This window comes from Artemia sp. Qi Xiang Cuo, chromosome 7 (genome assembly GCF_049724085.1).
Source record: "Artemia sp. Qi Xiang Cuo chromosome 7, ASM4972408v1, whole genome shotgun sequence".
Classification (NCBI taxonomy): domain Eukaryota; kingdom Metazoa; phylum Arthropoda; class Branchiopoda; order Anostraca; family Artemiidae; genus Artemia; species Artemia sp. Qi Xiang Cuo.
In genome coordinates this window covers 50869122-51013300 of record NC_142800.1, presented here as the reverse complement: position 1 = coordinate 51013300, position 144179 = coordinate 50869122, and the positions used below count along the sequence as shown (strand labels likewise).

Here is a 144179-nt window from a genome sequence, read left to right as displayed (position 1 = left end):
TGGGGTAGGAGGACCCTTTGGGGTTGGGGTAAGGGACCTCGCGACACTGTTCAAATACAACTTGTGTATTATAACGACCACAGAGTTTCAACCTCAAATCCTCTTCTAAAACATCTTGTAAAATCATCTTTTAAAATGTCTCTGTCTGTTTTGCAAAAATAATTCCCTAAAATGTCTAAAAACGGTTTTGCCCAAATAACCCCCAAACGTAATTTCTGCGTGTTCCCTTTGTTTTGGCATCCCTGTGCTGTTACATTTGAATTCCTAGGAATCCCTTTCCCGCGTTAATCTGTTCATCTCTAAGCTCAAAATTCTCTTCCCCACCGTTAATGCGCATTTGCAAACTTCACCCGGAAACAATTCTCTTTGGAAACAACAAATTAATTCCCCCTTTCGTGAATCAATAATTCCCCTTAGAAACAACAAATTAATTCCCCTTTCTTGAATCAATAATTCTCCTTAGAAAAAACAAATTAATTCCCCTTTCGTGACAAATCAATCAACCTTGACATCACCTGTTAATCTCATCTTGGTTTTATCTCTATTATTCAAATCCTCATTAAGAACATTCAGAGCAGAGTTGTGCAAATGGAATACCTTTTCGCAAATTGAGTTAGCTTAATGCAAATGAGATATCATTTTGATATCTCTAATAGTGTATGCGATACTGGACGAAATCTCAGATACCTTTAAGCTACAGGTTATTAACCGGATTCCATAGCTACAATATTCATCCCACCATACGTTATGTCTTGTAGAATAGCACGGGGATTCCTATAGCTTCAAGCAAAGTATTTCCGTCTTGTAGAATAACATGGTCCTATACAGGCAGGCAAATAACATGGGAATTCCTATACAGGCAAGCAAATAGCATGGTCCTATAGCTGCAAGCAAATAACATGAGAATTCCTATACAGGCAAGCAAATAAAAATACACCTACTAGCCCATAAACCTGTCTGGTTGGCCCAGAAACCTGTCTGGTTGGCGCAGAAACCTGTCTGGTTGGCCAAGAAAGCTGTCTGGTAGGTTTTGTATAGTTCCATGTGCAATTGATATCTTTTTTGCAATGTTTAGGAACAGGTGGGGAATCCCCGCTCGTTTGGAATGGTTAGGACCGGTAGAAATGTCTTCCGGTTTTTATTCAAATCCCAATCACCAATTCAGGCTTGGATAAAAGGATTAAATGTCCGGGTCAATGATCGTGAAGGAAGTGTAATTTGGTCGTAGAATAGCATGGTCTTATAGAGGCAAGCAAATAACATGGGAATTCCTATACAGGCAAGCAACAACACTGTCCAAACGTCACTTGTGTGTTATACAGTACACAATTAACCCATCTCCCTCAAAACACTTTTCAGCCATTCCTTGTTAATTTTTTTTATTTCTAAACTATTTTAAATTGACAACACTGTCCAAAACATCACTTTTGTATTATACAGTACATAATCACCCCATCTCCTCCAAAACACTTTTCAGCCATTTCTTGTTAAAAATTGTTATTTCAAGTCAATCCTTAATAGGATCAAATTCGAAAATCCTACACTCCAATTCGCAAATCTCATTACCCCTTTTTAACTGCCAATCAAACAATTCTGATTGTAGTGTCCCGACGTACATGATAGAATAGTATGGGAATTCCTATAGGACCGGTAGAAGTATAATGCCATGTGAGAGGATACTCATTCTCTTTGAAAAGATGTATACGTCTCGTAGAAATGTTTACCTATAGGACCGGTAGAAATGTCTTCCTATAGGACCGGTAGAAATGTCTTCCTATAGGACCGGTAGAAATGTCTTCCTATAGGACCGGTAGAAATGTCTTCCTATAGGACCGGTAGAAATGTCTTCCTATAGGACCGGTAGAAATGTCTTCCTATAGGACCGGTAGAAATGTCTTCCTATAGGACCGGTAGAAATATCTTCCTATAAGACCGGTAGAATTCCATTTATACAATCTACTGGGGTGCTATGCTTTCCCCTAAAAAATTCAATAGCCCTCCCTTATAAATCTCAAAAGTGAGTTTAAAGATAAGTTTTACGGAGGTAGTAAATTTGCGAACCTCATCCATCCGCAGCTAGCTAGCTGCTTCTCTCTCACTCCCCTCTATGGAAGACCCCTTGCTTTGACCATTCTCTCGTAAATCAGTATGAAAGGTTATAAAAGCACAAGTTAATGCTTTCTTTCTTCTAAATGAGCTTTCGACTCTTCCAGGACCGGTAGAAATGTCTTCCTATAGGACCGGTAGAAATGTCTTCCTATAGGACCGGTAGAAATGTCTTCCTATAGGACCGGTAGAAATGTCTTCCTATAGGACCGGTAGAAATATCTTCCTATAAGACCGGTAGAATTCCATTTATACAATCTACTGGGGTGCTATGCTTTCCCTAAAAAATTCAATAGCCCTCCCTTATAAATCTCAAAAGTGAGTTTAAAGATAAGTTTTACGGAGGTAGTAAATTTGCGAACCTCATCCATCCGCAGCTAGCTAGCTGCTTCTCTCTCACTCCCCTCTATGGAAGACCCCTTGCTTTGACCATTCTCTCGTAAATCAGTATTGAAGGTTATAAAAGCACAAGTTAATGTTTTCTTACTTCTAAATGAGCTTTCGACTCTTCCAAATTAGCAATTTCTTCGTAGAAACGTTCAGAACAAGATTGGTGATCCTCCTCTTTGGCTTTAAATTCTATGAGCCTTTCTTGCAAAATTTTGCTTCGGTCTTTCAACTTCGCAAGGACTTCTTTTTTTTGTGCAATTGTCTTGTTTTCCTGGCGACCAAGTTTTTCTAGTTCACTCTCTGCAAGGAAAACTTTTCGACGAAGTTTCTGATCCTAAAAAAAAAAAAAAAAAAATGTAAGGAAGGTCGTAGACCATTCAGCTGAACTTGTTTTCGTGTAAGTTAAGTAGCTAGAGAAGTTATGAAAATTCAAAACTTTGAGCCATTACCGTAGCTTTAAACAAAAAGTAACCGAGGAGCATTTTTTCCAATCTTATTGAAAAGTACATTATTTTCTTACATGTTTTAGGTTTCGAATGTGCTTCTGATACCCAAATTGGATAAGAGAAACTTCGCAGGGGGCTAATTGAATTGTAAATTGAGTGTTGTAGACTTCTAGTGCCAATTTTAAGAGTTAAAGTAATTGGAGGGCAGCCACCCCTTCTCTTCACCCTTTTCAGATGCTCCCCACCTCAATACTGATCAGCATTTTTGAGGATAAAATTTTTTTCTTATAATAGATAGATCCAACAGTAAGTAGGCCTCCGAGATCCTGAGATCCTGAGGCAAGTGTTGTAGATAATGTAATTTGCCCATTGCTTACATAAAGTTTTTATTATCCGGCAAAGGCAAAATGTTTGATCCTGGGCGTATTCGAAAAGGCTAACGATAGGAAGGTGAAACTGCAAGGAATTTTTAGGGGCTTGGTGGGGAAAATTAAAAGGTACTACGTGTATCCAGGTTGTCAAAAGGGCGTATCTTCTCCATTTTGAGAACTGCTAAGGGTATTAAGTTGAAACTTTCAAGACTGCTACTACTTCTACTACCACTACTACTACTTCCACTGCTACTCCTACTTCCACTGCTACTACTGCTACTACTATTACTACTACTTTTGCTACTACTACTACTAGTACTACAACTACTACTACAACTACTACTACTACTACTACTACTGCTACTACTACTACTACTACCGCTACTGATGCCACTGTTGCCGCTACTACTACTACTACTACCACTACTGCTTCTACTATTACCGCTGTTACTACTATTACTACTAGTAGTACTGCTACTGCTACTGCTACTACTACTACTGCTGATGTGACTGCAGCTACAATTGCAAGTGCAATTGGAGTCATCACTATGACTGCGATTAAGAATGAAATTGGGATAGCAATTACGACTACTTGAGACTGCAACTGTGTCTGCTTGCTACTTCTACTGCTTGCGACTGTGACCACTTGTGACTGTGTCTATTTGTGACTCTCGAGCTATGACTGTAACTACTGTAACTACTTACAACTGCGGCTACTTACGAATACCACTACTTGTGACGACGACAGCGACTATTCAGGACTACGATTACTTGTGATTAGTAGGGGAAGGGGTGCAATTTCAGGACGAGATTTAATGTCCTTGATAAAAGCCTTTTTCTAGACCAACCAGAGAGTTACAATACTACCGGGACGAAGTGACATCTGACCAGACTTCTGGGAATTTAGCTTGAATTTACACAATATGCTTTTCGAAATCAAACTACGCATTGTCTGTGTTGATGCAATTTCACCTTGGAACATTGTATAAGTTGATTGCTCCTCAATCCTAAGATAGCAGTTCTTTTGAAGCACAGTTGCCAAAACAATGAAACTGTCAGAGATTAATTGACATTTTAGGAGGTTATTTGGACAGCAAAAAGTTAGAATTTCAACGTTATGATTGCTATAATACGCAAATTCCAATTTTCAATATAAAGGCTTTATTAAGAGTTATAAATGTGTAAGAAAAAAGTTATCAGAACTTCTTTCAGACCTCATCTTTGAGAGTTAGACAAGCGAATGAATTGAACACTCAATTCTGACACTTTCTTGCTTAACATTATCAAATATGATAATTTAGAATGATATCTTTTTAAAAGTTCCCCATGGTCTAAATGTTTCCTGATTATGATATCTTTATTTACTAACCTTAGGCACTTCCAGGTCAACTGTTCATGCAAACATCCAGCAATAAAATCAATATTAAAGAGAAAATTATGACCATTTAAAATAAAATTATGCACGTCGAAACCTCTATTTCTAAACACATTTGTTTGACCAACTAAGATAAACGGGTAGAAAATGCGATACAGATTGAAAACGTTCGTGAAACGTTGAATTGTTCCTTATTCTTAATGCGCGAACTAGACACAGAAATTAAATTTTAGATGGATCTATGCTCTTCTTTCTCAAAATTAGCTGGTGGAAATATTAAACAATGTAGACGACTTGTCAAAACTTTGATGTTTTTTTAGGGAGGTGGGGGATGATCCAAGACCTCACTGGATACATTTTTGTACCCTTCTTTCTCAAAATTAGCTGGTGGAAAAACTAAACAATGTAGGCGACTTATGAGAATTTTACTATTTTCTTAGGGAGGTGAGCGATGATCCAAGGGCTCATTGGGTACATTCCTACGCCCTTATTTTTCAAAATTAGCAGGTGGAAATGTTAAACAATGTATGCGACTTATGAAAACTGTAACTTTTTTTAGGGAGGCGGGGGATGATCCGAAAGCTCATTGGGATACATTCTTATGCCTTATCTTTTCAAAATTAGCTGGTGAAAATATTAAACTATGTAGGTGACCTATGAAAACTTAAATTTTTTTAGGGAGGTGGGGGATGATCCAAGAGCTCATTGAGTACGTTTTTGTGTCCTTCTTTTTCAAAATTTGCTGGAGGAATTATTAAACAATGTATGCGACTTATGAAAACTTTGATATTTTTTAGGGAGGTTCGGGATGATCCAAAAGTTCATTGGGATACATTCTTATTCCCTTCGTTTTCAAAATTGGATTGTGAAATATTAAACAATGTAGGTGACTTATGAAAATTTTAATATTTTTTAGGGAGGTGGGGGTTGATCCAAGGCTCATTGGATGCACTCCTATGCCCGTCTTTTTCAAAATTAGCTGGTTGAAATATTAAACAATCTAGGCGACTTATGAAAACTTCAATATTTTTTAGGGAGGTGGGAGGGGATCCAAAGACTAACTGGGTACATTCTTATGCCCTTCATTTTCAAAATTAGCTGATGGAAATACTAAACAATGTATGCGACTTATGAAAACTTTAATTTTTTTTAGGGAGGAGGGGATAATCCAAGGGCTCATTGGGTTTATTCTTATGCCATTATTTTTCAAATTAGCTGATGGAAATATTAAACAATGTAGGCAACTTATAAAAACTTTAATATTTTTTTAGGGAGGTGGGGGACGATCCAAGGGCTCATTGGGTACATTCTTATACCCTTCATTTTCAAAATTAGCTAGTGGAAATATGAAGCAATGTAGGCGACTTATGAAAATTTAATATTTCTTTAGGGAGGTTGGGGATGATCCATGGGCTCATTGGGTACATTCTTATGCCCTTTTTTTCAAAATTAGCTGGTGGAAATATTAAACAATGTAGGTAACATGAAAATTTAAAAATTTTTTTGGAGAGGTGGGGGATGATCCAAGGCTCACTGGGTACATTCCAATGCCCTTCTTTTTCAAAATTAACTGGTGGAAATATTAAACAAAGTAGGCGACTTATGAAAACTTTAATATTTTTTAGGAAGGTTGGGGATGATTCGCGGACTTATTGGGTACATTCCTTTACCCTTCTTTTTCAAAATTAGCTGGTGGAAATATTAAACAATGTAGGCGACTAATGAAAACTTTAATATTTTTTTAGTTAGGTGGGAGATGATCCAAGAGCTCATTGGAATACATTCTTATGCCCTTCTTTTTCAAAATTAGCTGGTGGAAATATTAAACAATGTAGGCGACTTATGAAAACTTCCATATTTTTTAGGGAGATGGGGGATGATCCAAGGATCATTGGGTACATCCTTATACCCTTCTTTCTCAAAATTGGCTGGTAAAAATATTAAACAACACTGGCGACTTATGAAAACTTGTAGGGGGGTGGGGGATGATCTAAGGGCTCACTGGGTACAATCCTATGCCCTTCTTCTTCAAAATTAGCTGGGGGAAATATTAAACAATGCAGGCAACTTATGAAAACTTTCATATTTTTTAAGGAGGTGGGGGATGATTCAGGGCTCATTGGGTACATTCCTATGCCCGTCTTTTTCAAAATTAGCTGCTTGAAATATTAAACAATCTAGGCAACTTATTGAAACTTTGATATTTTTTAGGGAGGTGGGAGGGGATCCAAAGACTAACTGGGTACATTCTAATGCCCTTCTTTTTCAAAATTAGCTGATGGAAATACTAAACAATGTATGCAACTTATGAAAACTTTAATTTTTTTTAGGGAGGAGGGGATGATCCAAGGGCTCATTGGGTTTATTCTTATGCCATTATTTTTCAAATTAGCTGATGGAAATATTAAACAATGTAGGCGACTTAGAAAAACTTTAATATTTTTTTAGGGAAATGGGGGATGATCCAAGAGCTCATTGGGTACATTCTTATGCCCTTCTTTTTTAAAATTAGCTGGTGGAAATATTAAACAATGTAGGCGACTTATGAAAACTTTAATATTTTCTTAAGGGGGTGGGGGATGATCCGAGGGCTCAATGGGTACATTCTTATCCCCTTCTTTTTCAAAATTAGCTGATGGAAATAATAAACAATGTAGGTGACATGAAAATTTCAATATATTTTAGAGAGGTGGGGGATGACCCAAGGCTCACTGGGTACATTCCTATGCCCTTCTTTTTCAAAATTAACTGGTGGAAATATTAAACAAAGTAGGCGTCTTATGAAAAACTTTAATAATTTCTTAGGCAGGTGGGGGATGATTCGCGGACTTATTGGGTACATTCCTTTACCCTTCTTTTTCAAAATTAGCTGGTGGAAATATTAAACAATTTAGGCGACTAATGAAAACTTTAATATTTTTTTAGTTAGGTGGGAGATGATCCAAGAGCTCATTGGGATACATTCTTATACCCTTCTTTTGCAAAATTAGCTGGTGGAAATATTAAACAATGTAGGCAACTTATGAAAAGTTCCATATTTTTTAGGGAGTTGGGGGATGATCCAAGGATCATTGGGTACATTCCTATGCCCTTCTTTTTCAAAATTAGCTGGTGGAAATATTAAACAATGCAGGCGACTTATGAAAACTTTGATATTTTTTAGGGAGGTGGGGGAGGATCCAAGGGCTCACTGGGTACATTCTTATGCCCTTCTTTTTCAAAATTAGCTGATGGAAATATTAAACAATGTATACGAGTATGAAAACTTTAATATTTTCTTAGGGAGGAGGGGGATGATCCAAGGGCTCATTGGGTACATTCTTATGCCGTTCTTTTTTCAAATTAGCTGGTGGAAATATTAAACAATAAAGGCGACTTAGGTAAACTTTGCTTTTTTACAGATGTGGGGGATTATTCCAGAAATTATTGGGATACATTCCTATGCCCTTCTTTTTCAAAATACTGAATTTTATTTGGACTTGGAAAACTTTTTATGAATCTTAAAATGACATGAAATATGCTTGTGGCTGTGCCAATCGTACTCTATGCTTGCTCTTAGACACGACACGGCTTTCCTAGTAGTACTCTATGGCATGTTATCGAAACTACCTAGTTTATTGCATGTTTTTGGTAATTAATTATTATACAGTGGAAGGATAAATTCATAAGTCATATCTTTAAAAAAGTGAAGTTGAAGCATTTTAAGATAGTGTGTTCACATGATAGTCTTATTGTAGCATTGAATGCTGACAAGGATAAGTATTTGAACTATGAAACAAGTGCAAGTGGTAGCACTATTGGAAATGTATGAGTGCATTGTCATGACAGTTGGAAATTAAATTTCTTTGGAGTACCAAAAAATTCAACTCTTATGATGGTGGATATACAAGATTTAGATTTCCGGAGATGATTGCACTCAAAGAGATTTTCAACATAAAAATAATAGTTGATAAAGAGGGGCATCTTCTTGCTAGTGCTTCTGGTAACATTTTATTCAGTTTTACACACCATTGTCAGCTTTCGGGTATTAGCATTCAACGGAAGGTCAAAAGAAGACAGGCATATTCTTCTACTGATATCATAAACGATGTCTTGTCTACGTGTTATGGAACAGATTCAAAATGTCCAAAGTTGTTCAATGACATTAATAATGTATAATAATGTATGCAACATATTTCTTATGTTAATATTCTACATGTCATTATTTTGATAAAATTATTTTATGCATTACTTTGACATATTTCCATTATATTTAGGGTATGCTAGAACGTCGAACCTTTAGAATATCTATTAATAACCTGGATATGTAAGAAAAGGAATTTTCAGCAATACAGATACGACTACTAACAGGCTCATAGCGGATATATTACAAAATTAGATAGGTTAAAAGAACTTTTACCAAAGTCTGAGAGAGAGATAAGCTGAATTTTGTAACTAAAAAATCTCCACAGACAAGCAAACGAGTTTTCCGTTTTCAGAAACAGGAACATCCACGTGTAAAATACATCTGACTTTATTAATAATATTTGGTTTTTAATAAAGTCATAACAAGCTCTTTCTTGAATTCAACTCATCGATACACAATACAGAAATTTCATTCAAGAAATTATGAAAAAAGTGTAAGTATCTAACAAACTCTTTCTTGAATTCACCTCTTGTATAAACAATACGGAAATTGCATTCGAGAAATTAAGATAAAATTGTAAGTAGGTAACAAACTCTTTCTTGATTTCACATCTTGGATACACAATACAGAAATTTGTTCTACACAATACCGAAATTAACACTAATTTACGTGCGCGCGCTCACGTAACCTAGTGTAGATTCACCCTAAGAGCTCAAAGAATCTCCGTGAAGATTACACTTTCAGATTCAGCATTTTAGAGAAGAAACTTCTGTATTGTGTATCCAAGAGGTGAATTCAAGAAAGAATTTGTTACTTACTTACAATTTTTTATAATTTCTTTAACGAAATTTCTGTGTTTTGTATCCAAGAGGCGAATTCAAGAAAGAGTTTGTTACTTACTTACAATTTTTCATAATTTCTTAAATGAAATTTCCGTATTGTGTATACAAGAGGTGAATTCGAGAATAAGTTTGTTACTTACTTACAATTTTTCATAATTTCTTGAATGAAATTTCTGTATTGTTTATCCAAGAGGTGAATTCACGAAAGAGTTTGTTACTTACTTACAATTTTCTCATAATTATTTGCATGAAATTTCCAGATTGTGTATCCAAGAGGTGAATTCAAAAAAGAGTTTGTTACTTACTTACAATTTTTTCATAATTTCTTGAATAAAATTTTCGCATTGTGTATACAAGAGGTGAATTCAAGAATGAGTTTGTTACTTACTTACAATTTTTCATAATTTCTCGAATGAAATTCCTGTATTGTGTATCCAAGAGGTGAATTACGAAAGAGTTTGTTACTTACTTACAATTTTCTCATAATTATTTGCATGAAATTTCCAGATTATGTATCCAGGATGTGAATTAAAGAAAGAGTTTGTTTCTTACCTACAATATTTTCATAATTCCTTGAATGAAATTTCTGTATTGTTTATCCAAAAGGTGGATTCAAGAAAGAGTTTGTTACTTACTTACAATTTTTTCGTAGTTTCTTGAATGAAATTTCCCTATTGTGTATCCAAGAGGTGAATTCAAGAAAGAGTGTGTTTCTTACTTACAATTTTTTCATAATTATTTGCAGGAAATTTCCAGATTGTGTATCCAGGATGTGAATTAAAGAAAGAGTTTGTTTCTTACCTACAATATTTTCATAATTCCTTGAAAGAAATTTCTGTATTGTGTATCCAAGAGGTGGATTCAAGAAAGAGTTTGTTACTTAATTACAATATTTTCGTAGTTTCTTGAATGAAATGTCCCTATTGTGTATCCAAGAGGTGAATTCAAGAAAGAGTGTGTTTCTTACTTACAATTTTTTCATAGTCTCGTGAATGAAGTGTCTGTATTGTGCATCCAAGAGGTGAATTCAACAAGGAGTTTGTTATGAATTTATTAAAAATCAAATATTATTAATAAAATCACATCTATTTTAAACGTGGATGTTCTTGTTTCTGAAAACTGAAAACTCTCTCTGCCTGTGCGTCTGGACGGGCTGTTTGCTTGTCTGTGGAGATTTTTGAGTTAAAAAATTCAGCTCATCTCTCTCTAAGACTTTGGTAAAAGTTCTTTTAACCTATCTCATTTTATAATACATTCACTATGAGAGCCTGTTAGTAGTAGTATCTATATTTCTGAAAATTCCTTTTCTTACATCTCCGACATTTTAATAGATATTCTAAACGTTTTACGTTCTAGCATACCCTAAATATAATGAAATATGTCAAAGTAATGCATAAGATATTTTTTTATTGAAATAATAACATCTAGAATATTAACACAAAAATATGTTGCATACATTATTATACATTATTAATGTCATTGAACAACTTTGGACTTTTGAATCTGTTCCATAAAATACTTCATCATGTTCTCTCTTGATGCTGTAGCTATTGTCTTCTCTTAGTTTGAAATCAGTAGAATAATCATTATTCCATTTAGTGTCATACACTATTTTTATGGTGTCACCTAAATGTTCAATATACATTTCGTCTTTGGTATTATTAGGTTCATTGACTATATGATCAATAGTAGTAATAACGTTTGCTGGCACTTTGTTTTTCATGGATTCATCTTTATATTCCTTAGTGATATTTTCTGCCAATGTCCTTTTTATTTTTCCAGCAATTTCACTGTCTATTATCACATTATTTTTACACAGGTTAAGGTTCCGGCACGTAGACAAGATATGGCTCATGACATTAGTAGAAGAGTATGCCTGTCTTTTTTTGACCTTCCGTTGAATGCTAATACCCGAAAGCTGACGATGGGGTGTAACACTGGGCAACATGTTACCAGTAGCACTAGCAAGAAGATGCCCCTCTTCATCAACTATTATTTTTGTGTTGACATTCTCTTTGAGTGCAATCATCTCCGGAGATCTCAATCTCGCATATCCACCATCATAAGAGTTGATTTTTTTTTTTGTACTCAAAAAAAATTTAATTCCTTACTGTCATAACAATGCAAGCATACATTTCCAACAGTGCTACCCCTTGTACTTGTTTCATAGTTCAAATACTTCTCCTTGTCAGCATTTAATGCTACAACAACACTATCATGTGAACAGACTCTTAAAATGCCTCATCTTCACTTTTTTAAAGATTTGACTGATGTATTTATCCTTCCACTGTATAATGATTAATGGCCAAAAATATGCAATAAACTAGGTAGTGTCGATAGCCTGCCCTAGAGTACCACTGGGGAAGCCGTGCCGTGTATAAGAGAAATCATATAGTGTGATTGGCACAGCCGCAAGCATACGTCATGTCATTTTAAGATTCATAAAAAAATTCCAAGTCCAAAAAAATTCAGTATTTTGAAAAAAAAGGGCATAGGAATGTATCTGAATGAGCCCTTGGATCATCCCCCACTTCCCTAAAAAAAATTGAAGTTTTCACAAGTCGCCTACATTGTTTAATATTTCCACCAGCTAATTCTGAGAAAGAAGGGCACAAAAATGTACCCAATGAACTTTTGGATTATCCCCCACCTCCTTAAAAAAAATATTAAAGTTTTCATAAGTCGCACAAATTGTTTAATATTTCCACCAGCTAATTTTGAAAAAGAATGGCATAAGAATGTACCCAAGGAACCCTTGGATTATCCCCCTCCTCCCTAAAAAAATATTTACGTTATCATAAGTCGCCTACATTATTTAATATTTCCACCAGCTAATTTTGAGAAAGAAGGGCAAAAGAATGTACTCAATGAGCTCTTGGATCATCCCCTACCTCCCTAAAAATATTAAAGTTTTCATAAGTCGCCTACATTGTTTAATACTTCCACCATCTAATTTTGAAAAAGAATGGCATAAGAATGTACCACATGAGCCCTTGGATCTTCCCCCTCCTCACTAAAAAAATATTGAAGTTTTCATAAGTTGCCTACATTGTTTAATATTTCCACCTGCTAATTTTGAAAAAGAAGGGCATAAGAATTTGCCCAATCTGTCCTTAGATTATTCCCCACCTCCTTAAAAAAAATTTAAGTTTTCATAAGTTGCCTACGCTGTTTAATATTTCCACCAGCTAATTTTGAAAAAGAAGGGTATAGGAATGTACCCAGTGAGCCTTGGATCATCCCCCGCCTCCCTAAAAAATATTAAGGTTTTCATAAGTCGCCTACATTGTTTAATATTTACACCAGCTAATTTTGATGAAGAAGGGAACAAGAACGTACCAAGGTAGCTCTTGAATTATCCCCCACCTCCCTAAAAAAATATTAACGTTTTCATAAGTCACCTAAATTGTTTAATATTTCCAGCAGATAATTTGAAAAATAATGGCATTAGAACGTACCCAATGAACCCTTGGAGCTCTTGGAGCTCCAATGAGCTCTTGGATCATCCCCTACCTCCCTAAAAAATTTTAAAGTTTTCATAAGTCGCTTACATTGTTTAATATTTCCACCAGCTAATTTTAAAAAAGAAGGACACAAGAATGTACCCAGTGAGTCCTTGCATCATCCCCCACCTCTCTAAAAAAATTAAAGTTTTCATAAGTTGTCTACATTGTTTAATATTTCACCAGCTAATTTTGAAAAAGAAGGGTAAAAGAATGTACCCAATGAGCCTGTGGATCATCCCCCATCTTCCTAAAAAAGTTTTCATAAGTCGCCTACATTGTTTAATATTTTCACCAGCTAATTTTATGAAAGAAGGGCAGAAGAACGTACTCAATGAGCTCTTGGATCATCCCCCACCTAACTAAAAAATATTAAAATTTTGATAAGTCGCCTACATTGTTTAATATTTCCACCAGCTAATTTTGAAAAAGAAGGGCACAAGAATGAACTCAATGAGCCCTTGGATCATCCCCCTCCTCCCTAAAAAAATATTAAAGTTATAATTATATCTCCATATAAAATATATTATATTATATTAATATATTAATATATAATATATTATTAATATATTATATATTATTAATATATTAATATATAAAATATATTAATATTTCCACCATCTAATTTTGAAAAAGATGGGCATAAGAATATATCCAATGAGCCCTTGGATCATCCCCCACCTCCCTAAAAAATATTTAAGTTTTCATAAGTCGCCTACAATGTTTAATATTTCCCCCAGCTAATTTTGAAAAAGAAGGGCATAGGAATGTACCCAATGAGCCCTTGGATCATCCCTCATCTCCATAAAATAAATATTAAAGTTGTCATAAGTCACCTACATTATTTATTATTTCCACCAGCTAATTTTGAGAAAGAAGGCCACAAGAATGTACCCAGTGAGCTCTTGGATCATCCTCCACCTCCCTAAAAAAATACTAAAGTTTTCATAAGTTGCTTACATTGTTTAATATTTCCACCAGCTAATTTTGAGGAAGAAGGGCATAGATCCATCTAAAATCTAATTTCTGTGTCTAGTTCGCGCATTAAGAATAAGGAACAATTAAACGTTTCACGAACGTTTTCAATCTATATCACATTTTCCACCCGTTGAACTTAGTTGGTCTAAAAAATTTGCTTGGAAATAGAGGTTTCGACGTGCATAATTTTTTTAAAATGGTGATAATTTTTCTTTTAATATTGATTTTATTGCTAGATGTTTGCATGAACAATTGAAGCGGAAGTGCCTAAAGTTAGTAAATAAAGAAGTCAGAATCAGGAAACATTTAGACCATGGGGAACTTTTAAAAAATATCATTCTAAATTATCATATTTGATAATAATAAGCAAGAAAGTTTCAGAATTGAACGTTCAATTCGTTCGCTTGTCTAACTCCCGAAAGATGAGTTCTGAAAGACGTTCTGATAACTTTTTTCTTACACATTTATAACTCTTAATGGAGCCTCTATATTGAAAATTGGAACTTGTGTATTATAGCGACCACAACCTAGAAATTCTAACTTTTTCCTGTCCAAAGAACCCCTTAAAATGTCAATTAATCTCTGACGGTTCCTTTGTTTTGGTAACTCTGCTTCAAAAGAACTGCTATCTTAGGCTTGAAGCGCAAACAACTTATACAATGTTCCAAGGTGAAATTGTAACAAAACAGATACTGCGTAGTTCGATTTTGACAAAGCATATTGTGTGAATTCAAGCTAGATTCTCAGATGTTTGGTCTGATGTCACTTCGTCCCGGTAGTATTCTAACTCTCTGATTGGTCTAGAAAAAGGCTTTTACCAAGGACATTAAATCTCGTCCTGAAATAGCACCCCTTCCCCTACTGTAATTGTGATGGCTAATTGTGTTTGCAACTACTTGCAACTGTGACTGCGACTACTTACAACTTTAAATACGACTACTTTCGACCTTGAATACTTTTGACAATGACTGTGACTACTTGCGACTGCGACTACTTGTTGCTCCAACTGTGACTGCTTTTGACTGTGCTTACTTAGGGCTGTGACAGCGATTACTTGCGACTGCGACTACTTGCAATTACAATTCTTTACGACTCCGACTACTTGTAATTGCGACCACAACTACTTGCAACTGCAACTACTTGTGACTTTTAGTGCGACTACTTATGACTGCAACTATTTGCAACTTCAACTATAGCTATTTCAGATTGAGACTACTGGTGACTTCGAACGCAGCTTTTTTTAGACTGTGCCTACTTGTGACTTGAACTACATATAACTGCGTCTAAGACTGCGGCTACTTGCGGCTGTTACTGTAACTACAACTGCTTGTAACTGCATCTGCTTCTGACTAGGATTGTGACTATTTTCAACCGAAACTATTTGCGACAACGAAATGTAAATTGACTACTATATACTCTGACTGGTACTGCAACTACTTATGCTATTGCTGCTAGGAATAATTATAATACAACTATTAAACTAAATCAAAGAGTTTAAGTGCATCCAGGTTATTAAAATGACAAAGATTTAATATCTCAGAAATGGAACAGTTTAATAAGTCCAGAAGTTCAAGGAAATTGCAGAGGGTGTAAAACTAACTCGGGAGACAATTTGTATATCCACATTGTTAAACGGAAGTCTGTGACATATTTCGGTAAGATATAATTTTAGGGCATGTTGTTGGGAATATTAAAATATGAACTATGTTGAAACTTTCAACTTTATGTATTCAGCCTGTCGAAAGAGCGTATCTATTATGGTACTATTATGGGGGTTTCCTTTCTTCTTTGTTAATTTTGCGACCAATAAAAAAACAAAGCTCGAAATAAAATTATTACTAGTAAAGTGCAAATGACGTTTTTGCAAATGAGCTTGTTTTTAGTTTGGTTTGATTAATTGTTACAATTTCGTTCGTTTTGGGTTTTATTGATTTATTGATAGCCATTAATGCTTATTTTACGCGCAAATTGTTATTTGGCTTTATTTCTGTCGTCTTTGGTTTAATGTAGCTCTTTATTTTACTTTGAAAAACTTCTTTTGTGGAAAAAGTCTTTAAACTATTTAAAGTAAGATGCAATATGAAATCAGCACTAAGCTGAAGAATTGAATTAGCAGAACAGAGCTAACATTGTTAAGTTGAGACTGCGCAAAAGATAAAAATTCCAAAACGAAACTATTTCTGAGATACCACGGATTATTTTGAGCTGACCTGTCATAAACTATTTTATATCATTAATTAATTAGCTTGAGACCACTAAAAGTATTTTTCTACAAGCATAGTCAAGTATTGGAAACAATTTTGTCGAGGTAGGTTATAATGCATTTGCCAAAAATGTTTAGTGCTCAAAAGAGAATAATTATTTTAAATTCATAACCCTAGCGTAAATGAAAGAAATGAGTGAAAAAGGAAAAGTCCTTAATCTCAATAATTTAATTTCGATCTATTTGAACTTAATGGTAAGGATATAAAGAGTAGTTACACCTATGAGCACTAGCATTATTTTTTCATAAACAATAGATGGGAAAAAACTTTCACATCCATGGGCATAATGAAAAATGTGTGTAAAGTAAAACAAAGATTTGCTTCACAACTAAATTATAACCTCAGCCAAAGCAATAAGTGATATCTCATTTTCTTCTTGGTTCATTTTGTAGGACTAAGCCTTATTAACAAAACTTACTTATTGCCATAGCAACTAGAAACCACAAGCCGTTGAGTTCCTAAACTGACGGCAATTGAAGAAACTCGAATTGAAAAAAACCTCTTGAAGTTTTATTATTAAATTAGAGTAAAAAAATTATATATACTACATATATTTCAAGTATTTTAAAGCAGGTCGGTTATCAAGAAATGATCAAGGATTTTTACTGTGGATTTGTCGTTCAAAAGGTCGTTCTTTTTGTAAGTCTTAAAATTCAAATTAAGAAGACATGACCGCTATTCCTCAGGATGCAATTGTTACCATTGATATTGAAAAAGCTCCATTACACCAAGATTTTGTTCTTTTAGTGAAAAATATTATAAAATTTGTTGTTGTCCAAAAATCTCAAATACCACCCTCACAGAATTATGATTCACTTAAGATGATAAAGGAAGCCAAGAACAGCCTAACAGTTGTGCCTAAAGATTTGTCTGATACAGGAGATAAATTTAATCTGAGGAAAAGGAGGAAAAATGCAAGGATCAAAGAAAGAAATACCAACAAAATAGCTTCATACATAGAAAACATGGAGAGTTTATTTGATGTATGTTACTTTTGGTAAACTAGGTCTAGCATGAATAGAAACATGGTCTTGTAGGCCTAGTGGCCTTGTGCATGACCTCTTCTGAACAAATTACTATGAGATAACAGTCTACAATTAGGCCTGTTGAGAAGATAACATGTTTAGAAAACAACTCTTGCTCCATAACATGCAGAAAAAATGGGTAGGCCTAAATATTGAGCAGTTTGTATTATTGACCTACAACTAAAGTGAACATACCACTAGATGCCATTTCAGTAAAGTTCTACCAAATCATATTATTGAGTTAGGAATAAAGTGAATACACCATTCAATGCCTTTTTTATGCTGATTGCAAATATAATAATCATTTCTATCAGAAATGAATTTCAGCCCACCCCCCTATATATATATACCTAACCTAACCCTGAATTGGCATATATAGGGGGGGATGAAATTCATTTCCAATAGAAATGATTATTATATTAATAATCAGCATAAAAAAGGCATCAAATGTTATATTCACTTTAGTCCTAAATCAATAATATGATTTGGTAAAACTTTACCACCATTTCTTATGCTCTTTCTGAATATAATAATTGCTTTTTGGTCAATATTTACCAAATCATATTATTGAGTTTTAAATAAAGTGAAATATACCATTTGATGCCTTTTTTTTATGCTGATTACAAATATAACAATAACTTCTATTGGAAATGAATTTTATCCCCCCCCCCTATATATGCCAATTCAGGGTATATATTTCTATATTTGGGGGGGGGGCAAATTTTATTTTTGATGTAAATGGAAGGTAAGTTTAAACTTTACCCCCACCCCCCCTAATGTAGAAATATATACCCTGAATTTGCATATATAGGGGGGGGGGCTAAAATTCATTTCCCATAGAAATGATTGTTATATTTGTAATCAGCATAAAAAAGGCATCAAATGGTGTATTCACTTTATTCCTAACTCAATAATATGATTTGGTAAATATTGACCTGCTTTTCTTGCAAATTCAGTTTTAAGACTTTTTTGGACCCTTGAATATGATAATTTCCTTTTATGCTGTTTGATATAAGAAGGGTTAAAACATTGGTTTCAAACTTGTTATTTCATTTTAAAATCCATGTTTTTAAATTTATATAGGTAAAATTCTACTTTAGCTACTTTTGAATATCTTGGAAAGGGGTTATGTTAGGAAAAAACTTTCAGGGATGGGTCTACATGCTAAAGCATGTCCTGGGAAGGCATTTTGAAGTACCTGCCTCCACTCCTTCTCTCTCTAGAGGGTCCTGACCTTTAAAAATATGTGGGTTATAAAAGTGAAATCTTGCAAAATAGATCTTCTGCTTAAATGAAGTACAACAAAATTGTTTTCAGCTTCACAACTTTGCTCAATCCCAATTTATAAGGTTTTAAAGATATGCAAAATATTCCTAAGTTTTGGAAATAAAACCTTGATATGGCTTAAAATTAGGCTCAAATAACTGAAATTGTATTTTCAGAGCTAAAGCCAGAGAAAAAGAAACCTGTCATGTAGGCAAATTTCAGGACCCTCTAGAGGGAGAAGGAGTGGAGGTAGGTACTTAAAAATACCTTCCCAGGACATACTTTAGCCTGTAGATCCATCCCTGAAAGTTTCATTTTCTGAACCTAACCCCATTCCAAGATAGTCAAAAGTAGCTAAGTAGTATTTTACCTTTATATAATCCACAGGCATTGATTTGTCATAATTTATCTGGATAAAAAATTCAAAACTATTTCTCCATTTTTTCATTCACCATGTTTCTTCTGTTGGCTTTGATATTTGTTGCCATATAGGTGATATGGCAGTTTTTAAGCAGCCTAACAGAATAAGAAGAAAACATGGCAGACTTGTTTGGATTTTTTTTTATTTAACTTAGTCTTGACAAATCAATGTTTGTGAATTATACAGCTTTTACAAAATGAATTTATAATGAAATAGTAAGTTCAAAAACAAATATTATAACCCATTTTTATATTCAAAAAATATAGAATGAAATTATTAATTTCAAGGGTCCTAAAAAGACTCAAATTGAACTTGCAAGAAAATTGATTATAATATTCAGCAAGAGCATAAAAAATAGCATCTAGTGGCAGATTCGTTTTGAATTTTTTTTTATTTAACTTAATCTTGACAGATCAATGTTTGTGAATTATACAACTTTTACAAAATGGGTTTATAATGAAATAGTAAGTTCAAAAACAAATGTTATAACCCATTTTTATATCCAAAAAATATAGAATGAAATTATTAATTTCATTAAGAAGCTGATTCTCCAGAAATCTTTTGAGAAAAAAGGGCAGTTCAGTTCAGAAATGATGTATTGAAAACAGACCATGACAAAAGGCAGAAGTTATATGAAGAACTATACAGAAGGCGGGCAGGTGGTGAATCAAATATTGTGATTAAAGGCAACAAGATTGTCCCAAAAACTTCCAGCAGCCTCCAGCTGTGCTGGGGTCACAGGTGATGGAGATCTAGGAGTTGATGCCTGTCAAAACAATGTAAATAGTACTGTACATAGAAACTTTAGTGTGAGTGATTCAAATGCAAGCCCCACATTTGAGATCAATAATGATGAATCGTTTGCAAGTGCATTATCAAGTAATCTTAGCAGAGAACCTTTGGATAGTTCCACTTTCGAATCTTGTGAGTCGGAATTTAGTGATATTGGTGATGCCCATACTGAAAATGAAGACGGACTATTAATGCTTTACAGTAATGTGGATTGCATCACCACAAAAAAGGACGAAATAAAAACTGTAGTTTTGGCAAGACCTGAAGTGAGTGTGATTGCCTTCACTGAAGTTAAACCAAAGTATACTTTAGTGCCACTGAATGATTTACAAATCCTGATTACTGGATTCAGAATAATTTAAAACCTGTTGAAACCAGAAGGAAGAGGAATTGTCCTGTATGTCAAATCATCACTGAAGGTGGGACACCTTAATCTTGGTTGTCAGTATGAGTCGTGGGTGGAGCAGGTCTGGATAAAATTGAGCTAAAGGGTCACCCCTTAATTATAGGTTGTATTTATAGAAGCCCAAGCTCTCCCTGTCAGAAAAGTTCTCACCTCGCGATTGCAAATTCTATAAGTTCGGTGATGAGTTGTCCTTGCCATAATATTGTAATTGTTGGAGACTTCAACCTGCCTCAGATCCAATGGATTAGTGGTTATGCTGCTACAGGAGATAACAATGACCAGACTGGCACACTCCTGGAATGCCTAAAAGATTATTCATTGTACCAGACAATCGATTTTCTAAATAGGTACAGAGAAGGTCAGAACCCATCTCTCTTAGATCTCCTATTTGTCAAAGATGAGGAGGCAATCCAAAGTATAGACTCAGAGCCACATTTTGGCGCAAGCGACCATACAGCCATAACTTGTCGACTAAAGTTGTACCCACAGACAAATAATCTTAGAAAACATGTATTTACAAATTACAACAAGGTCAGGCAAGATTTGGCTAACCAAGATTGGTCTTTTGTCGAAAAGAATAATGTAGAGGGAGCTTGGCTTGAGATGAAAAGGGTCCTCAGTGAGACAATCACAAAACACCCAACAACCACTTGGAAACGAAGACCAAGAACGCTCCCTTTCATCACACGAGAAATCAAGCTAGCAGTCTGGAAGAAAAAGAAGTTCTAGAGAAGGTACAAGGACGTCCCAACGCAGGCTAATCATGACAAATTCAAACAAATACAAAACAAAGTCTGCTACCTTACAAGAGAAGTTACTAGCAAGTATAAGGAGTCTTTAGCTTCAGCATTGAAAACAAATCTAAAGAAATTTTGGAAGTATGCCTCCACTCAAAAGCCCGGAAGACATTCAGTAACCGAACTCTCAGTTAATGGGAATACCATAAGCAACCCTGGAAATATAGCTGAAGCTCTGAACCAGCAGTTCAAGTCAGTTTTTACACCTCCAGATAATGACCCCTTGCCACAAATGCCAGAATATGATATTCAGGAACCAATGCAAATTATTACTGTCGGCACTTTGAATGTTGAATCATGGCTCAAAAGATTGAACCCAAATAAGTCAGTTGGCCTTTATGGGGTACACCCTCGAACTTTGAAAGAGGCTCATGCGGAGCTTGCCCTCCCCCTAGCAAAACTGTTCCAGAAGTCTCTTGACACGAAAAAAGTACCTCAAGATTGGAGAAATGCGAAAATTACACCTGTTCACAAGGGTGGAAGCAGGAACTGTGCTGCCAATTACCGACCTATTAGCATCACCTCGACAGTCAGTAAAATCCTTGAAGGAATTGCAAACACTGCTGTTATGAAACACCTGATTGACAATAAACTACTTACCGATAGCCAACATGGATTCAGATCTGGACGCTCGGTCGAGACAAATCTTATTGACGCATATGAATGTGTCACCGAACTGCTAGACCAGGGTATCCCTGTTGATATGATTTTACTAGACTTTCCAAAGACTTTTGACAATGTTTGCCATTATCCTTTGAAGGTTAAACTTTTAGCTATCAGGATCCATGTGGAGGTTGTTGAATGGGTGATGCAGTTCCTCTCAGGAAAAAAGCAGAGAGTTCGAGTGTTTGGGGATAACGGGCAATAGTTTTTCTCAGAAGTTGCTGGTGTTGATAGTGGCGTGCCCCAGGGAACATTCTTGGGCCCAACACTTTTCAATATTTACACTAATGATGCTCCACGGGCTGTAAGAAATAAGATGAGCCTCTATGCTGATGATTCAAAGCTTATTGGGCCCGCGGAGTCGACAGCAACTAGAGCCACCATACAGGAAGACCTGGATGCACTTTCCCTTTGGGCCTGCCAATGGAAGTTTGAGTTTAACATCCAGAAGTGCAAGGCGGTATATTTCGGGAAAAAGAATGAGAAGTGGCAGTACCATATGAGTGGGGGGATGGCTCTAGACAATCGATTGGTTTCTCGGTAGCTGAGAGAGACTTGGGAATAGTTGTCGATGAAGAATTAAAATTCAACAAACACACAAACAGCGGTTGCCAAATCATCTCAGACCCTCGGAATAATTAACCATACAGTACACAGCAAATCATCTAAAGTCATGCCGAAGCTGCACAAGGGTTTCATATAACCATTGCTGGAGTTTGGGATGTGTGTTGTCATGCCTCTGAATAAGAGTGATCAACAGAAAATAGAGTCTGTTCAAAGGAGTGCAACCAAAGCTATTGATGGATGCATGAACCTCGACTATCTATCTTGCCTGAACAAACTACAGCTCCCGACACTCGTCTACAGACGGCAGAGGGGCGATGTCATTATGGCTTACAAGCTACTGCATGTCGATCCCTCTTCTCAGAGTCCTTTCCAAGTCGACGAATCATTCAGGACAAGAGGGCATAGTAAGAAGCTGCTCAGGAAGAGAGCTCACAGCAGACTCCGCAACCACTACTTCTCCAATAGAGTGGTGGGCCTCTGGAACAGTCTTCCCAATGCAGCTGTCACCACTCCCTCTGTCAATGCATTCAAGATTACCATTGATAAGAATTGGTCCACCAAACCATGGGAAACAGAGTGGGACGCCGCCGAACCAGTGACTCTCCATCGTCACTGACCAGCGACTCTACAGGATCTTTCCTTATTTCTCTGGACAATGCGATTTAAGGTAAGGGTCCTAAAAGCACTCAAAATTGAATTTGCAAGAAAATTGATTATTATATTCAGAAAGAGCATAAAAAATGTCATCTAGTAGTATGTTCACACTTATTTTTAGGTCAGTAATATGAACTGCTCAATAGTTACCAAAAAATGTAGTTAATCATTTGTCCCATACATTTCTTTCTTTCTTGATACTGTCAATGTTGTTTCAATTTATGGGTTGGAACATAAGTTGGAACAAAAGAGGGTAAAAAGAGTTATGCATTTTAAAATGAATAGAAATATATAGTTTGGCTCTAGGTATTAGCCTAGAATTAAGGCTGTTAAGAAGGAAACTAAAATAATTTTTTTTTTGGGGGGGGGGGGCTATGAATAATACTTTATGTTCTTGAATATCTGTATATACTTTATTATTTTCATTAGAAAGCACCTTATTGTAAAAACACATGATTTTCCCTTTAAAAAAGTAATTTTGGTATTGGGCTTGTGTTCAAAACCAACAAAAACAAAAAACACAGTGGTGGCAGAAAATTTTTGCCAAAATTGGTGGGCTCCACTAAAATTCACATTTGCCCTATTAGTGACATTTTCTGTTGTGAACCACATAAGTAAAATTGGAGTTTGCAACATAATCACAAAGGTGTAAATGTAAGACCAGTCCAATACATAAGGAGAAATGTTAAGAAAACAAGTGTTACTTCATAATATGCAAAATAATCCTAGTTAACATATTTTCTAGTGGGAGAACCTTCATCTTCACTTTGATAACTATATTCAGGTTTTTCAATATTTATGTCTATTTTCCAAGTCTGAAAAATTGTCAATAAAACAATCACCCAAGAACAATCTAGCTAATCTAACCTAACCTAATTTACCAATGTTTGTCTATTAATATATTTTTGGTAGATGGCAGTGATGGTGTTTAATTTTCTCATGTAGACTATTTAAAAACAGATAAATGCAGTCAAATCTATGTTTATTTTTCACAATTTTGTTAAAAAAAATTGTACAACAGTGAAAAAAGTGCAGATAAAGGTTCCCCTGCAGGAAAAATATGTTAACTAGGATTATTCTGAATATTATGAAGTAAGAATTGTTTTCTTAACAAGCATCCTCATGTAGTAGACTACATTTACACCAATCACAAACGCTAATAAAAAAAAAATGAATTTTAAGATCTGGATTTTTTCAAATCTTAAAAAAAAGTTATTAACTTATGAAAAGAAACTTACATATGATTTATAAATCACAAAATTAAAACTTAAGAAAAGCAAATTGTAGATTTTACTTCTGTTCTTGAAAATTTGCCTATAGCCAGCTCTTTCAAATGGAGCTCTTGTATCCTATACCTGTGAATACTTAATAAGCACAAACTTGATATGTGTTTTTTACTCATAGTGCTCCTCAGCCATGTTTTTACTTGCCTCTTGGTGTTAAAGGATCTCTTGACAGTACATATTGTTGGCAGGATGGTCAGATGGTTAACAAAGGCTCTCATAATTGAAGGGAGAAATGTAGTTTTGGAGAATGAATGAGCTTCACTTACTCCCCACAGTCTTTGCTTTTCCACATATTGTACCAGGTTCTTTCTTCTACTTCTAAATTTTCATTATCAAAGAATTTTGATAGATCTTTCATAGCATAAACAAATGTATCCTTCTCCATGTTTTTTAAAATTTTGGGATGAATAAGAAGTTTTTTGAACAGGGTTTTATTGTGGCCATTGAATCTTGGTTCAAGTGATACAATAAACAAGTCCAAATAAGGAATAAAACCAGCTAACCTATAGTAATCTATTGGATTAGTTATAGAATTGTTTGAACAACAAGTTTTTCTTGTGGTTGTCCTAGGTGTTCTGATTTCAATTACCAGTAAATTACAGGTTTCTTGTAATTCCATGAAAATTCAATCCCAACTATTGATGCTAAAGTTTTTTAGTACTTTTAAATCTTATTGCTCTAATTGAATGACAATTATGTTCCAGAAGTTGTTCTTACAGAATCAGGACTAAATTCAAACTTCAGTGAAAAGAACAAGGTGTTGAAGAGAGGACAACCTGCCTCATATATGTAATAATTTTGTTTGTTTTTATGTTGCTCCTTATGTTTACTTTCAGATGAAAAAAAAAACTTGGGAAAATTACTCTTGACATCTCCATGCATAAGATTGGGTTGACCAAGAGAAAGTTAAGACAAATAAAAGAATTTTGTTTAGGAATTCTGGCAAATCCTCCCAGTGTAAAATTTTCCCTTAAAATCTCATCCCCCAGAAACCTCCTTCCTCATGGAAAGTTTACTATGCTTTCCTTTCTATTGGTTACCTCATAATTACTATATAGTCACCAATTAACCCCCACTCTTCCCACCACCCCTGCTGTTGTGCATGTTCCAAATACAGTACTTATTGTAGTCTCATTTTTATATCAGGCCATCTAATGCCTGGACACAGCTATGGGCAACAAATCATACAAAAGTTACTTATTCTTTTTCTTCACACTAGCCTACCATTATTTGGGATTATTAACCAACAAAAATTTGGGGATAGTGGAAGGCCTGAATGCCATGCAACCTTATTTCTGTAGATTTAAACAAGAACATGTATAGATAAAATGAAGATTAAAAACTGAAACTGAAAAACTAAAGAAAAATACAAACATTGCATGCCTTTTTGACCCTCAAAACTTAAGCAGAAGTCAGAATTTGCCACAAAATTACAGGACTCTTTATTTGGGACCCCCAAAACGTGATTAAGCACTTTCCACTTTTGACAATTTTTTAGGAAGCATATTTTTAATTTACCTGGTCTAATTGGCACTTTCAATGCTGTATAGAGAAATCTTAAAAAAAATGTGAGGCACTGTCATTCAGCCAGGGGGAGGGGGCTGGCCCACCCCCCTGTCATGCCCCCTACCCCTTATGGGTGCCCATGATAAAGGAAAACTGTTTATGCTTCATAAGATGCAGAAAAATTTTAGTTAACACATTTTTTTTTTCAATTCCACTGTAATTTACCCCCTCCCCCTCCCCCAAATGTGAAAATATATAGAAAAATTATAAATTTTCCACGTGTTTTCTGTTTTTTGAATTAATCACAGTTGATCCAGTTTACAGGTACATAGGTTGAAACAGGAGTGATGCATGGAAAATGCATAATTTAGGCTATATAATGTTTTAGGGGTAATTACTTGGCTTAAAAAAAAAGGAGAGAGAGAGAGAGAGAAGAAGAAGAAAAGGACTGTCATCCTAATCCATCAATTGAGATAAATGTGCACTTGAACGAGGTTTTAGCCTTACTCGTCTATCCAATTACCTAGGACAAAACAGTATAACCAAACCATCATCAATCAAAATGTCCAAATCCATGCAAATATATTTGCACATTAGGGGGAGGGGAATTACAGTGGAATTGCAGTCAACTGTGTCAACTGCAATTTTTTGCATAAGCCTATTATGAAGTAAGAAATTTTTTTCTTATCATGTTTCTTCTTAACATCCCCAATTCTATGTTTATACAAAGCACTATATGCACATTAGGGGGAGTGGGGGTAAAGTAAATAAAAGTGCTTTTAGGAATGATCAACTACAATTTTACTGTATATTATGAAGAAAGAATTGTTCTCTTAACATGTTCCATTCTTAACAGGCTTTATTGTACACTGATACCCGCTATAACAATAAAAGAGTAGGGTAAAATTTTAGAAAAGCAATTTTTTGCAATCTTGGAAAGTAGGTACAGTTAAGTTTGGCTGGCAACCAAGCCTGAATCAAGAATTTGGCTGTATATAAGCCTGCTCGTCAACATCAAGACAAACCAAAAATGTTTTGGTTTATTATCATACAAGCCTGTTTCAAATATAGGTGACCTTCTAGAAAAGCATCTCTTCTGATAGAAACACAATAATAAAAAAGTAGTAACCCACTATTTTTTCTCTAATGATGCTCTTTCAAAATAATATTCGCTGTGAAGTTCTAGATGAGGGGCTTTTGTCTATCTTAGGAAGTAGTTGAGTTATGTGAATAAAATTCCCAGCAGCAGTTTTAGAGCCTCAGTAATCCCCAAGAAGGGAATTTGGAGTACCTACCTCCACCATCTCTCCAAATAGCACTGGTCTTTGGTGACCTTTTTAGTCTTTATGTCATAAAAAGTAAAGTGTTCAGAAATAATTCTGCTGCTGAAATGAGGCACATTGAAAGTGCTTTAAGTATCTCTCCTTTACTCAGTCCTGTTTTATAAGGTTTTTGAAATCCTTCTAAAATAATGGGAATTATACTTTCAAAAACTAGAGCCAATGAAAAAGAAATAAAAAACCAAAAAGGTTAAATTTGTTTCTACTGACTTTCTTGGTTAAAATCCATGTTGGCTGGGCAATAGTATCACATTAAGTTTGAGATGCTTCATGGCAGAGTCATTTACCACTCTTTCCAAGATTTTAGACATAACAGGAGTAACACTTATGGGATTGTAATTTTCTGATCCGGCTTTATTTCCCTTCTTGAACAAAGGGGTGACAAATGCTGTTTTCCAGTCTGTTGAGACTTCCTTGGTATAGAGCAAAAATTTGAATAATTGGGTGAGTGGTTTGGTGGTAGTTTCAGTGACTTCTTTCAGAAGAATAGATGTAACGTATCTGGCCCAACTGATTTGTTGTCTGAAACTGTGTCTGAAACTGGGACACACAACAAATAAATGCAATGAAATTCTCCTAGCCTGTAGTAATTGTAAAGGCTCCCATCCTAAAGATTTGACAACTAGCAACAACACTCAGCCTACATGTATCAATTGTAAAGGCTCACATGAATCCACCAATAAATCTTAATGCCCTGCATATAAGAAAAGAGCACTAACACTCTAAATAGCAACAGAGAAGGCCATTCCATACCCTTTTGCAGCTATGGACGCAAATGCTGCCCAATCGCACCAAATAAAACCTATATTGAAATCAGATAAAACTTCAAGTCAAACACTCCCAATGCATCAAGTACTCCTTACAAAACACCATCCTTTAAGCCCCCCAGCTCACATCTCTATCAGAAAGAATCACCAAGCCAACAAGCCTCCTTGCCTAGTGAGATGAGGTCGGCCTGGCACCCCCTCCCAACAAGAAACAAACCAGAAACGCTACCAGGAATTAATCCCTTAACTGACAAACTGGATGCACAGCCAAACATGCAAACCCCAAATATATGCTTATTCATTCTAAACTGCAATGCACTTCACGCCATGAATATACAAAAACAACAGAAAACAAAAGTCATTGCAGAATTGGCAAAAATCTACATCCCTAATCATATGCTCATTCAAGCAAAAAAAAGATCTTGCTTTACTATTAACAAAGCTGCAAATTGATACACAGTCATATGAAAAATAAAACAACAACACAACACATCAATATCCAGTGGAACGTAAGATCACTTTTAGAAAATAAGTTGAATGAACTAATATCTTTTATGGATAATAAATCCATTGATATTGCTTGCCTCCAGGAAACTCATTTAACCCAAAATCAACAAATTAAGTCTCTGGGATATACTATCCTGAGAAAGGATAGATCATCAGAGAGAAAACGAGGGGGAGTAGCTTTAATGGTTAATAATAAAATAAAATTATGTGCGATCAACTTTCCTGATTTTGTAAATGATGTTGATACAATTGGTATCTGTGTTTGGCTCAATAATACAAAACTTACATAATAAGCTTTTATAACCCTAAGGCCAAACCACAGATGCAATGGATTTTTTCATTTATAAAAGTAATTCTAATATGTTGAAAAATATTATTATTTCAGGAGACTTTCATGCCCAGAGCCTTTTGTGGAGGAATAATCAAGCAAAAAAAGCCGATAAGTTCATTGAGCATATGAATTCAAATAATAATGAATTAGCTGTTGCTACCCCTCCAAACCTGAATACATATTTCAACCGCAAAGGTGGCAGTTGTTCTACAATTGACCTACAAATTGTTTCTTTAAATATTCTGAATAAAATTTATATAAATAAAATTGATAGTCTATGTACTGAACACTTTTCCATAGTTTGCTCCCTAAGCGAACCTGCTGAAATCCTATCCTATACCTCCAAATATATCAACACTAAAGCAAATTGGCCTATGTTCCAAAATAAGCTAAATGATGAAATTACAAGTTTCACCCAAAATTCATGCATTTCAAACGCAACAGCTGACATGCATGCTGAAGTTTTGGCATCTTTACTAATAAATACAGCTAATCATGCTATCCCCAGGACAACACCCTGGAAAACCTTCCCTAGACATATTCCCAAAGCATGGTGGACAAATGAGTGCCAAAATAAATGGAGAACAAAAAAGACAGCTAGGAGAACATTCTTAAAAAAAAACATCACCTACTACATATTTAAAAAATTACAAGCAGAATCTAATCTAAAAAGGACCATAATAAATACTAAATATAACTACTGGAATAATTTTGCAAATAATCTCTTCCGTGAATCACATGATCCAATTGTAAAGAAAGTCATAAGTCACATATGTGGGAAAAAAACTTCCCCCAACCCACTCCTGTATGAGCTTATACATAATAATACCCATTATGACAATGATAATGAAAAAGATAAGCTATTTGCCACTCTTTTTGTTAATAAGCTAACATCAAGCAATTGTAGCAAAATACCCCCAATTCCTATGAACCCAAGTTACCAACCTCGCCCAGGATCCGAGAATATAACGAACCCATTTTCAATCCAGGACATGAACAACGCAATACGTCATATTATGACTAAGACTAGCGGCAACTATGACAATATACACCCTACATGGATAAAGAATCTCACCCCTTCATACAAACAGGAACTTCTAAATTGTTATAATCACGCTTGGGCTTCATCTATGTTCCCCAATATCTGGAAATGTTTGTCCCTCATACCAATCCTAAAGAAAAATAAACCCAAAAATAACCCTGAGTCCTATAGGCCTATATTGATTACTCCTGTGATGGGGAAAATAATGGAGAAAATGATCTATTACTGACTCCTCTGATTTGTGGAAAAAAATAATATGATCCCTTACACTCAAACTGGCTTCAGGAAACACCATTCCTCAACAAATGCTTTCATATTGTTAACAAATGCAATAAATGAATCATTCTCAAAAAATAATGTCCTAGTTGCAGCTTTCCTAGATTTTGAAGGGGCATATGACAATGTGAACCACCAAATCCGTTTAATTAAACTTTGAAACCTTGGACTACCCCCCAAGCTAGTATCTTTTATAAAATCTTTCATAGAATTGTGAAGTTTATTTGTTTGGGTAGGCTCAGCCTTTTCACTACAGAAGACAATAGCCAAAGACCTTCCTCGGGGAGCAGTCCTCAGCTGCCTCCTTTTTGCGCTGTATCTCTGGGACATGAATCTCGCCCATATGAATCTAAAATACGCTGATGATTTGATACCATGGTTATCAGGCAACATATTTGAGACTGCACTGTCAGATCTGCAAAAGTCACTTTTCCAATCTGAAAAATTCTCTCAACATTCAGATTTACCCATTGCACCTACCAAGTCAAAAATAATCCAATTTCACCAAAAGCGAAATCATGTTAATGTAAGACTAACTCTAAATGGAACAACTATTCCAGAAGATAATCATATTAATTATCTAGGTCTCATGATTGACCAAAAACTTAATTTCCACCTCCACATTTCAAACTCAGTAAAAAAATGCAATAGAAAAACAATTATACTAAAAAGACTTCTTTCTACACCCTGGGGATGTAAGGAGAAAACCTTACTCCAGTTTTATAAATCACATATAAGACCCCATATTGACTATGGGCTCATCGTCTATGGTGCATGTGCAAAGACCCAGATGCAAACAATTGAAACAATACAAGACGATATAATAGGTCTCATATTTGGTCTTAGGAAACCCACAAGCACCAAGTTTCTGCTTATGGAGAGTGGATTAACAATAATAAGGGAGAGGCGCAGCTTTGTATTGATAAAACATCTCACAAAATTTGAATGAAATAAATCGAACACCCTACATAATTGTTTAAGAAATCAAGCCATGTATAGAGGCATTGCAGATGAGTATGCCAATATTCAGAAGAGGTTCCCTGTACCCTCAAAGTCTATTGCACCTAGTTTTCCCCAATCCCCTCCATGGAATTGGTCAATCCCCATAATAGATACTGATTTTTCAAAGTGGACTAAAGATTTAACCCCCATTGCTTTTGTCCAGAAAAAATTTGCTGTACTTAATACAATTACTTATAAAAACCGTTTCCAAATATTTGTTGATGGGTCCAAAATAAATGAGAAGGTAGCAAGTGGTGCCTTCCTTCCTCACCTGAAAATTGCAATGGGTGAGAGATTGTATAATCCAGTTTGCCATTTCTAGCTCCCTCCTGATAGATATGTAATCTTTGAAGATAATATGTTATTCCCTCCTGATAATATGTAATCTTAATAACTGATAGAGTTTCACAAATCTATCAGTTACAGTCTTTAGACGGAGCTGCATTTCAATAACTATGTGGTTGCTCTTACCAATGGGGGAGGGAGGAGGTAGGTAATCAATAATTAGCTATTAAAAAGTTTATGCAAAACTCTTCCACTCTAAATGTAAAAAAAAAATGCATTACAAACTAGAAAAATCAATAAAAGAATATGAAATTCTAGAAAAAATAGCCAAAAACCAACATAGATATGATTAGATTAAAGGCACCTATAAGATAAATTTTGATGAAGTTGTACTAACAGCATAAGGTAAGAATTATGTTTTTATTTTAGCTAATTTAGAAGGAGAGAACTCCTTCAAGATTATCCTTTTCATTACAACTTCCCTTTTTTCAATGAAGTTTTAATGTAAAAATTTATGCTAAGCTCCATAGAAAACGTAAATATTTATTGTTTATTCAGGGCTAGCCTAGAAAAAAGGTGCAAGTATTCTAATCTTATGAAGCCTATGATAGAATCTATCTGAAGGCAAGGCCGCATCTAGGGGGGGGGTTAGGGGAAGGGGTTTGAACCAAATCCCCCCCCCCCCCAATGTTTGTCCTACCCGTAAAAACATAACAAAAAAGAATATAAACAAACGTCTGATACGTTTTTAAAAGTTTTTTTTGCAAACCCCCTCCGCCCAAAAAAATTCTTTCGCACCCCCCCCCCCCTCCTCCTGAAAAAAAAAATCCTTGATACTGCCCTGTCTGCAGATTTATGATAAATTTATAAATCTTGTACAGAATTGTCATTTTCATCAATATGGTCCAGCATTATGGTGAGGGCTGTACAATTGCATCTCAGATGCAACCACATTCCAGATACAGGTACCACCACTTTGGACTGAGTTTCTATAGCACTGGTGAAAATGACATGATTGTATCTTGGATCAACTGCATAACATTAGTGTACCAATTGCTGGTTCCTATAAATAGGGTTTCAACCTTAATAGATGTTTTGACTTAGATGATAATAATATTGAATAAATAAAGAGCATTGTAAAGTCCTTGTATGAAACTTTTTAACATTAGTCACTTTTGTGTAAGCAATATCAATATCTAATTTTTATTGACCAAAATTAAGTCTCATCACTATGCCCCTTACAAGCACCCTTACAAAATGCTTTAAACTCAGAGGTACACTGAGAAATGGTGCAAAAAATAAACAATCTGATGGTAGGTAGCACATCAGTAAGATAGTGAAGTTGAATAACAGATGCTCCCATCTGCGGTATTCTATTCCAAAGAGAATGCTAATTTATTTGCCAAGTATTGTTAAATTAACAGTAGTTTAATTTGTTAAGATTATTAGCGGTTAAAATTGGCGTGGATATTAAAGGCCATAGTACTAAGTCATATAAAAATCTTTTCTTCAATGCTTTTCTTTGGCCTGCTAATGGACTTTAATCAAATATAAAAGAAAGTATTGTTCAAGAAGTAATTACTGTAGGTGCTCAACTATTTGTCAAGTAGTCTATTGCTACAGTATGCAAGCATGATTTAATTTATTAAAAATGTTGGAGGTTGAATTTTTGTCATTCTAGTGGATATTAGAGGCTAAACTCATAGAAACCAACAGTATTTAAGTAGTTTGTCTAATTCCTGTTCATTAGCTTGCTGAATCACTTATTAAATACTTAAGTAACTACCATTTGGAAAGCAACTATTTTTGGTGAGATACAGAAAGTTTTTACGGAAAAGGTCATATTTTTTGGGTCATCAGTACCATTTCTAAGAAATTCTTACTGAAGGAAATTGTTTTATATTCTAGGCTGTAAACTCTGGACTTGAGATTGCCAAAAACGATGAAAAACTGTACATATTTCTTGGTGGAACAATTGCATCATCTAAAGCTGGTATCTGTATAAAAATACCAAGACTTGAAAACAACCCAAAGGAAAGCATTGCACCAGTGAAATTGCAGTCAAAAGTCTTAAGGTGAACTTTCAATCTTCTTCATTAATGAGTAAAAAATCAAATTTTTCCAATCTCAGGCAGCACAATCACACTGCCTAAGTAAAGAGCACAGTGGGATCTAACCAATATATTTTTGTTTCTTTTATCAATTTACTTTTTATTGAAGGAGTTTTTGTAGGAACTTTGGACAAGGCTCGTTTGATTGAAAATTGAAAATTCTATTGCCTTTTAAGAGTTGAAAGTGATTGGAGGGTAAGCAGCCCCCCTCATATGCCCTATTTTCTCCAAAGACATTTGGTTAATATTTTGAGATAGCTATTTTGTTCAGCATAATGGAAAGGTCCAATAACTATGCCTCTAGGGTGACAATACCCCTACAACTCTTAGGGCAAGGCTGCAGGTCACGCAATTTGCCCTTTGTTTACATTTGCTATTGAGAAAGGGGGGGGGGTTATAATGGATCCTTGGCCTCCAAAAGGGCTAAGGGTATTAAGGTGAAGCTTTAATGAAAGGTTGAGGGTAGTGTTGAATTAAATTAAAACATGCTATATGCATGCAGATTGTTACAAGGGCGTATCTCAGGAATGGCTTAGGCCTTAAGCCATTAAGTTATTAAGTTAAAACTTTCAGGGCATGAAGAGGAGGATATTCAATTGGCCAGAGGGGAATATGTGCATGTACTACTACTTTTACTACTGCTGCTATTACTACTAATAATACTTCTTCTAATGTGACTACTGCTAAGACTAAGGGTGTTAATGTGAAAATTTCAGGGGAATACTAAGGGAAAAGTTGAAAGAAATCAAAATACCCTATGTGCATGCAGGCTGTCAAAAAGGCATATCAGCAATATCTTGGAACAGCTTTGAGTATAACATCAAAACAGCAAAATCATATATATTTTCTATCTATATGTATAGAAAACCCTTGCCCATCCATCTGAAATTTTATAGCAAGATTATTCAAAAGTTATTCCAAAAATCTACTAGGAGGATATTCAATTGGCCAGAAGGGAATATGTGCATGTACTACTACTATTACTACTGCTGCTACTACACTAATGATACTTCTAATGTGACTACTACTAAGACTAAGGGTATTAATGTGAATATTTAAGGGGAATGCTAAGGGAAAAGTTGAAAGAAATCAAAATACCCTATGTGCATGCAGGCTGTCAAAAAGGCATATCAGCAATATCTTGGAACAGCTTTGAGTATAACATCAAAACAGCAAAATCATATATATTTTCTATCTATATGTATAGAAAACCCTTGCCCATCCATCTGAAATTTTATAGCAAGATTATTCAAAAGTTATTCCAAAAATCTACTAGGAGGATATTCAATTGGCCAGAAAGGAATATGTGCATGTACTACTACTATTACTACTGCTGCTACTATACTAATGATACTTCTAATGTGACTACTACTAAGACTAAGGGTATTAATGTGAATATTTAAGGGGAATGCTAAGGGAGAAGTTGAAAGAAATCAAAATACCCTATGTGCATGCAGGCTGTCAAAAGGGCATATCAGTAATACCTTGGAACAGCTTTGAGTATTAAGTTGAAACTTCAGGTAATGGTAAGAGTGATGTTGAACTGACCAACAGGAACTGTGTACATAATGCTACTGATGCTGCTATTACTACCACTACTTCTACTGCTACCACTAATGTTACTGGTACTACTACTATTAAGGTTAATGGTATTAAGGTGAAAATTTCAGGAAATCTTGAATTAAATCAAAACATACTATGTGCATGTCGTTTGTCAAAAGGGTGCATAACCAATATCTCAGGAACAGCTTAAGGTATTCAATTGAAACTTTCAGAGTATATGAGGAGGGTGTTCCACTAACCGAAAGACTATAAGTGCATACTACTACTACTACTGCTACTACCTTAATGATCAACATAATAGGATACATAATTTATATATTGAAATGGTATTAAGTCATTAAAATTAGTATTTTATTTCGATTGATGTGTGTTAAGGAAGGAGTTGAGTATTAAGTTAGTGATAGCAGAGTACATGATGTTGTAGTTATGTTTTGATTTTTTCAACCCCCTTCTGAGGTTAGTGTTAATTATTATTATTTCTTTTTCTTTTTGGGGATTTGTTTGATTATTCTTCCTCCATATCATGCTGTGGCATTTGGAAGAGAAGTGTTTATGCTAAGTATTTTTATGATTGGTATTAAATAAACGAAAATAATAACTACCTACTACTACTACTACTACTGCTGCGACTACGACTTTGACTACTATTACTGAGGCTAAGGGTATTAAGGTGAAACTCTCAGGGAATGTTTAGGAGGCAGCTACATAAAAACACACTGTGTGCATGCAGGTTGTCAAAAGGATGCATCAGCAATATACAGAAAATTGCTTAGAGCACTAAGTTGAATGTCATTTCGTAACAACATTGGCCTGCCATAACAAAGAATAAACATAAAGAAATGAAGATCGAGAATGGGGTTTGTCTAGTATTTTTGTCGGCCTTATAATACCCGTTTTCGATTCTAATTTCTTCACTTTTTATTCTTTAATATTAAGTTGAAACTTTCAATGCAGGTTGAGGGGAATGTTGAACTAGCGAAAAGGCACTATGCGCATGCTACTACTACAACTACTAATACTGCTGAGGCTGAGGGTGTTGAGATGAAACTTTCAGGGATTGTTTAGAGGGAAGTTGAACTAAATCTTAACACGCGTTGTACTTGCAGATTTTCAAAATTCGTATCAGAAATATCTCAGGAACAGCTTAGAGTATTAAGTTGAAACTTTCAGGCAATGTTGAGGGGGATGTTGAACTAAAAAAAAGACACAAGGTACTATGTTCAAACTACTACTAATGCTCTTGCTAATGCTACTACTGCTTCTTCTATTACTACCACTAGTGCTACTGAAACTACTACTATTATGATATTAAGGTGCAAATTTAAATGTTAAACTAAATCAAAACATACTATGTGTATGCAGGTTGTCAGAAGAGTGTATCAGCAATATCTCAGGAATAGCTTAAGCTATTAATCTGAAACTTTCAGGGCATGATAAGAAGGAGGCTCAACTGATCAAAAGGCAATATGTCCATACTGAAGCTGCAACTACTGTGACTACTATTCTTACTGCTGATCCCACTACTACTACTAACATTATTACTACTATCGATGGTTAAAGACCAATATTTTTTTCTACATTAAACCGCCTGGTGCATTTTCTTGATGATCAGTAAGTTTTTTCATAACCATCATTTGACATCCACTTAGTTCATACTATAGATCTTCTGTGCTCAAGACACATTTCTTGGAAACGTATGTGAATACATTAGCATAGATTTTCTATCGATATAACAGTAACATACCAAAATAAAACTGTCTTTTCTAGTGGACTACTTTCCCATGGTGTCACGGGATTCTTTGCCAAAAGGGTGCCAATAACAAACTTGCACATCTGTTTATCTACAAACCAAGAATTAGCTTCTACACGAGTTTATAACCAACTGGGATGTAGACGGACTCGACTGCTTACGATAGAGTTTCAAGTCTCTAACTCACAAAATGCAACTCTTTCAGAAGTAAATGAAAATGTTGAGGAAATGATCAACAATTTTTCCTTGATGATGACGCCATTGGAAGGACAAAAGAGTGTAAAAAGAAGAAAACCTGTTCGTCGGCTAACGTTTTCAACTCCCATTCATAAAGGAGAAACGTCTCCCTTTTTGAGTCGTCAGAGATTGATTTCAGGTGATAGTGGTAATGTAAGCGGAATACAATCTTTCGATTCATTTATTGAAGATTCGTATCTGTGTCTTGCAGATTCTGATCCTCAATTTGAGCTTAGAACTTACAGGCTAGGCTTTCCAGTCAAAGGCTTGAAATTAATAAGAGTGAAAGAGGCTTTTAATGATGTTTAGTTGATTTATTAGTTTAGCTCTTATCTAAGTTGTACCGGGATGTTGAAGAGTTTAGAATTGAGAAACAAATTATAAAATCAAATATTTTTTTTAGCTTTTTATTCTATAGTATTATTTTTTTCTTATTTACGGGGTATCAAAATAATTTATATATGCTTGCTTTAATAATACACAATGATGGTTTTCAATAAATTCCATTCCCAAAGTTTAAAAAAAAGCTGTGTATGTTATTTAGCAGAATTTTAAATTGTCAAGCGCCTGTTTATCACACGTTTTGTCAATGCATGTTTTCAAACTTGGATTCCATTCCAGTCCAGACACTATCATTTTGTTTGGTGTTTATCTGTATTCTCGTTCAAAGGATGATCTAGATTAACCAGCTGTTATTTTTTTCACGCCTAATATTCATCTTTTAAGTATCCCTGTAAGGTAAGCCTAGCTGTTCAAGGTTTGTTGAACTTCTTGTCCTCAAATCCTGTCGAATTGTTGTCTTAGATTTATACTCTTTCCATGTGAATTTCTCATCTTTTACTTGTATCATTCGACTATTCAATAGAACTATTTTAAGTTTATTTGCTAATTGACTTTAATAATTTGATTGGGAAAATAACTGTTGAATTTGCAAATTGTGTATGTATTTAATTTCGTACTTTCTTGTTTATCTGTTGGTTGGAATATTTTGTATGCAACTTCGGTATGTCCGATGATAAATGTGGTTGATTCCAATCACCATTTTTGCTGGTGCTATTGCAAATTCAGTAAGAATTTAGTTAAATTGTATTATTTTGCTAATAATAATAAAGTATATTATCTCTTATCGTTATTACATATTATTTGGCGCATGATAATACAAGGATCAGACCAAGTGTGTGTGTGGGGGGGGGGGTCAGAAGATTTTTTACTGGGTGGGAAGGCTGAAAACTCAAACTAGGAAGAAATTAAGGTACTCTTCTATTAAACGGACTCTTTTATATAATGCTAGTTTGGTTAATGCTAATGAAATAAAATAAAATAGGATGAATATATAATAGTTTAGAAACAAATTTTGGGCTATATATTTGCACATAAGGTGGGGGGGGAAAAGCATAGCATATATTGAATACCTAGCCTAGGTACCTTCCCCCCCCCCAAAAAAAAAAAAAACAACAACAAAAAACAAAACTTTTAATATCTTATACGCAATTAAAACCACGCTATGCATTGTATTTCTCTACAGTGGTGTCTTGAATCATCCCGTTAAAACGGGCTTGTCGTCGCGTCTCCAGTTTGACATTGCATATACACTAGATAAATGAGTCCGTTTAGTGAAAGAGTATCGAAATTAATTTTTTAGCTGCTGTTTTTGATTTTTTCTTTCTGAAGGAACTCTTCAACGAATCTGCAGGGGAATCCTTGACTATTTTCAATCCCCTGTATGCTGTTGTGTTATGCCTCTGTCTTTTTGTAAAGAATGGAAAAAGTGGGAAATTCCTCCATGCATTTGACAGACCAACTCTTGACCCTTCATTTTACAGTTGAGATAGTGTATTACAGCCCGACATGCAACCTTTGAATGTGATTATTTCTTTAACTATGGCAATATTTGCCCCTTCTTAGTGTAATTATTATTCTGAAATTGATTTTTTTTTGCTGTTGTTTTATTTTTTTTACAAGACCATAGAATGTAAATAAAAATAGCTTTTTATTTGTAATAACTAGGAATCCAAAAAAACTGTCTGGATAGGATGTGTCTGGATAGGAGGAGCCCCCTCCTCAGTTTCCGCTCCTAATCAACTTAAGCTTTGACTTAATGCCTCCCGCATATATCTCATGCGAAGTCGTAGATAATTTATCTCTCCGAGCAAATCCACCTCCTCTCTTCCCCAGTAAAATAATTTCTTATTTAAGAGTTTAGAACCATTATGGTAGAATGAATGAGCAGATGATGGTAGAACAACTATTGTAAATTTAAAGAATTTTCAGCATCTCACTAATTCCTTATTAATGTAGATATGAGTGTAAACTCATAGTTACTCCCATAATACCCTACAGCATATAACGAAATTATTTTTGGAAGATGAAATGGAACAAATTGATGTTTCCTCCATTGTGCGAGCCTGTAGTAACCGGATGTTTAGAAAGGTGTTTTGAAAAAAAGCTGTCTAGTGAGAAAAAATTGCCATTACTAACTACTTCAAGATTATAAACATTATTTTGATTAGTCTTAATAGTAAAAGTTTAATGCAGAAACAAACTGTTGGGAATTTTGAAAAAGAACCTACAACGCCTCAAAAAAGGCGTCGGATGAATAAAAAGTGCAAGATTGGAATCACCATTGTGGGAAAAATCTGTACATGAAAATTCCAATCCGCTGTTTGAAAAACAACAAAAATTTTTTTTTTTTTTTTTTTTTTTTTTTTTTAAATCGGGAAAAAGATTGCAAAAATTGGACTAGGAATTCTTGCGTCTATCATTAATTGTATTTTTTTTTTTTATCTCAGGAGTGACCGTATTAAAGCGGTGGACTTAGAAAGTTGGGAGAGAGCATATTTGAATAGATATCACAATATCAATTTTTATTTAAGGAGGTTTAAAATGCCAGGGAATGAAAATGTTAAGATAGCCAATTAGATTTCATGGTCTAAAAAATCCATTAGCGAAAGTTTTGAGTCACCCATCTTGAAAAACGACTTTAAAGTACGACGTGAGTGCCTCGATGTGTTTCATGTTTGGTCATAAATCCTCAGCTGATAATGATGTGAGTGCTGCAGTGATTATCAAAGATATCGATAAATCATCAGCAGAAGGGATCCCTTTTAAGAAACAAAAAAGCTCATACCGCAGCCAGGTTGCGTTTTCTTCCGTTTCATACCACAAACCATCAATTTCCGCCCAAGAAGGGTCTAATACCGGGAAATACAAGGTATAAGATTACCATTCGTCATGGCTTAAAACCTTGCACAGGATGTTTTAAGCCCCTCATCTTGAAAAATGGTGGTGCTGTATGTGGATCAAGCCTTACAGTATGAAATGAATGCCGTAGTGGATTTCGTCTTTATCTATAAATTGTATGCTGATAACGTCATCAATGTGCTGACTTATAATTGTATACTAAAGTTATCGATGTCATGGTCGGTACAGAGCCATCTAAGTTTTTGCAGTCAGTTTTGTGGTTTCAGTAAAGTGCTAGTTTTTAGAATTCTACACATTGCGTCTATTATGTATTCTACGGCTTCTAAACAGCTCATTCAAGCGTGAAAATCACCAAGCGTCACTATTATTTACTGTATTGGACTTGTTGACGGTTTGGTTTGAATGATGTAGCAATCACTGCTTGTTCTCTTTTTTTTTTTTTTTTTTTTTTTTTTTTTTTTTTTTTTTTTTTGCACGAAAAGAACTAGCAGTATCGAGAAAACATAAGGTAAATCAGATTTACTTCGATCGAGCATAAACAAAAGCTGTATATCTATCACACCTAGGTTGGTATGAGGCTCTAACGTCTGCGTAAAAGTCATTAAGCCGCACCGAGGGTCGGTAAGATACCAGGAGCTGTACCAAAACATGTCTTAGGAAGCCACAGAACCAATTTTCAACAAAGAAGGTGCTTAGTACTTGAGTCGCCTGTAGCCACTGTTTTCTTACTAAAGAAGGGATACAGTGCTGAGATGATGGATCTGGGTATTTCAATATTAATTTCTAATTCGTCTATCCTCAGTGTAGCCCTTTTCGTAGCCATTAGAAATTCCTTTCCATGAAAGGTTCCATCGAGAGCACATAGGTTGAGCTCAAAATATGTGTACACAAAATAAACGCATCAATCATTGGCCGATAAAAAATTTCCCTTTAAATCAAAGTATCCCGTTAATGGTATTTTCTGTCATTCTGACCTCGCCTAGGGCCAAATGACGACTGAATGAGAAGGTATCTTGATTCTAATGTCGTTTTCTATATTCGCAAGCTTGAATTAGTAATAAACGACATTCGAATCTAGAAAATACAGCGCATAAGAAAATTTGGATTTTTCCCTTCTTAGGGTGAAAATAGGATGCTAGATTATCGATGTTTTATATTATAATGCCATGTCCAGCTTCCTTGGACTCAAGTTAATAGTAAACAAACTTTTAAGTAAGAAAATACTGCAGAAATTAAAGGCGAGCTTTTTCGTCCTTTTCCTTAGAAAAAAGCTCTTTCGAGCTATTTTAGTTATTCTTTGTAAGTAAATTCTCTGAAATATTTTGGTGGCAAAAATATTTCCGTTGCGCTAATGCCAAGGTTTCAATTTTCCCCCCATCTTTGCTGGATTACCCACTTCTGATTTCAGTTAGCTTTTATATTTTCTATGTCATTTCGATCTCCCAGGATTAAATCAGTGGTTGGAGGTTGGGGTTGAATTTTTTACCCCCTCCAACCTCGCTTAGAATAGAAATGGAGCACCAAATGATGAAAGTTTACAAATAGGGATACTTCTGCAAGGGCGAAAAGTTTTGGAAAAGTTAATAAGTAATATTGTTTCTGAACATTTTTGTGACAAAAACTGTCTTCTTGCTCACCTGGTGAGGTTTTCCCTCACTTTTCAAATGGTAAGGTCTGTTGTTGTATCTTTGAGCTTTGTTGGATTGATATCTTTGAGCTATTAACGCAAGGAATGTTTATACAAGTGAATTGATGGCATGTGTTAAAAAAATAACGACTGTTTGTTTGTTTTCAAGACTGGTAAGACGCATTAGATCAATTAACTTAATGAAAGCCAACAGTTGGTCGATTTGGGTATTGTATGTATGTATTGGATTAACGCCGCTTCTTGACTACTAAGGTTCTTGCATCAGCCATACAGTATGCTGTTACAACTGACTTTGAAGTCTGGGTTCCATATTACCATGCTGAGATCAAACCCATTTCGCCACCACAGAACGTTGGTTCAGTACTAATACCGTCAAAGTATCAAATTTAAAATATCTGCCAAAAACTGCGATCGAATTACTATTCCCAGTCGACATAGAAAGGGGAAAAAACACTACAGAACAAAATTTCGAATTGATGCTGATTATCAGCCGACACGTCGACAGAGAATGATCGGACACTGTACTGTCAAAACAAACATGGATCTAGATAATTTCGGAGACCACAATGCCTTTCCATGACGATAAAATAAAAGTCCAAAATAGGGATAAAATCCTTTTTAATAGACAGCGTATAAATTTCACAAAAAATACCAGATATTTAGGTAACATATACAGTGACCGTCATCAGTAGTAAATCAGATTTAATACTGATGACGGTCACTGTATATGTGACCGAAATATCTGGTATTTTTTGTGAAATTTATTATACACTGTCTATTAAAAAGGATTTTATCCCTATTTTGGACTTATATTTTATAAACATGGATCTAACACACAAATCATCTGCTGTGTCTGCAGGTTACATGGAATTTATAATATGAAATTTTCAATAATTTTTGTGCCACGATGTAATGTTAATGGTTTAGAACAGGGCTTCCTAAATTTCTTTTATTTGCCACCCCATTTATGATTGCAAGTTTCCTGGTGACCCCATATAAATATAAAAGAAAGATAAATAAATATTTTTTGATGATTCATTTATTAGGTAGCAATTTATATATATACACATGAAAATATATATTTAGTTTTAGAATTCGTTTAGAAACATGCAAAAATCTAAAATAAAAATTCCACAAAAGTTAAAAAGTTGTCTTTATTGTACTTACAAAAATTATAATGCTCTATTTTTTTTTATCAAAATTGCATTTTTTGCAATCACATAAATAAAAGAGAATTCTGACTGTCTTAGTTCAATCGAATATATATGAACGCATTCGTTGGGTGGTAAATATTAAATTAAAATGGAAGGAAAAACTTTAGTGAGATGGATGCGCCTGTTTTTTTTTGCATAACAAATTAAATCTTGGCGGAAGGTTTGACACTGCTAGACGTAAGACCTCTTCAACATTTTTTAGCGATAAACGATATTGTGGTTTGATATGTGTTAAAGCTGAGAAAGTAACTTCACATAAATATGTGGTGTTGAATTGGTAGAAGAACATTTAATGCCATATGTGCAATTGTGGGAAATTCAGTTCTAGCTCTGATCCAGAATTCAGTCAAGGGCTTTTTCGGAAATTGTAGTTTTAAGTTTGAATCACTCGAAAACTCAGCAAATTCCTCTTGAGCTTTAAGTGGCAGGTGATCAATCTCAGTTAAATCAATAAAATACGGATTTTAAATTCAAGCTACCTTTCTGAAATCAATATTCAATATAGAATTTGCACGGAACTGGGTTTCTAGCGCTTTTAAGTGAAATACAATAATTTTTGTAATAAAAGTTTTACAATGATTTCTCTCGATTATAAAATTGTCGACACTGGAAACCATTTCGAACGATTTTTTTCTATTCTATCTTTCCAAATTATAATCTTTGTAATAAAACTTTCAATTTTATCATTAGAAGTAAATACATCGCAAGTTTTTCCTTGAAGAGACAAGTTGAGATCGTTTAATTTCGCAAACATATCCGACAAAGCTTGGATAGCCATAAGTCGTTTTGAAGAAAAGCTGTAAGTTCACTTTTTCGTTCGGTTAAAAATATTTCAATTTCATCCTTTAATAATAAAAATATTCTTAAACTTTGACCTCTTGACAACCATCTTACTTCTGCATGTAATAATAAAGTTGTATAGACGGAATCTATATCCTTACAAAGATTAGAAAGTAAGCTGCTGTTAAGGGCATGGTTCTTAATAAAATTTATAATCTTAACAGCATTCTGAAGCACATCGTTCAACTCTGGTGCTAACTTTTTTGCTGCAAGGGCCTCACGGTGAATAAGGCAATGAGTAAAAGTTATATGTTCATAATGAGCAGCTGGAAAAAATGATTTAAAACCAATGTTTTTTCCGGTCATCGGGCAAAAACATATGCGACTTATTTCTTCGGACAAGAGAGCGACGGGCGATGTGTACAATTCTCAGAGCGTTCTTCAGTGTATCAAGTCTTACTTCTAAATCCACCTTCCCCCTATAATAATATAGAGGTTTTGTATGAGTCCTCATTATAAGAAGAAGGTTCTGAGAAATATACACATCGCCCGTCACTCTCTTATCCGAAGAGATAAGTCGTAACAAAGTACGTGTACCGGAAGGTTTGTCTTGAAGATAAGTTTGGAATATCTGTGCATATTCCACAGCAATTTTTCCATTCTAGACCTTCAGTCTTTAAAAATTCGTCAAGTGTACAATATATGTCTTCCTGTAGTATGGTTTTTCATAGGACGATAAAATAACAATTCTTCCTCCACGCTTTCTTTATAAACGCACGTGACATATACTAACAACTGAGCCGATTTAGTAAAATCAGTTGTTTTTCTTTTTCGGACATTAGCTGCCTGTTCCTCAATGCTTTGTCCTGTCTGAGGAGAGTTTGTAGCATTCTCATCTGCATCATTACCATTATCTAAGTTCAGCCATTTATTCATGGCCTAAAATTATTTTGATCCTAAAATCAAACGAAAATAACATATTACATATAACAATTGACTATTTAATTACCAAAGAAATAAAAAACAAACTAAACTGTCGTTACGGTGGAACACTGACAATTGATTAGACTAGATAATCCAGTGTCGCCTGAAGGTGAGCCAAAATAAGCAAGAGCCTTTGAAAAACATAACATTGTGCATAATGTGCAACCCATAACATTGTCAAGTTTAGATCTGAAATTTTCAAGGAACAAAATAGAGTTTTGGGCACATTTGAAGATTTCTAATATCTAAACTTGTTTTGAGACGATGAACTACCCTCATCTTGCTTAAAAATATAAACTTTAAGCCTTATAACCCGTTCATTTTTTCTTGGATGTCTAACTTCCAACAAATTAAATCCAAAAAATCCTAGGGCATTGTCAAATATGTGGGAGCAAAAGCTCAGCCAAAAGCTTCCAGAGTCTCAATAGAACAGGAATTTTTAAGCTGGGCACAGGCAAAAGTTATATAAGAAATAAGGTAAAATATTGTCTTTTGCATGACTTCTCACTATTTTTTTACTACTATGAGAAACAAAAAAAGTATCTATAAATTTTTTTCATGTGTATGTAGTTTAAATATGAGAAAAAGGTGAAAAGTTGTCTTTTACTATTTTTCTATCACTAAGAGAAAAAAAACATCTTTACAATTTTTTTTTAATTAGTTCATTAGTTGCAACACAGTAAGGTAGAGTAATGTTATTTTACCTTTCTTATTCACCTTAATGAATTATATCACTGACAGTCAGCAAACAAAATATTATAAGATACTGTTTTTAAAACAATTTAGGATAGAAGAAAATTTGGGATTTTTAAATGTAAACAGAAATTAACAGTTATGACATTAATATAGGCACAAACGGAAATCAGGTCGTCCGCGGTTTGGGGTGGGAGGATGTCGTAAAGAAAGATTTAAGGAAAGTATGAATTTCCTAGGAGGGTGTAAAGAGGAAGGCTAGGAATAGATGAAGGATGGAGGAGGAGCGTAAATAGCCGTGTTGGTCGCGGGCGGCTTGGTGCTAAGGTGAGTTGTTAGTAGTAGTAAATAGGCACAAATGTGAGAGCAAAATATGAGCTGCAATGTTTACTATAAGAAGGTAGGGATGGCCTGATGTAGGTACATTAAACCATATTTCCAGCTTGTATAGGCTGTAGTCGTGAAAGTTTCATTTTCTGAATTTCTGGATTCTTCTATTTCTTGACATGTTTCATAATATAATAAGTAGCTTGCCCAGACTCAAAGAATTTCAGTTAGTATTTCTGAAGTCTGGAACCTATTTCATCTTATTATTTACCAAAATATTATTTGAAAAGATTTAAAAACAATGTACTAGTGCAATGGTTGCCCTCCTCCGAAGGAAACACTATAAAAGTCTGAAAACTACTTTTACAACTCCTAAAATACTTATTCATTTTACGGTACCTGTATGAAATACCCCTACCTAATATTCTTCTAATATGTTTTTCTGACGCTCAATCCTAATGAAATATACTAAGTATGATAAAAATATAATACTTGAGAAATAAATTTGAGCTATATATTTGCACATTAGGAATGGGGGTAAAGTATAGCGGGTATGTATGCCTAAAGTGAAAGGTACGATTATTCTGCATATTATATAGTAAGAATTGTTTTCTAACTTCACATTGTCCAAATATCCCCCCCCCCAATGTGAAAATATATAGCCTAAATTATATATTTTCCATCTATTCTGTCACTTCTCTTTGTCTTGTCTCACACTAAGCTGAAAGAAACTAACGAATAAACTGGTTCTGTAATGCGTAAATGAATGATCAACTATAGCGGTAGGGGGTATTTCATACCAGTACCCATGATACTACTCAAAACACTTCACTTTTCTTTAACTGCTGTTACGAATGACATAAGAGTGTATTTTAGAAGTTTTAAAAATTGTTTTCAAATTCTTTTGATTCGTTACCACGAGCTTTTAAAAAAAAAAAACACCCAAAAAATGTTTGATTATTGTGTCAAACCCGTATTGTATCTTTAAACCTTAATGCAATTACGAGTGCTCTCATATATATAGGCTATATATTACATATCTAATCTATAGTTATAATTAAGCTAGTATACCTTATCTTAATTTCTCTCTGACGACATGCTACATCTCCTTGATAGAATTTTGTCAGACTGACAAAACTCACCCTGTCTGCTTGGCTAATTTTGTCTTGATTCGATAACATTCAGAATCCTAACTTTTCATCGGTGTGCGTGTAACTGAACCACCGTGTAACTGAACCACCGGTCAACTGAACCACCGTGTAACTGAACCCCCATGCAACTGAACCCCTCTGCAACTGAACCCTCGTGTAACTGAACCCCCGGGTAACAGAACCCATTTAACTAAACCCTCGTGTAACTGAACCACTGACTCATTTTTCAGTATTCTAAAAAAATGAGGCAATATAATTTGGTAAAACACAAGTTGGAATTTTTACATGTTCAACCTTGTTGGAATTGTTTGTTTCTTAAAGTCATGATATAAACACCTGTCAAGATCATTCATAAAAAAGCTTTGTTTTATTTTTGCAAAAGAAGATCTGATGTCACAAACCATTAAAGCTGATTTTATTTCTCTTTTTTTTTTAGATGAATCTGACCTTTTTGGATGTTAAGTAATAAATATATGTATTTAAAATATTTGACCTTTTTCAATCTAGATAACAGGTTTTGATCAGATGTCTGAGGAGATTGCAGCTAAAAAGGATATGGGAGGGGGACTGGTTGTACTTTAGCCTTTTTTTCAACATTCTTTCAGCATGCCTAGAAAGTTTAAACTTCATACCCTCAGGTTTATACCCTCAGCTTTTCTCTACACATTGCAGATACGTCGTCTTGTAAAACTGGATACACAAAGTACCTCTTGATTTAGTTAAAGATGCTCCTAAATATTTTCCGAACGATGTAACGGATGATACCATCAGCCAGTATAGATATTGCCGGTATTTCCTTTTCACAACCAATAAAGGAAAAAATGTCTTTTGATTGTGTTTGGCATTCTTCTTGACATTTCCCTAAGGTCTGACCTTAATGCTCCATACTTTATTTTTATTTATAGGATCAAATATGCCCTCTCTTTTTGAAAAAAAAACACCTTGTATGTTAATAATAGGCGACTTGCATAACTTACAGTCCTTGCTCCAGGGGCTGTGAACCCTGGAGGCATAGTTTATTTAACCTTTGATCTGTTTTAAATAAAATGATCATCTCAAAATTATCGATCAAATGTATTTGGGAAAAAAAGAGGATGGGGTGGAAGCCCTTCGATCACTTTTAACTCATGAAAAGGGCACTGGAACTTTTGATTTCCAATTGAATGAGAACCCCTCACCCCAAGCTTAACCTACAGCCCTTGCTCCAGGAGCTGCTGGTGGGGTTGTTAGCCCCTGAGGAATGGTTATTTGACCTTTAGACTATTTTGAAAAAAAAAATGATCGGATGCGTGTGGGGGAAAATGGCGGTTAAGAGGGAGAGGCTGATTGTCCTCTGACTACCTTTGATTCTTCAAAAATGAACTTGAAATTTCAATTTCCAATCGTATGAGCCTTCTCCAAAGTTTGTACGACCATCTCTTCTATAAAAATCTTAAATTTTAACGGGTAACTTGCTATTGACTACAGTCCCTGCCCCGAGTACTGTGGGGGTTTTTGTTAATCACGTTTTATTGTTCGATTGGAAACTGAAGTTTTAATGCCCTTTTTAAAAATAAAAAGTGATTGGAGGGCAACCAGCACCCCCCCCCCCCCAACGGGAAAAACACCTGTGGAAAATACCACTTGGCGGAAAATACCCAACCACCCCCTGAAAAAACCTCCCTGAGAAAAATATCCGGGCCCCCCCCCCCCCGAAAAATACCCCTTGCGGTTGGTTGTTATCCAATTACTTTCGAGTTATAAAAAAGACTAGAAATGCTTAGGGGTTATAACTAATTTCTACCTCCATCCTCCTCTCGTCCATACCCTAGAGTTAATTCTGTATTTATCCGATGGCTCAATGAGAGTTGAGACGTTTTGACATTAAAATGCACCCTTTGGGGTATATTCCTCTCTCCTAGCAACAAACCAATCAGAGAACCTCATTGCAGAAATACCTTTTTAAGTTTTGTAATTTGTCCATTGCTTACAGATAGTGTTTGTTATTGGGAAACATACGGACATTTTTCGCGTGGGAGTTTTCTGAAGGGGGTGGGAGAGTTTCTGGAGGATTTTCCACCAGACAAACATTTTTGCATGGAGGAAGGGGTAAGACTTAAACATAAATTCCTCTTTTCCACTTTCCTTAGCACTTCTCAGCTAAACTAAAAAATAACAGAAAACAGAACCCAAATAAAATATTCCAATTTGGAAAACCCTATTTTCTGCAAATGGGTATTTTCCAGGGGAGGGATTTTCCTTGGGGGGGGGGGTAAACGCCTAGACCCGTAGACAGTGACAGGGCGAAGGGAAACCCCATTAACAGCCATAAAAAAACGAGAAATAAATCTACCTTTAGAGTTTGTGACGTCCGATTTTCTTTTTTTTGTGACAACAAATCAGAGCTCTTTCATGAATCATCTTGACAGTCATTTATGTTATGACTTTAAAAAGCAAACAATTCCAACAAGGTTAAACATGCAAAGATTCTAACTTTGTTTTACCCAATGTAAGTACGGTGTTTGAGTTGCACGAAAGTTCAGTTGCACGGGGTTTTAGTTAAATGGTGTTGAGTTGCACGAGGGCTCAGTTAAATGGGGTTCATTTTCACGAGAGTTCAGTTACACGGGGTTTAGTTGCACGGTGGTTCAGTTGCATGGTGGTTCAGTTGCACGGTGGTTCAGCTGCTTGTGGTTGAGTTACACGGTGGTTCAGTTGCAATGGAACCCTTTTCATCATTGTTTCATTCGCTGTTAACTTTTCATTCTGAGTTGGTAATCATTCACACACATTTGACTTTTGGCAGCCAGAAGTAATTATTTGCGAAATAGGTACCAAGGTACTCTGTTTATGTATTTATTATCTTTATTGCGACGAATAAGATGAACGCGCATACCTACCTATTTTTGTGTGTAGGTGAGTGTGACTGCACAAATACACATCTAGAGGTTATAAAATCCTGTATTTAAATATTTAACTTTAAAATCTCTTGCAACCCCATGATTTTGCTACGCGACCCCATCTGGGGTCGCGACATGGGCACCCATATGGGGGGCAGAGGGGACTTCAGACCCCTCCCCCCTGGCTGAATGATGTTGCCTTATATTTTTGTTTTGAGATTTCTATTATACAGCATTGGAAGTGCTGATTAGACCAGGTAAGCCTCCCCCCCCTAAAATTCAGCTTATGGGCCGCGACCCATAGTTTAGGAAGGCCTGGTCTAGAATTTTCCGAAATAAAGGGGAACAACTATTTTTCACCTATTCTTCATTTATTCACCAACATTAATGTTATCCCACTTCAAAGCATAGTCCTCGGATACGATGGAAATAGATTTTTATAAAAGAAAAAAATTGAGGGGTATTTCTTTCGACGTTAAACCCGGAAAAATTGGCCAAACTAGAAAACATTGCAAATTCTTTTAATTTACTTTCCAGAAAAATTTGTCCCCAGATTATAACATGGTTATTATTATTATTATTATCTTTTTTTAATTATATTGCCATTTAGCTTCTATCGTGACGACGTATAGACTGTAAAGGCTGCAGAAGAACCGATTCTATAGGAACCATTTCAGACAATTAGATACTCCCCCCCCCCCGCGTAATTGTGGTGCGGGTGCAACACTTTGGTCAATTTTGGTTTGAAAAGTTCGACAAGAAATAAGTTTTTTTTTCGGCTAGAGATGACAACAAATAATGAAAAATACTTTATTTCTCGACAAAAAAAAAACATGTTTCCCTTACAACAATAGGAATGCACTTGATAGAAAAAAGGTTGTACTTATTACCAAAGGACCATTACACATTTGCAAGAAAAAGGCAATACTCCTTTCTGATGGGCAATTAGTCAGACGTCTTAAGAGGCATTTAGCATAGTTTCGATAGCTAGAAGAACAGAAATCACTCTCAATAGACGGAACAATGAAAGCATCAATTTTATTAATGACTTTATCCCACACTCGAAGTGCTAGGCTGGTTAAAGCATATCAAACCAAAACCTAATAGTACAGGAGAGGGATAAACTGGGTTAACAATAAGAAATGTGAAAACTTGAGGAGTGGAATTGTCAATCACTGCAAGAAAGAGATGGACACATATTGACAATCAGCATGTACATAGACTACATCAGCATGTAAAACCTGCTTTCACGATCCCTTGTATTGCAAGGGACAAGAGATTTGCAATACAAGAGATTCTGGTAACATTTTTAGTGGTTTTAAAAGAGAGTTCAGTTCGACGTTAAAAATTGTTGTATAAATAAACGCTTAAGATTATACAACTTTATCATCGAATCTAATTTTGATAGGGTATAGACCACATTCAAAGCAACATCTAGTCAAACAATTGAGCTAAACGTCTATTATTATTCGGCTATCTCCATTGCACCGCATAATTTGTGTTTTTACGTAAAGTAGCGGTGGAAAATGAGACAATAATGTGTGTGCCACTAACTGCTAGAAAAATATGCTGCTTTTCAGAAAAGAAATTCTGCTGTACTTCTTACTTTAGGGTGGAAGAGTAGTGACTTTGCAAAACCTTGGAGAAAAAAAAAGTTTAATTGTTTCCAAGCCAAGATAAGCACATTTTAGCTTAATTAGAATCCTGCTTCATACAATTCATTTGGAGCAAACTCAAAACGTTAAAAACTATCACTTGTTAAAAGGAAGTAAACAATTTTTAAAATAAAAGATGGAACCAACGTCTTCTGCCGTATTAATTCTAAGAAGGTCCCATAGCTTTAGGAATACTTAAAACAAATATTCTAAGGAAGAAGTAATATTTACCTCATTTGTTTTTTATTACCGATGGTTGTCTTCTTGGCTACTTATACATGAACTATTGAATACCTGAATACAATGCTGATAGTCTCCCATTGAAAAAAAGGAAAGTTATCTAATCCAATTCAATCAAAAAGATATATTCGCATCCTTCGCCTTAATCAGTTTTCTTGTATGATGAAAAGATTAGAATCAACAGTAGAGATTATTGATATTTATTTGTTGATTACACAGCAAGCCAAGGTAGGCCAATTTCTAACAAAAAGAAAAAACATATTCTGTCTGAGTATATTGAAACGGAAATAGGCAGTATAATCATTTAAATATGTTACCATTTTCTGAGAAATTTTAACTCACACTTACAAAATTTTAACTATTAAAGTAAGCTTACTCTCTGCCGCAGATGAAAGAAGAAAATATATGCATTTTGAATAGGTTCCGGCGATGTAAGTAAGCTAATCTAATACAAATATACCATAGAGAAATTGATTCGGAAGACAACTTCAGTTGCCTATGCCATGGAACCGAACTTAGTGAAATTAACCAAACAAACAGCATTGCAGTTTAACCTTAAAAATTTATTGAAGCTAAGGTTGTGAAAAAATAAGTTGAAATTGAAACAAAGGTAGAGTAAAAGGGTTCGGATGTTGAAAATAATTACTAAATAATATCCATACGCATAAAGTGTACAAAAAATTTGTGCTAATACTGTCCTTGAGTAGGTGCAGAAGAAAGTAAGTAGACGCTGGGTACTATAGGCTTCAGAAAATTATAGCTGAACATTCAAAAAAAGAAGCTAACATTTAGGTACAGATTTTATTATATTTCATTGCACTTTGGCAATAATATTTTAAGGGCGAGGATTAAACTGAATATTGGTCGAATTCGGTACGCACAATAAGAATAAGTTAATCTTTTCGTGACAATTTGAATAGCGCCACAGCTTTACATTCTGAGCCAAAAGAAAGAAGAGAAACGTGTTGGGGCTATTATGTTGGGACAAATTTTGATATATAACTTGTTATACTGCATTTTAGGGAAAATATTTAGGGGGAAAGGGAGAAATCGAATTGAGTATTTATCGAATTTTTTAAACACTATAAGAATTAGTTTAATCTTTTTGTGACTGTTTCAAAACTAACAGGCATCTTTCGCAGTTAAGGAATACTTATCAAAAAGAAACGTAGGAAAATATTTTCGAATTCAAAGTACGAGTTTTGTGTCGAAGGTCCAGTCTTTTTTTTTTTTTTTTTTTTTTTTTTTAATGTGACAACATGATTAAAGTTTTGCATTTTTTATATTTATCCTTTTATATTGCTAAATGAGAGTTAGTCTTGAACGGTACTAACAGTAAAAAATAACAATTAGATAAGTTTCATGAAAGTGAAATCACATGATTTAAATAAACGACCATTTAAATACACAATATAGAGGTACAGCCATTCAAAATGATTACAATTTACTCCAATAGATACAATAAACAAATTCATCGGGAAATATTACACACTCCTTAAATAAAAGAAAATTTACCAAAAAAAAACAATTAAGGCAATACATTCAACTCTCGTATATTCGATACAACCCATGAAGTTGAAACAAGATCCTGAAGCAAAAAGAACAAATATAGAACACAAAGAACAAATCTAGCACTGTCTTGACAACTTGTCAAACGAGAAACACATTGCATATGGTATTATGACAACAATCAATTTCAAAAACTATCTAACATTTTTGAAATGTTTGAACAAGTTATTTTTTAGCCCACGTCATCTCCCGATTTTATGGGAGAAAACGCAGGAGCTGGGCTCAGTCTCAGTTCATAATGATTTTTACTACTGAACAAAGTTTGATAAAAATTGAATTAAATTAGTCCAGCTTTTTTTTTTGATGAGCTTGAGGGCTAAAACGCGGGATCATACTTCATTGCAACTAAATTAGTTGAACAACATGTCTGATTTTAATCAAGAGTAGTCCATCAAATACGAACTTAAACTGACATAAAGTACCTTAAACTAGCTAAACATTATGCATACTTACGTATAGCTTACAAGTACTAAATCCCATGTTTTGAAGGCATGTTAAAACTAATATTTCCACAGTAACATAGGTAGCAATTCAAAAAGTGTCAATGAATCGCAACCGAACAACTATTTAATGTTTTGAATATAAGGAAATTTTCAAATTTAGGGAGGATCTAAGTACCCCCATTCTGGCTAACCAGAATTAGCCAGGTCTAAACCTTAATTCTGGGTAGCCGCTGTTTGAAAATATGCCTGTAGATTATATACCAATGGTTTATTTCTTCACGTTTTATTTCCGCAATTTTTGAAAATGTTGAGTGAGAAAATTTCCTGACAGTTTACGATAAGCAATGAAATGAAGCATATTTTTTTGAGGCCTGTTGTTTAAGTTTTATACATAAGGTGCCTTTACACACGTAAGGTGATAATTCATGTAATGAAAACAGTGATGATAGTGAGGAAAAGAAAGGTAGAAATAAATTACATATCACGGCTGCGCAGCATTGGAATACGGTCTGTTAATTTTCCTTTCATGCTTTTATATTGTCAGGGTACAAGTATAAAACAGTATGCATTTTGATTTTATCAAGACTATCAATATAAAAATTGTTGTTAATACTTTGATGAATAAACATCAACGTATAAACTTAAATGTTTGATGATGTTCAATTAGATTTTTTTATAATTTCTTTAAATGAACTTTCTATACTGTGAATCAGTCTCTTCCAAAGTCACTCCAGAACTTATTTCTTTAATCACCCCTGTTGAGAATCTCTTTCCTAAATATCACATTCTCAATTTTCTCTTATTCAGATGGCGGAATAGCATCCGAGCAGTGTATACCATCCGTTCCTATACGACCAAATAACATTATCACATTTAATTTCTCCAAACATAGTTTTACATGGAATGTGTTTGATTTCAGATGACCAAGACTTCCACAAAAAGGGAGCAAAAAGAATAGACTGAGATTAAGAAAATGTATGAAAAAAGTAAAGCCTAAAATAAAGACATGGCGAATACCTAATTCCGAAGAATTCACAATAATCGCGAACCATCATATCTACAAAACACTCACAAATACGAGAAGCACTACCCATATTGCATATACAAATTACATCTCATCCAATATGATTAGGTAATCTTAAAAAATGCTTTTAAACGAGGATAAAACTATAAAAAAAGAATCAAATTGAATACAGCAGAAAAAACATCACTCATGCCCGGTTAAAAGATACAGATTTACACCCAATTCCGTTGAGGTTCGTTCCACATTTCGACTCGACACTATCACAGACCTGCAAAAATAGAACAATTTTAATTTTATTTTAACAATCCCAACTGTATGTATTCCTCTGGATCAATGGAGACTGAAAACTAAATGCTGTCCCACATTGACCTGAAGGACCCCCCCCCCACACACAAAAAAAAATTGCAAAGTTAGAGCTTCAAATGTATATTTAGGACGCTTCAGACACCCCTGTTCCCCACAAAAAGATCAAACCAACTCCTCTCAGATAGTTGGCTTTCAACTGTGCAATGCTGTATAATGTTGTAAATAACGACTGCAATGCTGTATAACCGCTAGTATTACTGGATAAAGGGTCTACAGTAACCGTTTATTCAGCATAGACTGAATATGCGAAGGGGGGAATGTACCACCGCAGGGGATTTCAAACTAATGAACCTTAGAATTTAAAATAAGAATAGAATTTAAATAGAGAATAGAAAAATAAGAAATATAAGAATAGAAAAATAGAAAAATAGAATTAAAATAGAATTTAAAATAAGCATAAAAAGGAGATATTGTTGCTGAACATATTGCCATTAAAGTTTGGGCTTCAGAGTTTTTACACCTACTGCTTCTACCACTACTACTACTAGAAAATTGCAACAGCAAAAGGCCATCCTAGACCAACAGTATCTATCACATTACGTTAAAAAAAATTTATTTCCCGCCATTTAAACAATTCTCAAAAATGTGTTAATGTTTTCAAAGGAGCACAGGCAGCAATGCAATAGCTACTTAACGAATCATAACCAAGCAAATAATTGTTTATCTAAAAACTATGAAATTTCTAAATTTAGAGAAGTTTTAATATCCCTTCAGCATCCATTCTGGCTAGCTACTGTTTGAACATATACATCAAATACCATTGGCCCATGTCTTGCAATGCTTAATTTGATTTGCCAGTCCCCGGTCTAAGTAGTAGACCAAAAGCAAGATCAGCCTCGAGCTAACGAATTCCCCCCCTTTTCTCACATTTCATTTCATCAAATTTTGCAAGAGGAAAGCTCCTAACAGGCCATGCAAGGAATGAAAATGACGCAATTTTTTCGTTAAATTCTGTTCCATAAACCTTATACATAGTATGTCTTTGAACACATGAACTAATAATACAAGAAATGCAAACAGTGATGATAATAAGAAAAAGGAAGACAGTTATTCATGGGGATGCAAAATTGAAATATGCTCAATCATTTAATTCTTTTAACACTTTTGTTTTGTCAAGGTGCAAATATAAAAACAATAAGTATCAGATTGTGTCAAGCTTATCAATATAAAAGATACACTAGCATACAGAGGGGAGGGCTTAAGAGGTCGACAGCATGCATGCCCATCGTTAATACAATATTGCCTTTAATTTCACATTAAAAATATTTCTACTCATAAAAATGGAACTATATATATATATATATATATATATATATATATATATATATATATATATATATATATATATATATATATATATATTCCTCTGAAAAAGGAAGGTTAGGGGACAAGTCTTCCCCTATATACAGATCTAGAAAAAGATCGGGCAAGCTCCCTTCTAATACCTGGCGTCCATCTGTTTAATACTTAGTAGCCACGAGCACAACTTCACACACAATCATTAGTAACTGTTCATTCTACATAGTCACACAGACTGAAGATGTTGAGGGACGAGTGCACTATAGCGTGCTTACCTGAAACTGGTAAACAAAACCCAGAAAATCCCTATAAATTGTGAGCATGTTTGAAAAGTTTTCGAAAGATTTAACTTTTGATGAGTAATTTTATAGTTAATGAGCCTTTGCAATTTACGAATTAAAACTGGCAGCCGGAGTACCGCCCCCCCCCCTGCGGAAAATTCAGTCCCCTCAAAAAATTCCCCCACGCCCAAAATTGAGCAGACAAAATAAGTACCTCAGAACATCGATCAGATCCTATAGGGTAATAAAAGGACCATATATAAAAAAACAGTTTTAGGGAAGGGGCTGGTTGGTTTCCAATCACTTTCGAGTTAAAAAGAAGGACTAGAACTCTCAATTTTCGATTGAATTAACATCCTCCGAAATGTCTACAACCGCGATGGGGAGGTAGGGGATGAGGAAGGGACAGCCCACCTCCTATACGGAATAAAGTCTGCTAATTTTGGGGCTTAATGTTACTCTTTACTTTCATTATAACAGCGTAGACCAGAAATCAAGACGGATCAAATATTAATTTCTACCCCCCCCCCCCCCTGGGCGCCCACAAGCTGAATTCCAGGGGGGGGCAAACCTCGTCTAATTGGTACTTTTAATGCTATACAATAGAAATCTAAGAACAAAAATTTATAATTAAGGCAGCATCATTCAGCCAGGGGAGGCGGGAGCCCCCCCCCTGTCCCCCATATGGGTGCCCATGCCTCCCCCCCTCCTTAGCACTAATTCTGTAATTACCTGAAGGCTCATTGAGAGTTAGGATGTTTGGCATTAAAATGCACCCTTTGAGGCCTCTACCCCCTCCTAAGCTTATACGATCACACTTTTCATAAATACCTTATATCTTAACAATGGGCAACTTGCATAGCTTACAGCCTCCGCCACGGGGGCTGGAAAGGGGGTTGTCAAACTAGGAGGCATGGTTATTTGACCTTTGGACTATTTTCAATAGAATGTTATAGATTCCTATAACGTTCAGATTTTACAATAAATCATGTATTTTCATTAGATTCTCTACCATTTCTTTAGTGTAAAAATACATACAGCGTTAAGCTATTTTAGGTCAACATGCTGGAAATCATACGTTATCTATTACACAAAGTTAAAATTTCTGCTTTCGAAAACCTTCCAGAAATTCTCAGAGATTTTTGCGACATTTTATAATCTAGGTTTCCAGCTTTTCTCTTGACCCCTTTTGGGCTATTTAGTTAAAATTTCGTTATCGAAATAAATTCAAGTTTATTGTGAATAGTTTCCAGATCTCGTAACGTCTCCAAGCCACAGATCACTGATGACGAGAAAATATAATCATCGACGAAATCAGTACTGCTGCTCTGCAACACAAAGAAATGTGCTTATTTGTTAACTGAAGAGATGATAGTCAACATGACACAAGAGTGCAGAGGGAATACACCCCTCCCCCTCTCTTCAAGGAACCATCATAGGACCATCTACGATATTTTTTTATAGATATAAACAAACGAAACTAAAATCTATCAAAATAGGGACTATAAAAAAGTAGCATGTCCCATAGTCCCCCACTTTGTTATCTCCTATCCCAAAATTTACACAAGTATGGTTAATAACAACAATTTAGCTACCATAAAAAACAAGCAATACAGATTAAAATTAAAAACTCACTTATCACTCCCTATGAGGGTGTATATCCTTGATCTATCTGCAATATCTTGGGTTATTTCTCCATTTCGTAAGCTTTTTCCTTGAAGACCATGCGAATGAAAGGCCAGTACACTGTCAGTTAAGCAAACTGAAAAAAATAAGAAGAAAAAAGGAGTAGAGATTTAGCCACTGGAAAACTAGGTGAAACAAAAGAAGATGACAAAGGGATGTATAGAAAACTAAAATTATCACTTTAATATATAAAAGATATTTGGCATCAATGTGTTGGTTCGATAAAATTCTACGCTTTAAAAAAATTTACTGTTAAAATTCTTTCTTCTTACCAGTTTTTTTTCTTGCAGAATAATTTTACGGATGGGATATTCTTTTCTAAATGAATTGGAAAAAATTTGTCAATTGCATTATTGCTTGATTTTCGTTATGGTTACCTATGATTCTGCATTTTTCTCTGACTATTTGTAATGACCAATAGACATTCCATATATCAGCTAAATATCACATTTCCGAATTTCTAGTCAAATTTAATGCATCAAAAGCAAATTCTTTTTGAGTATATGATACAACATTTCCTTTTTTTGTGTTTCGGTTACTATTTACATGGGACGCTCTTCTGCATATATACATTAGAATGGATATTAGTGTGTTTATCTGTGTCTGTGTCCTGTATGCGCTACTAAACTGTTCATCTGATTGTCATGAAACTCTAAGAAGTTGTTGAGTAGACGCTTGCAAAGGTTTAAGGTATAAATTTCCCCTTCTTAATGCTTTCCCCGTAGACTGAATTTAGAGATCCTTGAACACAAATAGTTGAGAGTTGTTTTCGTTGACATTATTCACACTTTCTTGATATTAATTTTCCAATAATGTCAAACGGATAAGTCAACAATCCTACTTTTTCAAATACTTTTAAATTAAAAAATGCCATTGGTATTAATAAGTGGGGGGCATTTTTCGCGAGGGGATTTTCTGCAGTGGCAGAGTTTACGGGGGGAATTACCCTTAAATTTCCTTTCTTTTGAGTTCGCAACAAAGCAAGACAGGTAAGATAGTTATTATGTAAGCTGTTTGATTTTCCGCCGTCATATTTTCCAAGGAGTTTAACTTATTCTTATTTCTTAGGGACTATCAGTTATATTTTCGAAAAAGAATAACTTCTTGAATTTAGACGTCATTTTCATTTCTGTCTATAAAATTTACTTGCCCCATTTTTTTTCCATACGTCATGCTCTGTAGTTGTCTCTTCAGTTGTCAATCAGTTGTTCAGTTGTACGGCCGCCGTGTTTCTTAAATACCATTTTCCCTACATATACCTAAGTGTCTAGATACATTGAAAATATTATGAACATCTGATCCCTCGAGAGCAGAATGAACGATATCGATGATATTGTACTGCACGTTCTTCACAACTTGTCACCTTTTGTAGTACTATATACGGTACGTATTGTTCACACATGTAAAAACATGCAGAGTTTTAACATATACACAGTTTTGCCCCTCTTGTGGGGGTATGGGGATGACCTAGAACATTTTCTGAGTAATTGCCAAAGTTGGAGGAATTTAAGGAATAGTTTTTTTGGGAGGAGATGCACCATGACTCCCAGGTATCTTGGAGACCTCTTCTAAGGAGCTAATTATTACAATGGAAAGTTTTATAGAGAATGTTTTAGAGGTACGGAAGTTATAATCTCAAGGTGTTGAGTGCCGTTCTTTGATTTGTCCACCTTTGTTTATTCATTTTTTTTTTGTTGGCCACTGGCTCTTAAATACAACTTTATAAATGTATATTTTTTAATACTGGTAAACTAATGATAAATATTGCACTTCCTATATCTCCTATTAACAGCATGTCGCTAATAATGATGGTATGGGACAACCTCTGGGCTCTTATATACAGAGAGTTTGTATGCACGAGCAAGTTTTACCTCGTTTCCATAGGGCACCGCCTGGTTTCACTCAATGTTTTTGAACTAGTCTTGTAATTTCCAACCTAACAAAAAGGTGCCCAATTTGTATTTAATTTATCAATGATTTCAAATTGAATAATCTTGACCCAAATGGAGTCCAAAGTCAAGTATTCGTGTTAGAAAAATTCCCTTGAATGCAACAATTGTTTTTCGATGAAACGTGACTCGTAGTCTTACTATTTTGACGTACACGTTAACAATTCAATTGTTTTTAAATAATGTTGTGAAATGACAAAACATAATACTAAACTTACCATTTACTGGTAGAATCTGATTTGAATTATGATATAGTCATAATGATAGAGGATATCATTAAGATGTTAATTCCTAGCATTAAAAGCTATGCTGTCTATTGAGGCAATTAATATTATTATTATTATTTATCAATGGATTCGTCTTTGTCATTTATACTCATATTTGCGATAATCAGAAAAAGTACTAAAATCAGTTTTTTCTTTGTCCCAAAAAGTTTAAATCTTTCAAAATACAACAAAACAATTGTTTGAAGCATAAAGATTACGTTTGAAGACAATTCAAAATAAGACTCAATTTAGCTGCGTGAGTTGTAGCCGTGTCGATTTTTCTGTGTTTGTTTGTATGTTTCCCTCACCTATCTTCAGTCACGTGATTCGATACTTGTTTGTCGGGTTGACCTTTGTTAAATCATGTATGTGTTGACTATTTTGACCACCATGTTTATAATATGTGTCAATGACAATTCTTAGCATTTTAAAGTTTCGAATCTAACAGGTTTCTTTAACCCTATACATAACTTTTGAGGGGATCAATTCTACTATCAAGTTATACTGTAGAACAATAAGAACACTAAATATATTTACTAACCTAAGCTTTTTACTTCCTCGTTGAAACTTATTTCAGGCTGTAAGCGATGTGATCGTGGTCGTATTTTTCCCTCCATGTTTACAATCTTTACATAACCTGAAATTAAAGTTATTGACAGGAAACTATCACTTACAAAAATCTATCACTCGTGCTGAGGGATTTTTGGTCAACATTATCATGTTATCATGATTCTTGGTCAAAATGTCAACATTTTTGGTCGACAAGTTTTAAATTGTTTCTTACGAAAACTTTTACTTTTCATTTCACTGATATTTTCCAGATTGTAGCATTAGCTTATGCCTAGCATCAAAGCTTAGATAATTGGTTATTATTCAATACTTCATATAATTTCTGGAATGATTCACTTTAGACTATATTTCAGTGAAAAAAAGAAAAGAAAATACAAAGTCAAAGCCATACCAAAACCTGAAACAATGGAAAGTTACATATTAATTGAAAATGTAGGTAGCATTTTAAGTTATGATGATCTCCTATTAGCTGAAAGAGTTGTGACTTACATTATATTTAACATACACGACTCTTAATTAACAATGGGATAAATTAAGTGTCGGGATTCATCTCCAATGGAAAATCCTCTGCTTTACCATAATCAATTACGCGGCCGTTTAAAATAAATAAAACAGGTAAATTTTTACGACTTTTTGCTAGCTAGTTCTCATTTTGACGTGCCATTCTCCACCTTTATTTGAAAAAATTCAGTCAAAATATTTTCTATAAACGTTTTATTTTATAATACTAAACTGGGAGCTTTCAGTAATAAAATGAGCAATAATCAGGCCCCAATCATAATTTTTTTAAGAAATGGCACTAAGCCGGACAATAAGTACAAAATTTCGCAATTCTAGGGAAAAAGTGACTTCTCTAGAACAAACCTTTTTCCAGCTTCTACCGTCCTCGAAAAAAATTTGAAATACTTGCCCCTTCTCTCCACTGGAAATATTTCTGCGATACTGGAAGAATGTTGTACGATACAATTACTCCATTCCGGAAGAAAAATCAAAATATAATAACTATTATCAAATTAAACAAATGGATGTTTTTTTTTCTAATTTACATGTTTTCTTGGACTTACCTAAAATTTCTTTTCTTGTGTTTCGTTATCGAAAATGACCTGACCTCACTCCTGACTCTGTGTTAACAACTTTTGCTAAAACTAAGATATTTGAGACTGCGTGAGTGTTTAATATATTTTAACAGGTGCAGGTTTAGTTTAAGTTTTGTTTTTACCTTTTACAAGAAAGACAACACGGTTTTTGGCCGATAAATAACTATAGATAACTCCATCAGCCATTCTTATATAAGCCATTAGCTCGTGTACAAACAATTTCAAAATTTTAACTTGATTGCACCTAACAAAACTATCAACTACTGCACGGTGCTATATTGTCCAAATCTGTAACATGAATAATAATTTCAGCCTAAATTCTGAGAGTGCATTAATCACTGGTGGTAGAAGAACTTCACAGTAAAATATTTCTTACATATCAACTAGCCTAGTGTAAAATCGTCTTTTCGGCTTCCAGAATAATATTGGTATAATGGAGTACAGGCCTTTTCAAATGACTCATTCAACTACTTTGATGAGTCTCTTTAAATACATTCAAAATAAAAGCATAAAACACCAAAGTTTCTAATTAATTTGTCGTTACTAGTAATATAATCGGCTGCTTTTCGTACTTACGGTCATAACAGACTAGAATGTTATCACTATCCAATTGCTTGAGACACACAACTGGTAATTCGTCACGTCTTGGAACCACTGTAGCTAAAATTAAATTAAAACTAATGAAAATAAACGGATAGAAAAACAAAACATGTTGCGCAACCACAAATAAACTTTATTAGAAGTAACAGTAAAAAAAAAAAAAAAAAAAAAAAAAAAAAAAAAACCTGCTACTTAAAAAAGGGACATGTCACAAAGTGCAAAACGATTTTTATACTAGAAGAAAAACGCTAAAATAGACAGAACTACTAAGGGCACAGAAATTTCAACAAACAACAACTGAAATAAGAATATACCCTTCCATGATTCCCTAATACCAAGGAAAATCGCCACAAACTATCAATTTGCACACATATTAATCAAAGCCGGGGCATATTATAGGATTATCACTACCTTTTTTTTTCAAGCAAAAGTTCGATATATATATATATATATATATATATATATATATATATATATATATATATATATATATATATATATATATATATATATATATATATATATATATATATATATATATATATATATATATATATATATATATATATATATATATATATATATATATATATATATATATATATAAATGTAAATAACTCGAACCAGTTTGGCGTTAAACCAGAGCCCATCGTGTTGTCTTAATGTTAGATGATATTTTTAAGTATTCAGAATCTTACGGATCGTTAATTAGGGCTAACAATCCTTTTTGTTGATTCCCGATGCCTTTTCGCCGATACATCGTCAGCATTCGATAATCTGGTCCGTTCAGTTGTTTTAAACGAAGCCAGGCAACCAGGTGCTGGTATAATTAATCTGAAAATGCTAGACTGTTTTCTGTCTGATCTGGAGCAATGTGTCCTCTCTCATATGGGGGCAGGTTTCATTTCGTCAGAAATTTTGCCGGTATGCCCAAGGAGTAATATTTGGTCATATATTGCTACTGAAAGTTTTAATTGTATTATAATTAATTACAACAGTCACTTTAAATTTGGAATACTTCAAGTTGAGTTATTGGTATCTTTTGAGTTATTTGAGTTTTTAAAACTTAATAATTAGTACCCTTTTTTCATGATGCATTATCTCCTTTATATCTATTATCACTTATATCTCAATTATCTCCTTACTTTAGACATTAAAATATGATCTTGACAAAGTAAGGCTTACTCTGAGAAGTAAAAAAGTCATTTTGATGTCATTTTCTTCATTATACGTAGCTAGTCCTTTCGGTTACGCAGGAAAAAAAAAATACTACTTCATACTTTAAGGTAAGGCGACGGATAAAAGATAATATAGGTACATGTTGAGAAACACTACTGGCCGGTCGTATTGTGGAAGGGAACTATTTTTTGGAAAAATATTTTTATGTGAGGCGTACTGTGTGTGCTGCGTTTTTTTACGAAACGGCGACACAGCCTAATTATTCTGCAATCCATACTTTGATCCTGACATTTGATGATGAAAATTTGAATGCGATTAGAATTAGATTTGGTAATTTTAGAATAAGATTTCATATTGAACGGAATAAATTTAGGAAAATAGTTAGAAAGCAGACAGTGTTTGAGGGATGAAAGTTTGATAACAGGTAAGGATTTTGGCGGAAAAGCTTTAAACTTCACATAAGAGGTAAGGACTTTTTATATATAAAACAAAGTTTCTTCGCGATAAACCTAACAAAAACACGATAGTAGTAGACAATGAATTAAACAGTGAATTAAGGAGCTTTAAAATGAAGACTTTTGATAATATTGTTCAGGAGCTGGAAGATTCAGCTAGACATTATAGATAGTAAGAGATTGTATTGGTAAGTTAAGAGCTGAAAAATCAACAGCCACGCCAGCACTAGTCCCACTTAAAGCTAAAGATGGAGATTACACTAGTAATAAAGAATAGCAAGGAGAGGTAAACAGAACATTTTAAGAGTGGGCTAAACCGTAATAAAGTGGTAGAAAATAACATTAATAATAGCAAGAGAAAAATGGTTGATAACTTAGAAATGAAGAGACTCCTTGAGTAAAGAGGAGTTAAAGGCGTATTGATAAAAGAGAAAATAATAAGGTTAAGCTGATAGTACGATAAATGAGTTTTTGAAATATCGTGGTTAAGAAGTAAGGGATAAGATACTAATAGTTATCAATACGACTTTTGACAATGGGTAAGTACCAACTAGTTATAGGAGAAATAGTAATTAAGCAGGTTTATAAGAAAGGTGATTTCGGTAGGAAGTAAATTACTAAGCATGATGATGCTTATTAGACTAAGAGACACTGTAGTAACTAAGAGATGCAAAGTCACTTAATTTAAATGAAAAGATAACGTAAACACTATGGGAACGTAAAAAGTAGAATAGCCAAGGCACAAGGGCTTTTCCACAGTTGAAAACCCTTTGGAAGAATAACTAAATCATTTTTAGATGTAAGTTTAGGATACTAGAAGCCATGGCTATGAGCATAGTCAATTATGACTCTGAAAAGTAGGCACTTAAAAAATTGAGGAAGATATATTAAGTTATTTCAAAGAAATTGCCCAAGAATATTTTTAGGGTACTCATTTGAATGATAATCTATCATAAATTAGGTTGAGGAAAAATCCATACATGAAATAATTATTTGTAAGAAGATGGAAATAAAAGTTAAAACAAAAGAAAAACGAAAATAATTATGCAGGTAACTGTTACTACAGAAAACTGGAGAAACTAAAGAGTGTCTAAAAAAGAACACCGGATTTGAAAAGCCTGTTATTTTGATTTGTTGTTGTTGGGAACATTTTTTTTTAGCAAGTTTTGTTGTCATGGATCATTGAGGTTAGGTTTTGATACTGTGCTTTTATTTTCCAGGCTAATACTTGTCGTGTAGATTCGTAAATAAGGGTGTAAACGTGTGGTAAATTCGATTCATAGTATATTCAAATCCGGCGTTCTTTTTTAGACACTCCTTAGAAGCACACTACATCTTAGTAATTTAAATAGATCTGATTAACCGCCAACATAATTCGGAGACGTGTCGAGGCGGAAGGAGGAGGCGAATATTAAAAAAAGTAGCAAAACAGGGAAAATAATATTGAAAGTAAAAGAAATTATATAACAGTGTTTATAACAAAATTTTTAAGGAGGGGAGGGGAAAAGGGCCAACTCCCCAACCCCTACCTCGCGTACTTAAAGGCTACTGCTATATATTTTGATATTTTTTTCAACATTAAAAGATGTGTATTTACATGTTCCACTACATTATAATCTTTTATGTACAGCAATGACAGATATCAAAGATAAACAGTTGAAACCAAGTACAATAACCAAAAGGATGCTTCTAGGCAAGCCTATTCGTCATTAGTAGCTCACTCACAACTATTTAACTTTTACTAAGATTTAGCCATTAGAGCAATCGAAACGGAAGAAAAATAATGGAGTTTAAAAGAGGTCAATAAGCACTGTTTTACCACGCTGTTTGTAATTAAGTATGAGGGTTGTGACAAGAAAAGATTAAGGATTTTGAAATACCTGTCCCGTCCATATCATCATCTTCTTCGCGCTGGAGCCATGTGGATCCTGGCTGAGACTCATTAAGATCAATAAGCTCAAAATTCAACTCATTCCGACTGAGCGCTCTTCGAACACCAACGCAACATATCGGATATTCTTTTGAAGGACTGATAAATATTTCAAATAAGGACAACGGAGAAGGCAACCAGCATTCAAACCTCTAAAAATCAGACAAAAAAAGAATAGTTTTTTTACTCTGGATAAAATATGCGATATTAACAGGATGGTTTTACAGCAAATTTGAAATAGAACCAGAACCTTTCTAAAGCCTACAGTTTTGCATTGTGTTAAAAAAAATCTTTGAAAGTTTGAAATTTCGGATTTCTTAAAAAAGTTTAATGGTTCAGAAAAATTTTCCACAAGAATTTTTTTTGATGAATTCAGAAATTTAACCAAAGTTTATTTTTCCTAGCACAATTCTTTTTACGACAAATGTTAAGATTTTCTTCGTGGAGTGTTTGGGATCTCAGACAAAATACAAAATCTTGGGGTCTGCAATAAATCGGATTATATTTTTGCATGTGGCAAGAAATGCAATAGAAGCCTTTCTAAAAAATAAACCTTATTTCTTTTGTTTTTGTAACCACCCTTCAATTTTTTTCAGGGGAAGAGGCAAGTAGGTGAATTTTGTCATGAGAAGTGACAAACTAAAAAATATCGTCTTAGCTTAGTTTGTTCATTATTTGTTTATTGTCGTGTTAAAACTTAATGATAAATGTTTCACATGATGGAAGCTACTGTGTCAAATGATCGTCCTTCATAGGCTTAAAATAGGCAGCTTTGTCCTAAATCATATTTATTTTAACGTTGAAGTCTGGTGTTTAAAGTAACCAATTAAAAATTTTCCGATTAAAGTAACCATCAGGTAAATAAATATAAATAAAACGATATTATTTTCAAACGCCATAAAAACGGTCATGCCGATCAGCGGCAGTTTTTGTCATAATAAGACACTAAACATATAAAACATATGAAAATCACAGGAATAGCCATCGTCATGCAAAAATGTAAATTGATTCGAAATATCACAGATTCAAACTAAACAGAGTCAAACAGAGTCAAGCGAATAAAAAGAATAATGAACTTAAGAAAATAAATATATACAATTGTTGACGAGTGGGTGCAGAATTAAAAATCTTGACCAACGAGGGAACAAAACTACTTGAGTACCACATATGCCGTGCTGGTACCGGCTCAATTTTTGGTACCAGTTGAGCTATATTTCGCGGGAGCCTTTGGCGCGGAGGGAGATGCTCAGGGGGGAGGATTTCACGAATTTTCCAAATACCTACACCAAATTTAAAACACAATTCATCACGGCGTGTCGATAGAGTTTTAAGTGAAAATTGTTTCAAAAGGGAGCAATAAGGGACTTTGGGAGATTTTGACACTACCAGAAGAGCTCGGTACTGGATCCTTTCCAGGCGGTCCTTCTGGTCCAAAGTCAGGCCGTAATACCAAACGGGACAAGCATATTCTACCAGCGGTCTGACAAATGTAAGAAAAATACGCAATAGGTGGGGGGTTGGAACACCCTGACGAGCAAAGAGTTTTAAAGAAAGGATACCCAGGTTTGTCCGTTTGATCATCTCCTGTGTCTGTTTTTCCCACTTCAGGTCATGTGTGAGATATATTCCCAAGAGTTTGATATCCATGATGCAAACTGAAACATTCTGTAAAGCAAGGGACGAAGTGTCCCTCAGAAAAGAGAAAGTTAATATGAGCGATTTTTCACGATTGACGATCATTTTGCCCTCCTCAGATGGATTGACCAACTCGCCATCATTCTGTCTGCCTCACTTGAAACACTCTTTTCACCCAGCTCCAGTATGGATAAATCATCAACGATATTAAAGCGATCCGACTCATCATTTGCCAACTCATTAACCATAACCAAAAAAAGTAGAGGGCCTAGGGGATCAGAATAGGCTGATTTATACTTAGTTTTTTTTACTTCTACCTGAAAGAAAATTTGCAAATATTTTTATCAAATATACATCAACGTTAAAATTTGTCAATAGCTTGTGGATAAGGGTTCTATGGCAGATCAGGTCAAATACTTTCTTTAAGTCAATCTCGATGATGTTGACCCAGCGTTCCGGTTCATCTAGATGCTTTAAAATCTTATCAAGCAAACTAACTAAGTAATGGCTTGTTGAACTCTTGGGAATATTATCGAATTGCTGAGGCTCAATTTTATGCAGAATAAAAGTTTCCAGCCACCCAGCGATAAAATTTCATAAATCTTGCCAAAAATCGATGTCATCGTAATAGGCCGCACACCAGTAAAATCACAGGGGCTCCTTTTTGGGGATAGAGGTTATGAATCCCCTTTTCCAATTTCGCTGATACTGGCCTGACTTTGTAATCTTGATGAATATTAAAGTTAACGGAGCACTCAAAAATTCAGGAAAAGCCTTAACGAGGCCAACAGGAATATCGAGTGGTGTAATACTGGTCCTCTTCAGTTTCATCAATTTGAGGCGAACTTGAGATTCTGTGATGATTGGGATATCCATAAGATCTGGAGATGCATGCGGAAAATCCTCCGAGTTTAGTGGTGGAAGTGACGAGTTTAGGCGATCTGCAGTTTCTTTGTCCGGCTAATCATAGCCAATATCCAATCCAGTCTGCGTTTTACCTGTCATTTGCTTTATCCTTTTGTACCACTGTCCAGGCTAAGAATCCAATAAATGAGATACTTCCTTTTGGTAGTACAACGCCGCTGCCTGGCGGGTCATTCCTCTGCTTACCCAAATACGAAAAATCTCAGCATTCTATTGGTTGATGGTTTCTAATCTTATGTTTGGAGCAATCCATTTTTTATTTTATTGTCAATCTTGCTCTAAATTCAAATTACCAACATGTTTATAATAATGACATATGATAAATTCAAATATTTTCAGTATTTTCAAAAAAGAAAAAAAAACAAAGATAAATTCATCATGAATTTATCACTAATATGAATTTATTGAATTTATTACAAATGATTCACTGAATACTGGTAATTATGTATCATGCATTTTCTACGATATAAAAAAAGCATTTGATGCTCTAAATCATTCCATTTTGTTTGAAATATTGAGTAATTCTGGAATTCGTGGAAAGGCATTAGATTTTATTAAGTCATATCTACGTAATCACGGATTCCAAGTAGACCTACAAGGGCATCTGTCTCAGCCCAACTCCCTGGATGATATTGGAGTGCCCCAGGGGTCTATGCTTGAACCGTTACTATTTTTTGTATATATAAATGATTTCCCTAATTGTTTATCATATAAGGATAGCCTAGCAGTTATGTTTGCAGATGATACAGTGGTATGTGTTGAAGCTAAAACCCCTTCATTATTGATCGAGAATATGGCGTCTGAAATTAATTCAGTTATCCAGTGGTTTTCTTGTAATCGTCTAGTTGTCAATTTGTCTAAGACAGAAATTATGGTTTTTGGGAGATCTAAGCAAGGAGTTGCTAAAGTTAGAATTGATGAGTTAGTTGTTTCTGGGTATAGAATTAGACGGGTTAAGACATATAGATATTTGGGGCTTATTCTTGACGAGCTTTTATGTTTCCGTAGTCATTCTGACCATCTCCGTATAAAATTAGCCCAAAATTTAGGATGTTTACTTCGATTAAAGTAAGTTTTTCCTTTTTCAATTATTAAAATTCTTTATCATTCTTTAATAGAATCATACCTAAGATATTGTCCCATTATTTACCTAAATACATTTCCTAATCATTTTAAACACCTCCAGACATTGCAAAATAAAGCCGTAAGAATCCTTGGTACTTTCTTTCATCGTCCTGCACGACTTCAAAATCTTTCTGAAAAAAAAAACTTTATTTTTATTTCTTCATATATTAAACCTTAATCAACTTAGGGAATTGCAATTATTGCTCTGGCATTATGATATTCAGTTTCCGGCGAGTTATCTTTATAAATCACAAATTCTTGTTATCCCTATTCGCTCAATCGCTTCTTCGTCGGCTCGTTTCGGAGCGTATAGAATCCCTTTGATTAATTGTGAAAGAGATCAGTTTTCAATAAGATACCAAATCCCTTCTATAGCAAATAGGCTAAAATTAAATAGTAAATTAAAAAATCTTAATAGCCGATCACTTTTAAAGACTAAATTAGTAGAATATATTATTAACCTTTGATGACGGGGTGATTCTTCTTGATAATTTGTTTCTTAGCCTTTTATTTTTAGATTTAGCCGTGCTGGGGTAGCCTCCTTTGTCCTTCTTCTTCTATATGTTATGATTTTTTTTAGTTTATCTCCTTTATCTGTATTTTTAATGTACTTGAACTCATTGAAATAATTGTTAGCCTTCCTTTGGAGCTTAGCTCCCTGTTGGCTTTATTTAATTATTTGTGTTGTTTATATTTGTATGAAATTCAATTTATCTATCTATCTACGAAATGATACATTTATCACTTTCTAACCTTTAAAAGCATGAATTTATTGAGTGGGTCATACCACTGCATCAAGAAAATGCCAGAAGATGTGGCACCACAGAGGTATCTGTATCCATTGTAAGGGTTTCTGGCAGTGGCACATTTCAAAGAGCCTCGAGTATCAGGAACTCTGACTGTAATGGCAAGTTTTCGGGGTATTAAAGACTCAGGCAAGTTGAGTTTAGTCATTGGAAATTTTGGACCAGCTTTTGCATGTAATGGTACTAATTCATGTCGATATAACTGCTGGGTTTTATTTCCTGAAAAAAAGAAGATTTTTCGTTAAACAACAAAATTAGCAAAATTAGAAAGCATTGAATCAATAAGAACATTAGAAAACATTCTAGACCTCGACCAATAGTTTAAATAGTATAATTTAAATAATATTAATATCTACCAAGGGTTCCTGAAATAGAAAAACTTTTAATGCTCTGAATAAAAAATAAATTTTATTTTATCCATAATTCATATCTTGAAAGCTAGATAATTGCGACAAAATCAAATCTAAACTTTGCTCAATTCATTCCTAATTACCTACTTTTTGTAAAGAAGCTATCCGTTATTGATTTATAACAGGCTAAAAAATTCCATCATCTGTCACACATAAGAACGACCAAATATAGAACGAAAGTAATAGCAGCAATAAACAGCAATCCCAAGTAGGGATGCATCCAATGCACCCTTCCTATATAAAAGTCTATATATAAACTTATTATGGCTTATTTAAGTCAGGACATGAATTTTATAGATTCCATAAGATACAAGATTAGAAGCACAGATCGAATGCTTTTTCGATAGTAACAGAGCAAAAATTGTATCGCACGTGATGGGTCCTATGCTCTTTTCCGTATCTCACTGTTGGGACTTAAATCTCTATCTCTCTGTTCAAAACTTAAAATTTGCAACGCCACTGGTTCCGGTAATTTTAGAACTGGTAAATTTTTCATTTTGAAGATGAAATTTCATCTTATATCCATTTTCGACCCACCAGCCCCCTTCCTTCAAAGCTGCTATTTTTCACAGCTTTTCAAAAAGAAATGTACAAAAAAATCACTGACATTTGCAATAAAAAGAAACACTCAGAGATGATACAAACTCTGTCCGTCCTCATCTACCTATTCTCGTACCATACCACCACAAAATTTCAAATTTCTACCTGAAACGTACCGTTTGAATGCAATTGACAAGAAATTTGAAGACCAATATAAGTGGATTGTTGTATAAACTTTATATTTCATCAAGCGTTCACATTTGATGTGAATGGTGGCAAATAGGGAGTTGTATTTATATCAATCTATTTATCCATGAGATTCGAAAGAGAGAGAGGACAAAGGTGACAGTAAAAGATGAGGACAATAGATATTAAAGATAGCAACAACCAAGGAGTAACAGAGATGTTTAGCCAATTTAGAACAAAACACACAAGCACACACAAGATATTACGGAGAATTCACACAGAATGACATTACGAGTCAAGTTCCAGCTGACCAAGGTAAGGCAGTTTCCAAACTGGAAAATCTGAGAACATAAGAAAGATTTTTAATACAATATATCTTATAAAGTTCAGGAAATAATTTTGACTTCAAGCTTAACTAGAAAAAAAACGACAATGAGGTACTATAGTTCAGCTGAAAGATACCGCTGAAGAACACACGTTAAGTGTTACCTGTCAAAAAAAGGACCATTTTCTACCTGGGAAATATCGGAAAAATGAAAGAATGTCTAAACAGTCTCGTTACGCATTGAGGAAGGATTCCTCAAATGGTTCCTTCCCCTGACTGCATTTGCAGAGATGTACTGATTTTGAAGGAAATGGAATGGGAGGATAAAAGTTAACTACCACTAGCTCAAAATAGCTTAATATAAACGAAATGAAAGGTACAGCTTTCAACTAGACAGTCCTCTAACTTTTACAGGCGTTCGTTTACTTCAGTTCTCTAAGCTTTATCTTCAATCTCCAGAAGGATCAGCTATATTACAAAGTGTTTAATATAAAATTTAAAAGGAAGAAGATGAAACTTCAATTTGTACGCATTGGGACTGGAAAATTTCAAAGAAAGAAAATAAAAATGCTTCTTTTGAAAATATAAATACTTATATTAACAATTTAAAACTTGGATCATTGTAAAATATATAATACACAACTTCATGTTGGGCAATAAATTACATTCCAGACAGCTTGAGAAATTTTGACAAGAAAATAATTACCAGACAAGGAAATTAACACATCCTTAACTACAGTCACCCATGTAGTTTTCCTACTAAAAAGCTGATCTAATACTGCTTCATGAAGTTCGTTCAGGTTTAGGGTGTAGATACCCTCTTCAGCACCGACTAATAAATGCTGATCTCTGGTAATTGGATGAACCCACGTAGTTGAGCAGTGAATGCGAAGAGGACAACTGTTGAAAACCTATAAAAATCAACTATAAACTATAAAAAATCAACTATAATATTTGAACTATAAAGAATCGACATCAATCTCAAGTTACATTTAATTTCAACTAATTAAAGAATATTCAAGTATTTGAAGTTATAAAAAATGTCTTAATTTGAAAAAAAAAAATAATTTAAAATAAAGACTTATTTGAGAGGATAATGAGCTATAGTAACAATACTAGGCTAAACAGGACAAGTAAGCATCGAGGCGAGGAGATGAGAAACTTTATAAATAGCACCATTTCGAAACTTAAGATTTTGCATAGGATGGTTCATCCTGTTTTCATTGTTCAAACATCACTTCGTCCATACCAAGTACTTTGATCTATAGTGCAAGAATGTTTTAATCAAAAAGTGGAAGTTGGTTCATTAAATGTGTGAAATTAACTTTCAATTATATAAGGTTAGGTCTATAAAATTTATTTTTGCTTTTTGTGTTCCTATATGGTTTCAGGTTTATACTTTAGACGCAAGGGGTTTGAAGATTTTCCCTTTGATTATAGACTCAAGTTTTAAATCTTGTTTGTTTCCTTTAGAAACGTAAAAAAGTAGAAAGAGATTTCAGGATGGTGGGATGGCACGCACCTAGCAAAGGGACAGACTAATAGCTAAAAAAGACGTTTATGTATTATGACTAGGCAATCGGAATAAATTACATTTTTATTAAACTTCCAGCTGCAATTACCCCAATAGAGGGGGGGGGGGAGGCACTGAAGGATATCTTGTCTCTCAGACCAAATTGAAGTGGCTAAACTAACATTGATTGAACGAATTAAAATTTGTGATAATGAAAAGGATATATACGGAAGAAAAATGAGTTTACAATATTTTATTATGGACTTTTAATATATAAATAAGTGAATTACTCGAATTATAATTATATTTCTAATAGAAAGCAAAATCTCGGTTTTCTACAACCTCAAAATAGTCAATCTCAATAAAACCTCCTTTTCCCCTTACTTCATTAGCTTTTCATAGCTCAAAGAGGATGGATTGTGCACTAACAAGTCTTTTTTCTGTATCGTCGTTACAGCTAGCATCTTTAGACCTGCCATAAGGAAGGTGTACACGCTTTCTCCCGTTGTATTTATAGTAGAAATAACCTTTTCCTTCATCATGTTTTAATTTCTTAATTTCATTGAAGTTTTGTCTTTAAGAACTAATTAGGTTCCTACACATTTTTTCGTCATCAACTTATTCATATTTTTCTCATGCAAATGTCGGTACCATTGCAAAGCAGTCCAGAAAGAAGAAGCTAGTCCAGTGACATTTATTTTGTGCACTATACGTAACATTGAAATCCACAAATTTGACAATAACACAGATAACAAAACTATATATGCAGCCAAATACTGGTAGACTCTTGAACAGTCGTCACTATTATTCTTCTTTTCTAATAGAAATTTTTATACTATATTTTTTTTTTTATCAAAGAATAGAACCCCAGATAACATTGACCACATGCCAAATGTACAAAGACAAAAAAAGACTCTCAGGATACTAAGTTGAATGTCAATTTAAATAGGACAAAAAGAAGACTTTTTGAACGAAATGAAATGGCAAACCTTTGAGAAGCAGGCTCCCATATGGACTTTGGGTGCCAAAGGTAATCCATTGACTAGTTCAGCTGACTCAGACATTGACGTATTTCTTCGCCTTTCTCGCCGACGAGGGGCAATCGGAGGCGTGTTACTTCCGCTTCTGCTATCAGAGATGCTTCGCTGCATCTTAGGACTTCCGGAATTTAATTCAGCAAATTCTATAAAAGTTAATTTATCAGCGAATGATTTGCCATAAAACTGTGAAAAAAATCGCTGCATCTTAGGACTTCCAGAATTTAATTTAGCGAATTCAGTAAAAGCGAAATTATCGGCGAACGATGGAGCCTTAAAGATTATGAAAAAAAAAAATACTTCACTACATCTCAAGACTTACAGGATTTAATTCAGCGAATTCAGCAGAAGTGAATTCGTCAGCGAATGATGGAGTCGTGAAGATCAAGAATTGAAAAAAAAATGAGAAAAAACTTGGCTGCATCTTAGGACTTCCAGACTTTCATTCAGAGAATTCTATAAAAGCGAATTAGCCAATATATATATATATATATATATATATATATATATATAAACTTCGCAGCATCAGACAACTTCCAGAATTTAATTCAGCAAGTTTTATAAAGCGAATTCATCAGCAATTGATGGACCCGTGAAGATTGAATTAATAATAATAACCAAAAAATTTCTAAGATAATAAAAAAAAACGCAAAATTAATTACTTATGGCCGATGACTAAGAAAAAGAAATTGAATGAAATCCAGAATACTTGGTTTTTCCTCTTTTTTTTCAATATAAAACATAGTATCTAAGGATTTCGAGACCCTGCCTAATACGATTTTTTCGGCATAACTTATTTTCAGTTTAAGTCCAGAGATCTGATGACTGCTCTCCAAAATCCTTCTCGTTAGTATAAGAATATCACTAATTATACAGCCAACAAGTTACCCGAGTAGAAGAGTATTCACAAATCAATACCACTATGGGGTTACAAAATGTTACGTGTAAACAAAACCCGTATCATGTCACGAAACCATTCGGTCAAATAAATCACAGAAAAAAGCACTTTATCACTGATTGAAGAGAGCTTAAAATCTAATGGCACCAATGGCCCGAAAGCGTTTCCCAGCAGAAATAGAACGATTTAGAAACAGCTTAATCTTAATTCCCTTGAATTTGGATTCCCATTAAATGCTTAAGCTAACTCAGATGCAACCTCAACTTTTTGGAACTGTGCATATTCTTTCACTTTTACGTTTCTTTTGTTTTCAGATTGTAAAATATTTGTAGCTTCGTTACAATGAAGACCACATGGTACTTTCAAATTGAAAGGCGACATAAATTATCTATTATTACCTCTATTATTACCTTTTCGTAAGAGTAGTTCTTCTATCTGGTCCAATCCAAAGCAAAGTAAAATAAGATATAAATATAATGGGTACAACAAAATTTTTTGCCATATGTTTTAGCATAAAAACAATAATTTTACTCGGTAAAGATAGATATCACTAGTTGTTTGTTGTATTATTAGAGAAAAACTTGAGTTTCCTTTCTTTGTGACTGACTATATTTGGAACTAACGATTCTATGAATATTATGCAAATAGGTTTGCCAGAAGAGTTGTAGCTAGTAGAGTCCATGATGATCCTTGTGATACCATCTTGCACGTTGATTCTATTAGAGACTACAAAAAAAAGCGCACAACACATTCAACTGAATAAAATAAACTGTTGAAAGCTGTTTGAATGCATTGGTTTTTAAAGGTAAATTCTCATTCATGTTGAACAAAAACGCTCAAAGAGCAATGAGAGTCAGGATTAGCGCACGATATATTCGAAAAAATTTCCTCCAACAATTTCCAAGTACCTCTGCAACATGCATACCTTGTATCATACTTTCTTTTCTCCTGTAACCAATTTATATGCGCACCTTATTCGCAATTAATTAGCAGAAACATTTGTTATTCGGTTTTTAGTAACTACGAAAACTTTAGCAAAGTTGTCAAATCGCAAAATTCATATAATTCAATGAAAATTTCAGAACTATTAATCAAGTATGAACACATTTCAGAAGCTTTCAATTTTGGATTAATTCAGGTTGCATACTTTTCTAGGCGCAGTAATCAAGGAGGTGTCAAAAATGATAAGTAAATTTTAAAACGAGTGCCTTCAATTGGCATTAAGGACTAAGGGGCTTTCAGAGAGGGTATATTCCAACTACCTTGTTAATTACGCCGACAGAAGCATTTGACTTGAAACATGGACTGATGTATCTGAAATTCATACAAAAGTCGACAAACTTGATAGGATATAGATCCTCCAATGCAATCTATTAGCATAGACATGTTGCATACTGAAACTTCTAAGTTGTCAAGAAAGATGACACATAGTAGGTTTGTCAAGCAGACACTGCTGATTGTATGGTGATGGTTAAATGGCGACAAGAACGCCAAACATATATGCAGCAGCTGCATCCTTCAAACTTTAAAGAAAGCTTTTAACCAAGACTTGCCTCAACATTTAAAAAAATATACACCACCGGCATGGTTGTATCCAGGATTTTTTTCGGAAGAGGGGTTACAAAAGGATTTTTTGGGGGGGAAGGCTACAAAGGGATTATTTTAGGGAGGGGGGGGGGGGGGTACAAACAGACTTTAAAAAACACATACAAATTTGTTTATATTCATTTTTGTTATGTTTTTACGAATCCCCCCCCCCGTGGCTGGATACAGCCTTGACCATCGGCTAATTTAAGTAGAATATAAAACCTTCGAAGTGAATTCTAAGTTGATGAATTCCTGTTACCAAGTAAAAAAAAAAATAGAAGAAGAAGAAAAGGCAACGCTGCTGAAATACTTAACAAGTGATGATTACTACCACTATTTCGATTGATCGAAGTTTATCCAAAAAAGTAAAAGGGAGAGTCAATGTGAAAATACTTAGAGGAGAATTAACATTTACAATCAGTTGCATTATTCAACAGCAACATATAATGTTGGGAAGAATGCAAATTAATAATCATCGCAGGGAAGTTTTTTTTTCCTACCGCCCTTTTGTATAGCCTCAGTTTTCCCCTGATCACAAATGTTTTTTTTTTACAGAAAATACGATATTTAAACATACTTGACAGCAAAATGTTACAATAGAGCCCACAAATATGGATTTCATCAAAATTTGAAATATCTATGAAATATATATGTGATGAACGATTGTACTATTTTATCCGAAGAACGCAACGCCGACTTGGTTTCTTAACCTGCCACATACTTGAGACATGCTACAAAGAAAAAATTATAAATGATTTCTTAAGGCTTACTGTTGGCATCTTTGGCTATTGACCCGTCCCCGTCGCTAAGTGACCGCTGTCGATAATTGCATTTCAATGTTGATACTTGCTCTGCAATTCCATCAATACCATTAGCTCCACCGGAATCAAAATATGCATTGGCTGGCAAAGTTGATCTAAAAAAACAAAATTATTAAATACACACCTGTATTTTTGATAATTTAACTTATTTAAACTGTATTACGCATACTGAAATAATAAAATATGTTGGTATGTGAACGGATACTAAAATCGTTGGCTCGAAGAGACGCCTCCTTTCAAATAAAATTCATATTACAGCTGGTGTTCAAAGATTGTCTTTATTCAGAGTTGGTCGTTAATTCAGGCAGTATTCAAGTAAACTCATAATATTTCAGTATTTAAGAAAATTCTCACTATACTAACAAAAATAATGATATCTTGAGAAGTCTATGTCCTTAGCTATGGCTCAAATCAGTTTAATAACTAGCTTGTCTGAGTTGGCACCAGTGCATTTCTTTTTCCTTCGATCAAACCCAGACAAAATTCAAAAACTGTCTTTCGATGTCTATCTTGTCTATGCAATATCTATCTTGTATAGAAATGTCTATCTAATTTTTATCTTGTTCTATCCTCATTTAAGTTAATTCAAGCATTTAATTTTCACAGCAGGCTAGTTTCCAAAGTCTAAGAGACAGTAATTCTTAAGAAAGAAAAGAAGAAACATTATACCAACAAAGTAGGATGGGGAAATGAGGGTTGCTTGATTTGATCACTTTAACTTGCATTTTAAAGCAATCACAATTTAATGATTGGCTACCCTCATTTATTTCAAGCAACTACAGTTCGATTATAACAGTTTGCAATTTCATTTCAATATGTATACTCACTAGAAGTTGAAAAAAAAGAAAAAGAGATCAGTTCAATTTTTTAGGAGCAACTCTTGGACATAGATAAATTTAAAACTTTATGAGATTACGACAGTTAGAAGCCCCCTAATGTTTAGTTTAATTTCCATTCGTTTTAAGTTCTATAGTCACCCTTTACTCTCTTTCAAAAACGCTTGGTTGTTCTCTATCTAAAACCGTAAAGGATCACCATTCACTTAACTGTTGAAGTGACCACAGTATATTCAATGTGCATCCAAATCGAAGTGCACGCTCTGTAGGCAATGAAAGAAACCATAAAAGGCTACATCAATTTGAAACGCTAAGTAATATTGACTAGAAAAGCAAAAGTTTATATAATATTAGACTTTCATTTTGTTATTTGCTGTACAACGGTCAGAGTTCAAAGAATATGAGGAAAGCAGTGTCACCACCGTTGAAAAAAAATCACTAACGCCACCTAGCGTCTTTTGAAATTTTGTTAGTTTAATAATAAGACAAAAATAGTGTAATTAGCAAAATTGCCGTAGTAATAAGTGTTTGATCTAAGTTTCTGAAACAAATTACAAAGCTTGAAAAATGTAAAGAAACGCAGAATGCTAGATAGCGTTGGTCACCTTTTTTGTTGATACTAGCGTCAGTTTGCACTCTTGTAAGTTATCTAGATTCTTTGACATGCCGGTTGCAGCGGTAGCTAGCAACCTAGTAAAAGACGATCACGTCCCATAGTAAAAAAAACAAAATAACCCACAACTCGTAAAACTAGAGTCATATCAAAAATAGGAGTACACTATTAGAACTGCCTTTTCCAATATCCCAATATAGGAAATTAACTGTCCCTTGGCTTGAATAACAAGGAAAATATATTGGTTTGAAAATCAAGAAAAGTGGCTGAAACCACGATATTCTGCATCAAGGGCATCTTTTTTCTTTTTTTTCAAATTAGATAGCTGGGCACTGGAAAATCATAGAGAGCTGTTTAATGGCTCATCTTAAAGGAATTTTCTACATCTAGTGCCTTTTGTAATTAAAAAACAATAAGTTTTTAAAATAGAATCACTTTTTACAAAAAAACTGTATTTTTATGTACAAGCTTGATGAATGATGATCATAACCGTAGGTTGCAGCCATATATGACGTAATAAGTAAATGCAATATTTATAGATAATTTATTTTATTTTACTTCTCAGTTCAGGATCGCTAATTCCGGGTTGCAGCGGTAGCTAGCAACCTAGTAAGAGACGATCACATCCAATGTTTACATTAAAGAACGAACTTTAACCCATAGTAAATATTAATTTCTGTTTTAGCACTCACTACATCCTAGTGGATATGAATATGTAAAATTATAATAAAGAACAAACTCTTGCCTATACTAACTTTTATAGGCAACTTAATTGGTATAGTTATCCGGTTATTAATAAGACCAGAAAGGCTATATGCAGGTTGGAGGGGGAGGTTTACTCCCCCCCCCAAAAAAAAATATTACCATTACAATATAGTGGTTACCAGTACTATATAGTGCTATAACAGCCCCTAGACATTGCCTTGTGTGGCGCATGCAATTCCAACTCTAATAGCTTAATACTATTTGGGGCAAGGAAGTCCCAGCGACCCACATTAATGGGTACCTAGAGAAATCTAGGGGAGGTATGCAAAAATGGCATGACCGTCTAGTATACTTTTCAGATTTTTAATTTTCAAAATGACTAGCTATTTTGTGCAAGGATAGCAAATTCTTTTTTGGACCTTATGCGCTCTCTTTTATCCATAGTTAAATTTAATTATACTTCTGTTTTGAAAAACGAAATAAAATTTACAAGTCAACAAAGTTTTTGCACGTGAACTTTTTCCAACCATAAATTTTATTGCTCATTTTTATTCATCTTTACCTCAAAAAGTTTTTTTCACGGCTTTTGCTTTAGCATTTTAGATTCATACATCATCTCTTGATATGTTTCATCTCTTAGATTCATACATCTGTTTGATGTTTTTTTTTGTGAATATTGGTATTTATTAAAAATGAATTTTCTCTCTTTTTCTCTCTCATTTCATTTCTTAAGGTGTTATAGATAACAAATGTATTTTTAGGTTTCCAACCACAGGTCATTGTTCGAAATTTCGTTTACAGTTCTAGTCAACAGAGGATTTATTTTTGTCTGCCTTCTTTTCGCTGATCTAATCGCCTAAAAGGTCAATCAGCTTTATTATCCTAAGAGTCTGAATTCAACGACACCACTGGGAAGTTTTTAAATATTAGAGTATGTACATACTCTTAAGGTTAATTGACATCACAAGGAATTGATCGACGTTATGCAATTAATCGACCATACTCCAGCAAGAAAGGCATCATAAAACTATGATATCACCTAGATCTATTAAATAATCTCCACTGTAGCCAAATCGTCTTACAATATTCATTTTTAATAGGTCTTAAAGCTTCTACATTGGATTAAAGCATTTCTACAGTCACTGTCAGTCCTTAATTCCAGACCTCACAGAACAACTGATATGCTCAGTAATTTTAGCCTTAGACGAATAAAAGACAAATACAAGAAGAGTGTACTACTGTGGGACACTTACTGTTCTGAATAACGCAGAATTGTACTATCATCACGCCGAGAAAGATCTCTGAAACAAAAAGAGATAGAAATAGAATTACTTCTACTACTAATTGCGGCACTAAACTCGACGTTTGTACATAATTTCTGTAGCATAGAGCAAGCACTTATTTATTTCTTTTCCAAATCTAGTTTCATGGTAGATTAGGCAACTAAGGCCACTCTTAACCCATTGAGCGGGTCGACCCCACTCAGTATCCATAACATGACGGAACAACATAGGGCTTTGACTTGTCTTCGGGATAGAAAACCCCAGTATCCCTAGAATAGTCTCGGATAAGGTTCAAGCAATATTGAGGTGAATTTATTAAAAAAAAAAACTTTATATGTAGTAAAAAAAGACAATAATCCACAAATAAAGTTTTCTAATAAAAATTATTCTTTGCGAATTCTATAAGTTATAAATAAGAATTTTTACCCAAAAATTTAATAGTGTTTTCGTATAGCTCAGCTAGTTCAAGAATGGGCTAGAATAGTTTTTTTTCCACTTCTTGAAAATACTTCTTTTATAGCAGTGGCAGACAAACGGAATTAATATGAAGTGGTTACTTATTATACATTACCACATAGACATTGCTGAGAAGATGGGTAAACACTATAAAACGCTTTTTTTTCTTTTCTTCATCGTACGAATGTTGTACTTTTTAAAATTTGGCTATTCCTTTTCTTTTTACAGACACTGAGTTAAATCTTTTTTTTTTTTTTTTTTTTTTTTTCTTTTTTTTTTTAGTCAAAATCAGACAGGGTTTTCTGTAGATTTCCTTAGGAGTAGAGTGTGAAACAACGTTTTTACTCTTTCTTACTCTTCTTAACAGTAAAACTAATTGAAAATATTTTCCCTCGCGTGTTGTGCAAAAATCTGCAGTCAGCACGCAAACTCCATGCATTTCGTCCAATGGCCATGCATTTCATTCAACACAAGTAATTCGTTCTTCGAAAGATTATTTGATCATTCTTCTTCGTTTTCCTATAATTCACCTGTTCACCTTCCCAACAAACAAGAATGAATTAAAAGATCTTTTTTCTATTTACATTAAAGTAAAGGGTGACGTCAACACCTAAGATGAACAGAAAGCCACATATAAAAGGCTTGTCGTTCTTACGGTAAGTTTAACTTGGGTAGAATATAAATTTCAGTTTGAGAACCATAATTAATCCCTAAAAGACCATATTTAAAACTTCATTAATAGGGGTTTCAACATTGATAAACACCTAAACAAATGCCACCCATTCGATAATTTCAACATTGATAACTGCATAAGCGAATGCTACACAATCGTTGCTGGTGAGGCTCGGGATCCTTCTATGAAAGAACAGTTCCAATCAAATAGCAAAAAACATTCTGGATCGCTACGCGGGAGTAGGGGGAAAGAGAGGGAAGGGCAGAGAGAGAAAGAAGAGAGAGCGAGAGAGAATGAGAAATTCCACAAAAAGAAAAATAGGTAGGCTATCTTTGATACTCCCTTTTTTGTGACATATATGTTAATTCAAGGAAATATTTGTCATTGTGTAGACCTTTGAGAGCGTTACTGAAATCCATTTATTACTATTTTTCATAAAAGACTCAACGGTATAAGATACATTTTTTTTCCTCCCTCCGTAATCCGCCTCTTTTCCCAAAAGGTGCTGTCAAGCCCAGCTTAACACAAAACTGAAAAGACTTAAGACTAAAGATTCATGGGAAAGTGGCAGAAGAAAAATGCATGCTTTTGAAACCGAATGATTTGAAAAGCATACAAAGCAGCTTTACTGGTTGTCACTGGTGACCATTTAGTGGGTATGATTATCCGGCTATTCACTGTTCAGCCAATTCTTGCAATTTTATACAGAGGATTAAGAGGCCTGCAAACTTATAGATTCCATAACAGACAAATTTGTAGGTTGGTAAACAGAAAAAAAAGAAGGAAACATGGTGGATAAAACCCAACAAACAGTTCTGATAAATTAGCTTGATTTTACAGTTTCTCATTTCTATCTTTTCAAAACTATTATTAACTTTCTTTGTGAATAACGCACAAGAATATGTTAGTGCAGCCAGTCGACTGATGATCAGAACCTGCCGGTTCAAATTATTGGTCCTATTTTCTCATTAGAATAAGAAAACAGAAATAAGCAAAGCTTCAAACAGTCCGTTTCGCTACCCCCCCCCCCATAAAAAAACAGCTTGGGAGCACTGTGACTAGGTTGAAAGATAGTTAAAAACAACGCAGCTATTGACTAGTTTAAGCCTGATCTTTAACCTGTAAATACGCCTACTCTATCTGCAAGCGTAAAGGCGACAAATTGCGGTATTTTACTGTCTCTTATTGGTAACAATCGTAATCTTTTTGACCATCCATTTTTTAATAATGACAGCCCTATCCCAATTCAAATTTCCGGCTAATTCTGTGGAGAAAGCTGTCATACGAAAATAATATTTTTTAAGCATTCAGAATATATCCCCTTTGCAAACTCTAGCTAAATTTGAAGTGCAACCATATTTATTCTAGCACCCTAAAGTTTTGTATCTTTTACTGATTTATGTCTCAAATAATTTCAAATAGAAAGGTAAGTTCCATGATGTGGTTTGAATTCGCAAAGTTCTATCAAGTAAATGTAACTGTGTTAACTTTTGGAAGTTTGGTCTACCTTTACTGTGTTTATTATTGTTTTTAAATCAATTCCCTAACTAACCGAGGCTTTGCTTACTCAAAATGTAATACAATCGTTGAAACATGTACCTTTATAAAGTTATTTTATGCTTCAAACAATTTGAAGTGCAACCATATTTATTCTAATACCCAAAAGTCTTGCGTCTTTTACTGATTTATGTCACTCATAATTTGAAATAGAAAGGTAACTCCTATAAGATGGTTTGAAGTCGCAAAGTTCCATCAAGTAAATGTAATTGTGTTTACTTTTGGAAGTTTGGTCTACCCTTAATGTATTTATTATTGTTTTTAAATCAATTCTCTAACTAATTGAGGCTTTCCTCACTTAACATGTAATACAATCGTTGAAACGTATACCTTTATAATGTTACTTTATGCTTTCAACCATTTGAAGTGCAACCATATTTATTCTAACACCCAAAAGTCTTGCGTCTTTTACTGATTTATGTCTCTCAAGTTCCATCAAGTAAATGTAACTGTGTTTACTTTTGGAAGTTTGGTCTACCCTCACTGTGTTTATTATTGTTTTTAAATCAATCCTCTAACTAACCGAGGCTTTCCTTACCTAACATGTAATACAATCGTTGAAAAATGTACGTTTATAATGTTATTTTATGCTTTAAACCATGAAAAATGTACCTCGAGGGTTTAAGTGTTTAATCGATCTAATCACTGATGAATCAATTCGTGCAGTATCCTTGACAGACAACTACTCGTCCCAGCCATTAAATAGGTAACACTAACGTATTTATATTCAAAACCCTGTGCACTATCATAAAGTATCAAGCCCCAAGTCATCACAACAAAGAAAACACTACAATGTCTCATCTGTTAACTCAATCACGCCTTGTACTCGCAAAGGGTACAAAGATCATTAACTTATTTGTTAGTACTTTTTTTTTCGTAGTACTCCAGTTTGGAGTGATAACAAATAGTAGTTTCAAGGATACAGCTCTATTCTAACCTCTGAGCTCAAAATGCAAGCACTGTAGGAATAAACTAAGGGATGATCAACATTTTTGGGCTGACTCATGACGGACAATGTCAATTGGACTTGTATGCAAAATGAGGGACTGAATTTGCTTGAACTCACAGGCAAACATCTATCAACAAGTCAAAATGACGTCATTTTTATACAATCCTGAAAAAGGTTAAAGCCAGCTTTGCCTCTCGTTGAACAAAGTATTTCATTTTTTTTTAGCATAAGTACAAGTTTTACAGCTTAAACTGTAACAATGGTCCCCGAATTAGGGGGTGGAGGGGGACCACTCCAAGTTCACTTAGTCAACTTCTTATTGAGCTCAGGAATTATTTTGATTGCTGTAAAAGGTTAATTTTAATTTTCTTTTATATTGTGATGCAGTATACTAGTCCGAACTCTCGCCTAAACTGAAGAACTAGACTAAAAGGCGTTAGAATCTTAAAAAGGGATAGAAACCTAGTATCTACAATACTGGATCTGACAAGAAAATACCGCAATTTCAACCAAGAAGAGAGAAACGAAGAATGATGCAACAGCCCCACAAAACACCATCACCATTCTATTTCCCTTTTAAACATTACTTCATTCAATTATTACCTTCTTCTTAGTTCATCAGAAATATCATCAAGTAAATCCCTAAAAAACAATAGTCATTGTACGAGCGTTATCCATGGGTTTCATATATTACAATTACACAAAGAAAAATTCGGGGAGGTAAACAAAAATGCAATATAGAATAATTAGAAAATTTGAACAAGATACTCCAAAATGCAACTAAATTTTTTTTAAGTATTTTCAAAGATAACCCGAGTACATGAAAAAACAAAGAAAAATGAAGTTAATTTCGATAGCTTTCATATGAATTATTTTTACGATGACTTTGTTTTATAACTAATTTAAGAATTACCTGAGACAACAGAAATTATTATGGAGAGAAAGATGAGCAACTAATACTTTTGTCAAAAACTGATCCATTGTCACCTCAATAATTGTGCTTCAGTATGCTAAAAGGCGTTTATCACTTTCCCAAGATACAGATTGGTTTTTTGATAACAGCAAGATGATAATTTCGACCGTATTTTTGGATTGCCAGAATTTGTCATCTAAGATTTGGACTTTGACGACAAGATTTGGGAAGTTTTTGAAATAGTGCCTAAGCTAATTATCAATATTTTTACGATGACTTTATTTTGTAGCTAACTTAAGAAATGCCCGAGACAATGGAAATAATTATGGCGAGTAGGATGAGCAACTACTACTTTTATCAAAAACTGAGCTAAATTTTTACCAAATCATATTATTGAGTTACGAATAAAGTGAATATACCACTTGATGCCTTTTTATGCTCTTTCCAAACATAATAATCATTTTTGTGATTCGGAAATGAATTTTACCCCGACGCCTATATACCAATTCAGGGTATATATTTGCACATTAGGGGGGTGGGGGTAAATTTTAAACTTCCCATTTACATCAGAAATAAAATCCCCCCCCCCAATGTGCAAATATATACCCTGAATTGGTATATATAGGGGCGGGGGTAAAATTCATTTCTGACAAAAATGATTATTATATTTGGAAGCATAAAAAAAGCGTAAAAAAAAGGCATCGAGTGTTATATTTACTTTATTCGTAAGTCAATAATATGATTCGGTAAAAATTGACCAAAACTGATCCATTATCGCCTCAAAATTTAGTTTCAGTATGCTAAACGGCGTTTATCACTTTCCCCGGATACAGCTGGGTTTTTTTTTATATACTAGCACGACGAGGATTTCCACCGTATTTTTGGAATTAATGTCAAAAATGTCAAAAATTTGGAATCAATGTAAACGTAAAATACAAACTTGCCAGTCTCATGAAGTTTAATTGACAACTATAAATTGAAAATGAAAACCGTGGTCTTAAAACTTAAAGCTTATGTAATAGAGGCATTTATTTAACCCCATTGGTGCCAATTTTGAAACAAAACTACAATTAACTGACTTAAAGCAGGATTTGCGAATTAAACTCATGATGCATAATATGGAAGATTCAACTAGGGATAAAAAAGTCAGAAAATAGAAATGTTATGACTACAATAAATAACGTGCCTTTGGTTCGGCTCCCAGAGCTCATTGTCCATCCACTGTGTTGACAGGTCGAATTCTGTCGCATCAGGTTCTGAGCTGTTGCTCCAAGATGTAGACGGCATTTCTTCTGGAGGAGAGATACTCACCTGCTCCACTAAAATTCCAAGGATATAAATTTATAATTTGGCGAACAAAAAAACAGGAAAGCTTGCACAATACAAAGGAGGAAACTTAACAAATTAGAAACATAGGTGTTTTGACTATATTGTACGAGTTATCTGCGGAATTTTTTTATGCGTTGAGTAAGGGGAATGCACAAGGAGGGGGAAATGACATGCCCTCAACCTAATACTTTATTTCTATATTAGGGCCTCCTTGGCCCATGGAGCTACGAATTTAAGTTCAATAGTGATGAAAAACAAAAATTATTTTCGTCTATTTTAGAGCCCACTAACGTCTTTCCTTAAGAATATATGAGGTCCTTTTTACCCAGGGAACGCTTTGAAAATAAGGGCATATTCGAGAGGGAGATCGGTCAGGTCACCAATCATCACCTATTTTGTTCCTAGAGAGGAGAGAGAGAGAGAGAGAGAGAGAGAGAGAGAGAGAGAGAGAGAGAGAGAGAGAGAGAGAGAGAGAGAGAGAGAGAGAGAGAGAGAGAGAGAGAGAGAGAGAGAGTTCTACAGTCACCCTTTACTCTCTTTCAAAAACACGTGGTTGTTTTTTATCTAAAACCGTAAAGGATCACCATTCACTTAACAGTTGAAGTCACCACAGTATATGCAATGTGCATCCAAATCGAAGTGCACGCTCTGTAGGCAATGAAAGCAACCATAAGAGGCTACATCCATTTGAAACGCTAAGTAATATTGACTAGAAAAGCAAAAGCTTAATATTAGACTGAGACTTCATTTTGTTATTTGCTGTACAACAGTCAGAGTTCAAAGAATATGAGGAAAGCACTGTCACCACCGTTGAAAAAAAAAAAATCACTAACGCCACCTAGCGTCTTTTAAAATTTTGTCAGTTTAATAATAAGACAAAAATAGTGTAATTAGCAAAATTGCGAGAGAGAGAGAGAGAGAGAGAGAGAGAGAGAGAGAGAGAGAGAGAGAGAGAGAGAGAGTGAGAGAATATACAATTATTAGCTTTTATTTATCAATGTTTAGCTTTAACATACAATGTTAAATGTAAACTAAGTTCTGACAAAAACGAGAAAACAATAACAAATATTTGAACTAGAAAAACGAAAGGAAGCAGAATTGTAGATCAGGGGGAGGGGGGGGGGAGTTGGAAAATTCCCCACTTGGCAAAATTCATTACCGATAAGAAGTTCTAGCATACATGTAATAACCAATGAAAGGCATTATAGCCTTGACAGCACACAAACAAGGCACTTGATAGGGGGAGGGGTATATCAAGAGACTTTCGCAAAAGAGACAATACAAAAGAGTAGAGTTGAAGGTTCAAATATCCGAATTTGCAAGCAAATAATTGTTATACCCGCAGAAGGTTCAAATATCCGAATTTGCAAGCAAATAATTGTTATACCCGCAGAAGGTTCATAGGAAGGTCATTTGCATCAATCTTGCAACTAGTTGGTTTGAATAAATATAAAGAAAAATACACACTTACTCAGGAATTCAGATTTGGTTTTGCGATTTCTTGTAGTTCTAGACTGTATCCTTTGAGGAACATTTTGAAGATTCTGAAGAATAGAAAGAAATAAAATGAGATAAAGCAAAATTTATCGGTAATAATAGTAAGGGATGAGAACAATAAAAAATTTAAGCAAAAATTGTGTTGAAAGGTTTATAATCTAGGGAGATCGCACCGAACTAGATCAGTCTTTGTCTAACAAAGGCTTCCCTTATTTGTCATGCTCCTTCGTTCACTGGTTTATTCACAGAAATCCATTCAAAACTACTTAGTTTCTGGATAGTACTATTCCAAGCAATAAATGAAAAGCGCTGTCTTTTCTGACTTTTAATTTAAAAGGTTTTCCAAAATAGGGCTGCCAAGGTTATTCTAAAAAAAGATTTTCCAAAATCTTACAGCTAACTGAATAGATGTCTTAAAAAAACATCAATGTTTGCCTTATAACTTTTATTTGGGTATGAATTTTCTATAGTTTTGAGTAAATGGAATCAAAATGAAAGCTACTGACAAAAAAAAACACATTTTTAAGATTTTTTTTTTCAAAACTAAATTGAAAGTCACCAATATATTTAATATAAGAAGTTTATTTCTTTCTTGTAAAATATGTAGTGTTTTAAATGTTTTGTCTTAGTTGCTTTTGTTGTTATGACATAAAAACACACCGTCCGAAATATATACCGTATCGGTTTCTGTAAAGAACAAACGACCCCCTGGCCTTATAGTGGGTTTAAGGCTTTCATTTTTATTATTTTTTTTTTGGCAATTACTGTTTGTTTTCGTTTTTTAACTATGTTCCTTTTATTTTCTTCCCCCTTTTGGATTATTTATTCATTCAGGAACATTCGTAAAGCTTTTTCAGCTTTTCTGAATAGCTCACTCAAAGAATCGTACTCAAGTTTGGAGTAATTAAGGTTTGTCTTTAAAGTTCAGCGTTTCATTTTACTGTTATCTTAAAGAAAAAAGAAATGGCTTTTCTGTTCGGTTAAGATTAATTTTTGCCACCACAAAAGATTTTCCAAAATCTTACAGCTAACTAAATAGATGTCTTAAAAAACATCAATGTTTGCCTTATAACTTTTATTTGGGTATGAATTTTCTATAGTTTTGAGTAAATGGAATCAAAATGAAAGCTACTGACAAAAAAAAACACATTTTTAAGATTTTTTTTTTCAAAACTAAATTGAAAGTCACCAATATATTTAATATAAGAAGTTTATTTCTTTCTTGTAAACTATGTAGTGTTGTAAATGTTTTGTCTTAGTTGCTTTTGTTGTTATGACATAAAAACACACCGTCCGAAATATATACCGTATCGGTTTCTGTAAAGAACAAACGACCCCCTGGCCTTATAGTGGGTTTAAGGCTTTCATTTTTATTATTTTTTTTTTGGCAATTACTGTTTGTTTTCGTTTTTTAACTATGTTCCTTTTATTTTCTTCCCCCTTTTGGATTATTTATTCATTCAGGAACATTCGTAAAGCTTTTTCAGCTTTTCTGAATAGCTCACTCAAAGAATCGTACTCAAGTTTGGAGTAATTAAGGTTTGTCTTTAAAGTTCAGCGTTTCATTTTACTGTTATCTTAAAGAAAAAAGAAATGGCTTTTCTGTTCGGTTAAGATTAATTTTTGCCACCCCCCCCCTCCTTCGACCCATGTTCAAGACGATTTTAAATCTTAGTCAAAATTTTAAATACTCTGTCAAAATATATGATTGGCTGTAATTTTGTACAATAGTTTTTATTTCTATCTTTAGTTTAAAATTTGGGGCGGATGGAAAAGGAAACCTTCAATCATAGCAAGTCATTATACATGCTGTGTATATATTTTTTTATTTTTTTTAAACTATTTCTTGATTCTTAAGAGTTTTTAAAACAGTTATTTCCAAGTTTATTTATTATGTAACATTATAACTTTATATTTGGCTAACTTTTCGAAATAATTATTTGGCTCGCTTTTGTATAACCTTTATTGTGCTTAATAGATCACATACCTACCCATTTTTATTACTGAGGTGATAGAAACATGTCAAAGTTTTATGACAGAAAGGTGATAGAAAAATGTTACAGAACAAATACCCTCGACCCTCGACAGACGAAGAAATAATTTGTGACTCTGTTTTGCAAAAAATGTCATAACAAACTCTCGGACGGCAAGTATTTCCCCCAAACGTCACTCCCCATCCAGATTACGGCCGCCTCGAGCTGTTTCTGAGCCCATCCCTGTTTTGTCCCCCATTCGCTGCGTTACTTCCAGATACGAAAGAACTTTTGTCACCTTTATTACAGAAAAAATGAATAAAATGTCCCACTACTTCCTTTGTCCCCCCTCTGGTTTTTATTAGCTGATGGTGATGGACTTGTTCTTGCCGTCATTTGGTTGTCCCCCCTTTTTTTCAGGTCCCCCGTTAATTGTTTTATATTTTATGTTTCGGTCTTTTTTTTGGGGGGGGGGGTATTTATTTATTTTTTTCCCCCCCCCCCCTTCTTGACCAGTTTTTATTTTTTTAACTCTTTTATTGACTTACTGTAGTTGAAATATTGACACTTTCTTAGTGTTCCTTTTAATTTATATGCATTTATGTCTCTCGCTCTTTTTTTTGTGTATATTCGCTTATTCCCCCCCCCCCCTTCCTTTTTTTTATGTCCGTTCTAATTCTTTTTCTGATTCGTATTTGTGTAAGTTTAGTTTGACCAGTTTTATCTTTTTAACTTTTTAATTGACTTTTTAAAGTTTTAATTATTGACTCTTAAATAATTGTTCATTGTTGTTTTTTGCATTTTTGCCAGTCTTAGTGCAACCATTTATATTGTCGACTCTGATAGCCGAATTCGGCCCTTTGTGGGCTTGTGATAGTGATCTTTTTGAAATAAATATCTTATAAAAATCATATCCCCTCTCGGGTTAGTCTTGGCTTATTCCACACTAACCGTTCCGTTTAGTCTGGGCTTATTGGATATAGTCTGCGTCCCAGCTGATAAAAAAAACAGAGTTTCTTGGACCGCTATTGGGTGAAACAAACCTATTTTTGAGTCTTTTCGTGCGTTGGGTCTTCTAGACCCAAAAATTTACGGATGCAAGCTTCAAATCATTAAAAAACTTTTTATCCTATTTCATGTCCTGTATAATGGCAAAGTAATATTTTTTTAAGTTATGTTTGTGCTTTTGGATCCTTATGTCCCGAGCACCTCAGAGCACCAAGATTAGAAAAAAAAATTTCTGTCCATCTCTTAGGGGGGAAGGGGACTCTCAAAATAATAACTTTTTTGTACATTATGGTTTCCTTAATCCAGGGACTTATGGACTTAGTTTATAAATGTTCAGAAAAGGATTTGTTACTGCTTATTTTCGGGCCCACTCAAAAGCAAATGTGAAGTCCACTTGGTCAAAAGAATGGTCCCTGAAAGTTCATGCGGCAAGAGAGAGAGAGAGAGAGAGAGAGAAAGAGAGAGAGAGAGAGAGAGAGAGAGAGAAAGAAAGAGAGAGAGTGAGAAAGAAAGAGAGAGTGTGAAAAAGAGACAGAGAGTGAGAAAGAGAGAGAGAGAGAGAGAGAGAGAGAGAGAGGGAGAGAGAGAGAGCTTCATTTGGCTTCAGGCTAAAAGGGTGTATGATTATCAACAACCAAAAAGGCTACTTTTTCCAGATTGTCGTTTTAAAAAAATATAGCTTGTCTTGTTTCAAAAGAATGGGAAAAAATGTAGTTATCTATTTTTCATTAAAACAAAAAGTAACTTGCCACATCATCATCTTCCGCATCAACCGAAGTTCCTGGCTGAGATACTTGTTGAAGCAGTTCAACCATTAATCTTCTTGATAGATTGCCCATCATAAACTGATGCTGGAAAATGAACCAGATGCATCAATAAAAAACAGGTTTAACAATTCCTAGGTCCCAAGATAAAGGAAAAGAACTACAAACGCCTAGCACTATTCATAATATATGAACGTATGGATTATAATAGATGTACTAAATAACAGATGGCAGTATGGATTTCCCATAGTCAAGTTTGATGTACTAAAACATCGTTTAAATGATTTTGCAATACCTTTCCAATACTGAAAGTGCATTCCAGGAGCCTACTACCATTAGCATTAATTATTTTTCATTATTTGCTTCCCTAAGCACGAAAACAGTTATTTTTATCCATTAACGTTATCTATAAGGCAGAAACTACTAGTGTAAGCCCCTTTTACGTATCATGAGCAGATACGGGGCTGGAGTAATAGTTATCCGCCTTTTGGGATGGGGTTAATAGTAAACAGTTTACAATGTTATTCTAATCTTATTTGGGATAATTTCTGTTCGAGACTAATTATAAAGTATTAATTCTGCTCTTTGTTTTACTATGCCTCTTTAATTTTGTTTGGAAAACTTTTTTTTGGAAACGTTTTTTAAAGTTAAGATTATAAAAAAAACAAGTAATAAACATCAAGTCGTATATACAAATAAGAAGCATATAAGGATCAACATTAAAAGGCTATAATTATTTCTTTTCATATATTAGCTTTTAGAAATATGTAAATAGTAGTAACTAGTTTCTTTTCTTATTCTCTTTTTTTTAAAGCTTCATTCAATGAGTTTTCGATACATCAAAGAAAAAGATTGTAGGAAGCTTCACTTGCTGACCACATGGAGCACTGGAAAATTTCGGAGAGTGGGGACGACTAGAATTTTAAGGAGTAAAATTGTTATGAGCATTTGTGTAATTGTTAGGACTCTTTTTTTACTCGACGATATTCATATATATGCAAGAGATAACTGTAAAAAAGTACACAGCAGCCTCGCTGAAGTTAAAGGGAGAAGGGGAAGTCACCCAATCCCAAACAATAGATCCAGCATTAGCCACGTGTGCAACATATAAAAAATTGTGCGAAAAAAAAATTACTATCCATGAAAAGATTAGAAGAGAAGGTTTTATGTGCTTGATTCAGAGACTTTAGGTTTTAAAAAGAAAAAAATCACTGTAGAAAAAGGTTTTAAAAAAATTCAGAGATGTAATCTATTCATTGGGTAGCTTAAAGAGCAAAGAAGACCTACGACAAATGATTTTTCTGGACACTTTCTGCGTCAGAAGATACATCATGATCAAATTAAGGGCTGAAACTTGTCAGAAAGTGGAATATGTAACCCTAGTAACAAGGATTTCGCTGCTATTCAAAGTTTTCACTTAAAAATTGTTTGTTGCCCTAAGGAGCAAGAACACGGTTAAATTTCTGATAGCATTCCTGCGACTTGATAATCACATATTTATTCAGGAATTGTAACGTTTTCCTAATTGTGGTCACAGTGTGAAATATACAAGGGTAAAACCTTGATTAAACAAAAAATTAATATGTTTGAAAATTTTGTTAAGGCTGTGTGGAACTACTAAGTTAGCGAGAAAAGTTACGTGAAGTATTCCAACTAGAAACATCTACAAAAATTGTTTTGAAAAATAAGTAAAATTTTAGACAAGCTACTTTGCAATCCTGGAAAGAGGTTAGGTTAGGAAAATGAAACTTTCAGGGATGGATCTACAGACTAAAGTATGTCCAGGGAAGGTATTTTGAACTACCTAACCCCACTGCTTCTCTCTCTAGAAGGGACTGACATTTGATGACCTTTAAAAATCTTTGTCTTATAAAAGTGAAACCCTGCCAAATAGATCTTGTGCTTAAAGGAAGTACAAGAAAGGTGTTTTCAGTTTCACAACTTTGCTCAATCCCAATTTATAAGGTTTCAGAGATCTGCAAATGCATTTCCTAAATTTAGAAAAATCCCATTGATATCGCTAAAAATTCTATTCAAATAACAGGAATTGCATTTCCAAAACTAAAATCCGAGGAAAAGAAGCTTAAAACTAAGGTATAATGTTGTTTCGTCAAAATTCCAATAGGTAATAGACCTGTCAAGTAGGCAAATTTCTAATATTCAGAAATAAAAAGAGGGTTAACACAGTAGATTAGCAATAGCTTCCCGGAGTATGTTTTGGCCTTGGATTCATTGCTGAAAGTTTCATTTTCTTAACCTAACCCCTTTCCAAGATATCAAAAAGTAGCTTGTCTAAAATTTTACCTCAACAATAATTCAAGAAATTCCCACTTACTAACATTCCCTACAAACGACTATATTGGTAAGTTAAGGGTTAATATCATTAAAGAACCATTATTTCAACATTGAGAAAGACAACTGACAGCTAAAACTGTGATTTGAATTACCTCAAGAAGCTTCTCAGCAGTTGGCCGCTTTTTTGGGTTCTTTGTCAACGCGACTTTTACAAAACTATGAAATTCGAATGACCTGAAATGAGATGGTAATCAATAAGATCGATATACTGGTTTTCAGACAGAACAAGCATTTAATAGAGTCACAGTATGATATTTGCACTCATAGTAGCATAGGTAAAATACAATATAAAAAGGTGATATACAAAATATAATATAACATAAGATAAAATATATATTATGCAATGTAATATACAAAACACAGAACGTAATAACTGATATTTGTGAAATCATATACAAAGTAGCATACATGCAGCGAAACAAGGTACATGCAAACAAATCTTCCTCCAACAAAACCTAGTCAGGAGAATCTTGACGTTATAAACATTGTCTACCCTCAATCAGAAAGTCATACCTGATCCTTTCCAACAATGAGTTTTTTTGCACATCCTAAGTTAGCTCTACCGACTAACTCTGTCTCAAATACAATACCTTCAAAAGTGATCATACATGGGCCAGATATGTGGCATCTGGTAAATTTAAAATTCAGCAACTGAGTATATGAGATAGGAGTATAATTCCCCTGCAAATTTAAGTTTAGCTAAACACGCCGTTTTGGTTGAGCAAAAATTCGTTTAAATTTGATGCTAGAAAATACCACCTAGATGCTAGATGCTAGAAGTTAAAATTTGATGCTAGAAAATACCACCTTCTGATTGATGGCAGCCAGCATGAGATCTTTCAACAGCATATACATTTTACAATATTCAGGTTCACGGTTTGGAGCTGATTTCAGGCTGAGCACTTCAGTCGTTGAAAGCATTTATGCTAGTTTATTAAAAAAATGTCAATACATAGAATTAAAAAAAAGATAATATTGTCCCAAGTGAAGTTTGCAGATATTTCTGTTTAGGAAGGGGGGAGAGGTCAAACAAAAATTCTATATTACGGGGAGGGTAAGGAAATGAAAATCAAATTTCCAGACTGAGCAAGGTAACCTCTCATTTCCATTGCTATACGATTTCAAGATAAACGATTCCACTGTTTTCTTTTGTTTTTTTTACTATTATAATTTAGTTCTATATTGCCCAACTTTCCCTTCAAATATTTTCTTTTCGTTTCTCATTTAAACACCTTCATTCACAAACAATAATTTCGGCTATACCATTTAATTATTAGGTATTCAATTTTTGGCATTCGAAACCCCCCTCCCCTCCTCCAGAAAAATCCTCTGACACCCACCAAGTATTTCAACTATGCAGTTCATCAAGCTCAAATGCAAAAACACTATAAATATGGAATATACAAAGATACGGAAAGATAAAGAGGGAAAGATAGAATATAGATTAAATTGAATATCTAACGAATAAACTTTGAACAAAATATCTAATGAATAAACTTTGGTAAACACAGCGTGCTTTAAAAAGGCGTATATTTTAGAATTTACAGGATGAGGTTTTTCACTACTGTGGTTTGAAGAAGGTTTATTTTTTTTTAAACAAAACTATATCAAACTTCCAGTTCATATTACTTGAGAGGATGTGCTCCTCTCTCCTCGCCCGGACTAAATAAACAATGTCTTTATTAAAAACATTTGCTCACCATTTCACCTTGTCCTTTAACGCAGGGGGTTTAAAACTACTTTTCGACATTAAGAAAAGTGCTCTCATTGGATGAAGGTCAAACATAGGAGGTTGAAGTTCAGCCAATTCAATTGCCGTGATTCCTACAGCCCAAATATCACACTGTTGGTTATAGCCACCTTTCCTCTCTACTGCTGCAACCTCTGGAGCCATCCAATAGGGCGTACCAATAAAACTCTTTCGCTTACTTAATGTGGCAGTAATCTGAGCAGAAACGCCAAAGTCAGCCAGTTTGACTTCACCATTGTCCGATAATAAAATATTGGCACCCTTGAAAATAGTACATATGAAACGATTATACTGATTTGTACACGAGTTAGTGAACAAAATATAGAGAGAGCACTTTAGTATTGCCTAAAAATGAGGAACAGAAAAAAGGAATTGAGTAATCATTTGGAAGAAGGTATTTAGTGGAAAAAACGGTTTTAGGCCAACAAGAATTTAGAAAAAGATAAAAAAAAATCCATTTCAGATTGGCCTGCCATATTCCAAAATCCCAAATAAAAAAGAAACAAAAACAACAGATTCCGACAAACCCAAGCCTGAGAATCCTCACTTATTATCAAAAAACGACGCCTAAGGCTCCTTGGCCACACTTTGCATCATCCCACAGGCATGATATATCGAGCCGTACTTGCTTGTAAACCAGCAACCTCCTTGAAACAAAAACTAAGAGGTCAAAAGAAGAAACTGTGGTAAAAACTCGAAAATTTGGAGACATGGTGGGATGGGAGACAACCTGGTCAAAGATGGGAGAAGGATTGGCTAAAGATCGCCGGAGAAGCTGCAGCCAATCAAACAAAATGGTCGTCGGCTTTCATTCCAAGTCCCGGACAGGAGAGTACATCGTTTGATTCACGCCAAAGTAAGTAAATAAATTTCAAACAGTGATGTGTTACATAAAAGTCGCCAAACAAGTTTCAACCTTATGAGAGAAAGTAGGGATTAGGCCAATGCTGGAAAGAGTCTACGGGCCGCAGCCAAGTTAGCAAATAAAACAGTCCGTTCAACATATAATACATAAGTTTCTTTGACCTGTTGCCATATATAACCTTAGATTGCCTATATAGTTCAAAAGATCTTAACTTTGCAATTTTAATCTTGGGTGATGACCTACGATTTATGTAAATTCTTTGAAATAAATATAGTATTTCATTTTTGCTACATCTAATTGTCAAACTGAAATTATACGAGAAACAATCTGGTGTAACAGAGACAATATTTTGTAATTTCTGTGTGCTTATTAAGACTATTTACAGTGATTCCAGTATTAGGAAGGTCATTAAGATGTTAGTTTTATTTGTTTGTTTATTTTATCTTTTTATCTATATATTGCGTTTAATTTAATTTAACCTTTTTTTAATGATAAAAGCTCCTGTAGTCAAAATATTCGGATTTTTACTATTTAATTTTTTGTTGTTGTTCCACTGTTTTATTTAAATTACACGCTTTTTCTCTCTTAAATTCTGTAAATGGAAAAGCAGTGTGCTATAACAAGTTATTTAATACATCTATAAGTACTTATAGAATAGCTATAGTAGGGCTGAACCTCTTAAAACTGATAAATTTGTCACTAACTCTACTCTACAAGACTTATGAGAACATGCTTTTTATAACAATCCTCATAGGAATTTCAAAAAAGCCTAAAATCTGACTTTTATATATACACCTAGAACTGAAAAAATATTACAATTAATACAGGGCTTTAACAAGGAGAAACAACATTCTCTCGAATGGTTAGAGGCAAAGTTGAACTATCGCATGATATTTAGTTTTTGTAGAATATCTCTATAGGGTTTGATCATAGGCAGCAATAGCGCTGCCTAAGTAAAGAACGATGTTGGCACAATGTATTTTTTTTTTTTTTTTCTTCCATACCAGGGAAGAAATTATTTTTTTTTATTCGTATCGCAGGAGTTGTCGTAGAAACTTCGAAAAGGGCTCATTCAATTGGAAATTGGAATGGCTAGTGCCCTTTTTAACTAGTCGAAAGTGATTGGAAGGCAACTAACACCCCTTCCACGCCCACCATTTCCACAAACACATCCAATCAAAATTTTGAGATAGCCATTTTGTTCAGCGTAGTTGATTTCCATATAGAAATTATGTTTTTGAGGAGGACACTCCCCCACAACCCTCAGCGCATGGGTTTTAAGTTATACCTTGGGGGCATATAAGAATGACGTTGGCACAATGCATTATTTATTATTTTTTTTTCCTTTAGACCAGGGCACTTTGTATCGAAGAAGTTGTCGTAGAAACTTCGAAAAGGACTAATTCAATCGGAAATTGGAGTGGCCTGTACCCTTTTTAATAGTCGAAAGTAATTAGAAGGCAACTAACACCCCTTCCACGCCCACCATTTCCCGAAACATATCCAATCAAAATTTTGAGATAGCCATTTTGTTCAGCGTAGTTGATTTCCAAATAGAAATTATGTATTGAGGAGGACACTCCCCTAAAGCCCTCAGAGCAAGGGTTGTAAGTTATACCCTGGGGGCATATAAGGTTCTTATAGAAAGTTTTGTCGTAGAAACTTCAAAAAAGAGCTCATTCGATTGGAAATTGAAAGGGCTAGTGCCCTTTTTAATAGTCTAAAGTGACCCCCCTCTCACGCCCGCCTTTTCACCAAACACATCTAATCAAAATTTTGAGATAGCCATTTTGTTCAACGTAGATGAAAGTTCTGGAAATTAGACCTTTGAGGATGACAACCCCCCCAGCCCTCAAGGCAAGGGTTCTAAGTTATGCCCAGGGGGCATATAAGGTTTTTATAGAAAGCGTTGTCGTAGAAACTTCGGCTCATTCGATTGGAAATTGAAATGGCTAGTCCCCTTTTTAATAGTCGAACGTGATTGGAAGGCAACTAACACCCTTCCACGCCCACCAATTCCCCAAACAAATCCAATCAAATTTTGAGATAGCCATTTTGTTCAACGTAGTTGAAAGTTCTGGAAATTATACCTTTCAGCAGGACACTCCCCCCACAGTCTTCACGGCAAGGGTTATAAATCATGCCCTGGGGGCATATAAGGTTTTTTATTGAAAGCTTTGTCGTAGAAATTTCGAAAAAGGGCTAGTTCGATTGGGAATTCAAAGGGTTGGTGGCCTTTTTAATAGTGGAAAGGGATTGGCGGGCAACTAACCCCCCTTTCACGCCCACCTTTCCCCCAAACACATCCACAAAAAATTTTTAGATAGCCATTTTATTCAACGTAGTTGAAAGTTTTGGAAATTGGGTCTTTAAGAATGACAACCCCTCCTCCCCCCACAGCCCTCGAGGCAAGGGATGTAAGTTATGCCCTGGGGACATATAAGGTTTTTATAGAAAGCGATGAAATGGCTAGTTCCCTCTTTAATAGTCGAACGTTATTGGAAGGCAACTAACACCCTTCCACGCCCAACATTTCCCCAAACACATCCAATAAAAATTTTGAGATAGCCATTTTGTTCAACGTAGTTGAAAGTTCTGGAAATTATACCTTTCAGCAGGACACTCCCCCCACAGTCTTCAGGGCAAGGGTTATAAATTATGCCCTGGGGGCATATAAAGGTTTTTATTGAAATCTTTGTCGTAGAAACTTGAAAAAGGGCTCATTCGATTGGAAATTCAAAGGGCTAGTGCCCTTTTTAATAATTGAAAGTGATTGGAGGGCAACTCACCCCCCTCTCACGCTCACCTTTCCCCCAAACACATCCAATCAAAATTTTTAGATATCCCGTTTATTCAACGTAGTTGAAAGTTTTGGAAATTAGGTGCTTAAGGATGACAACCCCTCCTCACCCCACAGCCCTCAAGGCAAGGGTTGTAAGTTATGCCCTGGGGACATATAAGGTTTTTATAGAAAGCGATGAAATGGCTAGTCCCCTCTTTAATAGTCGAACGTTATTGGAAGGCAACTAACACCCTTCCACACCCACCCTTTCCCCAAACACATTCTATCAAAGTTTTGAGACAACTATTTTTTTCCACGCAATTGAAAGTTCTAGAAATTATATACTTGAGCTGGACACTTCCCCCACAGTATTCAAGACAGGAGTTATAAATTATTCTCTGGGGGCATATAAGGTTTTTATTGAAAGATTTGTCGTAGAAACTTGAAAAAGGGCTCATTTGATTGAATATTCAAAGAGTTAGTGCCCTTTTTTATAGTTAAAAGTAATTGGAGGACAACAAAGCCCCCTCTCACGCCCCCCATTTCCCCGAACACATCCAATCAAAATTTTTAGGTATCAATTTTGTTCAATGTCGTTGAAAGTTTTGGAAATTAGGTCTTTGAGGATGACAACCCCTCCTCCCCCCACAGCCCTATGGGCAAGGGTTGTAAGTTATACCCTGGGGACATATAAGATTTTTATAAAAAGCGATGTTGTAGAGACTTCAAAAGGGCTCATTCAATGGGAAACTGAAAAGGTTAGTGACCTTTTTAACAGTCAAAGGTGACTGGTGGGAAACACACCCCCCTCTCACGCCCACCATTTCTCCAAACATATCCATTCAGAGTTTTGAGATATCCATTTTGTTCAACGTAGTTGAAAGTTCTAGAAATTAGGTCTTTTAGGATGATAACCCCATCATATCCCTCGGTGCAAGGCTTGTAAGTTATGCCCTGGGGGCATATAAGGTTTATATAGAAAGTTGTTGTAGAAATTTCAAAAAGGGCTCATTTGATTGGAAATTCAAAGGGCTAGTGCCCTTTTTAATAGTCGAAAGTCAATAGAGAGTAATTAACCCCCCAGTCACGCCCACCATTTCTCCAAACACATTCAATCAAAGTTGAGAGATAGACATTTTGTTCAATGTAGTTGAAAGTACAGGAAATTATGTATTTGAGGATGACAAACCACCCAGCGCCCCCAGGACAAAGGTTGTAAGTTATGTAAGTTACCTATGTAAGTTAGTTAAGTAAAGGATGTAAGTTAACTTTCAGCAGGACACTCCTCCCACAGTCTTCAGGGCAAGGGTTACACATTATGCCCTGGGAGCATATAAGGTTTTTATAGATAGCGTTGTCGTAAAAACTTCAAAAGGGGCTAATTCAATTCGAAATTGAGAGGGCTAGTGCCCTTTCTAATAGTCGAAAGTGATTGGAGGGTAACTAACCTCCATCTCACGCCCACCATCCCCTAAACACATCCAATCAAAATTTTCAGATATCCATTTTGTTCAACGTAGTAGAAAGTTCTGGAAATCAAGTCTTTGAGGATGACAACCCCCCCCAGCCCTCAGGGCAAGGGTTGTAAGTTATACCCTGGGGGCATATAAGGTTTCTATTGAAAGAAACTTCAAAAGGGCTCATTTGATTGGAAATTGAAAGGGCTAGTGCCGTTTTTAATAGTCGAAAGTGATTGGAAGGCTTGACATTTTTATAGTAAAGATCGATGTGGGTACATTATATATATTTTTTTTTTTTTTTTTTTTTTTTTTTTTTTTTTTAGACCAGGGTACTTAGTATCGACGGATCTTCCGTGGGCATTTTCTAAAGGGCTCATTTGATTGAATACAAAAAGTGCTAATGCCATTTTTAATAGTTGAAAGTGATTGGAGGGCAATTAATCCCCCTCCCATCCCCCCACACTCATTTGCCCATTATGTTTAAAAACTAAATGTTGCCTTAAGATCAAAATGCACTGTGTTAATGCCAATTCCCAAAAAGTCATCTCAGCAATATCCCAAGAACGACTGAGGGTATTATGTTCAAACTTTCGGGGCTTCTTCTGCTCTTAAGATTGAACCAAATCAAAATAGTGTAAGTGTTTCCAAGCTATCAAAGAAAGTAAACAGATTTTTTTGCGAATGGTATCAAGTTTTCTATTTCAGGTCAAACTAGAGAATGTACGAAACTAAATTAAACACTACTATTTGTGTCCAAATTTTTAAAAGGGTGTATGTTGTTAAAAATTGCTGAAAATTCTCTCCAGCATACAAATAGCACGCCAAACTATAAAGTCTTAAAAAATGAAAAGATTTACTGTATTATTTTCTTTTTCCCTGAAAAGACTATTTCAATATAAAACGAACAGAAGTTAAATAATAAAAAAAAAAAAATTCCACAAAATAAGTTTTTCAAAGAAAAGTAAAGAACTCTATTAAACCAAAAATGAGCAAAAATGAAAACCAAAACGAACAGAAATTATAATAAATAACCGAGTTAAACTCAAAACGAATAGAAATTAATATGAGTTGGGCTAAAAACCCCTATGCCTTCCCAAGGCCAGAACATAATTTGCACTTTACTGAAAAAAATCAAATGAATGTGCATTGTCAGTTTAATATACATATACTGATATTTAGTAATCAAAATATTAATCTTATTTAATTTATTGAAGTTATAAAAGTAAATATTTATATTTTTTAGTAAAGTGCAAATTATGTTCTGGCCTTGGGAAGGCATAGGGGTTTTGAGCCCAACTCACGTTAATTTCTGCTCGTTTTGAGCTTGATTCGGTTATTTATTGTAATTTCTGTTCGTTTTGGCTTTCATTTTTGGTTTAATGGAGTTTTTTACTTTTCTTTGAAAAACTTATTTTGTGGAAAAAGTTTTTTTAATTAATAGCAAAGAAAGGACTGTCATTAAAACTGAAAAACAGTGCTTAAATAATAACTGGACAGATCTTAAGTAAAATAAACTAAGATTCAATAGTGGATCGCTTTAAATCCAGGTAAATTTCGGAACAGGGTGGCCTTGATTAATTTCAATCTTGAATTTGAAAACAATATACTTCACTTTTTTGTTTTATTCAATAAATGCAACAAGAAAGAATATAAAAAATTGATTATGACCTTTTTAAGTTTCATTTCAGATTTTTTTTTTTTTCACAATTGCAGCAGTTGAAGGACCTGTGAAATGGGAAGATAAACAACAGTTCAAAGTTTCAAACAGCACGATCACTGAATTCGTCACTGGAAACTTCGGTCCTAGCCAAAAAATATTCAGAGGCATTTACTGTCTAATTGAAATGTTTTAGTATTACTGCTACTACTAACAACTCACCGCAACACCAAGCCGCCTGAGGCCAACACAGCTACGCATTCTCTTCTTTTATTCCAATCTATTCAAAGCCTCCCTCAGTACACCCTCCCACGAAGTTCCCATTTCCCTTAAATCTTTCTTTATGACATCCTCCCACCCCAACCGCATCCATGCAAAACCAGTAATAATAGTAACAATAATAACTGGGGCAGCCCTGGGTAGGGGCGGACGGGATAACAGTTTTAGGCTTCTTGTGTGTTACTCTGTACAAATGTTCGTAATATACATTGCTGCACAATTGCTGCAGTCCAAGGACCAGAGAAATGGGAATATAAACTTGACGGCATACAGTTCAAAGCTTCAAACAGCACGATCACTGACTTCATCATTGGAAACTTCAGTCCAAGCCACAAAATATTCCGAGGCATGTATTATCTCACAGGAATGTTGTACTACTACTAATTAACTCACCAAACAACAAGCCACCTGAGGCCGACACAGCTTCGCAAGCTCCTCCTCCATCCCAATACATTCAAAGCATTCCTCTTTACACCCTCCCACGAAGTTCCCATTCCCTTAAATCTTTCTTTATGACATCCTCCCATCTAAAAAGCAGACGACCTGTTTTCCGTTTAGCCCTAGACGGTCATCCTTCATCCGAAGAACGTGCCCTAGCCATCTCTACCTTTCTCTCATCATAGCCATAGAAAGCGGGATTGAACCATACGAGTGTTGCACGATCCAGGTTTCTTCTTGGAAAAGTTTTTTACTGAATAGGCTTTTAAAGCTATTAGTCATTTTGCCCAATAGTCTTCGGTATTCTCGCTTCTAAACAGAGGAGCTTTCGGGGAATACGTCATCCAAGCTGTTCACTGTTAAGATTCTGACTCGTGCCACAATAGATGATCTCTACTGTGACAAGACCTAGAACATATTCTCGATTCTCTATTCTCAAGACCAAAACATAATTTGTACTTTGATGAAAACAAAATACAATTTAAATGTTATCACTTTTTTTTACTTTAATAAACAAAGATTATTAAAATTTTAAGGAAAAAATATCAGTATACGTTTATTCTACTGACAATCTGCGGCCATTTGTTTTTATTTTTTTTAGTGTAGTGCAAATTATATTCTGGTCTTGAGAAGCCATGGGGTTAGTCAGCCCTACTCTTTTTCATTTTTGCTCGTTGACATAGTCTTTTTAGTGGGAAAAAAAAAATTCATATCTTTTCGGTTTTTAAAACAGTTCCTGGTAACGAACTGTAAGTAATGAGCAATGCAGATCAATAGTAACCGAAACTCTAAGAAACAGAGTCATAGTAAGAAAGGATTAAATTCTGATACTTATTCAGAATATATAAAATTCATAAAGTTTAATATTACCCATTAAAAGTTACGAGCCTGAAAAATTTTGCCAAGTTTTTGAAAAAGGGGGAAAATGCTATCAAAAATAAAGCGAACCTAATGAAAATCCTACCATTAGATTCAGCATATCAAAGAGCCCTCTTGTAGGGGTTTCAAGCTCCTATATACAAAAATGAGGAATTTTGAATTCTTTGCCGGAAGAAAAATTAAGGATGCGTGTTTATCTATTTATTTTTCCCTAGGGGTTGATCGTACCGAACCATTTATCCTAGAAGATCGGAGAGGGCTTCTTTGATGGGAAATCAACATTTCTAGTACCCGTTTTAAGCGAGCAAAAATATCGGACGGCAGCTCGCCCCCTCAAGCGTGCATTTTTTTTTTTTTCAAAGTCTTCCGATCAAATTTTGAGATACCCATTTTGTTCAACATTGTCGACATGTCTTTGAGGATGACTTGACCCTCCACAGCCCTCAGGGGAAGAGATACAAGTCATGAGCTTTGCCCATTGTTTATATATATATAGTATTGAGCTGGCTATTGGGAAGCATACATATACTTTTAGGGGGGGGGGGGAGGTTTATGGCAAAAGGGGAGGGGGTTATGTGAGAAGATCTTTCCATGGATAAGTTTTTTGTGGGGAGGGATTTTCCACGGAGGAGAGATTTCCAAGCATTATTTAAAAAAACGATCAGAAATAAAATATAAAAAACGATTCTTTTCAACTGAAAGCAAGGAGCAATTTTAAAACTTAAAACGAACATAAATTATTACAAATATGAGGGGGATTGCCCCCTTCTCAATACCTCACTCTTTAAGTTAAAGTTTTTTTTTAGAACTTCAAAAAAAGCTTATTTTTCTAATTAAGCGGCTCTTGTGTTTCATAAATCATTCTTAAATAATTGGAACGAAAATTCAAACTTTAGCGTAAAGAGGGAGGTATTGAAAAGGGGACAACCCCTTCATATTCGTAATGATTTCTGTTCGTTTTAAGTTTTAATGTTGCTCCTTACTTTCAATTGAAAAATCTCGTTTTTTTTTTTAATTCAATTTTTCTAAAAGAATCCGCAATTGGTAATCAGAAGTCCTAGTGCCCTTTTTAAGATTCAGAGTGACCTGAGGGTGCCCCCCCCCCCCGACATCTTGTATTTTCCTGAAACGCATCTGATAGAAATTTTGAGATGGCCATTCGTTGTCGTAAAAATTTCGAAAAAGGCTCATTCGATTGGAAACTGAAAGGGCCAATGCCCTTTTTAATAGTCCAAAGTGATTGGAGGGCAACTAGCCACCCTCCCACGCCCAACATTTCCCCCAACACATTCAATCAGAATTTAGAGATAGCCATTTTGTCCAATATAGTTGAAAGATCCGAGCTAAATCCTGATTCAGTTCGAAAACGAGTTGGGTTCAAACTGGAAGAATTAACCATGTCCGAAATCAGCGCAAAAACGAGTGTATTTCAAGCTGCGGCCAGACCCGGTACAAAACAAACTAGGCCACAGCTCCAGAATGACTAAGTGTAACAAAAACAAGTCCTGACTAGTTACAAAAAAGAGGTAAATCCTGATTCGTTGTAAAAGGTAAAATCTTTGTTTGGTGAAAGACTAACTAATTCTAAGCTGTGGAAATTTTGACGATCCATTACAAAAACAATCCAAGCTCTGACTAATTGCAACGATTCGGTCGTTCAAAGTCCTGAAGAAAAACTAAACAAAATTATGAGTCGGTACAAAAACGGACCAAAATCAAGTTAACAGAATTTCGAAGACTTGGCGAAAAGTCCTGACTCAGTGTAAAACTATCTAAATCTATGCGACTGAATTTCTGTGATGCGGTGCGAAAACAATTGAAGTACTTGCTCAGTGTGAATACGCGATACGTCTAAACTGCTGACTGATTCGTTAGAAATCAGAAAGGTGGGCATATAACCTTCTTTGAACCAGAATACCACAAAAAATTCCTAATCTGTAAGATGAGACAGCAAACATTGGCTATTGTCTCCTTCTAAGTCTTTCACACACCCCCCCCCCCCCTCCGCCACTACCAGTTTTATGGCAGTAAGGCATATAAGCTGCAATTTTATAAACTGGAGTCAATTCAGTATTTTCAATCGATATGATTCAGCAACCAAGATGAGCCAATGGATCCTTCAACACGCCCCTACCACATCGCTTAATTTCTAGCCCTAAGGCAAGTATAAGCAAAGAATCAAATCTTCAATTCAATAGGCCAATAACCAGCAGAAAGTAAAAGACTATTAAACGAATATTGCGCCTACATAAAACAAGACATTCTCAGCGTTGAAAAAGGGAAAGGAGATAAAGCTCTCAAACATGGAAAACCTCCTGGTACTTTTTGTTTGACTTTAGGGGAGCCAAACATTTTAAGGTCATTTTATACAGTCTGGGGAAGTCTGTACAGTTTGAACAACACATTTTGACTAAAAGATTATACCCTCCACTTTGGGTATTTTTCTATAATGGGGGGGGGGGTACTCTTTTTTGTGGTGTATTTGTGCTCGTTTTAAGTTTAAATAGACTATTCATTTTAACTTCTTTTCCACTTTAAGGTTTCATTTATTTATTCATAGTAATTTCTGTTTGTTTTGACTTGACTTTTATTTATAAAAGTCATAGAAATATATGACTATATTTCTGCTTGTTTTAGGAAGTTTATTTTTCATTGAAAGAAATTTTTTTTACAATACTTTTTAAAAGTCAATATAACAGAAAAGCTGCAAAAGGGAATCGTTTATGAACAATTAACTTTTTCGTTTCTTTTAAGTTCAAAAAAAAAAAAAAAAAAAAGTCGGGAATGCAAAATCCGGACATCATTTTGCATCATGATCTCAAATGGCCAAACAAAAAACATTAATGTAGTCTTGAACGGAACACCTGATAGTCAATGTAATCTCTGCCACTCACCTTAATATCACGGTGCATTCTTCCCATTGTATGCAAATATTGCAGACCATACAGAGTTTCACGACAAACATAGGCTATTTGAGGTTCACTCAGAGGACCAGCAACTAAATGAAAATAAAATAAAGTCGGATAGCTACTTTTTTACACAGCGAAGTTATAAGAAGTAAAAACAACATGTAGTTAAAAAAAAACTATACTATGTCAACAAAATTAATCCGTCATCTCAGGATAAAAACAACATAAGATGTCTATCCCAGTCCATAAACTTATTTGAAAACTGGCGCTAGTATCGGCAAAAAATAGCATCAACACCATCTAGCGCTTGGCAACACTTGGGCATTTTTTTAAGTTTTGTACTCGTTTTTCTGTCAGAGACTGAGATCATACATTTATTACTATACTAATTTTACCAACTGCAGAAACTAAATTAATTATTCTTATTATTACAATGAAAAAATTCAAAGTGTCAACAAACGGTAGACGTGGTCGACGGTATTTTTTTATCGAGACTGGTGCCAGTTTCCACTCTTGTAAGTTACGCGTACTCTTTGAGGTATGGTAAGAAAATATGATACGGGAAGATAAAACTTAAGGTTTTGAGCAAGGCCGTATCCAATTTTTTTTTCCGGGGGGGGGGGGAACTTAAAAAAAATGACTAATAAAAAATTTATTTGTATTCAATTTTGTTATGTTTTTACCAGTAAGACAAACACTTACGGGGTGAGGGTTCAAAACCCCTAACCTCCATCCCCCCCTGGGAACGGTCTTGGTTTTGAGTAAAAGAAAAAAAAAACATAACACAATACAAAATCAAATATATATATATACTTAATATACCATGATATATATCTTGAAGGGATCCACCTCCGCAGTATTCCATGCATATCCATAGCTTATCCCTTCTAATATAACTTCCAAAATAAGCTACAATATTTGGGTGACTGATGTCCTTCATCATAAGTATCTCTTGCTGTATGATTGAATAATCGTCACCTATAAGGACAAATTTTGTTCAATACTACACAATGTAATCTACAAAACCATTCAAAAACGAGGTGCACATAATGATACTATTTATTTATCTGTGTTCTGTATCTCGGAAGAAAGAAGTAAATGAAAGTATTGTGAAAAGACTTGACGTTACTAACACATTGGTCCAGAAACTAAGAAAAATCATCAACATGTGAATAAAAAAGTGCTTGTACTAAGCATTATTGAATATAAATTTCTTTCACTAAATAAAGTATTTCACTGGTCAAGCTAGAAACTCGATATTTAGTAGAAACATCTATAAATGACGTGGAAACGGATAAGCTATCAACTCTCAGGAAAACTATGACTGAAACAACAAAATCTAAGAACTGGACTTGAAAGAATGCATTATGAGAATGCTACAATTTAGGTTTAATGCAAAAACTAACTAAAACGTCAATAATTGAAAAAACGAGCAAAGTCCAAGCAGGGGACCGACTTATTACAATAACGAGTCTCTTGACTTGGTGCAAAAATGCTACTAACCCTTTTAGCGAGTATACCCCCTGTCGATAACACATAAACTATGTCGTCTCTTTCATAAATGGACTTGCACATAAACCATGTCATCTCCTTCATAAATGGAAATAACAAATAGTAGGAGTGCACTTCGCAATCTTAGATACAGACTTCTAAAAAAGTTGTGGTTTGCTTCTTCAAAGCCTAGAAGTACCTTTCTAAGGATACGCAACGGTCAAAGGAGCAAATATCTCCCAACCCGGTAAATCAATAGCATTTATTTCTGGATTGGGTCCCAAATATGAAATAAACATCGTTATTTTTAGTTGATAAGACTGAGAGGCATATCTCAGCCAAATTTTTACTTCAGTCTGTTGGAAAGCAAAAACAACAGATTGTGGAAGGTCATAAGCCCTCGTGAGAGGACAGTGTGATTGCGGCTCCGCAAAAGATTCTTCCTTTACATACTAAGGTAATTTATGTTAAAATTTTTTTAATAATTGTTACCAAATTCTCGAGTTTGAGCCTTCTCTGTTTTTCATTACTTCGCCTTGTCTCCTTTCTTGCTTCTTCCTAACTTCTATTTTTTGTGGAATCAATCCTGACAAATAATTATTTCTGTAAATATACCTTAAACGAATTCTACAAGCTTGCTGCAGAGTAGAAAAACTTGAACTCAGTTAAGAGTATGATAAGATTTTTTACTGAAAACGGCTATCACAAGCCCAAATGGGACGAATTCGCACTTTTTGGTCAATAAAACAAAAAAAAATAAGAAAACAAACAACAACAAAACAATTATAAAAGGACCAACGTCAAATAATTACAAAATGTCAAAAACAATAAAAAAATCAACAATTAAAAGATCAATGCCGAATCAGCAAAATATCAAAACGAAGAAAAACTCGTAAAATTAAAAAGTGTACAAAACAATCAAAACAAAAACCAATTCAGTTATGCGACCAAAAAATAGAAAGCTTGGAACTTCCAAAATGAACACCAAAAATATAGTTAAAAAGGGAGATAGGAGGGGGGGAGGAGAGTCACTGATTGAATATGTCAACTATGTAAGGGATGGAAGTTTTTCTATATCTTTCAGTAGAAACGTTTATTAGGACAAGGAGGGGGATTTTTGTCGAAGCAGAACGGGAGGTCGAAGGAGTGAATATTGACAAGGGAAGGCCGTAGTTGTCCGAGGGTTGTGAAGGGCATTGTTAGCGAAACGCAAGGAAATTTCGTCTCTCCTTTCCTTAACGGTAACTAGATTAGCTCTCCGAAGAAGGGAAATATAAGGCACTTTACCCTCAATAAAGATAATTCTTCAGCACCTTTTTTGGACTGCCTCTATTCTGTAATTAAATAAAAAAAAAACAAGTTTTTTAAACTGAAAGTAAGGAGCGACATTAAAACTTAAAATGAAAAAAAATTATTCCGTATATGAAAGGGACTGTTCCACTCCTCAACGCCTCGCTCTTAACGCTAAAGTTTTTTATTGTTTTAAAAAATAAAGTTGTGAGACAGAGTCAAACTTTAGCGCAAAGAGCGCGGCTTTGAGGAGGGGACAGTCCCTTTCATATACGGAATAATTTCTGTTCGTTTTAAGTTTTAATGTCGCTCCTTACTTTCAGTTGAAGAAAATTGTTTTTTTTTTATTTAATTTTTGAAAGTTTTTGAATAAATGCAGGTTTTGATTTTTGCTCACCGTACATTAATAATAAAAAAAAAAATTCATATTAATTTACTTTTATTTAGTTAAATGGCTTTCTCGAAACTTGTTTAATTTTATTTACGAACGTTTTTATTAGTAATAAATATACGTATATGAAAGGGGCTGTCCCCTCCTCAATGCCTCGCTCTTTACGCTAAAGTTTTTTATTGGTTTTAAAAAATAAAGCGAGATAGATTCAAATTTTAGTGTAAAAAGCGAGGCATTGAGGAGGGGGCAGTCCCTTTCATATACGGAATAATTTCTGTTCGGTTTAAGTTTTAATGTCGCTCCTTACTTTCAGTTAAAAAAACTTGTTTTTTTTATTTAATTTTTGAACGTTTTTGAATAAATGCAGGTTTTGATCTTGGCTCACCGTACATGAATAATTAAAACAAAATTTTCATATTAATTTACTTTTATTTAGTTAAATGGCTTTTTCGAAACTTGTTTAATTTTATTTACGAACGTTTTTATTAGTTATAACTATACGCAACTTACGAAATAACTTACGTAACTATATTCATATTTTTATATTCATATATTTTTAATTTGTTTATTAGGGGGTTCGCCCCCTAGTCAACACCTTGCTCTTTAAGCGAAAGTTCGAATTTTGTTCCAATTCTTTAAAAATGACCGCTTAATCACAAAGGCCGTTAATTACAATAAATAGCTCTTATGAAAGTACTAAAAAATCTTTGGCTTAAAGAGCGAGGTATTGACTAGGGGGTGAACCCAATCATATATGTAATATTTTCTGTTCGTTTGAAGTTTCGATGTTGCTGCTATTGCAGTTGAAATACTTGTTTTTTAAATTAAATTTCTGATCTTTTTTTAAATAATGCTGGGAAGTCCGGCGTCCCCTTCATAGCAATGTCCCTTCCCCCCATGAAAACTTCCTTCATGGAAAGATCCTCCCACATAGCCCCCGACCCACCCCCTCCCCCACTACCAGGAAAAATCTCCCCTGAAAACGTCTGTATACTTCCAAATAACCAATACTATATGTTAACATAGGGTAAAGTTCATAACTTTCAGCCCTCCCCCCGGGAATTTCGGGGGATTAAGTCATCCTAAAAGACATACTTATTATATTTTCGAACATGCTGAACAAAATGGCCATCTCAAAATTTTGATCAGGTGACTTTGGGAAAAAAATGAGCGTGGGAGGGGGCCTAGTTGCCCTCCATTTTTTTTGGTCACTTAAAAAGGGCACTAGAACTTTTAATTTCCTTTCCAATGAGCCCTTCCATGATATTCTAGGACAACTGGGTCGATACGATCACCCATGGGAAAAAAAAACAAAAAAAACAAACAAACAAATAAACACGCACCCGTGATCTTTCTTCTGGCAAAAAATGCAAAATTCCACATTTCTGTAGATAGGAGCTTGAAACCTCCATAGTAGGGTTCTCTGATACGCTGAATATGATGGTGTGATTTTCATTAAGTATCTGTTATTCTCAGGGGATCTTTTCTCCTTTTTTCGAAAATAAGCCAAATTTTCTCATGTGCCTAACTTTGGTTGAGCAGGATCAAACTTAATAACTTTTATACATTTAAAATCAGAGATAAAGTCTGATTCTTTTGATGTATATATTTTTATCAAAATACTGTTTTCTAGAGTATTGGTTAACATTGAGCCGGGTCGCTTCTTACTTACAGTTCGTTACCACTAACTGTTTGAAAAAAAAATTCAATGGAGATGTCAGGATGCCAAACATGAAAGGCGTACTCGAAGGTTGGGCGTACAAATGAGAAGAAAATCGTCAGACAATGCGATTTGGGACATTTAAATTTTTTAAGGAATTTAAGGAGAGAAAATGCAGCATTTGCACGCTTTCAAATATCATTAATATGGCAATCTCATTTTAAGTCACTTGAGGTGGTAAAATCCAGTAGTTTCATAGTGGTGACAGACATTTCAAGGGGGATTGGGCAGGAGAAAGAAGGGGGAATTTTAAGGAAATCAATAGTTAAAACCGTTGACTTTAAGGGGTTGACTCTCATATCATTAGTAAAAGCTTCGTCTGATATCGAGTTCAAGATGTCCATAGGGCTACTTTTAAAATTTTTGAAACATGTCTCTAAGACAGTCAGATCATCAACAAATTTCCATCTATCCGGGAAATCGACACCAAGGTTGTTTATCATTGCAAGAAATAAAATTGGGCCTAAGAGGGTTCCTTGGGGCCAGTGGCGGATCCAGGGGGGCGAGGGGGCGCTCCCCCCTAACATAGTCTAAAGTAGTGTAATTTACTTAATTAACGCAAGGTTGCGTTAATTAAACTTGCTGTTAAAGCAAGTTTATCGGATCAACGTATTTTGTCCCCCCCCCCCTAAAAAAATCCTGGATCCGCCCTTGCCTGGGGCACAAAATTATAGATTGGGAGGGGAATAGAACATACATTCAGGTATTTGACTACTTGCGTTCTATTAGAAAGTAAAGACGCAATTATTCTAATTAAATAGGGGTCAACTTGAGAGTCATTGGATAGTTTTTCTACCAATGTATTGTGGTTGATTAAATCAAAATCTTTTTGCTAGTCCACTGCAATAACATTGAGCCAGGTATTCGGTTTTTCAAGTGTGCTACATATTGTGTCCATGAGGTGAACAAGATAGTGGGGGGTAGATGTAGAGCGTAAGTTTCCAAATTGTCTTTGATCAACATTTGGGATTATCTTTACTTTCAACCATTCAGCTAAAAAGCTTTCATATAACTTGGAAAAAAAACTGGAGTAAGTAATGGGCTGGACATCATCAAAATCTTGCTTGCTACCTTTCTTTTGTAGGGGAGTAATAAAACCTAATTTCCAACAATTTGGGAACTTACCAGTAGAGGTGATTTCATTAAAAAGAAAGGACAAAGGTTCTGAAAGATTGTCAGCGAAGGCTTTAATTAGTACAATCGGGATTTCTAGCGGACAAGTACTGCACTTTTTAATGTTCTTAATTTTTGTCTCCACATGTGATGGCGAAATAACGGGGAAATTGAGAGTCAAAATCGTAAGGAGTATCAAAAGAGAGAGGAGGAAGGCTCTGAACTATGAAGGAAAGAAATTATTTCAAATAATTGGCTGTAACTGAGGGCTCCTCTTGGAAATGAAAATCTATATTATTACGTGTTTTTCCACATACTTTTTCCATTCTATTATACCATTATTTTGGCTTAGTAGAAAACAAATCTTTGACTTTACATTTATAATATAAAGAAACAGATTTACGAATCTCTTTTTTTATATGTTTACGCATTGAGTTAGCTTCGGATGTTTTGCCATTCTTAAGTAGATTCATTTTAATTCTAATTAGCTTTTTCAATTGGCTAGTAATGTACGGTTTGTCATTAGAACATATTTTTACTTTTTTCTCAAGAAAGGAATCTATGTATTTTGTTTTGATCAAATTTTGGAAGTAAGAGACTTCAACATTGATGCCATTGTTCCCCTTGAGAGCCAGCCAGTTTTCATTTGTAATCCAAGATCCAAATTCAAAGAAGGCCATCATTAAAAATTGTGCGACAAGAAAAATCTGTAACAGAAAAAGTATGGTTAAAGCTGGAGAGAGGCCTCATTAATAAACAAAAATGGTAGCTTCCCCCTAACGGGAGCAAAGGGACAGGTGGGCTGTAAAAAGCGTGCATATTCGTGCAAATCAAATCAAGGGTAGAATTTCCTTTGGTTGATGGTATTTTTAGTATCTGTTTTAAATTGAGGGAACTACAAAGGGAATTTAAATTTAGATCATTATCATCACCTACTAGGAAAATACCGGCGTTCAGGAATTTGTAGAGGACAAAGTCGGCACTACTATGCAGATGCTGGTAGATTCGCTATCTATGTACAGAACTTTGATTTGGAGAATAATAAAAGCAGCAAAACGCAATCAAATTAAAAGGAAATGGTAAAACTTTGGGTCTTACACTTACCGAAATGATTTCATCATAATCTGAAAGGTTGTGAGTATGAATTAATTTAGGGAAAAGATAATTACCTACAAATAATAATGTTCCAACTCCCTTTATACCTACAGGGTGGTCCTGAGGACGAAGTTTTATGAATTGGGAGTGGTTATTAATTTTCAGTAAGTCAAGGTTCTGTGCTTGGACCTCGGTTACGGCAATTACATTAATTTTGTGTGCTTGAGAGAGGGCCTCTACTTCGATCAATTTGTCGAATTTCAGGCCTTCGGCCTTCGTAACGAGGAAGTATGGGAAAGTAAAACGGTTACTAAAGCGAGCAGTTTTCTGTTTGTCAATTGTGGGAGCCAGAATGGAGTAGGAAGAACGTGGATCTGAGGGAGGAGAGCCATCTTTTTTGGGATGAAGACTGGGGTTCGTTTGGGAAGCGGGATTAAAAAGGGGGATTGGAGCGGGCCTGAGAGAAAAGGAGGATAGCGGATAATTTACGGGGGTATTATTAACATCTCAGGGAACTAAGTGGAATGGAGATAATCTGTTAAAAGGCTGTTAGCTGGTGATTACCATGGTGGGAAGGGTGATTCCCGTCCGTCAAAGAGTCGTCGGTTTGTCGAAGAGAGGGGAGGGTGTAAGGCCACATTCAGTATGTGGGGAGGAAATGCGGCTTCTGTATTTGAGGGGGGAGGTAGCAAAGGGATGTTTTTTGGCAAAGTAGGAGAAGGAGGGATGGGTACTGGTGTTTTTAAGACGCTGGGTATAATATCGGAACGAGGATATTTCTTGTTCAGGGGTTCGAGAAGGGAGTTGTTTAAAAGAGGAGGGGAGGTTGGTAATCGGGAAGTGTTTCTTAATTGTTGAGCTCTGTTTAACGAACTTTGATGGGTGATTTTTGCTTGGGTGCGGTGCACTAAAAAATGACGGCTAAAGTGAGAGGAGTGACTCTTACAATTTCTATCTTTAACAGACCGGTGCAATCTCCTTCCTATGGGTGGACAAAAAGAAGGGGGAACCTTAACATGAGCTTTAGTGCAACCAAAACAACGACCACTGGAAAAAACTGTACAAATATTAACATGCTCAAAATTGCACTCTAGCATACTACATTTGCCTAATAGGTAGAACTTACAAAAATGCATCAAATTGCAACGACTAACTCTACAATTACCACTTTAGAATTGTTTACAAATGTCTGAGGAAATATCACTCTCGGTAAGGTCAGGATTTGTACGTTGATTTCCTTTCTCGACGTTGAGAGCAGCTGTTATAGGTGCATGATTATGGGAACATTTTTAGTCAAGTTTGCAATTTCTATGCTTGAAAAGGTTAACAAGAAGGGCATTCTAATCGGTATAACTTCTTTGGAAATGAAAAGATTTGTTAGGATTCATATTATGATTGGACTTTACCACTTATCTTCCAACAATATTTACAGGTCAGCAAAAAGACGCATTCTTTTGTTTACACACACAATGAAATTTAACTGTTTTTCAAGACGACACTTCTTTTTTCATCTTGTCGAAAACATAAAAGATACCCGACCCTTGAAGACCGTATTTAGAAGGTTCGTCTAATAATATACCATATTCAGAAAAAGATACAAACGAACACTCTGTCTGACCATGTAAGTATAGAAGACACAAATAGTACCTTTTCCTGGAAAACTTGGAATAAAACAATCTATAAGAGTAAAACCCATAGTGTGGGAAATTAGCACAATGTACTGTAGTGATGGTTCTTGCTTTTGAACTCTGCCAACCCCACACAGAACAGTCAAGACCAAAGAAAGTTTGGCACATCGGCAGAATTATACTAACCCTTGATGAACGAATTTGACTTCGACCCTAGTACAACATCTATTTGGTAATTGCTTTTCCTCAATAGTTAAGCAGTTTGGAACAGCTGGCTAGACTACGTCAGCCATAGATAAGAGTTAATAGAAGTCAATATGATGAAGTTACGTCCGTTCTTCCAAAAATTGCGGAGGATTGAACCAATTTACAGGAGTCAACTCGTAAGTACCGCGGATGACCATCTTCACTTCCTCTCACATCGAGAGCTCAAGAGCAGAGTTAAATTTCAATTCCATAAGTTAAAACAGGAAGTCGATGTACTTGGGACCATATCTATAAGCGAAGCACGACTAATCCCACCACCAGGGGCAAAGTTGATATAATAACACGTGATCTTCATTGAAGACCCGCTCCCGGTGTGTTAAATGTGCAGTTCCTGTGTCTGGTAAGGTTCAGGAATCGCTTTCAGTAATTTAACAAGCCGCAACTGTTTTAAGCACTTTTAATCTCTTTAATACAATTTTAATCTCGAAATTTTGATGTTGACCGTTTTTCATTACAATAAGCAATAAATGGTCTAGTAAAATAAAACCTGACCTTAATATTGACCGGGGGAAGTGGATTGCTAGAAAATTCTGAAAAAATTATAGCAGATAGTTTGAAGCTCAGGCCCTTAAGGTTAATCTAAGTCACCATTTTCCAACAAAAAAAAGTGATCTGTAACTGAAAGGATTAAAAACTTCTTGCAGACAACTACTGGTTAATCGAAATCTTGACTGAATATTCAGACTTTGCCAAACATTATTATTGCAATTCAACGTTTTAGTTCTTAAGCAAAAAAGCTTTAAAAAAGCTTTATAGGTATTCCTGGAGTTAATTGATAATAAAACTATGTCAAATAAAAGAAACAAAAAAATATTTAAAAAAAAATTAGCCAAACAATTATTTAAAGGAAAGTAAATAGTGATATTAAAAATTGAAAAGAAAGGGATAAAATAAGACAAACTTGAAACGAACATAAATCAAAATGAACTATCCAGTAGTCTAAAATGATCAGAAATCAAAACGAATAATTGAATCATACATAAAAGGAATCAATATCACCACAAATGTGAGGTTCTACTGCACCTTAAAGGATAGAATGTAATTTGCACTTTCTAAGAATCAACAGAAATTGAAATTAAATACTTCTTCAGCTACCAGAAATTCTTTCTTTTATTTATCAGTGCATTGGAAACAATTAATATCGTTTTATTAGTATGATACGCAATAAATTTTCACCAATATAACCTTTCAAATACATTACTTCTCAATGCATAGAGAAACATTTAGTGAGTCATGCATTGATTTGCTATTTCTAAATATTGCTTCAGCAATCTTAACAAATTACTGCAAAATACGCTGAAAAATTTATTTATGGATTAATTCTCTATACTTTGAATGAAAATAATTTCTTTGAGTGTAAACAAGAGTTACCTTTCATTGTTACTTGGACATTAGTTTATTCTACACTGAAGACGGTCGAGCCGAGGTCTCAACCGAAATATTTGCATAGTTTTTAACATTTTCACTGGCTGTTATTATCCTCGTTTTCTCTTCTTTATGCTCTTTTTGTCATGCTTTGAATATAATAGGATATATTTGTGCACTTATAAAAAGTCAATGAAAATAGTAATGTCAAGAAATGGAAACTTCATCGAATGAAAATGTAAACTTTTTTTTCTTTCCTGTAAACTTGTCCATTATTTATTTTGTATTTATTAAATTGTTTGAGGGAATTCGTTTTTGCCTCTGTCATAAAACACAAAAAATACACAAATCGAACTACATGTTGTTTCCTGTAAAACTCAAATGAAACTCTAGGTTTTCGGGAGTGACGGCCCTGCTCTTACTTATTGTAATTCTTGTTCCTCTTAACTTTAACTGGATTATTCATTTTAGTTCCAGTTCGTTTTAGGTTTCGCTTATTCTTTCATGGACATTTCTGTTCGTTTAAGTTAAACCTATAATACAAAATTATTTCTGCTCATTTTAGGATTTGACATCGTTCTTTTTTTTCAAATTAATTTTGAACAGGTTGAAGCGTTTGAATAAAATATCTATAAAGACAATATGAAAGCTTTAACTTGCAACTATATCTTATTTTTATTGTTGCAACAGAATCTTAGTTATTGAGGCCTTGAATTTCAACAACTATGTGCAAAAAAGGTGTAGCTAAACTCCAAGTAACAAAGTTAAAAAATCCTGGGCAAAATCCTTTCCCTATAGGCGACTGCAAATATGAAGACTAATGTATTTTAAATAAAGGACCAAACTAATTCTTTAGACGAACTAATTCATATATTAAGTTTTTTTTCGTAAAAAAAGTTTTTTTTGTTGTTGTTGACCATTATTAATTGCTGTTGGAATACTACTGGTAAGAAATGTCTTTCTCATGACCATAAGTAGATCGAAGCTAACAACTGGTGGCAGAAATGAGCCAAAACTGATAATGTTTTTTGTCGAGTTTGCTAGTCAAAGAAAATAAAAATTTTTAAGTGAAAAAACATGTAGAGCAAGTTTGTACTATTTAAAAATAATTGGGTACAACCGCCGGCAGGCTGATAATTAGTCACTAATAAAAGTAAGAAAAGTTCAATTCACAATTTTCAGGAAATACAAAATAGCAACATTATCTGATATCACAATTGAGTTCTTTAGCGGTTATATCCCATACGTGGTTTTTCAAATCCATATTCTAGGCATCTTATGATACATCGAAAAACAGAGAAAAAATAGATACTGCTATAAAATTTATCATTATAGAGACAATCCAAGCCAACATTATTGCTAGATTGGCAGAGAGGCACAGGATTCGTGGCATTAACCTCACAGGCAAGAATATTTATCAAAAAGGATCATCCAATGATCAATTGTCATTAGGGGCACCCTCAAAGCAACAACAATCCCCTGAAAAAGGGATAGACAGGTGTAAGGCTTTCTTCCAGGGCTCTAACAGCATACATAAGCAAACAATAAGCTTGTGTTTCTACTCTAAAGGCAGTGTTTTCTTGGCAGATACATTAAACTGATATTGAATAAACACGACTGATTTTAAGTTGAGAAACGCTATCTCTATCCGGCTCTTCAAACTTATGAGACCTCTTTACCATTCTTAAACGAAAATTGCCCAGTCTAGAAGCATATAATGTTTCCATAAAGGCAGTTCATATGTTGACGGAAATTCATTTTCGGAGATCTATTTTTCAGTTAGCCTAAAAATAAGGAATAGGCAATACATATCAACTGGGGTTTGCTTATGTTGTTACGGTTACTGAGAGCGTTTTTAAGTATAGTGTATGGTCAATAATATACTAAAACCTTAGTTAACAGGCATATTTAGGGTACCATCAAGATTCTTTCTCCTCTTATCCAAGCTATTATTTATTTAATTTATTTAATCTTTGACTTTTAATAATTTAAGATCTCAGAGGGGGGGGGGGGTTCAATTTTTCCACAGGGCAGTTGTCCTAGTAAAAAGAAAGCCACTGTGATGAGGCTTTCCCCATGGTGGGTTGAAGATATTCTTTAGTGGATGAACTAAGATGATGACTTGCTTTGAAGAAGATTAGAATTGTTTTTATTATAGAGGATTAAAATACGAAGTTTGGCTGAATTCAACGCAATCCTCTTCTTATGTAAACCTATTCAGATGTGTCAATTTTGTTCAATAAATTGCTTCACTGAATTGCAATCACAAAGACCAAATAGTTGTCAGAAGTCAAAATGATGCTGCACTCGTTTATGCAAGACCAACAGATCCAGGGGAGCTACAAGAAAAGGGGGAAAGGTTAACAGAGAAACAAGTTCTAGGTCAAAAGCTTGCATAAAAATAGGTCGATAGTGAATAAACACGGCCGGTTTTAGCTAGAGAAATGCTTTATCTGCCTAGCTGTTCACACATCAGAACACTTTAACATTCGTAAACGAAAATTACCAAGTCTTGCAGAATATCAAAAAGTATTTTTTTGGTGTTTCTAACCTTGCTTTGACAAAAATGAGAATTGCAAAAGATATTATAAGAAAAAGATATAATTAATAGTTAAGACGATACTTGGCGCATGCACGTGTTTTTTATATAGTGACAATGTCATATAAGGTTAACTTTCTCTCTCGAAAACAATCCGTGGGCTTACTTATTAGATAAGCTTACCTTGCTCAATTTTAATTACTTTGATTGCGGCCCATTCCTTATTGGAGTGACGCTTCGCCTGCAAAAAGAAAAAAAAATCAATTATTACTTACACAAAAGTAGTTAAAAAAATTAGTTAAAAAAAAAACAAAAACAGCCTGTGGCTCATAACCCGTGGCTCTCCCCCCAGCGTACATCCCTGATTAAGAGATACTACTTTGAAATAAACTCTTGCTCAAAGTCCCTGGAGCAAGGATGGATGGAGACATGGCTAGGAAACGGCTAGAAATGGACTCCAGGGATGGAGTCTATCTCCATCCCTGGAGATGGGCTGTAGATGAGTGAGTCCAGAATGCTAAGTCAACTTTCTTTTGGTCACCCACGGCGAATAGCACACATAGCCGTTTTAGCAGTAATCTAGTGATGTAAATAATGCTATTCTATATGCATTTTCAAATACTTTCTTTTGTTAGGTATTTGGAAAAATACGAGCACCTTATTGGCCGAAAATCTGCTAAAGAAACGGCTAGGAAAACGGAAGTCAAACAACAGTATGGTTCTTTGACTTATTTGGTCCGATTTACCTTCACATGATTTGAAAGTAAAGATTGATATCAAAAGTTAAAACAAACAAAAATTACCCTCAATATAGAAGGAATGCCACCCCCTTACCCCACTCTTAACCTCAGAAGATTTGCTAAGACTGCAAAAAAGAAACTAACCAGCAATTTATAGAAACATGGACAAAGTAAAATGACATATTACTGAAGATATAATATTTCTTGCAAGTTCAAACACTTTTATCATAAACTCTTCCATTTTTTAGTCATTAAAGGTATTCGAGGGTCAGCACTTCACTAGAAAATATCATACGTCTTATTATGTCTCTTGCATATCTTCTGGTACAACTAATTCCAAATATAAAGTTAAAACCTAATGAATTGTCGTTTTCAACACTATCGAACTCATTTGAACACTTGTAACGTTTTATTATCTAAAACATTGGTATTTTTAAAAGCAGTTTTGTAATATTTATTTTTCTTTCAATTTTGAGCGTAAAAGTCAAGAAACAGTAAGCAATTAAATTTGTTACAATGAACTTTATATTTGCTTTGCTACTGAACACTGGTATTTATTCTTTTACCAAATCAAGTATTGGCAAGAATAACTAACCCTTGACGACTATCTAATAAAAACATGACATTGTCGATTGTCCAATCATTGTCCCAGTGACTAATCCGACGATACACCGCGAATTTGTTGTAATTCATAAAGTGGTTGCAAATCCTGTTGGAGGTACCTATTTTCCCTATGCCCACCCCACGTACAATTTTCACTAATTTAAATGGAAGGAAAATTTTAGGAAATAAAACATGGTTGGTGCATACTAACACTGAATAAAGTGAAAAGCCCCATGAACATACAATAATAAATACGCAATAAGGTTTATAATTGATACACTTGTTTACCATTTGGTATTTGTACTAGTTGTTTAATGTTTCAAAGGGTGATTTCAGAAATATTTGGAAGAATAAAAGAGGCATTACGCAACACCAAACTTAAGAATAAGTTTGAAATAGCGCTGATTAGAAGCTCGAAATTTACTTCTCGCTTCGTTTGCAGTTTCTAGCTTATATTACCCATTTGAGTAACCCTGGAACTTTTCCACATTGAAAGAAACTTTCAGGAATGAGTCTATCACCAAAATCAAGGCCCAATAGAGTATTATTGTTTTTTTTTTATTGCAAATTATGAGCTTTTTAGTTCGTGCTTGGGTAAGGATTTGCCAAGGAGCAAGTGAAAACTCTGATTTTAATCCCAGTTCCCAAAGCTCTTTCAGTTTGACTTTTAAAGTTACGTAAAAGTATTTTATTTCGATCATTCCACGTTAGATCAACCAGGAAATGACACCCAGCGTTACAGATTCTGAAAAAAACCTGGTTGGTTTTTTTCTGTCTTGGATATAAGGAACCATAAAACTTTTCTGATCACTTTCTGTTTTTGGCTTTACAGCCATTTATAATTGTGACGATTTTTACTTATGCGTATTAAGGAAAACATATACTAAAGTTGTTTCTTTTTTGAAAATAAGGTTTATCTTTTGTATTTACAAATTAATTTAAATGAAAGTTTGATTGTTTTAAACACCTGTATGAAGAATTAGAAAAAAAGTTTGAATCTCTAGATACTTCTGAAGACTAGGGTCTATTGTATACTGTTATAAATCAAAGTGGGTGGGACCAGTAAGCATTTGCAGTAGATCTATAAACATATCATAAAGAATCTTTAAAGATTCTTTGTTTTTGCTTAGATTTATTACGCAGTTACACATGGGCTCAGTTGCATGGAGGTTGAGTTGCATGAGGGTTCAGCTAAATGGGGTTGAGTTGCATGAGTGTTCAGTTACACGTAGTTGAATTGTATGAGGGTTCAGTTAAACAGGTGTTGAGCTGCATGAGGGTTCAGTTGAATAGGGTAGAGTTGCATGAAGGTTCAGTAGCACAGGGGTTGAGTTACACCAGGGTTCAGTTGCGCCTGTGGCAAGATGCACGAGGGTTCGGTTACATGGCTTCAGTTGCATGGGTTCAGTTGCAATCGAACCAAGTACTAAATTACAGAGGCGATATCTAGATTTCTGTAGGAGGGAAATTAAATAGCATGATGATACTTGTTAGACTAAGAGATGCTGTAGATAAAGAACAGTGTTCTTTTAAGAAAAGAACAATGTTATTTTAGGATGGAAAAAGGATGCATTCGCCGAATTTTCACTATTAGATTACAAAATGAGAAGCGTCTGAGTCATTAGACCCCTTTAGTCCTCACTTTTACAGATTAGAAACATGCCTTCGATTCAGCAGATAAAAAAGCAATGAAAAAGGTCATTTCTTTATATGGTATATCAGACAAGTGAATTAGAATGGCTAGTATTATGTACAAGAAAAATATTGGTGTAGCAAGGTGGGAAATAAGGTTATTAGTTAGTTTAGTGTGAAATAATAAGTTAAGCGGGACTGTGTTCTATCTCCATCTATGTGGATCAATTAAAAAAAAGTCCAAAAAAGGCCATATTAAACTTAGTATCAGCAGAAATGAAAACCTGTAATAATTCAAACTCAAAACGACCATAAATTAAATAAACAATCATAGCAAACAAACTTACAACAGGTACTAATATAAATGAATAATAAAATCTTAATGTGTGTAAAACTTAAATTGAATACACAAATCAAGCTTAAAACAAACAAAAATCACTACAAAACAAGAGTTTGGCAACTAATGCCCTCCCTAACTGTGAAAGTCTAAAATCTACTGCATAATTGACACTTTACTAAAAACAAACCATATTCCAAATATTTTCTTTTGTACTTATTGCAAAATTAAAAAAAAAAATGAAATAAAATCTTGAACTCACGACCTTTCAGCAGTTAATATCATCATATATCAAATATTCAGTTTGATTTTGTTAGTTCTTTCCAAGATTGTTCCAGACACATATAGTTTTCAGTAAAGCACCAATGACACAGTAGGTTTTAGAATCCACCTGGGTGTGGGTGTAACCCCCTTTTAGTGTGAAAGCTTATATGACCACCCTTTTCACAAAAAAACCTTACCTGCCCCAGGGCATAACTTATAATTACTACCCAGGCTCTGAAGGGGGTTGTGTCAACCCAGGAAGCATTGTTATATGATCTTTGGACCATTTTTAACAAAATTGCCATCTAAAAATTTTGATTGGATATGGTTGGAGAAAAGAGGGCGTGGGGACGGGCTAGTTCTTCGATCACTTTTGACTCTTAAAAAGGGGACTAGAACTTTCAATTTCCAACCAAATAAGCCTTCTCTAAAGTTTATAACACCACCCCTTCCATAACAACCTTATATGAGCCCAGGACTCAACTTGTAACACTTGCCCCCAGGCTCCAGGGGATTGTGTGGACCCTGCAGCTATTGTTATCACATCTTGGGCCTATTTTGAACAAAATGGTTATCTTAAAATTTTTATTGGATCCATTTGGGGAAAAGAGGTCGTGGAGGGGGGGGGGCTAGTTGCCCTCTGATCACTTTTGACTTCTAAAAAGGACACTAGAACTTCCAATTTCCAATCGAATGAGCCACCTCTGAACTTTATACAACAATCCCTTCCATAGGAAGTGCCTCAGGGGAAAAAACACAGCATCAAATTTGACACTAAAACTCTCCTAGACTTTGATTCTGCAGATGAACTGAGTGTCCTAGATAAAAATGTTAACAAAACAACTGATCTATTAGAGGTTTTGAGAGTTCAGGGTACACAAATAGGTTTGAAAATTAAGTAGGTAATCTGATGAAAACATTTGATTTGGAGACTTTTTATTTTCGTGTGACAAAAGACAGTAGGTCAGAAAAAAAGATTATGAGATCATTTAATACCTTGTAGACATCACCATATGTACCACTTCCTATCCTTTGTATGAGTTCATAATCATCCTGAGGGTTCCTTCTACTGATCTCTGATGACAGGCCTTCTAACCTCATATTCAGTGAATTTGCCATCTTGATGAATTTTTCACCTAATTTACTGTAAGAATGTTGAAAAATATTAAATAACCCAACTTAATGCTGTTCCTGCAATATATATGGCTTAAATTCCTAGACTATCTGGATTCTTAGTTGCAGAGCAAAATATATTGACAAGGAACAATTTCTACAACAGAAGACCCAAGCCTGTTAAAATCAAAACAAAATCATAGCTGCTAATCATTGTCAAATTTAGTTAAAAGTCCAATAGATTTTTCTTAAGGGTGAAGATGACAAGAATGCACCTGCTTTCCTTGCAGAGGTCCAACTGAGCAGAGACACCTGATACCATAACAAGAAAATGGATTCTACCATTCAACCTAGTAATTAGATTGACAAAGATATATTGATACCCCCCCCCCCACACACACACTCCTAAAGAGGTAAAACCAGGTATAGACCATACAAAAGTACAATTACAACTTCAGCTGTTATTCTCCATGTGGTTGGGACTCAATATCCCCTCTGGTGAAAATGCTCACAACATGAATTTAAGTCGCCCTCCTCCTTCTACCCCACAGGGCTCAAAACAATCCCACACTGTAAAAAAGGCATAATTAGGGCATTAACTACTACTTTTGATAGATTCTAGTTGAGATTTGAGAAATTCTTCTGAAAGACATCTTGACCACACAAGATCAAGGTTGACCACTTCCCTCCACAGAGGTCAAATTAATTCCATAATTCAAAAGAGCAGAAATAGCAAACCAAAAATTACTATTGAATAATTTGAGTTAATATCTGACAAGCCCATGTGGTTATTGATCACCAGCTTTCCCTCCTTGTACAGAGTTTGGATCAGGTCCTGATCCCCATGAGACAGAACTAGGGCACAGTCTATTACTTCCCACCAAGTTTGGTTAATATCCAATAATCTCTCTGGTATACATATTGATGGCCTGGTGAACATTCCCCCTTGCATCAGTTAAAGCAGGCAAAGACCCCAAAATCTTGAATTAGCAATGCCTAATCTTACTTCCTATAAAGTGTGGTTAAGATACAACATACGTATTTCCAGTCATATTTCCTGAGGACTTAAATTTAGACCCTTCTCTCCTTCCTTGCAAAGGATGGATTGTGTCTGGATACCCAAATTTCCCAACTAGCATTTCGTCATACTTCTCATACAAAAAATTGAAACCCAATAACACCTTTTGGTAGACATTCTGACTACAAGAGTTTGGGGACCTCTATTACTCCCCCCCCCCGACCCATGGTTACATCAGTGTAGAGTATAAAAATTACAACTAAGACACTTAATCTCATTATCTATCAGATTAGTTTGGTTAAGATTCAACAATCTCTTCTGTTTTATTTCCCAATGAAACAATTTAGGAGGTAATAGGGGAACCATAAATGAAGCCTTAGGTTGTATCTCTAGAAGGTTTCTAAAAATATCTTTTGACTATTAAGGAACTTAGAGATCCAATTGTAATCACTTCTAGGGTAAATTCCAAATGAACCCTTAATGGGGCCCCAAAAAGGTAAACTATGATAATTTTTAGACAGTGATGTAAAGTTAAAAAATCAGTTAAGAACTAAGGTAAAGGTTTTGAATAGCAACTTTTCAGAAGGAGACATGCTAGAGCAAAAAGAGACATTTTTGGATCAGTCTTTAACTTGCATTCAAAGTGTCAACATCAAAATTGGATATTATACGGACATTAATAATTCAGTAAGTTTTAGTCACAGTAGACAGAATATACCAGTAAGCTTATCGCAGATCATTTCTGGTCTTCGTGAACGAAAAGCTCCTCCCACTTATTTCTGCCTTAGCTTGTCTCGCTTGTCTAGCTTGTTTCTGCATTAGCTTTATTTCCGTTTGTTTCAGTGCACTTTGATGGAAACAGTCGGAAACAGACTAGCCTGTCTAATATGTCTAACATGTTTATATCTGCCAAAACGTTCTCCAGAGCACTCGCACCCCGGTCCGGGTTTTTATAATGGGTGAGATAGAGAATGATCATACTGGATAATATATGAACTGTGGTTTTAGTGAACAAAATAAAATTTCACCCTGCCGTACCTGCCAGGGAGAGTATATATATATATATATATATATATATATATATATATATATATATATATATATATATATATATATATATATATATATATATATATATATATCTGGCTATGAAAAGCCCACCAAAACTAGATTTGGAATGTTTACTGATTGAACAATTTGTGTACCTCCCAAAACGGTGCTATAATTGCCAAAAATTTGGTCACGTTTCAGCGGCGTGCTCTGCTCCCCAGATTTGTCCACGTTGCGGTGTCCAAGGCCTACGTTGAATGCTAGTTACCCATACACGGAACCAATTGAATGCAAATCATGTAAGTCAACAAAATGTACATGTCAGTCATTCCAATGCCCTGAGATGAAAAAGCAAATTGGAAAACAAAAACACTCCAATGACTGAAAAAAATGCTAGGATTGTGTCTTGGAATATGAATGTAGGTGTGTCTCATAGAATCCCTGTAATTAAATAACTATGTCGGTGTAGCGATATTCTGTGCATCCAAGAACATTTACTGACAAATGATAGCCTCAGCTTTCTCAAGTTTTTGGACAATCATATATTTTATTTTTTACCAGCCAAGTCTCGTCAACGCGGGAGGCCCTCTAGTGGACTAGCGATCGTATGTAGTTCTGCTGTTGATTCTGAGAGTCTTCCTGCAGCTGAAAACTTTATGGCTATAAGGGTTGGGAACCTGGTGATTGTCTATGCTTACCTTCCTATGAACTACAGCAACAAAGACTTGGATAACCGATTCTCGAAAGCAGTGCGAGCTCTTGCAAAGTGCCTCAAGACTACTATGTTGTCCAAACTAGAATGCGTTGTAATTGGAGACTACAACTGTAATCTAGTCAACGACTCGTCCCCTTGGTGCCAGCTGATCTTAAGCGCACTTGAAAGTTGGTATCATGTGCTCCCAAAAGACAAAGATTTCACAGTTGTACATACTAGTGGTTCAGTCTCAAATATAGACCATGTGGCATCCACACCAAACGTGAGTGGCACAGAGAGCATACTAATGGGAAGTCACTCCGCCAACCACATCCCAATTGAAGCATGTGTTAATGTGTGCATCCCAGAGGTCAAAAGTACATTACAGTGGTATGAAATAAAAGACTGGTCAAAGGCCAACTTCCCACTTTATCAGACAGTGCTGGACATGACGCTTCAGAAGATCAGTGTGCCATTTAGTCTCCTACAAGCCAAGGTGCATAGGAATATCCAGGAAACTAAAATACAGGTTAATGCTTTGTGTGCTGAAATCACATGCGCACTAATAACCACAGAAAATGCTGCTATTCCCATTAGGAAAATTCGTAAAGGAACTGAAATCCCAGGGTCTCAGTTAATCAAGAGCCAGTGAAAGCATGTCAGGATGCTAAGTACTGGTTCTCAGTGTGGAGGGAAAGTGGCCATCCTAAATTTGGTGTGCTGAATTGTCTTCATGTACACACAAAACGTAAATTTGAGAAAGCCCTCAAGCAGCACCGCATGAATTTGAAAAATGACTATACAGAGAGAGTAAATAATGATCCAAGTCGTTTATGGAAAGACCGCATTAAAGATTCCACAAACAAGCCTAAGTCCATGCCTAGTGATCCAAATGACTGGCAAGCTTACACTACGAGCGAATTTAGTGCTCCAAATCCCAGTGTAGCTAGACCGTACACCAAAAAACTTGAATCTGTGCTATCAAACTCGAGTTTTCCGGAATATTCCGTATCAATTTCAGATGTAACTGCAAATGCCTATAGCCTGAAAAAGAAAAAATCACGAGGAGTTGACGGTTTGTGGGCACTTCACCTTGTGAATGGTACTTGTCTTTTGTATGAAATGTTAACATTATTGTACCAGATAATATTCGTAGTTGGTTTTGTACCCAATATTTTCTGTACAGGGCAACTTATGCCCATCCTGAAAAAGGGAAGCCAGCTAACCTATGCTGCTATTACTGTGTCGCCAGTTTTATGCAAGCTTCTAGAAATGCTTATATTGTCAAATGTTAGAGACTGTTGCCAAATTCCAAACCACCAGTTTGGATTTATGGTGGGGCTCAGTTGTGCTGATGCTCTGTTCACCCTTGCTGCTATTATGTCTGATTCTGAGGCAATGGGTGATCCACTAGTTATTGGCTCTTTTGATGTTAGCTGGGCTTTTGACTTGTTGGTGCATGTGCAGATCCTTCTAGAAGCATATAAACAAGGGCTAAATTTGTGCATTGTCAGAGTATTATATTATAGTTAGGCTACAAAAACCTTAGAGTGCAAATCAAAATACCCTTAAATCTGGTCGAATCTGCTGTAGTACCAGTCTGTAAAGGAGTCAGACAAGGTTCAGTTGTATCTCCAAGTTTGTACAACAATAGTGTTCTGCTGGTGCAAGCCCAAGTAGCTACTTCTTGTGTTTCAAAAGGGATAGATGTTTCATTGATGACGTATGCAGACAACTTGCTTAATTTGAACAGGTCTGCTGATTGACTATCAAAGAATTTGGATGTGTTGAATAGGGAATGCAATAAAGTAGGTTTGTCATTTAATGTGTCAAAATCTGCCATCTTGTTTTTCAATGCAGAGCAGTGCAAAGAAGAAATCCATTTGGGCTTCAGTTGTGAAACCATCTGAGAGTATTACTTACCTTGGTTTACCAATTGGTTGAAGCCTCCACTCCACGAGGACGCTGCTTATATGCCATGTAGAAGTGAAAATCTGGATTGTGTACAGGTCAATTATTGGTAATAGACATCAGTTCTGCTGTAAATATCTTGCATTGCTGTATAATGTCATTGCCCTTCCATATGTACTGTATATAGCACCTTTTTGGAAATACCTATTGTCAGCCCAGTGTTCCGTTTTTTTTTTATTTGTGAAGTTCCTTCTGAGACTTCCACCATGGAAAAGTAACTCCTATATCATGCATAATTATGGTGTATCCGATCCAACAGTCTGTGTTAACCATATTGCTGAAAATTTTTTGAAAAATGCTAGGGGAAGAGCAAATCCGTTGCTAGCCATCCTGTGCCAGTAATTTTGCTAATGTAAATCAAATATCTTTGGTGATGTTCCCTAGAGTGACTTTCTTTTCTTTTTCCTTTGTTATACTCTGTTTTAATTTCATGTGAATTTTCAGGCAATAAAGTTACTTACTTACTTACTATTACTAATTTTATGTTCATTTTTATTGTTTTGTTTGCATTTTTGACAATCCATCCTTTCTGCCCCTCTAATGGTCATTATATAGCCATAGGCAATACAGAAAACTAACCAAAAAAAGATGGAAAGTATCAACCTAGAATTGAGGCTATTGAAAATGAAGCATTTTAAGAAAACAAAAAAATGAAGCATAAAAAAACACAGAAAATTGTAGTTAGCACATTTTGTATGCAGTTCTGCTATACTTTATCCCCAACTAACCCCTATTATCTGTGTCCTGTGGCGGACACAGGATTCGTCCTATCGCTAGCAAGTGCGATTTAAGGTAATTTTAAGGTAATGTAAACATACAGCTAAATTATATGTTTACAATGTATTTTTTCTGTTTGTTGATTTTGTCAGAGTTGATTTAATTTATGGGTACCGTATACAGGTTGGAACAAGAGTGATCCATGGCAAGAAACATATAATTTTAGCTATAAAGTTGCACATTACGGGGGAGGGAGGGTAAAGTATAGTGGAAGCATCTTCAAAATGTTAACTGCAATTTTCTCTATATTATGAAGTAATATTTGCTTTCCCAACATGTTTCTTTAGCCCTAATTCTAGGCTGATATCTTCCATCGTTTTATTGGTTAGTTTTCTGTGTAAAATTTTAGTTTAGGGGCATTTTACTATCTTGGAAAGTAATTGAGCTGGGTGAATCAAAAGCTCAAGAATGTATCTAGAGCCTTAATGATCTTTTGGAAAGGTATTTTGAAATACCTACCTCTATCCTTCTTGACCTTTAAAAAATTTGCATTATAAAAGTAAAACCTTGCAAAATAGATCTTTTGCTTAAATGAACTACAAGAAAAGTATTTTGAGCTTCACACCTTTGCTTAATCTCAATTTATTAGGTTTCAAAGGTCTGCAAATACATTTCTTAAGTTTGGGCGAAAACCATTAATATGGCTTAGAATTCTACTGAAATATCTGGAATTGCATTTTTCAAAACTGTAGCCAGAGAAAAAGAGACTGAAACTTAAGGTACCATGTTTTTTTTAACATTCAAATAGGTAAAGGCCAGATAAGGAGGCAAATTCGTAAGTTTGCAATGGTCATATAATTTAGCTAAGATGAAAGTGAAAACATAATTTGATGCCTTTTTTATGCTCTTTAATAATTCAACAATTGCTTTTGGGCCTAATTGCATTGTGAGCCCTTAAAGGGGTCCCAAAGTTATTTCATTTTTGTAACCATGCAAAGAAGTTATCAACACTAGTTAAGCTATTGAAAAGTGGTTAAAAACATATCACTAGTTTATAAATAAGTTGTTCAAGAATAATATATTCCAAAAATACCTATTTATAAAAATACATAGCTCATTTATTAGGCAGCTTAAATATAAGCTGTTTTCCAACTGTTTCAATTTAAGGGTGAATTTTTTGGTGAACTTTTGAATTGCAAAATTAAGCACTTTTTTTTGTTAATGTTATTCAAAAAATGTATCCTTAAATGAAATAGTAGGAAAATGGTTTATATTTGAGTTGCCTAATAAATGAGGTTTAAATTTTTTTTAATATTTTGTTGTTATTATTGACCTACAAATAAATTGAACCTACCACTAGATACCATTTTTTATGCTCTTTCTGAATATGATAATTGCTTTTCTTGCAATTTCAATTTTAAGCCCTTTTAGGACAAATCAAAAATTATTGTGATAAATCAATGCTTGTGGATTATATAGCTTTAAAAAAAGGATTTTTAATCAAATAATAGCACAAAGCGAAACTGATTTGGTTATCTGTGGCAACACTATAGTTCCAAAAAACGTGCTGACTTGTGCAGTCCCACTGGCTGCAATGGAACTCTTGAAGATATACCAAGTGAAGTAACTTACATAAATAGTCAGTTAAATGGTAGTGATTTTTGAAGTACAGTTTATAAAGTGATAATAATAGTAATGCAATCACAGAGAATTCTATGTTTTCTTACACACTTAGTACAGATATCAAGAAAATTGCTAGACTTAGTGTGGTGTTTACCAATGTTGATTGCCTAACCTCAAAATTTCAGGAGGTCAGAAGTGTCCTATCCGCTAATGAGGCTGATATTTATGCGTTCTGTGAAGTTAAAGCAAAGCAAACCTCCCTATCCCTGACAGAATCCCAGATACAGACTGATGACAAACTTATCAAAAGATGGCAGCAGGGGAATAGCCGTATATATACAAAAAATGATTCATGTAGGCACTATTGATATTAATTCAGAATACAAGCCATGTGTAGAACAAATTTTGATATCTATTACCCTACCTGAGGGTCCCATTAAACTTGGTTGCTTTTACAGAAGTCCCATGTTGATGAATCTGGACGACTTGCTCTCAGCTATATGCTGGTGCTTCCCAAAAGCATAAGAATTAGTCATAGTTGGTGACTTTAACTTACCTGCAATTGAGTGGACTGAGGGGTACAGCCATATGAGTAAAATGGTTATGCAGTCTTTTCTTGACTGCTTAGAAGCACACTCACTATTCCAGGGAGTGACATTCCTGACCAGATATCAAGAGGGACAGAATCCTTCAATCTTTGATTTAGTTTTGGTAAATGATCCTGAATTACTCATTGATATAGAATTGCAACCTCCATTTGGAAATAGTGACCACATAGCCATAAAATGCTGATTTTGATTGTACCCAAAGACATCAAATCTAACAAGACAAGTGTATACTAACTACAATCAAATCAGGTGTGAACTCAGTCAGTGCAATTGATCATTTGCCAAAACAATGGAGGTACAAGACATGTGGGAGAAAATGAAAACTATGTTGTTTGACACCATCAGTAGAAATACAACTACCATGTGGAGACAAAAACCAAGAACTTTTCCTTTTATGACCAGAGAAATGAAAACTGCAAGGAACAAGAAGAAGAAACTGTCTAAGCTCATACATCAGGACCCCAACAGAATTGATTACCTGGTAAAGTTCAAAGCCACAAGGAATGAAGTTTGAGCCCACTCCAGAGAACTGACAGAGAAATACAAGGAGGTCATCATAGCAACCTCAAAAACCAATCCCAAGAAGTTCTAGAGATATGCCTCAGCACATAATCCTGGTAGAAACATGGTTACAGAGCTGGTTTGTAATGGATCCCAGTCAAACAACCCTCAAAAAATTGCTGATGCAAAAAAATGCTACAAAATCACCACTCAAATGTCAGTAATAACAGTGGATCAGGCTGAGCTTGAATCTTGGCTTAAAAAAGCTTAATCCATATAAGTCTGTTGGGCTGGATGGCGTACATCCACAACTCTTAAAAGAAGCTCATTCCCAACTGGCAATGCCCTTCTCAAGACTCGTACATAAAGTAGGAGACAAGAGCAAAGCTTGCAATTATCAGCCAATCAGTATTACATCTGCTGTTGGGAAAATCCTAGAAGGTATCGTCAACACTACTGTTCTTAGACAATTGATCACAAATAACCTCCTGTCAAAACAACAACATGGTTTCCAACCAGGCAGATCAGTCAAAACCAATCTGATTGACTTGTATAATCACATAACTGAGCTCCTTGACCTAGGTCTCCTGGTAGATATGGTCTTGCTAGGCTTTGATAAAGTCTGCCATCAAAGGCTTCATTTGAAACTGAGGGCAATTGGAATTGAAGAGGGTGTGGTGGACTAGATCATGTCTTTCCTAAAGGGAAGAAAGCAGCAGGTCAGAGTTTCTGGCAAAGGTGGCAGAGCTCACTACTCAGAAGTAGCTGAAGTCTTAAGCAGGGTTCCTCAAGGAACAGTTTTAGGACCTAGACTATTCAATGTGTTCATTAGCAACACTCTAAGAACCATTAGAGGCAAACTTAGCCTGTATGCCAACAACTCAAAGCTCATTGGTTTTGTAGGAACTCAGCAAGGTCTGACCTCAATACAGTCAGATCTTTACAGATTTGGCAAATAGGCCAAGATATAGACGGTCAAGTTTAATTTAGATAAGTGCATGGTTCTCCATTTTGGAAGAAACAACTCACAATGGCAATACTCTATGTCAGCAAATGCCAGTGTAAGACAACAACTTTCTGAGATTGCCTCTGAAAGAGACCTGGGGGTTGTTGCAGACAAAAACCTTAATTTCAACTGCCACATCTGAGCTGCAGTGGCAAAGGCGAACCAAATTCTTGGTCTCATCAAACACACAATGACAAGTAGAACCCGAGCAATAATCATAAAACTCTACAAGAGCCTGGTGAGACCAAAATTAGAATTTGGAATGTGTGTCACCATGCCAATTAATAAAACAGACCAGACAGACCTCAAGTCTGTCCAAAGATGGGCATCTAAATGTGTAAAGGGGCTCAAAGACAAAGAGTTTGCATGCTGACTGTAGTGCCTCAAGCTACCAGCTCTAACATACTGTTGGCAAAGAGGTGATATGATAATGACTTACAAACTGCACTAGTCTGATGACAAAGACTTATTCCAGCATGCCCAGTCATCAAAGAACCAGGGGTCATTCAGCAAAGCTTTTTTGGAAGCACATTAATTCAAGGAAGAGAAACCATTTCTTCTCCAACAGCATCATAAGCCATTGGAAAAATATGAGTGAAACAACAGTGGGTTCACCATCTGTTGCCAGTTTCAAAGCAAATCTTCATAAGGAATGGGAGACCAAACTATGGCTCATGCAATGGGATGAAGCTGATGTTCTGCAGGCCTATCATCAATAACTGGTGTACACTGGACTTGTCAATATCACTAGCAAGTGCAATTTAAGGTAAGGTAATTTAAGGTAGTAAGTTTGAAATCCATAGTTTAAGCCTTTTGGTATAATCCCTTTATATGAGCCTTTCTAGAAAGTCAAGTTTGGTTAATGCTAATGAAACAAAGTAAAATAAGATGACTATATAATAGTTTAGAAACAAATTTGTGCTATATATTTGCACATTAGGGGGGGGGGGCAAAACATTTCATATATTAAATATGTAAACTAAACTAGGTACATTTTCCCCCATCTAAACTCCAAAAAAAAACACAGTTTAATATTGTATATGCAATTAAAACCAGGCTAGACAAAGTATTTCTCTCAGTGGTGCCTTGAATCATCTTGTAAAAACAGGTTTTTCAAAGTGTCTCTGCCATTTGACTGAAGCATCTCTTGTTGGACTTCTTTAGAGAGGCCATATAAAGGGATTGTACCAGGCTTTTTAATACCCAAGAACTAGAATTTTTTGGTTGTTTTCAAGGGTTCAAAAAGGGCTTAAATTTGAATTTGTGAGAGAAGCAATTATTATATTTGTAAGAGCCTAATAAATATATCAAGTGATATATTTGCTTTATTCATAAGTCAATAATATGAACAGCAAAATATTTACCTGAATTTTTATATATAAGTATTTTTGGAATATATTACTCTTGAACAACTTATTTATAAACTAGTGATGTTTTTAACCACTTTTCAATAGCTTAACTAGTGTTGATAATTTCTTTGCATGGTTTAAAAAACAAAATATCTTTGGGGCCCCTTTAAGGGCTCAAGATTTTTTTAGCTCTAGAAGCAATTATTGAATTATAAAAGAGCATAAAAAAGGCATCAAATGACAGTTTCACTTTTCGTCTTAGCTAAATTATACAACCCACTGCAAATTTCTAAGCCTTGTGAATCAAAAGAGGGTTGGCATAGAGCTTGACAATACCTCCTTTGAGCATATTTTCCCCAGAATGTCTCTCTTTTTTGTAGAATATCTTGTTCTGAAGAGCTACTATTCTATACCTTCACTTAGGTTTTAACTGATTTATAACTTTAAATCATTGTGTAAAAACTATCACAATGGGTCCCATTTAGCCTAGCCTAAGTGTTCAAAATGGAATTTAGCCTACCCCAGAATTGATTATTATATATGGAACGACATAAGAAAGCATCAAGTGATGTATTCACTTTCTTCTTACCTAAATGGAATGAAAAGTATAAATTTACTGCTTAGGCTAGTCCACCTATTCTTAAACATAAACAGCTTACCACACGAGTGATTGTTTACCAAGCTAATAAGCTATAAAATATAACTACAAGATATATATTTACAGCAAAAATCAAACCAATGGACAATTTTTAAAACGTCCTACTTTTGCTAAAACTCTAATTTTAAAGGCCTAGGAGGAATAAATTTAATTCTTTTTATTTCAATTCTTCTTCAGAAACTAAACAAGCAGCGGTGGCCGTCAATCTGAACAAATAGCGTTAATCAATTCGCGATAAGTACTACAGTACTTCTTTCCACACCCTGGGAAAGTTGATTGAGTATGTGATGATAGTAACAGGATATATTTAAAGTGTCTTCAAAATTTGTTACTTCCCAAAAATGTGTCAATATATGATTGAAGAAAAATGGATCCGAAAAGATGCTATGAAAAATTTGATTTCCAAAAAAAAATTAGCTAATGCTGTATCTAAAATAAATATCCACATTAGTATACATATAAAGCATATATTTTTACATATATAGTAGAATGAAACACTCAATTTTCGTATATATCAATGCATACGAAAGTAAATTACTTTAATTACTTTCTCCACTTTTTTTAATCACTCCAAAAATAATTGAAACACGCTTAAATCGAAACACTATGTTCCTTGCTGGATTATTCTTTCAAACTTAATACTAAACAGATTATCTCACATATAAAATTTTTTAATACGTTGACTCGAGGTCAAACATTTACATAAACATTAAATCACTAGTTAAAATTTAAAGTAAATTAAAACAGCGTATATATATAAATAAGCATTGTTTAATAACTTACACAAGTATTTAAGTCGCAAAACTAGATATGTTATTATACTATTGGCTAAAACTTAAAGCATTTTTAAAACAAAACATGGTGTAGACTATTATTTATAACAGTATATTTTTTCTCAATTACATTTTTTTTTACAACTATATAACTTTTCTCATATACGGCTATATACATTTTTTTTTAGAAATTTGGTTCTATTTCGAACACACTTGTGTTATTAACTGTCATTATTTTATAAGCCTGTTTGTCTATTCAGACTTTTAAGCTTTTCAATTCTTTTTAAATTTCTAGGTAGTTTAGACAGTTTTATAACGTTTTTGTTTGTAATCTCTCTTTTTTTCCCGGCTTTAATGTCTTTTTGGTTTAAGGCTTTTATTTACAGCTTATATCTGATAAGCTAAAAAAAAACCTTTGCTGTTCACCTTATACCTGTAATTCCATTATCAAATGACCTTGCCTGTATTCTGAAGGTTCGCTTACCATGACTGCCTCCTTGTAGCTCCTTATAACGTTTCCAGGTCCTTTCGTCATGGGCTACAGCTAAAATGACTATTATGAACCTGCCAAAAAAATAATTAATTTTAATAATTTGTGGCTACAATTTTCTTCTTGGGCTATTCTTTTTTCAGAAAAAGTGGCCCTTCTACATAAAATACCTGGCCTTCATAGCACACAGTAATTCTGTTTTTGACATACAAGTGACAATGACTATTTTCACTTTAACTTTCCCACTTTTAGTGGCCTGTCTTAGGTTTCAAGTTCAAGTTCTTAAGGCTTTTATGTGCCTTACTTTCAATCCAGTTTATTTTCCTTTTAGTTTCGTCTGGCTATATTTTCAACTTGAACCCTTCTCTTTTTTTTTGTTTCAATATTTCAATGGAGCCTAAGAGTTTTTTCAAGTCTTTTCTGCTTTTTCAGTAAAATATACCTTTTTTTTTTAAAGCCTAAATTTATATATCCCATGTTATTTTTCAATAACCTTAACAAGTTTTTATGCTGATTGCCCTTTATGATCAAATTCTTTATATCCCTATTTCTAATCGGTGGGGGGGGGGTTCTAATTTTTGCAACCTGTTTTGCAACCTTTTTTCCGAAAGTTTTTGGTGTTAGAAAACTACTGTAGTTTTTCAGCTAATTTTTTTTTAACACTTTTAATTAAGTTTTGCCCTGACATTTCTAGTTCTTTTTTATATATTCATTAAAATGTACATTTTTACAATATCCTTGATTTCCACAAAATTGTGTGGTTTTCATCGTAGACACAGACACATATTTCTGTCTGTGGTATTTTTACCAAAAATTAGTGCCTATGTCGTGCCAAAAGTTGCTTATAGATAGGGGTTATCTTTTTGTGGTTTACCTATAATTTTTTTTTTATTTTTTATTCGTGTCTGGAATGGAATTATCCTCAGTTCAATTTGCACCTTAGTTTTATACAGTCATTGAGTGTAATTTGTGCCTTTTGTGATATTTTGACTATTACTCTGTTCTACAAGTGTATGGGTTTAGTGCCCGTATGAAATACTGTCTTGCTATTTATTTTAGCAAGCAGTATCTCACACTAAAACTCAGCCCAAACCTCCTCCAAATTTTGATTTTTATTTCTGATCTATATTTGGTTAGCTTGGTGGATCCCCCCAATTACAAGACGTTTAGCAGTTTCGTTTTTAAATGCCAATTGTCCTGTCATTGGGGTTTTTCACCTGCAATGTCGTCGCCCTGTTATTCCTGTTAATGGTTTGTTGTGACTTTATTTAATATGTGAAATTAATTATACCCGAGAAAAACTTTGCTTTACGCTGTGCTATACTTTTTAAATTGTGACCCATTTTATCTACGGCTTCTTGTTTATACATATTTTCCTTATTGGTAAGTGTTTAATTTATTATATATTCTACTATTTATAACAAGATTACAGCTAGCCTGTACACGTAGTCGACTTAATGTAAACTCTTGCTGTTTTTCGTATTATAATAATTTTAACATTCTTCAAAAACAATTTTTTTTTTAATTCGACTAAAAGTGTCACCTCAGAGATTCAAAGGTCAGTAGATGCATTATATGTACTTAACAACGAGAGACCAGCAGTGATTGAGCTCACTCCAAATTTGCTAGCTTCCAATGACCCATTTCAGTAAACTACCCTCCTTCGTGTTTTTTTTTAAAATTGTCCCCCCCGAAAAATAAAATTTTTTTCAATATGCATATCAAAAGAATCGCCTTTTAATGCCGATTCTAAACATGTATAATTTAATTAGGTTCACTACACCCATTTAAAAGTTGCGTGGCCTTACTTATTTCCTTTTTCTTTGAAGCGAAGCCTAATTTGTTTTGACAAGTCTTCACATTATACCGCTCACAAAGTCTTATCTCGTATCGGAAACAAAATTTTTGCAGGAACCTATGATGTCACTTCAGATCAGAGCTAATAATTTGGCGTTGGAATGTGACGTTCATAATTTTTACTGGCGATATATATTTGAAAGAAAACTTGATGTTATCTATATACCGATTAAAAAAGTATAGATATTTCTTTAGTGGCTTTTATACTCGTTTGATTTTTATTTAATTTTTTTTTATATTATTGTTTTACTCAAATATTAGTCTGCTGGGGGCTGCGCTTGTTCTGCCTTTCTCCGTTTCCTGGTCCAAGTTCTGGACTCCAAATTTTTGCTTTTCTTACTTATAATATTTGGAAGTTTTTCCGTTGTTTCTGTAGTGTGGCTTACAAGGTTCTGAGTCCGAGTGCTGTTTTGTTGCCTCGTCAAATATATTTAATCTTTGTTTCTCTTGATGTTTGGCCTTTTTCATAAGTGTTTTAGCGACTTGTGCTGCTGACAAAGGAACTTCTTGCCATCCCTTTGGTTTCTTTACTGTTCTCCATAATTTTTCTCTCAAAGAAGGTTTTCTTGACGATGGCCCAGGTTTACCTATATCTGTTTCTGTAGAAGAACTTTCGGTGTCACCTTCTGTTAGCTCGCGTCTGGTAGATGGCGTTTGTTCCAAAAGCCGTTTTTGCATTAAGACTGTAGGTGAGTCTACTGTATGAAAATCAGATAATTCTTTGGTTTTTTCCAATTTTTCTTCCTCTTTGGATCTAACTTCTTATTTATTATGTCTTAAACCAGTAGGTTGTGTTTGAGGCTCTTCTCTGTCGATTTCATCGCTAGTATCCGATGAATATTGAACTTTTTCTTTTTTCTCTTGTTTGTTGTGGAAAGTTTACAGCCAAGACTAGGCTAAATATTCCTTCCACTTCTCCCGACTACTGTGGTCGTTAAAAAGTTCATAAAATTCATGTGGTCTTCTGATATATACTGGTGAGATTGTTTTTTCCATTTCTTCTTCTGAAAGTATAGGCTCTGTTTTCCATGGTTTTGAAAATTCTCCCTTTTTCATTCTATTATGGTGCACTATTTTTTCCTTTTCCTTATGCTGATGCTTTAGAACATATGTTAAGTTATTTGGTAGAATTTTTATAATCCTGTAGGTTCCCTCCCATTTCGGTTTCATCTTTTTTGTTCCTCCCAGATTCATTTTGTAAACAGAAACCAAATCTCCTAAACAGTAACTCGTTTTATTTTTGCTTGTTCTGTCTTATTTGTCTTTTTGTTCTGTTTTCGCATCTTCCAGATTGTCTTTAACTTGTTCCATAGCTTTTTTCATTCGCATTACCATCTCCTGCTTATATTGGTCTAGGTTGTAATATATTCTGTCATTTTGTATTTCATCTAAACAAATTCTGGGATCTCATATGTGTTGCAAAAAAAATGGCGTTTCTTTTAAGGTACGTGAAAAAGCCGTATTTATTGCAAAGACTACAAATGGTATATGTTCATCCCAATTTTCATTTTCCTCTCTTGCATGTATACCCAGCATGTAAGCTAATTCCCTATGCTTACGTTCAACCTTCTCATTAGCTGTTGCCAGGTAAGACGAGGTAAACCATCGTCTAACCCCCAGATATTCTGTAATTTCGTCTAATAATTTGGCTCTAAAACATGGCCCATTGTCACTAAGTAAAACTTTAGGGAGATTCTCGTGTTCCAGCAATAGATGATTGACCAAAACTTTCAAAATAGTTTTTGTCTTTTCATCTTTAATTGGCAAAGCGTATAAATATGAATTAAAATGGTCGACTATGGTTAATAGGCACCTGTTTCCTTTCCTGGAAACTGGTAAACTTCCCCCGGATCCCCAAATGTATATTTACATTATGTTTCCTACCCCTGAAGGGGTGGGGTATTGACCTAATTCAGCCCTAGGTGTCTTTGGTGGCGACTTTTGTTTGGCGCACTCTTGGCAGCTTTGTATAAAAGCTTTTACTTTTGAGTACATTTTTGGAAAATAACAATTTCCCTTCAATCTCCCCATAGTTTTTGCTTCTCCCATGTGACAGCCAATCGTTGCATGTGCCATCTGTAAAAATTCTCCTTCCAGATATTTTGGAATTACTGGAATAATTTTTAAGTCTTTTCCTTATATTCTTGCAATGGTCTATGGTTTCATACTAGAAGATTTTTACTTTCGTCTAGATCAAAATTTTCTATGTCCTTTACAAAAGTTTAAAGTGCCCTGGCCGTTTCGTTCGATAAAAAGGATTTCATTGCTAAAAAAAAATCATCTTTATCTTGATGCTTTGAAATATTTTCATTAGACAGTATTTCTACCCCTTCCAGTTCGTTCTGGATGGTTGCTATCACATTTTCATCCTTATCTGGATTTCGTGACAAATAGTCTGGTAAAATATTTGTACGGCCCTTTATATATATTGGAGTATATGAATATGCTTGCAGACGTAGTATCCACCGTGTCAGCCGGGCTGAAGTATTTTGCATCGTATGTAGCCAAACTAATGGTTTTTGGTCTACTCGTAAAATAAATTTGTTTCCAAGTAAAAATTGTCGAAAATATTCTGTAAATACTACAACTGCTAAACACTCCCTTTCGACTGTCGAGTATTTTTTTTCTGCTTCCGTCAGTGACCTACTGGCGTATTGAACTATTGATTCTACTCCTTCAGAATTTATGTTTAATAATATGGCCACCTGTACCTCGAGGCATCTGTTTGCAAACAGAAGTCTTGTGACAAATCTGGTAGTTTTAGTATTGGTGCCAGTAATAATTGCCTTTTTATTTCATTTAGCGCTTGTTTTGCGTCCTCTGGACATTCGAATTTACCTTATTTCTTTCAAAGGTTTGCCATAGATTGTGCTATTGTGGAATAATTTTTAAAGTATCCTCTGAAATAGCTCAATAACTCACAAACTGATCTGGAGCTGTTTTTATACTTAGGAGGCTATAAATTTTCTATGACTGTAAATTTGTCTGGATTTGGTGAAATAGTACCTTGGTTTATCAGATGTCCAAGAAATACTAATTTTGGTACTACTATTTTTAACTTTTCTGGTTTTAGTTTTAAGTCTGCATTTTCAAACTTTTCCAGTATTTTTCTAAGTCAGACCAAGTGGTCTTCCAAGTTTTCATTAAACAGAATAACATCATCTAAATAAGGCAAGGTATCTTTTTTTCTTCCTGGTTCGTTGTCTTTCAACGCCAAATTCATTTGGTGAATAAGGAGATTTGGAGTAACTGATAATTCAAATGGCACACATTGACATGTGAAAATTCTCCCATCATCTTAGATTAATGTAGCCTTATGCTTAGTTTCTGCATCTAAAGTGATTTGCCAATATCCTGCTATTGAATCAAAGCTAGTATAATATTTTGAACCCCCTAACGAATCTAAAATCGAATCAAATCTTGGTAGCTTCATCACGTCTTTAATCTTGACGGTGTTTAATGACCTAAAGTCTATACATAGTCTCCAGGTGTTATATTTTTTTCTGACTATTACTAATGGAAAGCACCAATCACTAATGCTTTCTTTAATTATACCCTGATCTTTCATTTATTTTATTTGGCTATCTAGCCATGGCTTTAAATGATAAGGTGTTTTATACGGTGACTTTTTGATTGGAGAGCCCTCTGTTGATTACTTGTACGTGATTAAGTGAGTTAATCCGTAATCTGCTTTGTGTCTTGCAAAAGTCCATTTAAAATCCCAAAAAATATTTTCCACCCTAGTTTTAACGTTTTCCGGTAAATGTTTTAAATCAAATTGTTGCAAAAAATCCGTTTTCGCCATTATATACTCTTCTTGGGGTTGCAGTTTTAATGAGGATAAATGTTCGTGGCTAGAAGTGAAACTTACGCTTACTCCTGGACTGTTTCTAGACTTTATTTCTGGATTTGAAATTTTTTAGATTGATCCAAGTTTTATTTCGTTAATTTTTATTTTATCATCACTTCGATTTGATAGTTTTAAGTGTGTTATAAAATTTTAAATTTTTATTGATAGATTTTTCACGAAAATCATTTGGTATTCTTTTATGGTGTAC

At 34.7% G+C, this 144179-nt stretch overlaps 5 protein-coding genes across 8 annotated transcripts in view; 3 read left to right on the top strand and 2 right to left on the bottom strand.

The window, feature by feature from the left end:
- The window catches only part of LOC148950390 (uncharacterized), a 99083-nt gene extending 85921 nt beyond the window's left edge, over positions 1–13162 (bottom strand). The window contains exons 1-2 of the mRNA XM_089091859.1: positions 13115–13162; positions 2594–2830 (exon numbers count right to left, since the gene is read on the bottom strand). Of these exons, the coding sequence (XP_088947985.1) occupies positions 2594–2830; positions 13115–13162 (285 nt within the window). The remainder of the gene's footprint in view (positions 1–2593; positions 2831–13114) is intronic.
- Positions 13163–17069: 3907 nt separating this feature from the next.
- LOC148950389 (uncharacterized) lies at positions 17070–38121 on the top strand. The gene is made up of 3 exons (XM_089091583.1): positions 17070–17384; positions 33243–33409; positions 36776–38121. Exons 1-3 carry the CDS (start codon positions 17070–17072, stop codon positions 37302–37304), a joined length of 1011 nt encoding a protein of 336 aa, XP_088947709.1. The 3' UTR covers positions 37305–38121.
- Positions 38122–50696: 12575 nt separating this feature from the next.
- On the bottom strand, positions 50697–137182 carry hppy (MAP4K3-like protein hppy). 4 transcript variants are annotated; one of them, XM_089092371.1, is made up of 21 exons: positions 137107–137182; positions 125690–125837; positions 121301–121358; positions 109041–109196; positions 108204–108307; positions 96900–97210; positions 95292–95373; positions 92830–92931; positions 89074–89146; positions 87460–87592; positions 85964–86002; positions 81696–81743; positions 78238–78383; positions 74935–75128; positions 73139–73343; positions 70919–71190; positions 66432–66633; positions 62894–62977; positions 61192–61287; positions 58385–58511; positions 50697–55071 (listed from the first exon to the last, which is right to left on the bottom strand). In XM_089092371.1, exons 2-21 carry the CDS (start codon positions 125810–125812, stop codon positions 54987–54989), a joined length of 2640 nt encoding a protein of 879 aa, XP_088948497.1. In that variant the 5' UTR covers positions 125813–125837; positions 137107–137182; the 3' UTR covers positions 50697–54986. The 4 variants fall into 4 exon arrangements, with proteins under 4 accessions (XP_088948497.1, XP_088948498.1, XP_088948499.1 ...); XM_089092372.1 differs by having other exon boundaries at positions 137066–137147; XM_089092370.1 differs by lacking the exons at positions 85964–86002; positions 137107–137182 and having other exon boundaries at positions 50698–55071.
- On the top strand, positions 127988–129420 carry LOC148950388 (uncharacterized). Its single transcript, XM_089091582.1, has one exon. The coding sequence runs from the start codon at positions 128531–128533 to the stop codon at positions 129218–129220; it is 690 nt and encodes a 229-aa protein (XP_088947708.1). The 5' UTR covers positions 127988–128530; the 3' UTR covers positions 129221–129420.
- LOC148950387 (uncharacterized) lies at positions 134330–134674 on the top strand. The gene has a single exon (XM_089091858.1). The coding sequence runs from the start codon at positions 134330–134332 to the stop codon at positions 134672–134674; it is 345 nt and encodes a 114-aa protein (XP_088947984.1).
- Positions 137183–144179: the final 6997 nt, after the last annotated feature.

What these genes read in the sequence shown, in the direction of transcription:
- LOC148950389 (XM_089091583.1), top strand. Translation starts at nt 17,070, where the DNA reads ATGACCGCTATTCCTCAGGATGCAATTGTTACCATTGATATTGAAAAA. An exon ending in ACATGGAGAGTTTATTTGAT is followed by an intron (nt 17,385 to 33,242) that starts GTATGTTACTTT and finishes TTTATATTCTAG; the next exon opens with GCTGTAAACTCTGGACTTGA. An exon ending in TTGCAGTCAAAAGTCTTAAG is followed by an intron (nt 33,410 to 36,775) that starts GTGAACTTTCAA and finishes TGTCTTTTCTAG; the next exon opens with TGGACTACTTTCCCATGGTG.
- hppy (XM_089092371.1), bottom strand. Translation starts at nt 125,812, where the DNA reads ATGGCAAATTCACTGAATATGAGGTTAGAAGGCCTGTCATCAGAGATC. An exon ending in CTGCTGAGAAGCTTCTTGAG is followed by an intron (nt 92,932 to 95,291) that starts GTAATTCAAATC and finishes TTCATTTTCCAG; the next exon opens with CATCAGTTTATGATGGGCAA. An exon ending in ATTCTGCGTTATTCAGAACA is followed by an intron (nt 78,384 to 81,695) that starts GTAAGTGTCCCA and finishes TTGTTTTTTTAG; the next exon opens with ATCAACTTTGCCAGCCAATG.
- LOC148950388 (XM_089091582.1), top strand. Translation starts at nt 128,531, where the DNA reads ATGGCTATAAGGGTTGGGAACCTGGTGATTGTCTATGCTTACCTTCCT.
- LOC148950387 (XM_089091858.1), top strand. Translation starts at nt 134,330, where the DNA reads ATGCCCTTCTCAAGACTCGTACATAAAGTAGGAGACAAGAGCAAAGCT.